At 35.7% G+C, this 144,179-nt stretch overlaps 2 protein-coding genes and 1 long non-coding RNA gene across 3 annotated transcripts; all 3 read left to right on the forward strand.

Moving 5' to 3' along the window:
- The first annotated feature begins 676 nt into the window (after positions 1–676).
- On the forward strand, positions 677–16,899 carry LOC109077943 (fibroblast growth factor receptor substrate 2-like). Its single transcript, XM_042752725.1, has 8 exons — positions 677–1,064; positions 2,537–2,644; positions 4,665–4,753; positions 5,415–5,601; positions 11,016–11,174; positions 12,032–12,201; positions 15,814–16,749; positions 16,840–16,899. Exons 2-7 carry the CDS (start codon positions 2,614–2,616, stop codon positions 16,726–16,728), a joined length of 1,551 nt encoding a protein of 516 aa, XP_042608659.1. The 5' UTR covers positions 677–1,064; positions 2,537–2,613; the 3' UTR covers positions 16,729–16,749; positions 16,840–16,899.
- A 7,941-nt stretch (positions 16,900–24,840) lies between these two features.
- LOC109077940 (nuclear pore complex protein Nup160-like) lies at positions 24,841–105,042 on the forward strand. Its single transcript, XM_042753417.1, has 35 exons — positions 24,841–24,998; positions 28,185–28,293; positions 38,156–38,366; positions 48,846–49,071; positions 50,421–50,496; positions 50,595–50,709; positions 50,816–51,055; positions 51,135–51,232; positions 54,849–54,933; positions 55,030–55,098; positions 55,484–55,567; positions 55,636–55,806; positions 60,886–60,985; positions 64,330–64,495; positions 64,575–64,699; positions 67,097–67,257; positions 68,147–68,283; positions 72,015–72,085; positions 72,179–72,338; positions 78,194–78,263; positions 79,301–79,399; positions 80,560–80,682; positions 80,754–80,849; positions 83,055–83,149; positions 83,229–83,325; positions 86,572–86,677; positions 86,882–87,042; positions 87,686–87,746; positions 97,779–97,889; positions 98,729–98,852; positions 98,944–99,045; positions 99,123–99,264; positions 100,094–100,219; positions 103,604–103,699; positions 104,659–105,042. Exons 1-35 carry the CDS (start codon positions 24,908–24,910, stop codon positions 104,740–104,742), a joined length of 4,188 nt encoding a protein of 1,395 aa, XP_042609351.1. The 5' UTR covers positions 24,841–24,907; the 3' UTR covers positions 104,743–105,042.
- A 5,359-nt stretch (positions 105,043–110,401) lies between these two features.
- Positions 110,402–112,251, forward strand: LOC122142449. Its single transcript, XR_006158611.1, has 4 exons — positions 110,402–110,510; positions 110,615–110,760; positions 111,070–111,147; positions 111,925–112,251. It is a non-coding gene; the product is annotated as an uncharacterized LOC122142449 (long non-coding RNA).
- Positions 112,252–144,179: the final 31,928 nt, after the last annotated feature.

A 144,179-nucleotide genomic window follows, 5' to 3' on the forward strand; every position in this document is an offset into this window, starting at 1 on the left:
GTTAAGTAGTACACACACACACACACACACACACACACACACACACACACACACACACACACACACACACACACACAATTTTACTCCATATTCCAAATTTGCAAATCTACACTTTGACAAATGTATTCTATTCTTTTCAGTTCTGTGTATTTCTATATTTATTTTAACGCCCTGTAATCAATCTATTTGTGAAAATTAGTAATTACATTTTTTAAATATATATTTCAATAAAAATTTATTTTTTATGTAGAGTTTTGGGTAAATATAACTTTATGTATATTTTATTGTGCATACTTTACAGTAGAGCAGATATTTTTTCAAATTAAGCAAAAAGAAATGATTTCCTATAGTGTGTAGCCTATTTGTTATTTTCAACACATCCTAAACTTAATAAATGGTATACATTAAATCTTTCATTTCAAGGTGATAGAATTTCTCTGAAAGTAAAGTTTATCTGTCGAACATTAGCCTGTTTTAATTCAATTATTGAACTAGTACTAAACTAGTAAGACTAAGAAACTGTCTAGTTAGACAGTAAGAAAGTGTGTTTTAAATGAGTTTATTATCTCAACTGCCCATAGTTGAAGAAACATCCAATAATGCCAGGTGCAGCACTGTGTCGTGATTTCTCTGTTTTATTTGCTCATCTGTAGTTCTTACAGACTCCTGCGCAGAACGTAACCCACGTAAAATTTGACTTACGTGACTTACACATGCGCATGCGCAGGGTTCCCTGGCTAAATGCTAATGCTAGCACACACTGGATTGCAGCGGCCCTAGATAGCAACAAAATAAACTAGTTAATAACCTTAACTCCGAATTTACTCTTTAATGCGAACATTTACTTTACACAATACTGCGCTGCGGCAGTCAGTTAAACGTGCTTTAGTAGTTAATGTGTGGTTACTAAGTGAAAGAGGGTAGATTATTTTGGCGCTCGGGCGGACCTGTGCTAGTTTAGCTAATGAGTCTTACTTTTCAGAAAGTTTACATATAAACGTGGGATAATATGTGGAATATCAAGCGATGAAAAAATACCCATCCTGACTGATTAAAAACCTATCGTAAGTATTTTTCTCCCTCATCTTTTTAACAGAATATGTTTATCTAGCTAATCCTGTCGGCTGTGTATGTTAGTTGGGTTAATCCAGTTTAATTTGAGTGAAATAAACAACAAGACGCATTATTTGTTACTTTATTTGGTTTATTATGATTTGATTGGGTAAGAAAAGTTGGATTTGTTCTGTTTTCACGTTGAGTCTTGTCGTTGATAAATGTTTAGATCTAGTAACGTCGTGTTGAGTTACATTTACTCAACTGAAAGATCCCGGCTTAAGTAAACAGTATGTTTCTTCGCTGTTAAATTGCTAATATTCAAAAACCTTTGTCCGAATAATAAAGTTATGTGTTGCGACCAACATGCAAAAAACAAACAGTAAAAGTATGCCATACATAGTGACACCAGTAGCCCCTGATGCCCGTGTGTCAGAGCAGATAAAATAACAGATAATTCATCCTTTTTATGGCAAGGCAAGAACAAAAAAATTGTTCAGGTTGCAAAATGTCATTTGGTTTGACTCCCCAAAACTTTGTTTATTAATTAAATCTAAAAATATATATTTAAAACCTTATTTTTTATGATAAAGGTGTGGCATTTACATAAATGGACCACATGAGTCATTAAATGAAAACCTTTCTTAAAAAGTGGAATGCCGGTTTTTCAAAACCATCATGAATATCTATTTATGCCTTTGCTTATCCAAAGTGACTTGCATTGCATTCAAGCTATACATTGGGTCAGTTGATGCATTGACTGTGAATCGAACCCATGACCGTGGCATTACTGTTTGGGTTCTAGGAATGTAATCATACATAAAATTTCCTTCTTTGTATGGGGGCATGGTTATGTTAATTGACTGTTTAACAGGTGATGCCATTTCGTTTTTATGATGCAGTGTGGTCTGGCTCTGATAAAATTTAAATACACACCAGTTTCTACCATTAATTTTTAAGTAACCTAAATTAATAACAGTAATTATGTCTCCTCCTTCAAAAATAATTTTTAACTACAGTGTCATGTTTCTCCACATCTTCTTGAGATGATTTAAAGGCCGTTAAAAATAAAAAAAAAATTTCAATCAATTGTCATATCATGGTATGCTTGAGTGTGAGAACAGAACTGCTTTATGAAAATGTTCCAGGAATGTTTAATTTTCCAAACCATTGTATCCATCAAGATAACTCGCCTCTTCTTTGGGCCAGAGACTGTTTTCACAAAAATGATTTAAGATGAGAAATGTTTGTAGACATCATGTACAGTCGAAATTGAAGCCACATCCTTAAGTTAATAGTTGGGTTTAAAATGTTGAAAAACATAACTGTCAGACAGATCAACAAAACCTAACAACTGTGTGTGGTGGAGTTCGGTGTGGCCGTGTAAATTGGCCTTTATACAGTAAACAGTGCTAATCATGTGAAATAAACCTTTTTTCTTTTTTTTTTTTTTTTTTTTTCTTTTTTTATTTCAACGTTATAGAATTGCTTCAGACGCAGCTATCACATCTGTCAACCCTTTCTACATGTAGAGAATGACTTGTTTGCTTTGGCTGGGGAATGAACCAGGAACCCTGGTGGCTGGATCTGGGTAAGAGCTCTCACTTCACTTTTTAAAGGGGTCATGTGTTGCATTGCATTTTACATCAAAATCCGTCATAGGTTAGAAATAATTGCCCATTTTCTACCTTGTTTTTGCCCTTCTGATTTAAAATTTCTTTTTAGGATCGTATCTCCTTTCAGACTTCAGTGCAAACGCCCACTACTATGCTTGCGTAACATCTTAGAATAGGAAATCTCAAACGAGCTCTAACAGATAAAGCATTGAAATTGACATGGTTACTCATCCTTGTGTGGTGCAACATTACTGTCAGGTCTACTGGAGCGCGAGGATTGCAACAGGAATGAGATTTCCACAGTGCATTAACTGTTTCAGGAAATATAGCAGTTTTAGGGTGTTATATTATTATAACAGAAATGATTATAAAATACTTTTTTCTGGTGCTGAATTGTAATTTGAAACAATTTTTACTAAATGTTAAAAAAAACTAAATAAATAAAAAGGCTGTACAAGCTCCACACATGCCAGTGACGTGTTTTTTATTCACAAAATATTTTATCTTACCACTAAGAGTTCTCCTAAATAGTAGTAGAAGTTTGTAGCTGAGAGTTTTCTCCTAAAACCTGTTCACAAAGCTGCTGAGACAAACTTTTACTAAGGAATAGAGACAAGTCTTGTCATTTTAATTAATAGAGTAGAATAATCATGACAACTTGCCAATGACATGCAAATGTAAAAGAAAACCAAACTGTACCCAAGAACAGCTGTTACAACTTGCCAAGCTGATTAATGAAAACAAGCATATAATCAAAGGAAAAATTGGAGTTGGGGTAACCTCCAAAACCAAAAAGGATGTGTGGGAAAACATATGTGCAAATAAATGCAGCGTGTTTCTAAAATGTTTACGTTCAGAGGCAGATTGCCGGCGACAGTCATTTTAGGATGGTTTGTGATTCGGTCTTAGTGACTTAGGAGTCCTCGTCACTGCTCCTAACCTCCTAACAGATTCAGGAGCTAGTTTTAGCTAAAAGGCTTTGTGAAATACTCTTAGAGCAAAAATTACGGCTCCTAAATTTAGGACTGACACGCCCATTATTTTTAAGATTTTCTCCTAAATCTGCAACTTGAGATGTTTTGTGAATATGGGCCCAGCTGCTATTTTTTAAAGAGGCATAGTAATATTAATAATTATTTTATTTTACAAATATTTATGGCTGTTTTCATGTTTCTTGGTTTCTCTTGCCTTAAAATGTTAAACCATAAAGCTTCTATTTAGGCAGAAAACAACAGAGATATTGCTTCTCTTTTGTTTACAATTATAGATTATAAACAATTCACATTATAAATTTGGTAGAAGAGGATGGTGTGTCTTGCATTTTCAAATGTGGGTTGTAAGCAACCCAAACGTACAGCTCTTGAAGAGTTGGAGTTCATGTGGAGAAGCTTTTACTATGAACAGAGACACTGAAACCACTGGATCAAATTACTGTAGATAGTCAAATGTACATGATATGATAACCCTCAGTATTCATTACCGATGCAGTCCTAGTTGACTGCAGAATCTTTTAATAAACATACCTAAGTACAGTATAGTGACCTCCTTGATGTCGATGTCTGATGCAAATGTCTATAAAGAATAGAGTACATAAAGATTCTTTTGATATAGTCTGTTAAAATATCCCACAATTTAGCCTTTTCACGGTATGGCATGGTTAGAACAGAATGTGGTACAACCCTCTAAAACATAACGTAATATTTCTAAAATGAGAATTGAGACTATGCAGCCAGATGCTTTCTGGGATGTACATAATGCACACCCCTGCTCTTGGCTAAAAAAAAGTCCCACCCCAACTTCATGTTTCAATCATAAATGCATCAGCACTAAGAGTAAAGCTGCACTACTCAGGCCAAGCCACAGGGACTTGAAGAACAAATTAAAGTACCTGCAGATTGTTAACACGCCAAATATCCTGATTTACCGTTTACTGTCAGAATTTGAATTCTGCTTCATGCCAGTCTTACAGTGTTAAATTTGGTCTTTGTGTTCTAGGTATCAAATGGTCTGAAGAAGCCATGGGAAGCTGTTTTAGCTGTCCAGATAAAGAATCGATACCTGACAATCACCAGAGTAAATTTAAGGTCAGTATTTCTCAACATGCATGAAACCAGTGATAAACGCTTTTATTAATGACATGTGGCAGATGGAATGGGATAAATGTTAGGAAAATAAGTCATATGAAACAATTTTATTTTTTTGACAAATTTTAAATCTAGGTATGACCAAGTTTTCCTAATTAATGTTGTTCAGTTGCTTTGACGCAATCTTTTTTGTTTAAAGCGCTATATAAATAAAGATGACTTGACTTGACTTGACCAATTTTTTTTTTTTAGGTGTTTTTTTGGTTATAGATGATTTGAATTTGGTTGTTTATTAAAAGGTGAAAAGCCACCATCATGCCTTACTTGCCAAACTAATTTGTCTTTTTATTGGATTGGTTTTTAATGTAAATCGACAACGGTTTTATTCAGAGGTGTGTCTAACTGATTTATTTTAAAATGTATCACCAGAATGTACTTTAGAATTTTTGTGTAGTGTACATCTGACATGTCTTTTATAACCTTTTGTTAATTGTACACCTTGGATAATTTATTCAGAGATCACCATGAAAATAGCCCTAATGCTGGCATTTTGTTAAAAAGTGAATGAATAAATCAAATTCAGCATGCATGTGTAAGATGTGGCGGGTTGAGCTCATTAGGATTGTATGAAGTCAAGTTTGGATTGGTTTGATGTGTTCAGGTGGTGAACGTGGATGATGACGGAAATGAGCTGGGAGCAGGTGTCATGGAGCTGACGGAGGATGAGCTGGTCCTGCGCACACGCAAATGCGATGCTGTCAAGTGGCCTTACCTGTGCCTGCGCCGTTATGGCTATGATTCAAATCTCTTCTCATTTGAGAGTGGCCGTCGCTGCCAGACAGGTCAAGGTAAAGTTGAAACCTTACACTCTCACACATCATACATGAATTTACACTACCAGTCAAAAGCTTTGAAACAGAGATTTTTAATGTTTTTAAAGAAGTCTCTTCTGCTCACCAAGCCTGCATTTCTTTGATCCCAATTACAGCAAAAACAGCAAATTTTAAAATTATTTTTTACTATTTAAAGTTTTCTATTTGAATATATTTAAAATCTAATTTATTCCTGTGATTTCAAAACTAAATTTTTAGCATCATTACTCCAGTCACATGATCCTTCAGAAATCATTCTAATATTCTGATTTGCTGCTCAAAAACATTTATTATTATTATTATTATTAGGGGTTCAAGCACGCAGTGCTGAAACCCTATTGTAATTGTTAGGATTTTTATTATTATTATTATTATTATTATTATTATTATTCTTCCGCCTTAAAACTGAACGGGCAGCCCAAACCGTAAGGCCTAGAGAGCTGAAACTTGGTCAAAAGGTAGTAGTCTTGCTCGCTACTCAGGCGCAAAGAACCGGCCTAATCGGCCTAACGGGGGCGCTACAGCGCAAAATACAAAAATTTCAGACATTTTTGGCCCGCAGTCGTAAACCGTTTGACGTAGACTCAAAAACTTTACATCATTGTAATCTTTGGGTCAGTCCGAACAAAAGTGGAGTCCGAAATTTTTGCTCTACGACGCACGGTTTTTCCGCAAAATTGAGTTATATCTGAAACCTACTTTTGCGAACTAGTCCTAGGTTTTTCACCCGATCAGAACCAAACTACTGCAGAAATATTCTCTGGACACTCATTATCAATAATTATCATAAAAAAAGTTGAAATTTTGATTCTTACGCGAAACAGTATGCCAAAAAGCATCTATGCTAACGTTAGCCAAATGTTATTTTAGCTATAACTCTTGAACGGAATGAGATATCTTCATCAAACTCGGTACACATTTGTATAAGCTCAATCTTAGGTCAAATAAAAAAAAATTGCGCACCTCTGCCACTTGGGGGCGCTATAAGACAGAAAAAACACATAAATAGCTATAACTAGGCAACGGTTGGTCCGATCAACTTGAAAATTGGTATGCAGTTTCTTTGTCTGAAGGGGCAATATTGTCTATGAGGACATTCGCGTATCTCAAAAAACATGGCCGCCATTGGCCAATGAATTTTAAGCAACTATTAGACAAGGTTAACGGAGGTTGATCGGAACGAAACTTGGTGGGGATGTTCGTCTCATGGCCCGAAAGGTCTGTAAGAATTTTGAAAGAAATCGGCCACTAGTTGGCGCTAACGAGTTTTTTAGCTCTGTAATCACTAGGTGTTTCACATATCCATGCAATATGGATATCATTTGAAAGATCTCCTCATAATGCACAACTTTGCCTGAAGAACCATTACTGTTAGTCAAATCGTTCATTAATTATTCATAATTATGTTAAAAACATACTTTTGCGAACTAGTCCTAGGTTTTTCGCCCGATCGGAACCAAACTACTGCAGTAATATTCTGTGGACTCTCTAGATCAATAATTATCAAAAAAAAATTGAATTTTGTCCTTTGGTTAGCTATAACTGGGTAATTTTTAAAAGGGGCGTGGCCAAATATACCCAATAGCCTATAAAACCTAAATGAAAACTCAAAACTTTATGAAACTTGGTGGAAACATGTAGAAGATGACTTTTAACAAGCATACAAAGATTCATGGAGATCGGACCATAGGTGGCGCTATAACAGTTAAGAGGGCATCAAAAAACAAGATTTCTACAGAAAATGACCTCAAATTGTAGAACATGTTCATATATTCACACAAACACTAGATCTTCATATCTTAAAATAGATCTCCTCATTATGAACAACTTTGCCTCTGGGCCTAATGCTGTCAATCAAATCGTTCATTAAATATTCACAAATAAGTTAAAAACTTACTTTTGCAAACTAGTCCTAGGTTTTTCTCTTAATCTCGATCAAACCACTACAGAACGATTCTCGGGACTCTCTAGATCAATAATTATCAAAAAATTTTTGAATTTTGTACTTTGGTTAGCTATAACAGCTTAATTTAGAAAAGGGGCGTGGCCAAAATACCCAAAAGCCTATAAAACCTAAATGAAAACTCAAAACTTTACGAAACTTGGTGAAAACATGTGTCAGATGACTCTAAACAAGCATGCAAAGTTTCATGGAAATCGAACCATAGGTGGCGCTATCACAGTAGAAAAGGCCTCAAAAAACAAAAGATTTATATGGTAAATGGCCTCAAATTGGTTGAAAATGCTCATATATTCACACAAACACTAGATCTTCATATCATATGATAGATGTCCTCATTCTGAACAACTTTGCCTCTGGGACCAATGTTGTCAATAAAGCTGTTAATTAAATATTCAAGATTATTTTAAAAAGTTATTTTGGCAAACTAATCCAAGGCTTTAAGCTGAAAATCAATAAAACCACTGAAGTACAATTCTCTAGACTCTGAAGGTCAATAATTATCAAAAACATGTTGAACAATTGCATTTGGACAACTATAAACCAGTAATTTTTGAATATGTTCTTTTCATAGTGTACACAAAGGCCTATTAATACAAACAGACAGCCCACAAATTATCAAAACTGTGTAAAATAATGCATATTTTCATTGTAGAGAAGCATGCAAAATTTTAGAGGGATTGGGCAAAAAATAACACTCTAATAGTTATAAATTTTAAAAACAGTGTTGTATGAGAAATTACCATTTTTAACCACTAGATGGCAGCGGAAGTTCACTAATGGGCAAATTCAACTAACTTAAACAGTACTGTTCAAAGGTTTTATGGATTCATGTCAAAACATTTTAAAACCACTGTTATAACATTTAAAATCTCATTGAGTCAAAGTTTGTCAGCCATACATCCAGGTTGGCCGAGACCACCCCAAAGGTCTTAAAGTGCTTGAACCCCGGTAATCGCTGCTTGCAGCTATATTTATTATTATTATTATTATTATTGTTGTTGAAAACAGCTGAGTAAAATTTTTTCAAGTTTCTTTGAATAGAAACTTCAGAAGAACAGCATTTATCTGAAATATAAAAACATTATAAATGCCTTTATCCTCACTTTTGATCAATTTAAAGCATCCTTTCTAGTAAAAGTATTCATTTCTATAAATTATGTATAATGTTACAAAAGCTTTTTATATCAGATAAATGCTAATCTTTGGATCTTTCTATTCATCAAAGAATCCTGAAAAAAAATGTACTCAACTGTTTTAAATATTAATAATAATAATCAGAAATGTTTCTTGAGCAGTAAATCAGCATATTAGAATACTTTCTGAAGGGTCATGTGACACTGAAGACTGGAGTAGTGGTGATTAAGATTTTTATTTTGTTTTATGAATAAATTACATTTTAAATTATATTCAAATAAAAAGCAGTTATTTTACAAAGTAAAAATATTTCACAATATTACTGTTTTTGCTGTACTATAGATCAAATAAATGCAGGCTTGGTGAGCAACACATCAAAAATCTTACTATTCAGAAACATTTGACTGGTAGTGTACATAATTATGAGCTTATAAGAAATGAATGAATGAATTTTGTGATACTTGGGAATAATTTGGTACGTACAATTTACAGCAATTTGAAGGCTTCCCAAATAAGGTCTGATCACCAGCTCTTTGAATAGTTATTAATGTACAATTGTTAACATTTGAATCCATGCTTTCAAAAGGATGAGCTCAAGAGAGTTTGCATTCTCGCTCAGGTAAGTCCGGCTTGATGTGCTCCAAACAATTAGCTTTAACACTGCAGCCCCTTGCAGGAGTAGCAAATGTTTGCTTCCCTGATAAGAATCTGAATTATGCTACATGTTTTGTGTTGTATGTGTTTGTCCATCATTAGGTGTATTTACTAGTAGGGCTGGACGATATGACCTAAAAATCTTCATTACTTGAGCATTTTACCTTGATTAGGATTAATGAATTAATATATATATATATATATATATATATATATATATATATATATATATATATATATATATATATATATATATATATAATTTTTTTTTTTTTTTTTTTTTTTGGCTCTCTTTGTGATTTTGAAATAATTGAAGGAAAGACTGTTTATGGTTATTTGCTGAATATTTCAACAATTGAAATGAGGATGTCTTATGAATATTTTAGTTTTATTGTAAAAAGCAAGTTTCCTAAAAAAAAGAAAAAAAAAAGAAAATAACTTGCAGAAAGAATATTGCCATGTCAAAAGTAGAAAATAAACCGCATCTTGCAAACAAAATACATTTTAAATATTGTCTTGACGAAAATAGTAGTAAATGTAGAAATTAAAAAATTGTCATGTAGAAAATAACTTCTCTTGTATCTCTTGTAAATGAATAATATTTCATAGCAGGGCACCATCTCAGTGATCTTGTCCTGTCACTCTAAATTAGTGCTGTCAAACGTCTAATTGTGATTAATCGCATCCAAAATAAAACTTTTTGTTTATATAATATACAGTGCATACAGAAAGTATTCAGACCCCCTTCACTTTTTTTCAATGTTGTTATGTTGCAGCCTGATGCTACAATTGTTTAAATTAAATTGTTTTCTCATTAATCTACCCTCCTAACTAAACTAATGACAAAGTGAAAACAGAATTTTAGAAATTGAAAAAAAAAAAAAAACTGAAATATCACATTTACATAAGTATTCATACTTTGTTGAAGCACCTTTTGGCAGCAATTACAGCCTCGAGTCTTTTTGGGTATGATGTAGGGGTGTTGAAATTAAACGATGCATATTGGGTGGTTGTTCTGCACGCTTAGTAAACAAGCTCCAGTTAGTCCAAAATGCAGCAGCTAGAGTTCTTACTAGAACCAGGAAGTATGATCATATTACCCCGGTTCTGTCAACACTGCACTGACTCCCTATCAAACATTGTATAGATTTTAAAATCTTGCTTATTACTTATAAAGCCCTGAATGGTTTATATAAATAAAGGTGACTTGACTTGACTCCACTTGCTCTTATTTTAGTCTTTTACTTTAGATAGGCTTTCATTTCTGCCATTTGGAATGCAGTGCATATTAGATGCACGAAACTGTACTGACAAGACTTTTATATGCCCTTTGTGTTTGTTTGTACTGAAGCTCGTGGCTGCGGTTAAATGCACTTGCATCTCTGACTACTTTTATGAAATTGCCACTTGCATATAATAACTGACATGGGAAAGTTGTCAATCAGAGGTTCTGAATTTTGGTTTCGGTTTATTTTCGATTGATCGTCCAGCCCTATTAACTAGAATTTTGTTTTATAGTTACTTGTTTTTAATATTATTTGCCACCATTTTCAATAGTTAGTGTCCACTTTTGGTCATTTCATCTATTAGAGCAGAGCAGCAAGTGTTTTTTTTAACCATTTGTGTTGATGTTTTGCAGGGATATTTGCCTTCAAGTGTTCTCGTGCCGAGGAGATCTTCAACATGCTGCAGGACATCATGCATAATAACAGCATCAGCGTAGTAGAGGAGCCAGTGTTTGAGCCCACCCTCACACAAGCTGAACCAGAGCTTCCCCTCACACCACACACACCAACCAGTACGTCTGCTCTTCATTCAGACTTCAGCATCGATAAGATATGTGAATGAGTGCAGCTCCACCAAATACATACAGATAGCATCATCATCATCATTATTGCCAAGATACTGAAAGTAGCGGTCGTTGTTTTTTTTGTTTGTTTTTTTGAGCTGACCTTTTCTGTAACTTACCAGGTGTATCTCATGAAACTTCTGGAGATGTCTGTAGACCATATTCCCCACTCCAAAATATAAAGAGAAATACATTTTATTTTTCTTAAACTAAAAGAAGCCTATTTTAAGACCATTAGACTTTTTTTTTTTCACATTGCAACATTGCAGTTCTATTTAATGTAAAAATGTGAATGTCTCAAGAAACAGCTAAAAACACATCTCCCATCTTCTTTTGACCCTCTAACTCTAGCACTCTCTATTCAAATTCTATTTTATCTATTTGTCTTCTTTTTATTTATAAAAAAAAACTTGAACTTGTAACACTTGCACTCTCTATTCTGTTTCTATTCTAACTACTTGTTTTCTTTTTATTTAAAAAAAGACCCTCTAATACTAACGTTCCCTATGCTTTTTTCTGTTCTATCAACTTTTTCTTTTTATTAAATAAAAAAAACCCTTGCGTATTGTGTTAGGCTTACTGAGACTTACAGCACTTACATATTATTGCTCTTTTATTGATTTTGATTCTTTTTATTGTCCTCATTTTAAATGACTACATTTAAATGTAAAAAAAAAAAGATTTATATTGTGAAGTGAACCATGGTATTTTTTTGCATGGTCTTTCATTTATGGTGATTTAAATGTGTAATCATTGTAGAACAGTTATGAGAATCTTTTTGTTGTTGTTGTTTGTTTTTGCTTCAGCTCCTGGAAACATCCTCCCTACCTTACCAAATGGCAGCTTACGGTATCCCTCGTTGGGGGATGCGTCCTCTCACCCCTCTAGTCGGCATCCGTCAGTCGGGAGCACGTGCCTCCCATCACTGGGCGAGGAGTCCACGCACCCGCTCCTAGCTGCGGAAGAGGCTGTGAGGGTAAGTGGAAATGTAATCAGTCTAAAACACAATCATGGTGATTGAGGTGGTTTGCACACATTTCTGCAGTCCGAGTACAAATGTTCCCAGCACCTCGCTCAGCATTGGTCTGGTTTCAGACTCAAGTCCTGAATCCTGGTGAATTTACATTCATCTCTCACATGAATCTCACAGTTCCAGTGCAATCGCTGTTCTCGAGTATCATTTCATGTGTAGGGCCCTATGATTTCCGCGATGCAGAAAACGTGGATGGAATCGCGGAATCCAGTCATAAAAACGGAATTCACAGTTTAACATGGAATTTGTCCAATTTTGAATGAATTAATCAAAAGTAGGTCGTTACACTCAAATCAAATCGCGATATGGACTAGTATCTGTAAATATTAAGCCACAAAAGTCAATTTAAATATGAATCCTGCATGTTCTGCTTGTCTCTGTTAATGAATGGCGCAGACACGCAGTTTCATTTTACTACACACACAAAGCGCGCGTGATGCTCATCGTCTGCCAGCGTCTGCCGTCTCACTAAATGAGGACGTAAACACATGAAGAACATCTCCAGAACTGCTCTGAGAGTCACTTTATGAGCATTTGACCATTTGATTTGTGTAAAAAAAGCGTCATATCATATACACAGAACTGTAAAGGTATTCACGGCAACCCATCAAAATAAAAGTCCAGCTTGATTTGAAGACATTTTGCCTATTAATATTTTTCAGCAGAATTTACTTAGCCTACTGCTACTACTACAACTACTACTAAAATGAAACATTATTTTTTAAGGAATAATCACACAACACAATTTGGGAAAAAAAAAGAATGAAATTTAGGAAAAAATAAAATGGATTTCACAGGGCCCTACATGTGAACCGTTTTCTGTTCATGATTACTGTTAATGTGAAAGCCACCCACAAGCTGATGGTTATCATTATTGTTCCTGAAATTCTATATAGGAGCATTCCTAAAAAGTCTAAACAAATGATTATTTTGATAATCAATTAATCTAACGATTATTAGAATGATTAATTTACTAATTGTTGATTATTTCACTGATTAATCGTTAGACTTTGACTGATTATTCAGCTTTTGCAATTAGTTAAAATATTGAGTTATACATATCCTAACAAATAAATTAAGGTAATCAGTTTCAGCTTTTAAAAATCATATTATGTAATTACAATTATTATACAATTCTTTTATACAAATAAATATATTTGGCAAACAAAATGAGATGACAGAGAAACCCTCTTATTCACCATTTAATTAGCTGTATGCAAAAGTAACTGACACATCATTCTGCATAACATCTAAGTCATATGGATAAGAAACCAAATAAAGGTACGTGATGAGACAATTTATTTTTGGATAAACTATTTTATTCCAAATATAATCTACCTTATTGGCTTATGATAATCACAACCGTCCTGAGCTAGAGCAAGTTTGATCTCTGCAAACCAAACCAGAGATGGGCACTCAAGTTAGTGACTTGGACACAAGTCGCATTTTTATAGACTTCAGACTTGACTCAGACTCTACCTGAAATGACTCCAGACTTGACTCGAGGAAAAGGACTCGTGAAAGTTTTAAAAGCAACTCGAGTCTTTTATCCTTAAAGGGATACTCCAGCCCAAAATGTCATTTCAAACTCGTAAAAGCTCAGTTTGTCATTGGAACACAATTTAAGATATTTTGGATGAAAACCTGGAGGCTTGAGACTGCCCCATAATAAATAAGTGTCAAGGTCCATAAAAGGTATGAAAGTCGTCATCAGAATACTCCATCTGCCATCAGACGTGCAATCTGGGTTATATGAAGTGATGGTAACACTTTTTATAAGCGAAGAAAACAAAAATAACAACTTCATTCAATAATTCCTTTGTCAACAGTCTCCTCTGTGTCACTCCATATCACCATATGCTCGTCTGTGTCATCTGCGCCACAAGGATGTGCGGTTTCTATGTGTACTTAGCATTGATTTGAAATAAAACAGCGCATCCTTGTGGCACGGATTGCCAAAATTGGGAAAATTGTTGTTAGATGACTACGATAGAACTTAAATATTGAAAATGCTAGTTATCTTTCTTTTCTGCTCAAGACGAGAACATTTTGATTATTGTAGCTACATTGTGTTTAGATAATGCTTTTAAGTAGGCTAAAATATTAAAATAGTATAGATTTCAGGAGGAAAACCCTGAACAGAAACAGTTTTTTTTTTTCTATCACATGGCCTCACATGTATCTAAATGTAAAAATGCGATACATGTTTATCTTTTTGTTTTTTTGTCCGGACCTCTGCTTGGAAGAATATGCCTTGGAACTTTAATTGAATACCCCTGACTTATATAATTAAGAAATTCTTTATTTGTATGGTTTTTAAATCTCTTTGTCACATATTTCCTTGTATGTCATGGTAGATCGGATTCTTATTATATTGTTTGTCATGAAAGATTGGATTTTGAACATGTTAATGGATTAAAACATGGCCTATAAATAACAGGCTGGATGTGCAATAGATCTTACCACTTTTTTTTTTTTTTTTTACAAAGCAGATCATAGAATATATATTTTGTCTATAGCCTATAAAGTAGCTTCATAAATAGGAAGATTTCAGTACATGAGGATTCTGAATGAGATTTTTTTTTTGCAAATATTGAGAAAATCACCTTTAAAGATGTCCAAATGAAGTTCTTAACAATGCATATTACAAGTCAAGTCTGCTTTGTCAACTCTTCCACATGTACAGTACATACATACAGAGAATTTAAATTGCGTTACTCTCAGACCCATGGTGCATACAGATAACACTAACAGTAGAGCCTAAAAATCCAGATAGATACAGATCAAATATAAAATACAACTATACAAATAAGGGCATGTAAAAAAAAAAAATAATAATAAAAAGTTAAATAAAGCAGCGCAAGTCACATGGCAGATAGAGTGCAAACCAGTGAAGTGAACAAACAGTGCAGATAAAAAGATTGTAGTGCAAAAAAACTTATTCAGTCTGATTAAAGTGACAAAGGGCTCAGAGAGCAGTTCTTTTATCTAAACTGACTGTAGAGGTATTTTAATTATGATTAAAGTCACAAAGGGCTCAGAAAGAGTTTTTTTATGCTGCACAAAGTGACTGGTGCATGTCACCGTATGTGGGATCTGTGGGGGGGGGGGTGCCTGAGGCAGAAGAGGGAAGGGAGGGCATGTTCGGGAGCGATTTCAACTTCCTGACAGCCTGATGAATGAAGCTGTCCTTCAATCTGCTGGTCCTCACCTGGAGACTCCGCAGTCTCCTCCCTGATGGCAGCAGACTGAAGAAGCTTTTGTCTTCTCCACGTTCAAAAAGAGATTGTTGTCACTGCACCACCATTACTAATTAAAACTTAAGTTTTGATGTATTTACAGTAGGAAATTTACAAAATATCTTCATGTAGCATTATCTTTACTTAATATCCTAATGATTTTTGGCATAAAAGAAAAATCAATAATTGTAATGTATTGTTGGCTATTGCTACAAATATACCCCAGCGGCTTAAGACTGCTTTTGTGCTCCAGGGTCACACGTCATATCACCATTTAAATGTAATAGTTACCAAAGCATGTTTTATGTCTCCTCAGGGGCACACATATGTGAACACCACAGGTCTGCTGGAGCAGCACAGCCCAAGTTTTTTAGAAGTTCCTGCAGAACTGAATGTCTCTTTATCAGACGGAGAAGAAGCCGTTCCTCAAGAGGCCCCTGATCCCGGCCCTCGTGTGCAGCTGGAGCCTGAAGGTGCTCGCTTTGTGTTGGACCCAACTCCAGTGCAGAGACAGAGGCAGAGAGAGGCCAGCTTGTCAGGAGAGCAGTGTCCCAGGAGCAGCTCGGCCCAGAACTCAAATGGGATTGTGGTTTCACACCCAAGCGGCACAGACGCTAGCGACAGTGCTAGATCCGATGAAACCTCTAACGGTGCTCCGGAGAACTTCACTGTCTCTCGCCGCCGCGCTCCTCTCACTCCCGACGCCAACGTCAACAACTCAGCCCAGCGGAGGACGGCTCTGCTGGACTACGAGAACCTCCCCGCCCTGCCGCCTCTGAGAGAGCACCCCAAGGGCAACTCCGAAGACGAGGACAGGGAAGAGGCTGTCAACGGTTTCCACAACCATCGACAGCACAGCCCCGACCCCACTCACTACTACATCAACACCGAGAACGTGACCGCACCCCTCAGTGCTAACAAGCTGGAGTCGGCCCGCTGGCGGGATCGCTCCGCGCCAACCTTTTTCAACTTCGACTTCCGCCGCCCCTGTTTGGAATCTCACAGACTGAACTACATCGAGGTGGAGACCGAGACGGAGAACTCCAGCAACCCTCAGACCCCAAAGACGCCCACTTCGCCGCTTCCCCAGACGCCCACACGCAGGACAGAGTTGTACGCAGTCATTGACGTGGAGCGCACGGCTGCCATGTCCAGCCTGCAGAAAGCACTGCCCCGTTACGACGGTACCTCCAGGAAAACCCGCCATAACAGTGTTGATCTGCCCATGTGAACACTCCTCAAACTTCACCAGGTCATTCCAAAGGCAGGTGGACTTGTTTTTTTTTTTTTTTTTTTTTTTTTTTTTTTTTTTTTTTTTTTTTCACTCCTCAAACTTCACCAGGTCATTCCAAAGGCAGGTGGACTTGGTATTAGGGTTGCAAGGGGTGGTAAATTTGGGGAGTTTTTAGGATTTCTGGAATGTTTCCGAAGGTACGGGAAAATGTCCACCTTTTTGCAACCCTACTTTATATTAGGGCTGTGAAAATAAATCAATGCATTGCGAATCAAGAAACCGATTCTGAGATTTTCTGAATGCATCGCGATTCTTTCTTGAGTCAATTCTGAGCTTGGTTTTGAACAGCAGATGCTTTAGAAACAGCCGTACTCTGCTCGTTTCCAAATCCTTACACACACTTGAACCTAATATAATCATTGATAAAAGTCGTAAAGGTTGCAGCGAATTACAATGGTGTTCACAGTGGGCTGTTTACATTACATAATCTCGCATCATAAAAGCACTCTGTGCCGAGGTGAAATTGCATGACTCAGCCGAACACACAAGCTCTCTTCAGTGCTCTTCTTCATTAGCATTTGAGTGTGCGGATAAAAACTAGAGTAGAGCACCATCTGCTGTTAAAATCTGAGCTCAGAATCAATTTGAGAGAATCGCGATGCATTCGGAAGATCTCAGAATTGATCCACGAATTGATTCTGCATCGATTTATCGTCCCAGCCCTACTTGATATCACAGAAGTGGTTTTATTTGTAATGCTCGTAGGGATTTGATGTAGTTAAAAGAGTGCCTTTCTGTCTCATGTTGGCTTGAGAAATTTAACAGAGGAGCCCGCCATATACCTTCATTTTATTCCTATGGTAATATACTACTACTTTTCTTACACTCATTTTTCAGTGCCTGTTTATTTTTGTTTTATTATGTTAATAACAAGGTTGGACAACATTCCACAGGTCCATTCCATACGGTACAAATCAGTATTACTGATCATGTTTTTTTTTTTGTTTGTTTTTTTGCCTTTATTTACCCTTTATCAAGTGACTAAGTTGTTTTAAAACCTGTATCTAAAGATAACTTCACACACTACATTTTTAATTTTTGGCTTCATATAGTAGATTTCAATACGTGGCACAATAAAAGTCTATTTTGTTTCATTGGGGTTATTTGTAGCACATTACATACACTATGATCCCTTTGCCCTGCCATAAACATGCTTTTCATATCCTGACATTATCTGGGTACTGTTTAGCGGGATTGCATTTCCATCTTGTGTCTCTAGTGTCATCAGATGAAGATCCTATTACAGTTATCCACAGAAAAAAAAAATAAAAAATGGAAACACCTCTTGAACATTGTATCAGAGGAAGTGTAATTTCATAAAATTGTGTTTTTCGGCTTTAATGAGTGATCGTAGCATGATCGCAGTTAATCTGGACCATTTAGGGATTTTTAAAAAGAGTAGCAGTATTTAATAACTGATATGGAATCGTATGGGTAGCCAACACATAATATTGGGTTAATAAGTTTGGAGTTTGTGGACCACTGAACCAACTGAAGCTTGTTTATGGATATTGTTGGATATCCTGCTGGTAATGTATTACAGTAATCTAGTCTTGAAGCCATGGATGTATGAACTTTTATGTTTGAGGAACAGACAGCTTGCAGGATTTTATGTTTACTTATAGACATACCCAAAGTCAAAAATCAAGTTTTAAAACTCCTGCATAGTGTAATGGATAATTGTTACCATTTACTGGTAAGTGCATCTGCCAACATGCTTCATGGTTTTTGTTCTACAGAAGTCTTTGAATTGCTTCATTACAGTTCCAACTTAAATTGTTTCAGTTATTTCATAGCAATAGAAACAGAAAAAGAGAAAGAAATTGGCCAAACACCTCAGGCAATGTCTGTTTATTTTGAAATTGCTCATATCTATAGAAAGCACTTTCTCATTTGCACACTACTGGAACTGCACTACATAAGGAATGATTGACGGTGGACTGTTTATTCTGTTTTGCAAAGCAGAATGAATTTTTTAATTATTCACTGGTTCAGGGTCAGTTATTCCATGCGCTTAGCAGCAGGTGCCACTGAAGATTTTTTTTCTGCCTTTTTTGTGAGATCCTTTGGTTTTAACCAAACAAGACCAATAACAAGCGACATGCTTTTTGTTTTTTCCTCACTCAGCACTGCATCAGAAGGGAACAGTGTCTGATCACAGCTGTTCTTCTGCTGCATGGAGTGGTGGAGGAAGCAAATGCCTAAAGAGGCACGCATGATAAATCTCTGTGGGGACACAGCCAGTTCAGTCACACAAACACTTCAAAGCATGATAATGTTAGACAGACTGGAAATAAATGAAACTGGAAAATTAATTGGAAATTAAAGATTGCAAGTTAGAAGTTACTTTTAAAAGTAATGCATTACAATTTTGCATTACTCTCTAAAAAACAACTAATTGCGTTACTTAGTTACTTTTTTATGGAAAGTAATTTGTTACATTCCTTTTGTATTTTTTATTTTTTTTCATCTGGACTCGGCTTGCTTGTTTGTTTTTAATGTAAAAAACTACATTTCTGACAAATGTAAAATACCTTTTACATCAAAAGTGAAATGAATAAGGCTGAAGTGTGAATTCATGTCTGTACAGTAGATAACGCAGCTCAAACAAACTTTTCAGATGTGCTGCCATTCTGGATTGATTGAAGAACAGGCCGCAGGAGAAGAACGTTCAGCACTCAGCAATTAAAAAATAAGTACATAAAATGTTATGTTTATCTAAAGTCATTTTGGTTGAATTGGGTCAGTGAAGCTCAGCATCCAAGACACTGTTTGATAAAATGGGATTAAATGCATAAAGGATATTTGTGTTGTTTAAAATTGTAAATGATTGCAGGTTTATGTCATAATTCTGAGTTTGTGTTTCACTGTTTTATTCAAATTGAGGAATACAGAGTCTGTTTTTGTGCAAGTGAGATTTTTCTGTGGGATGATCTATATCGTGTCTTGTGAGGAGGTTTTGAATTTCTGGCCATAATACCAGTGCCATTGTGCAAGCTGAGTTATATAAGCTTAGTGATGCAGGGGCACCACAAAACAGATGCACTGTGATGGCCTCTTCAACAGCTTTTTACTGTAACTAATAAAATAAGTGTTTTTATTGAAAACTATACAAACTGAGCCTCAAAAAATAACAATCACTAGAGAGTCTTCTGCGTCATCCATGAAGAACTTTAGCCTGCGAGCGGGTGAGTATTTTATGGTTTAGACTAGAATTCCTTACCAGGAATAATCATAAGATAAAAAGACTCCTCGAGACACAATATGTAAACTGTCATGAGTCTGTAAGAGCTTTAGGATTGGTTGGAGAAAGGAGTGAAATTAAATTAAAAGGAATCCATGCTAGTCAATAACCATATATAACAAAGTATTGTCATTACCATGAGATTATAAATAACAATAAAAATCACATTAATGCGCAAGGTTAAATGACCAGGTTCTCTTTCTAAGCCAAACAAACATACAATTAAAAATAAAGTACTTCTTTTATGTAATCCTTTTTTTAATTATTATTATTCTAAAATCTTGTTTAACAACTGATTTGATTTAATTTAAAAACATGTAAAGGAACAATGTTTGCCCAGTTCTCTCTACATTTTCATTGTTTAATTAAAGCATCTAAGTAAATGCAAATTTGACATTTGCCTAGGTCAGTGGAATAGCATAGCTTTTTTTTTGTGATTGGTAATTTTGAGTTTTTGAGTGTATTATTTGTTTTAAAAAAATGTTTATGGTTTGTGAGTCTCTACTAATAAGAAGGTGATCTGAATCAGGTGTGTTTGATTAAGTAGACATGCAAAATGTGCAGTGATGGGGGTCCTCCAGGAATGTGGCAGAGAACCACTGGTCTAGGTAACATGGTGCAAATAACACAAGCGCTATTGATCGCCTCATGTGCTTTTGAGAAAACGGCAGCCACTCTTAAAATCTGAACATTGTTACTTCATTCTTAGTTAATAAAATGCTTAAAACATCAACTTCTTGATTCTAGAGAATTTTGTGATTTCAGTTTTGTTGCAACTTTTGTAGCATGTATCCAATGTGAGTGGTGCTAAGAAACTTTATGTGAGACACACACACACACACACACATACATATATATATACATATATATATATATATATATATATATATATATATATATATATATTACATATATATATACACACACACACTACCGTTCAAAAGTTTGGGATCAGTAAAAATGTTAATGTTTTTTAAAGAAGTCTCTTACGCTCATCAAGGCTGCATTTATTTGATGAAAAATACAGGGAAAAAAAACTAATCTTGCAAAATGTTATTACAATATAAAATAATGGTTTCTGTTTTAATATCCTTTAAAATATAATTTATTTCTGTGACGTAAAGCTGAATTCCCATCAGCCATTACTCTAGTATAAAGTGTCACATGATCCTTAAGAAATCATTTTAATATGCTGATTTATTATTAGAATGATCAATGTTGGCAACAGTTGTGCTGCCAAATATTTATTGGAAACTGCAATGCTTTTTTTTAGGATTCTTTGATGAATAAGAAGTTAAAAAGAACAGCATTTATTCAAAATATAAATATTTTCTAACCATATAAATCTTTGCTATCACTTCTTATTAATTTAACACATCCTTGCTGAATAAAAGTTTTAATTTCTTTCCAAAAAAGAAAGAATAAAAATTTACTGACCCCAAACTTTTGAACGGTAGTTTATATTGTTGGATAAATTCTCTTCTTTTTAACTTTTTATTCATCAAAGAATCCTGAAAAAAACTATAACAGGTTCCAAAAAAATATTAAGCAGCACAACAGTTTCCAACATTGAAAATAATTTATGTTTTTTGAGTGATTTTTTAAGGTAATGTTATTAATTAAGAATGTTTTAATGATTTTTTAAATTTAGTTTTGATCTGAGGAATGGATTAGTTTTTATTTTATTTTAGATTTGAAAAACTTTCTTTTACATCATAATAATATTTCACAATATGACATTTTTTTCTGTATTTTTGATCAAATAAATGCAGCCTTAATGAGCATAAGAAACTCCTTTAAAAACATGAAATATCTTTCTGATCCCAAACTTTTGAATTGTAGTGTATATATATTAAAATCACAGATTACTGTATTTAAATCTATATTACACTTGGGCTGTTTGCATTTGTTGGTTGTGTCTAGATTGTGCCTAGATTAACAAAATTATAATTAATTGACACTGTATGTGCATCTGGTCATTTGAAAATAGTTTGCATCATTCCAGCTTTCCAACATGCATAAATAAGATTTTATTGACTGCAGGCGATCAAAATATGGCTACCTGCTCCCAAATCAGCAGATCTCTATCTTCAATTCCTCCATGCTTTTGTGTCACAGGCAATGCTGACACCACCACAAGCATTTACTGCCAAGTCTATGAATCTAAATCCATTTCTGTGAATCTTGTTCCAATTATTTGGGATTTGGAAATATTCTAATCTCCCATACTTGGACATGCTCCTCAATATGGGTATAGTTTCTGCTTTAAAAAGCTCTTTCCATGGCTTCTACATATGTGCAATTTCAGTATTGTTGAATAACATTACTGTTTACATTAAATGGATTTGGATAAATACAGTTTACACAAATTTTTACGTTACCATTTTTAAATACACAAATGTTTACATGTTTACATTTTAATCTGGACTATAACAGCCCAGATAATAGCCTATATGGCATTAGATTTTATTTTCTGCAATGTTAAAAGTCAATGGAAAAATATTGTCTTTTCTTGTTTAAAGAACCAGGGTGATGTTTTTTTTTTTAATTAAATATTTATTTGCCAAAAAGACATGAATGTCACATTTCGAAAATACAAAATGTTTCACATAATACTCTAACAAATTCTAACGTCATGAAACATGAGTAACATTTTTAACATCAAGTACTATATGATGAACATTAAGGATAACATTCATAACAAAGACATTAAAGAAAAGATATTCACATAACATATACATAATATATAATAAAATATTTTGGTATATCTAATACTTTCACAGGATTAACAAGATCTCTCAGTTTTGGACAAAAGTTTCCTACCTTTGAGTGACAAATCCCTCATGAGACACATATGAAATTTCTTTTTCATTTCTATCATAAGGGGTTGGAAATTTGATTGTACCCTGTCTGACTGATAGTAATAAGTTACTTCCTGCCTAAATGGAATAGGGCCTACTCTCAAATTCAGTTAAATGAATGACATTGTCTTTAAATGGAAAATATATCATTTAAAAAAAAAAAAAAAAAAATTACATTAAAAAAAATTACATTTTAACATTTATCTTTTAACATTTATTTATTCATTTATTTACATTTTTAGGTTCAGGTTTATTCCTAATTCTGATGCCTTAAAAAAAGATTATGTAAAGCCATCGAGCAGAAGAAATAGAAAGGGAGCCACCAGATCTCCCTGTTTTATGCCTCGGGAGGTGCTAAATCTACTATTTCAGTTATCATATTTGTATCAGCCTTTTAAAGTATATTGACCAAAACCAAAAATATCTAATAAATTTACACAGTATGTGTATACAGGTGCTGGTCATATAATTAGAATATCATCAAAAAGTTGATTTATTTCACTAATTCCATTCAAAATGTGAAACTTGTATATTATATTCATTCATTACACACAGACTGATATATTTCAAATGTTTATTTCTTTTAATTTTGATGATTATAACTGACAACTAAGGAAAATCCCAAATTCAGTATCTCAGAAAATTAGAATATAATTTCTTGGCCAACTGAAAAGTATGAACATGAAAAGTATGAGCATGTACAGCACTCAATACTAAGTTGGGGCTCCTTTTGCCTGAATTACTGCAGCAATGCGGCGTGGCATGGAGTCGATCAGTCTGTGGCACTGCTCAGGTGTTATGAGAGCCCAGGTTGCTGGTAGCCAGGTACTGGTAGCTTTGGCACTGTGTGCGGGTGCCCAGTCCTGTTGGAAAATGAAATCTGCATCTCCATAAAGTTGGTCAGCAGCAGGAAGCATGAAGTGCTCTAAAACTTCCTGGTATATGACTGTGTTGACCTTGGACCTCAGAAAACACAGTGGACCAACCCCAGCAGATGACATGGCACCGCAAACCATCACTGACTGTGGAAATTTACACTGGACCTCAAGCAACATGGATTGTGTGCCTCTCCTCTCTTCCTGCAGACTCTGGGACCCTGATATCCAAAGGAAATGCAAAATTTACTTTCATAAGAGAACATAACTTTGGACCACTCAGCAGCAGTCCAGTCCTTTTTGAAGCGAGACGCTTCTGACGCTGTCTATTGTGTTCAAGAGTGGCTTGACACAAGGAATGCGACAGCTGAAACCCATGTCTTGCATACGTCTGTGCATAGTGGTTCTTGAAGCCACTGACTCCAGCTGCAGTCCATCTCCCCCACATTTTTGAATGGGTTTTGTTTCACAATCCTCACCAGGGTGCGGTTATCCCTATTGCTTGTACACTTTTTTTAACCACATCTTTTCCTTCCCTTCGCCTCTCTGTTAATGCGCTTGGACACAGAGCTCCGTGAACAGCCAGACTCTTTTGCAATGACCTTTTGTGTCTTGTCCTCCTTGTGCAAGGTGTCAATGGTCGTCTTTCGGACAAATGTCAAGTCAGCAGTCCTCTGTTTGTTTGTGTTGCATAAATAGACTGAGAGACCATTTAAATGCCTTTGCAGGTGTTTTTGAGTTAATTAGCTGATTAGAGTGTGGCACCAGGTGTCTTCAATATTGAACCTTTTCACAATATTCTAATTTTATGAGATACTGAATTTGGGATTTTCCTTAGTTGTCAGTTATATTTATTAAAATTAAAATAAATAAACATTTGAAATATATCAGTCTGTGTGTAATGATTGCATATAATATACAAGTTTCACTTTTTGAATGGAATTAGTGAAATAAATCAACTTTTTGATGATATTCTAATTATATGACCAGCACACATATTAGTTGCTTATTAGTACGTCACACTCCAGTCCAGTTGGTGGCGGTAAATGCACCAGAAGTCGGTTTGCAATCCGCCATAAAACGGTATTAGAAGAAGAAGAAGAAGAAGCGCGGCGCCCAGGGTTCACCGCGGGAAGATGGCGGGTGTGCTAGAAAGGAGTTACATAGAGATCTGCGGCTTCGAAAGAGAGTCTGTTTTACGATTCAGACAGATCACACTGAATCTGGGTAACGCCTATTCATTTCTAACTGTTTTAGCGACGGCGTTTTCAGTCAGATGTGTTTTAAGATAGACTGCGACTTTAGTGCTGCAGCGCGTGCGTGTCTCGAGGCGGTAGACTCAGAACAGGCGCTGGATAACGGTCATATAAAAGATAAATATCTCTTACTGTCTTTATTTACCCTCAAAGAATGGAAGTGAAATGTGACAGCATGCCCCGTAGGTGCGGGACATTGAACGACACGTTATATCATGAACATACGACAGATTAAAATGTTATCTGATTTAGTTTAAAAATATACAAGACACACTAAAATATGTTGTAAATGAAATAAACTTATTAGCTTTTTCATTTTTCAAATTAAAAATAATCTCATTTTGGAGTTGAACAACGAACGTCTTGTCTTTGACCCATATATATATAGAGAGAGAGAGAGAGAGAAAGAAATGGCTAATGTTTTTGTTTTTTAAAGTCATATACTGCTAGTCAAAAGTTTGACCACATCTAATCTACCGATGCATCTCAATAAATTAGAATGTTGTGGAAAAGTTCATTTATTTCAGTAATTCAAGTCAAATTGTGAAACTCGTGTATTAAATAAATTCAGTGCACACAGACTGAAGTAGTTTAAGTCTTTGGTTCTTTTAATTGTGATGATTTTGGCTCACATTTAACACAAACCCTCCAATTCACTATCTCAACAAATTAGAATATGGTGACATGTCAATCAGCTAATCAACTCATAGGGCTGGGTATTGTTCAAAATCTTTCGATCCGGTGCCAATTTCGGTACCTAAGTTTCGATACCGGTTCCTAACGATACTTTTTTCGATACCAATTTTATGAAATCCATTTTAACAAGATTACAGAACACATTACCTCAGAAAAACTTTGGTTTTATTTTTTTAGTTTGAATCATGCTCCTTAGCCAGTGCACAAACGAACAAAAAATTTTTAAAAGAGCTCATGCTCACCAAAGCAGAATTTATTTTAATAAAAAATACAGTAAAACTTGTAATATTGTGAAATAGTATTACAATTTAAAATTGCATTTGAATATATTTCAAAATGTAATTTATTCCTGTGATGTCAAAGCTGAATTTTCAAAATCATTACTTCAGTGTCACATGACCCTGTCAAGGTCTTCATCATATTTGTCGTGGTACCAGTCTTTGCAGCAATTATTTTACCGCAAATACTGCATCGCGCGCTGTTGGCATCGAGCCTGGAGAAATGTACCCACACTTTTGATCGACTTTTCCACATTTGTAAGGTATTATGTGTGTATGCTCGCGTCTCATATAAGTATGCGCGTGGAGAGTTTGTGCGTGCGCGCGCCTCATATGAGTATGTGCCAGTCCATGGTATGTGCGCGGAGAGTTCCGCGTGTCTCGTGTGTGTAGAGTTTGTGTGTGTGTGAGTGACTTTGTGTGTTGTTGTGCATTTCATATGTACTTGTTTGAGCACTGATGTTGACGAGTTAACTCCTTAGGTATCAAAATCTGGAACCTAACAACATGTCATTTTTCGTCGGTACCTAAAAAGTATCGAACTCTGTACCCAGCCCTATCAACTCAAAACACCTGCAAAGGTTTCCTGAGCCTTCAAAATGGTCTCTTAGTTTGGTTCACTAGGCTACACAATCATGGGGAAGACTGCTGATCTGACAGTTGTCCAGAAGACAGTCATTTACACCCTTCACAAGGAGAATAAGCCACAAACATTCATTGCCAAAGAAGCTGGCTGTTCACAGAGTGCTGTATCCAAGCATGTAAACAGAAGGTTGAGTGGAAGGAAAAAGTGTGGAAGAAAAAGATGCACAACCAACCGAGAGAACCGCAGCCTTATGAGGACTGTCAAGCAAAATCGATTCAAGAATTTGAGTGAACTTCACAAGGAATGGACTGAGGCTGGGGTCAAGGCATCAAGAGCCACCACACACAGACGTGTCAAGGGATTTGGCTACAGTTGTCGTATTCCTCTTGTTAAAACCACAGACAACGTCAGAGGCGTCTTACCTGGGCTAAGGAGAAGAAGAACTGGACTGTTGCCCGGTGGTCCAAAGTCCTCTTTTCAGATGAGAGCAAGTTTTGTATTTCATTTGTAAACCAAGGTCCTAGAGTCTGGAGGAAGGATGGAGAAGCTCATAGCCCAAGTTGCTTGAAGTCCAGTGTTAAGTTTCCACAGTCTGTGATGATTTGGGGTGCAATGTCATCTGCTGGTGTTGGTCCTTCATGCTTCCTTCTGCTGACCAGCTTTTTTAAGCAGGATTTTGCACCTGCCCACACTGCCTAAAGCACCAAAAGTTGGTTAAATGACCATGGTGTTGGTGTGCTTGACTGGCCAGCAAACTCACCAGACCTGAACACCAGAGAGAATCTATGAGGTATTGTCAAGAGGAACATGAGAAACAAGAGACCAAAAAATGCAGATGAGCTGAAGGCCACTGTCAAAGAAACCTGGGCTTCCATACCACCTCAGCAGTGCCACAAACTGATCACCTCCATGCCACGCCGAATTGAGGCAGTAATTAAAGCAAAAGGAGCCCCTACCAAGTATTGAGTACATATACAGTATAAGAACATACTTTCCAGAAGGCCAACAATTCACTAAAAATGTTTTTTTTTTTTTTTTTTTGTTATTGGTCTTATGAAGTATTTTCATTTGTTGAGATAGTGAATTTGGTGGGTTTTTGTTAAATGTGAGCAAAAATCATCACAATTAAAAGAACCAAAGACTTAAACTACTTCAGTCTGTGTGCACTGAATTTATTTAATACACGAGTTTCACAATTTGACTTGAATTACTGAAATAAATTTGAGATGCACCTGTGTATTATGACTTTTCCGCTTTTCCTTGTTGCAGTATAGTAAATTCATCAACGCTACAAAATAACACACAGATAGAAGTAATGTAATTATAGTGATAAAATTGACAAAGAAATAATGGGATCTCATCCTATTTAGCTGGGCTTTGGCATTAAAAAGGTTAAAACATTATGTGGTCTTCATTATGTATCTGGATGACCTGTAAATCATGTGTTTTGTAAATTAATTTTTCTGCAGACCGTTTATCTGCCAAAATGTTTTAAGATCGTGAGAAACATAAATTCACCCGAGTGTGTCCAGAGTTTTTTGGTTGTGCTGGATATATTGCGCGTGGTGTTTGAGGTCTGTGTTGTTGTGTCTGGCAGGTGTTGGACTTCACTCCGGCGGTGTGAAGTATGCAGACAGTGCAGGGGGATTCTCATATGAGGACAGCGGGAAGCTCCTCTCAGTCACCAGCAACAGATTCATCCACTGGTGAGAGCTCACGGATAAATGCTTCAATACTTTCCAGACTCTCTTCTGATACAACTCACTTAATTGTATTTATAGTTTCTTCAGAAATGTTTGATTACTCACAGATCATCTCTTTCAGCTGAGATCTATCACGTTCAGACTGCTTTGATTTTGATTAGTTGAGTAACTGGAACAGCACTAGAAACCTTTACTGAAGTTGACTTTAGTCTTCACTTGATCGTTATCATTGCAATCAAAATGAGATTTCATTATTGGTTAAACAGCAGATCACAGTGAAATCTAGTGCAGGGCTCAAAATTAACTTTTTTACTTGGTAGCACTGTTGCTCTCAACTTTAAAAACTTAGGAGCACCATAGCCAGAGATATTGTCAAAATCATTAAATATTGTCATTATTAAGAGTATTTGGCATTTCCAATTAATGTAGACCTGTTATTTTCTGGCTATTATTATTAGGTTACTTTTATTATTAAATTAATATTACAATTAATTTGCTTCACAACAATTTTATAGCGCACCACCCTGTAACTGACACGCTGTGACTCACAGCCTGTGAGGAAAATAAAAAAATTAGCTTAGGCTACTCCTCAATGAAAATGTTTTAAAAATGTCTTTTAAAAGAGGTTTATTATAGCCTACAATGAACTATAGGCCTATAGACTAAATAAAATTATTACACTTCAGTACACTTTATCAATTTTATGCACCAACTTTCAAAAACAAACTGTTCAACACGAATAATGTTTCTTCTCATTTTTTTCACTATGTTTGGGCCACAAGAGAAACATTATAGAAATAAATTAAAACGGTTAGATATACCACATATTAGGAGATTCGTCTCTCATCGTCTCTGAATACACGCTGTTAATCTTTTGTCAGAAGCCAAAAGCATGGTCAGTTTTTACTTTTACTATCATTGTGAAAGACGTTCACCGGCATAAGTTTGACTTGCACAAAGTTTGCACGTTGCTTGTATGATATCCACTGGCTCGCCTTCACGGTTTAAAACAGAAGTAGCCTATTTCCAATATTGCAATGCACCCGCTACAACCCGGATAGTCAGATGTGTCATGGACACGCTCTGAACGTGCTGAAACTCGGCAAACAAACTCAAATAATTCACACCTTTTTATTACGGTAATATTCTCTTTATAATATTATGTTTATGACATTTCCAATTATAGTTATTAATGTTGTGCATTGCTGTTGTGCACAAGCTGCGTGTGCTGAACCTGAAGAGCTGAATGAACACCGGTAAACTGAAGTGCTGCCAGCTCATTTAACACAAGGAAACGCATCATATATTCAGATATTTATACAACATAAATATAATATTACAAGTTATATACCTACAAAAAGACCAAATGCTCACGTGAACTCGAACTAACTTACATGATAATCAGAATGTTTAACTTCTGTTGTGGATGCAACAGATTCCCGTGGATTCCCGCAACAACGTGCTGAAACACGGAAACCAAACCAAATAAATTCATAACGTTTTATTATAAAAGTGTTCTCATTAATGTTATATACATGACAATCTCAATCATAGTTATTAATGTTGTAAGCTGCTGTTTGAGCTGCGTGCACTGAGCTAAAGATGATCACCAGCAAACTGAAGCGATATAGCGCTATTTTTCTCTCTATGAGATAAATATGATTTATATGCATAAAATAAACACAATATTACAACGTACAGTTGCACAAAAGACTGTAAATGCACAAGTGAACTTAACTGTGCTAGTCGTGTGGATCCGTTGTGGATGTGCTCTTTCCTTAACAACATGATAAAACACGGGCGAACAAAGATTCCGTTAAATTATTTTACAGTAGCTAATATTCTCATTATAATATGACAGACTTGCCCTGCACATGTTGCAGTTCATTGTATTGTCGTTTTCGAAGTGTTTCCAATGATATTTCAAGCAATTAAAAAGCATCATGGTGAACAGTGCACATCTGAAGTGTCTCTGCAGGAAATAATGCATTATTTATTGGCTCTAAGATATCGGACAAATTCTCTTATCGGTTCGATAACGATAACAGAAAAATTAACATATATCGGCTGATATCGATATGGTGGCCGATATATCGTGCATCCCTGATTTTTTCCAATAAGTTTAAATTTATTTTTCTTTTATGGTCATTTTTACAATTAAGCTATTTTTTCCTGAAAGTGTGCATCATCATTTGAGTCAAATTCTTACATTTAATCAGTCAATTAGAATAATAAGACATTTGGGTTGTTATCAAGCAAATTAAATTAGTATCAACAAAATTCATCTTTGAATTTGAATTTTGAATTTCTAAATTGGCATTTAGATGGATTTACACACTGCTTAATGCAGGACATAATTGCATTTAACCTGCAGTTACACATGCATATATAATGTTTCAATATACTGATATTTGAAATTATGAAAAAAGAAAGAAAAGATACTTTAAATGTGAAATTTTGTCACTGTGAGTCACTGCGATTGAACCGAATCATTTAAGTGGTTGATTCATTCAGGAATGTAACACTGTCATATTGCTCAGAAACAGTGCTGTGAAAAGCAAAAACAGGTCTCTTAATATTAACTTCTTTCTTATTGAACTGTTGTATAAAATATCACATTTGTAATCATGCTGATTTTGGAGTGTGATATTTACTATATGAAATGATATAAAGCTTGAATTTATAATATCTTGAATTTTGTACTAGTCTAACCTACTAGACTTCATCACGTCATGTATGCGTGCACTTTCTGTAGGTTTTTTTTATTTGGTTTTTCAATATACTCGATAATGTCAAATCGCACATTGTTAAAACAACAATTACGATATTATTGTAGACCTGTATGTGAGCATCCTGATGATTAAAGGCCTTAATGATTGAACCTGATGATCCTGAACATTTTTGCCACACACTTGTGCCTGCATTTCTTGTGTTTGGCACTCTCTCCATGTTTAACCAAGCTCTCAAGCTTAAAATGTGTAGATTCGGTTGCGAATGCTGTTAGTGTTACCTGCAAACTCCGTCCCACAGGCTTTAAAGTCAATGCAGTGCATGGAGCACTGTGCATTTTTATAGCGGCTTTTGTAGCATTTTTTTTTTGGCTAGATTTAAGGGAAAAGAGCACTTTTAGATAAACAAGGAAATAATAGATGGCACTTGTGGAGGTAGGAAAACAAGGTTATTCAGCGCTCCAGACTGCGACTAAAACTGTTGCGTTTGCGACCAAAAATATTCATTTGCGAGTGCAGTTTTTGCTGAGGTCTATTTAGGCTGTATTTATGTTATGACTTAAAAATTAGCATTTAATGCTTTTTTTACTGATTGTTTTGCAATCGCATCATTTGCTATGTTCACGTATTAAACTGAGACAATGCGCATCAAAGTTTTAGTGGAAAAAAAAGTTTCAAACAGTCCTCATCTCTGCAGCACAGCAGCGCTGACGCACTTGATAAAAAACAGCTCAGTTGAGCACTGCGAGAGAGATTGAAATGACAGAGACGCAAGAAGTGAAAGTGCAGAACAGCAGTAGGACTGGGCAAAAAAAAGATTTAATTCGATATCGATTCTCAAAAGCTGCGAATCGATTTTTCCAGTATTTATTTCAGCACACATTTAAAACAAGATCAGATTAACGTGAATCTTAACATTACTCTTCTCCACTAGATGTCACCATTATTTACCTTGCGCGATATTAAAATGGAAAACCTGTCATTCATTCAGCATTTATCATGGCGGAGAATGCTCAGGTGAAATGTTATAGTAATACTATAAATCTGCGGAAGCATTTGATATCAAGCAAGGTGCCATGATTTCCGCAATGAATGAATGGCGGATGGCGCGGTGCACTGTTTTGTTTACTAACGTACACACATACTAAAGCGCGGACAACGCTCGCGGTGTTTTCTGCTTCTGCTGTCTCACTATGATGATAATGAATACACAAATATCCTCTCCAGCTGCTCACTTCATTAGCATTTTACCATTTCATTTGAGAAAACTACCATCATATCACATACACAGCAGCTGCAAGTTCCTCACTGCAACCCGTCAAAATATATTTGTGTTTTTTACGTTAAGAAACATCAGAATATATTACTATTTAACAGTCTTAAGACTCAGCGCTACTACTGCTAATACATATTAATAAATCTTTATTTTTAAAGGGCTAATCACATTTTTCTTTTTTTAATTTTAATAGTAAACCTGTTGTGCAGCACTTTGTTTGCCAAAAATTAAAAGGGTTTAGTTTTGATTTGTTTAGGATAAATTAAATACATTTTTTGCCTTCATCTGATTACCAGAAAAAATAAGAACATTTTATAGGGCCCTATTGTTGTTTAAAAAAGGACCCTATACAAAAAAAGAATAGGTTTAAAATACAGGCCTGTGGTTCTTAATTTCTTTTTATTAATTCACCATTTGTAAACTGATGTTTACTGTTCATTTTTTAGAAATATTAATAGCATTTGTATTAAAACTATATTCACTGAATGTAATAAAAATTTTTTGAATCGAATCGAGAGCTTGCGAATCGAAATCAAATCGAATCGGGAAATCTGAATCGATACCCAGCCCTTAAAAGCAGCATCTATTTCGTGCACAGCTTGAACAAACTACAACAGGTGAGCTGTCAGCTTTTTGGATATTGACAATATTATTAACAATTCTCGTTTATAATCATTACTAATGTGGCTTCTTCTTATCAAGATCTTAGTATATATGCTGTGTTCTGTTAATGGCTGAACTTCATATTATTTGAAGCACACTTGCCATCCGTTAATTGCAAAAAGCTTTGTTACTTTTTGATAAACAAAGTATCAGCTTTAAAGGGGTCCTATTATGCTCTTTTACAAGGTCTTGATTTTGTTTTGGGGGTGTACTAGAACAGGCTCTCATTCTAGGTTGTTCAAAAAACACATTATTTTACATATATTTTACATTATTACAACACCTCTCTCCCCAGTCTGGCATGAATAGCTTGAATAGTTACTGAATCAAATGAAGTCCCACCTTCTGAAATATGAAATGTGCTGTGATTGGTTAGCTGGGCCAGTGTGTGTTGTGATTGGTTAGCTGGGCCAGTGTGTGTTGTGATTGGCACCACTCGGCGCCTGGTCGGGAAATGTCATGCCCCTTACCATAGCTGCCTGTTGCGAGCCTCAGTGTAAATATTGCTTAAATCAAATCAATTTGAGCGTGATTTAAACCCGGATGATTGTAACCACTCTCGTCTGCCTTGAGAAAGCGATAGTAATCAATCACCGGCGTCAGTGTGAGTCCCAGGCACGGGAATAATGGAAAATGAAGTCCATGAACGTTAGTACTCAGGAGAGGGTTCCCTCCGGTGGCGATCGGAAAGAGCCACAGAGGCCTGATTTGTGACAATTACAGACTAACTAAAGTTGAAAAAGTGAAAAAGCATAATAGCACCCCTTTAAAATTATGCCAAATTCATAACGAAATTCATACAATATGCATTTTGGCACCTCAGTTCAAGCGGCAAGTAACCCATTTAATCTTTAATTCTATAGTACAAAATGAACATGAATTATAATCAAAACACAGCCTATTTTATAAGAGAGCCTACAGTACAACTTACTGAAATGTCTCGTGTAAAAGCTCATTCAGTGTTTCAAACTGTGAAAAATGTGTAAAGCTTGTAAACATTGCAATGTAATAATACATTTACCTCGGAATAACCATTCAGTGTCCATAAGCTCATCAGTCAGTTAAAAAACAACTATAAAGAGCATTTTGCTATATTTATGTGCTATTGGATATTAATATTTTTACTTAACCTGTTGTCTTCATGATTCAACTCCTCCTACAAAATTGCATTTTACTAATGAAGAAAAACAAACTGAATGTGTGAAAGACATGACAACACTACATTCACTGGTGAAGTGATGCTTGTTATGGTCCATGATATTTGTACAGATTCTGTGTCACGAACAATTCTTCGTGACTATATTTCAAGTTGGAAAAGACGTTTAGTTCCCACTTTAAAGGGGTCATATGACATTGCTAAAAATTGTATTTGGTGTAATGAAATGTGTTGCGATTTAAGGTTAAAAAAACACATTATTTTCTACATACTGTACATTATTGTTTCTTCTCTGCTTGTGATTGGCCGAATGCCTCAAGCTTGTGACGCAAATGTTACACCCCTTAACATACTGTGTGTCCTGGGTCAGATCAGCTCTACAAGACAAAAATAATAAAACCCATTACAAACTAGCCTTTGTTTGCTTCCAGTAGGGACATATTTATGGTAGGGTGACCAAACGTGCCATTTTCCCAGGACACGTCCTGGCCAGGATTTCTATATTGCCTAAAATATCCAGGTTTTGGCTTTGGTTTCCTGTTTTCATACTCAATGAAGGTAATGATTGTTTGTCCAATAACATGCAGACATTGTACGTAATCGACCAATCGTGGTGCATGAGAAGGTGGGATCTACAGAGAACGGTCAAAGCAATGCAAATACGTGTACATATTAGTGTTCGACTTGAAGGAGCACTTAGCATTGCGTTGCATCGCGCTGTGTAAACCTAAAACCCTGTCTGCATTTGTGATCAGAGACCGACAAACAACAAGCTCTGCTCTACACCAGCGGTTCTCAATTCCTGTCCTCGCACCCCCCAGCTCTGCATATTGTGCATGTCTCTCTGTTAACACACCTGATTCAGATAATCAGCTCGTTAGAAGTGAGCTCCGTGCATGAACTGTGTTCTCATTGACATGTTCCCTACACAGTGTTCATTGCTCCCTGCTCCCTACTCCCTGAGCAGGGGAAATCTGTTGAAGTTTACCTCACTGCGGAACATTCATTCATGGATTTGCGCTGCGCAACATCTTCACACACGGGCAAGTGTGACATCATATACCCCTGTAAATAAATACAATTTAAATTCACGTCTCACACACTTCTATGCACTTTGAATGGAACATATACGCTTGCTTCAAACTGAAAATCATGGTGGAATATTCTTTGATGTATATTTTGTGGTGTACTTTTGTTAGAGTAGTTCAAACGTCTGAAGCCATAAGCGAAACATATAAAATGTGCAGACCAGGAGGGCACAAGGACTGGAATTGAGAACTGCTGCTCTACACTGCTCAAAACTGGCGTTTGAATCCTCTGTGGCAAAACCTTTACATATGAAAACGTACTTACAGACTGAGTCAGAACAGCCGGCATTGTAGTCTTCTACATTTACATTTAATCATTTAGCAGACTCTTTTATCCAAAGCGACTTACAAATGAGAACAGTAGAAACAATCAGATCAACAAAGAGAACAACAACGGTATATAAATGCTATGACAAGTCTCAGTTAGTCTAGTACAGAACACGTAGCCAGGGTTTTTTTTTTTTTTTTTTAAATGAATATGATAGACAAGAAAAAGCAAAGGTAAGTACTAGTATTAGTTGGTCTTTAGATGTTTTTTGAAAATGAGTAAAGACTCAGCTGTTCGAATTGAGATCGGGAGGTCATTCCACCAGCTGGGCGCAATCCAGGAAAAAGTCAGTGAGAGTGTTTTTGAACTTCTTTGGGATGGCACCACAAGGCGTCGTTCACTTGCAGAGCACAAACTTCTTGAGGGTGCATAAGATTGAACTAATGAGCTTAGGTATGTTGGCGCCGTGCCAGTGGTCATCTTGTAGGCAAGCATCAGTACCTTGAATTTAATGCGAGCGGCTACTGGTAGCCAGTGTAACCTGATGAGGAGAGGAGTAACATGAGCTGTTTTTATGCGAGCGGCTACTGGTAGCCAGTGTAACCTGATGAGGAGAGGAGTAACATGAGCTGTTTTTATAAAGCACTGCCGCCAGGAGAGCATTACAATAGTCCAGTCTGGAGAGAAACAAGAGCTTGGAGAAGAAGTTGGGTGGCTTGCTCTGACAGGAATGGTCTAATCTTCCTAATGTTGTATAAGGCAAATCTGCAGGACCGGGTTGTTGTAGCAATATGGTCAGTGAAGCTTAACTGATGATCCATCACAACTCCTAGGTTTCTGGCTGTCCTGGAAGGAGTTATGGTTGACGAACCCAGCTATACAGAGAAGTTGTGATGAAACGATGGGTTAGCTGGAACCACCAGCAGTTCAGTCTTAGTAAGGTTAAGCTGAAGGTGATGGTCATTCATCCAGCTAGAAATGTCACTCAGACAGGCTGAAATGCGAGCAACTACTGTCGGGTCATCTGGTTGGAATGAGAAGTAGAGTTGAGTGTCATCAGTGAAGCAGTGATAGGAAAAGCCATGCTTCTGAATGACAGATCCTAATGACGTCATGTAGATGGAGAAGAGAAGTGGTCCAAGTACTGAGCCTTGAGGAGCCCCAGTAGCAAGTTGTTGTGACTTAGAAACTTCACCCCTCCAAGACACCATGAAGGATCTATCAGAAAGGTAGGAGTTAAGCCACTGGAGTGCAGTTCCAGAGATGCCCATCTTTCTGAGGGTGGATAGGAGAATCTGGTGATTAACAGGTGTCAAAAAGCAGCAGACAGGTCCAGCAAAAATGAGTACTGAGGATTTTGAAGCTGCTCTTGCCAGTCGCAGGGCTTCAGTAACCGAGAGCAGGGCAGTCTCAGTTGAGTGGCCACTTTTGAATCCAGATTGGTTGCTGTCCAGGAGGTTGTTCTGTACAAGAAACATAGAGAGCTGGTTGAACACAGCTCGTTTAAGTGTCTTTGCAATGAATTGAAGAAGGGATACCGGTCTGTAGTTTTCTAGAAGTGCTGGATGTAGAGATGGTTTCTTCAGCAGTGGGCTTACTAGAGCCTGCTTAAATGCTGAGGGAAATGTTCCAGAGTGAATTAGAGTTGATAATGTGAGTAAGTGAAGGTATAACTGAAGAAGAAATCGCTTGAAGGAGGTGAGTGGGGATCGGGATCAAGTGGGCAAGTAGTAGGATGACTGGACAGGATAAGTTTGGAAACGTCCGTCTCTGAGAGTGGAGAGAAGGAGGAGAGAGAGTGTGCATTAGTTGTTGTTTAGTTGTGATGTTTTTGTGGTTTTGGGGTGTTGGTAGTTGGTGGTTGTTGTTTTTTTTGTTATTTGTGATTATATCTTATGTTCAGGGATCAGTAATCCGTAATATGTAATGTGCACATCTGAATAATTGGGTTGAGCAGTGTTGTAAATACAACTTAACCAGTGATTTCTAGTTGTGTCCTCTTTTGGAAGGCCAAACAAAAGTATTTTCACTTTGACAATGAAACAGCGTCTCCACAACATGGTGCAGAGAGAATCAAAGGTTACACATTTTTTCTTTGCGTGAACATTTGGGCGGCGTTATGCAAATCTTTCCACACAGTAACATTGGGACATGTTTAAACGAGGCATTTTAGGAGGGCATAGATGAATCTTAACTTTTATAAAGAATATCTCTTTGGGTTTGAGACTTTAGTCTTTGCAACTTTACAGATCATCTTTATGCGCCAAGAGCTTGTAACACTCCAAAGAAAAAGGAAAACTTGAAATCGCATCATATGACCACTTTAAAAAGATCGGTATCGGTGATCGTATCGGCAGATACAGCTTTCTGTGATCGGCATTCAGTGATCGGCCTCAAAAATCCCTAGTTTAATGGTACAAAGCCTCTTTATGCCAAAAAATCAAGGCATATTTGAATTCTCATGTCATGACCCCTTTATAATCACTGCATTCACAATTGTAATCTTATACAGTATGCATGTTTTCTGCCCCAATGTAATGTTTTTCTAACATGTGTTCTGAATAAAGCTAATGAATATGAAGTTATTTATCCTTTAAACATGTTTTATACATTCCTGAAATCACTGACTTCCTCTGTTTGTTTGATATTAAGTATGTTCACTTTAGTATGTCTCTTATCTTCTAGGTCCACCTCAGGTGACATGGTTCAGTTTGTCGAGCAGTCGCTGGACACTAATCTTCTGAACAATGCTGTCCGCCTGCATATCCCAAACTGCCTCTTGCTGCCCGGAGGAGTTTCCATACAAGAGACCCTTAACAACGTCATTATTCTGATCGTCACCAGCCAGTCGGTTCATCGCCTGGTGCTGCCGCACCCCACCCACATGTACCGCAGTGTGAGTGTCTGGATCTTTGCTTTCTTAGGCAGTTCTTGACTGCTACTAGTAGGGATGTCAACGATTAATCGATGATCGATTAATTGTCGATAAGAGATGCAATCGATTAAGGCTGTCGATGGCCGGTTAACCGATTTAATGTTGGGCTGCCTGCGGCAAAACACGTGCGAGCGGCTGTGAGTGACGGTGACGGTAGCAATAAAAGCATCATCATTAATTCACAATGTACAAATTAAGCTTTTAATGTGATTTAAACTTTAAAGTACATTAAAATAGAAACAACATAAGTTCTTCAGCATGAAAAGCAATAGAAATGTAGTAACTAAGTCATTTCATCAGACTGTTTCATATCGTGCGCTTTGCAGGGCTGCGGGACACAGGACAGGTAGTAGTCCATTCATTCCTTCAACTTGTTAATTCGTTCCTACGACTTAATAATTTGTGGCAATTGTCCATGTTTCATTAATTTTGTTCCCTAAATAACCCATGATTTAAGTGAAATAAAGGAACAAATTAATAAATCGAACGAATTCCTAATTCATGAAATCTTTAATTTCCCTTCACATGTTTACCAAAGTAAGAGATGCGAAAACAGTGATTAAAAGTGAAAGATAATAAAATAAACCTGTGAAATTAGAGGGTTAGACTGTGAAGATTTAGGAAAAGAAACAATGCCTATATGTTATTGAATTTGTGGAAATTAGTGACTAACCGGCAAACCAGAACAAAGCCGCTAAATGAAAGATATAGGCTCGAACAGCATCCAGAGGCATGGTCGCGATCTAACATTTCCTATTATTCCTCTAATAAACAAAGCTTTTATACCACACTTGTCATAATCAGAGCTTATAATTTGTAAATAAATAATTGCTGGATTCAAAACAGCGATTAATAGGCGCTGTGACTGACACTGACAATACGTTTTCCCACGCGCATTCAGTGATGTCAGTAAACGGTGACGCCATCGTTCACTGGTTTCTGCATGGACCTCCATAGTGCACAGGTTCTCAAGCCCTGGGACAAAATTATGCTGTAAGGAAAATGTATAGCCTATATAAGTAATAGGCCCAGCATAAAAATTATAATTTGTTTTCATAATTTTTTTTTTTTTTTTTTTTTTTTTTTTTTTTTTTTTTATATGCGAAATATATCCGATTTAAATAATTAAGATAACGGATTTAAAACAGAAGTGTGGCTGCGCTCCATAAGTTCACGGAAAAAAAAGGATGACAACGCATTCTGTTTGTTTGCTTTATTTTACAAGAGCACAAATCTTCTGTTTTTATTGTGAGTGTGCACAAATGAAAGTAAACACTTTTGCCGAAAAGGTTTTTTTTATTTCTTTTATTTAATTTTTTTTTTATGTCTCAGCTGTTTCGATCGCGCCGGAGCCTGCTGCGCATGTATATTCTAGCGATTTAAACTTACATCGCAGTTGGTTCATTATCAAAATAAAATAGTCAACTAACCATTTTAAAGGTAACACTGGTCAGTTTAAACAGACCAGTCAAGGACGTTTTTTGTCATGTGAAGAGGATGATCTTTTCCGTCTATATGCGAATGCGTGTTAAGTACAAGCCTAGTTTACATTATAGATAATAGTTTACCATTCAAATACATTGCAAATATGGAAACATTTGGATTTGTGCCGAATGAGACATGAACAATAACCTCCAAATAAATCTAGCCAAAGCCGCGCTCGCTCGTACTCGTATGCACGCACGCACTGTCACTATCTAATGCACTGTCACTATCTAATGCACTGTATGCCGGATTTATAAAAACAAATAGGCCTACCGGAACACAAAAATTAAAATCTGACATTCTCCAGAACAGAATCAAGTAGGATCATCAAATTCATGTGAGCAACCGTGTTTTGGTGCAGCAGCGCCGATGTAGGCCTAGTTCACTTAATGTGCAGCGCAGTCACATGCGCGCCACAGTTACGTTTGGGATCATTTTATTTTAAATACCATAATGTCAGTTGAAAACATTGCAATTGTGTTTTAAAATACAACAAGGAGCGCAACAGAACCAATTAAAGAGGCGCGTTCAGCGGTCTCCGTGCGGGATAGGAAACAGTCAACAAAGTAAAATTACCTCAAAAGTATGGGGCGCTCTCTACATTTTATCAAATGATAATCACTTCTCTTCATTTTAGAATCCTGCTACTAGCATTTTATTCAGACTAAAACCCCTTTAATTCTAGTGAGAAAGGCTTTTGTGTGTGTGTGTGTGTGTGTGTGTGGATTTTGCACATCCTGTCATGCCTTATGGTTAACGATTAATCGATTAATTGATCGTTAATTTAAACGACGATCGATCATGGAAATAATCGAAATTTGACATCCCTAGCTACTAGCATGTAACGGTAAATGTACTCACACTGATAATTGCGGTTAGAGTGTTGGACTTGCAATCCAAGGGTTGCAAGTTCGAGTCTCGGGCCAGCAGGAATTGTAGGTGGGGGGAGTGCATGTACAGTGCTCTCTCCACCTTTAATAGCTTGACTGAGGTGTCCTTGAGCAAGGCACCGAACCCCCAATTGCTCCCCGGGCGCCGCAGCATAAGTGGCTGCCCACTGCCCCGGGTGTGTGTGTGTTCACTGCTGTGTGTGTGCACTTTGGATGAGTTAAAAGCAGAGCACGAATTCCGAGTATGGGTCACCCTACTTGGCTGTATGTCACGTCACTTTCACTTTTTTAGTTTTAACGTGAAATAAACATGAATGATCTTATAATGATTTCTTGATTAGTGTTTCTGTTTTTGTAATGCATAAATAAATAAATTGTCTACAGCTCATTAGTTTGGTAGCGACATAAAGTGCAGAGAAGAGCATTTTGTAAAATATTAGACTATATACTCATTAGGGCTGGGTATTGATTCAGATGTCCCGATTTGATTCAAAAGCACTCGATTCGATTTTTGGTTCAATATCTTTTTTTTTTTTTTTTTTTTTTTTTTAATTCAGTGAATATAGTTTTAATACAAATGCTATTTATATTTGTAAAAAATTAACAGTAAACATCAATTTACAAATGGTGAATTTATAAAAAGAAATAAGAGAGTGCAGAGAAGAGCATTTTGTAAAATATTAGACTATATACCACAGGCCTGTATTTTAAACCTTTTCTGTTTTTTTTGTATAGGGTCCTTTTTTAAATGATGATAGGGCCATATAAAATGTTCTTATTTTTTTCTGGTAATCAGATGAAGGCATAAAATGATTTCATTTATACTAATCAAATGAAAAACACTTATTTTTTTGGCAAACAAAGTGCTGCACAACAGGTTAACTGTTAAAATGAAAACAAATGTGATTATTCCTTTAAAAATGATGATTTATTAATATTTATTAGTAGCAGTAGTAGTAGTAGTAGTAGAATTGTAGTAACATTGAGTCTTAAGACTGCTAAATAGTAATGTATTTCTGACAGTTTCTTCATGTTAAACTTATTTTGACGGGTTGCTGTGAGGAACTTGCAGCTGCTGTGTATGTGATATGATGGTAGTTTTGTCAAATGAAGTGACTCTCAGAGTAGCTGGGGATGAAATTTGTGTATTCATATCATCAGAGTGAGATGACAGAGGCTGAAAACACTGCGAACATGGTCCGTGCTTGTGTAAACAAAACCTGCCATTTATTCATTCATTCATTGCAGAAATTGTCAAATGTTTCTGCAGATTTTTAGTATAATGATAGAATTTTACTTAGCATTGCAAATAGCGCATAATGCTTTGTTCTTGGTTCTTGTCAGTAGTATCTCCGCCATGATAAACACTGAATGAGTGACAGGCTTTCTGTTGTAACATTGCGCAAGGTAGATAAGTGGGTGACATCTAGTGGAGAAGTCTAATGAAAAGATTCACTTTAATCAGATCTTCTTCTAAATGTTTGCTGAAATAAATACTGGAAAAGATCGATTCGCAGCTTTTGAGAATTAATATCGAATCAACGTCATTTAAAAAAAAAAAAATGATTAATTGAAAAATCTATTTTTTTGCCCAGCCCTAATACTCATTATATTTCACTTTACCTGATAGTGATGTCTCAATTATTTTATGTATGTTTAAATAAATCTGTTATGTAACAAGTTATAACAGACATTGTGAATATATTTCAACAATAAAAATAAATTTTATAATTTAAAGTTAATAAAATAACTGCATTATGTGCAAGTTATGTTTGCATACAATGTTTTTTCTTTTTTTTTTGAGTGTTGATTATTTTATGTAAAAATAAATAGTAATTAAAATTAAGTTTGGGCTCTGTTGTTAATCGTAACCTTATAGTAACGTAAAAAGGCTCCCTATAGTTTAGAGAAGAAACTGAGGTAGATTTTCATCCCTAGGAAAATTGTAATTGTAATTAATAAAAGAAAAAGAGCAAGTTTTGCAGTAAACCACTGTTTAATAAAAAGAAAAAAAAAAAAGAAATTGAATGTTTAGGTTTTTCCTCCTACTAGACGTAACAATACTAAACCGTGAAGTCCCCCACCCAACGCAAAACGTTGTCAAAATAGTCTCAATTGTTTGGGCTGTAAAAATTTTCATTGGTGCTGCTTTTTTTTTTTTTTTTTTTTTTTTTTTTAGATATTAAAAGAATATTTATAGGTCATTCTGAGGTCACTCAGCCCCCCACATGCTCCATATTGACCCCAATTAGTCTTGTTTATTTGTGCTGGTATGTGCCGTAAACATTTTCGTTTGTGCTGCTTTGGTTTTTTAGATATTAAAATATTATTTGATCAATCTGAGGTCACTCAGCCCCCCACATAATCCAAATTTACCCCAAAAATTAGTAAAAGTTCTTTCCGCAGGAAAAATTTTTTTTGCAGATGTGCCGCCGTATCATACAGTAAGCTTGATAATGCTCCTACACTCCTCATTAACACTTGAAATACGCCTATATAGCGATTTTTTTTATTATTCATATAAAAAATATAATCAAAATATCAAAAAATACAAATTGCCAGATATTCCAATCACCCCTTACACCTGGTCTGTATTTGAGCCTGTAAACTTAAATTGAATACTCTGAGATTGTCTATTCAGAAACCTACTACGTGTCCCTAGGATGTAATTCCTTCACGGTTCCTTGGACATATTATTGAGACTATTGGCCCTGACCTGTTGTCTGTTATTAACAAATGCCTCTATACTGGCACTGTACCTGGCAACTTTAAACTTTCCACGGTGCGGCCTCATCTTAAAACAATGTATGGATCCTACATTACTGGCTAACTTTGTCCTATTTCAAACTTGACTTTTCTTTCCAAAATGTTAGAGAAAGTGATTCTAAATCAACTACAGTCTTATTTCACTATCAATTCAATCTCTGAAAAATTTCAATCTGGTTTTAAATCCTGTCACAGTACTGAGTCAGCTCTTTTAAGAGTTTTGAATGATACTATGCTAATTACTGACTCTGGGCAGTCTATGGCTTTGGTTCTGTTAGACCTCAGTTCTGCCTTTGATTTAGTTGATCATAATACACTTATATCACGTCTTGAAATATGTTGGCCTTCGGGGCATGGTGTTGCAGTGGTTTCATTCATATCTCACTAATAGGAGGTATGTTGTTAGTATTGGAAACCAATCCTCATCTGAGATATATTTAAAGTCTGGTGTCCCTCAGGGTAGGCCTGGGACGGTTACCGCATTACCGCAATACCGCGGTCACGTGATGCCTACCGCGGGTCTAAACCTGTAACCGTCATCACCAACACGCAAAAAAAAAAAAAAAAAAAAAAAAAAAAAAAAAAAAACCTTTAACCTGCACATCTGTATGCCTTCGGCAGAAGTCAAATGAGCCATTTTAATCTATCTTAATTCCAAGATTACAGTGAGATTAATCTAGATTAAAAAATGTATCTATGCACCTCTAATAGGCTAATAGCATTCCATTTGTCTTGTAGCCTATATATTGAATTTCATTTCATTTTACTAAAGCATAAAATACAGGCGGATGACTCATGAGAAAGCCAAAAAAGCAGGACCTCAGTTTTTAATTGCACGTGCTTATTCTGCTTAACACAATTCTCTACTTGGTTGCGCAGCCGACAATTGCGCATTTAAGATACTATTCCATCGAAACATGGCATTTATATGTATAATATATAAATATGTAGACACATAGGCTAAATTAATATAAATATTTACAAATCTATAATATATATAAATATTATTTATATTATATATTTTTACATATTTATATTAACTTAGCCTATATCTCGTGTGCGGTTTGGTCTCAGTGTTGTTCAAGGCTATAATTTAACGAATGCTATTTAATTTAAAGTGCCGCTGCTCACAATACCGTCATTGTTTTTTTTTAACTTATAAATATTATTTATATTTATCTTATTTATAAATATTATTTATATTTATCTTATTTATAAGTAAAAAACAACCACAATATTGTGAGCAGCGACACTTTGTTAAATTAAATAGCATTCGTTAAATTATAGCCTTGAACCACACTGAGACCAAAGCGCACACGAGATATAGGCTAAGTTAATATAAAATATGTAAAAATATATAATATAAATAATATTTATATATATTATAGATTTTTTAAATATTTATATTAATTTAGCCTATATGTCTAGCCTACATATTTATATTACTCTATATGCCTTTGTTAAATAGCCTTCATTAACCACTGAGACAAAAAAGCGCACACACGTAATATCTATATAATATTAATATAGCTAAACATGTACAAATATGTAATATAAAATATAAATCATATTAAATATAATTCATATATTATATAAGTAATAAAAAAAACCGAATCTGGCTGACTTACTTGGGGAAAAAAGAGAAAAAACATCTACTCCGACCCCCAAGAGAATTCATCAGAAGGTATTTGCAGGAGGAAGCCCTGGATTCCCACGCAGTCCCTCTTGTCTGGTGGCGGGACAATAGTGTCCGATTCCCTCTGCTTTCCAAAGTAGCCCGAAAATATATGTCCATTTGCGCTACAAGCATTCCCTCAGGACTAGGGGTGTGACGGTTAGTATATAACCGTGAGACCGGCGGTTATAGTTGAACACCGTCATTAGAACTCTATAACCGCCAAAACGGTGTCAGTCATTAAAATATTTTTTTACAAACATTTTTTATCAAAAATTATTTTTAATTTTTTAGATAGGATCATAAGATGGCGCAATATATCGGGGGGAGACATGGTTTTTACCACTTAATGAAGTTTTTGTAAATCGTCAGACATGATATTTACCACTTCATAAAATTTTGCTTTGTAGAAAACCTTTCTTAAGAACGAATTTCGTTTTGTAAAAATTTTGTCTTAATTTTAATAAATGTTTCATCAACCAATTGCGTGTATTTTAATAAATAAAAAGCAAATATAGCAGACAGTGATAACCGTGACATGGAAGCGCCAGCGCGCCGCGTTCACTTGCACTGCACTGTGAACTAGAGCGCATCTCATCGTAAATGAAACTCAGCGTAGGCCTATGCCTCACACATTAGCATTAAATATATTTGCTGCATCCTTTCTACAACAGACAAGGGCTTTTTTTTGCGGCTCGCATCAGCAAAGCATTGCATCGTCCATAGACCGCAAAACAATCAGCGGATGGCGGGCGGGTGCGGCTTTGAAATTTGCTCACAAAAAAAAAACGTTGGCGCGGATGATGAGAGTTTTGTGATGTGGTTGCGGATGAAATAATACCCCATCTGCGTATCTCTATTGATAACAACATTTAACACTACACAAATATTAATTAATTTTTTTTTCCGGACTGAGGTGCCGGATCCAATAAAAAATGTTCCAGATCCAACGTCGGAGGTGACGGAACATGTTCCGGCTCAAATTAAAACTTCGTGAAGAAAGGTAAAACCGATGGATCTCGTTGCGAAAAAAATGTTACATCGCCTATATGGGCACATTTCGGGTTTAAACCAGATGGCAACGGAAAACCAGAAAATCTTGATGAGCCTGTGTGCAGAATATGTGGAAAAACGGTATTTGTTACAAGTAGCCTACTTTTTTAAAAGGTTTTGTTTACTGTGTGTGATTTATTTAATGGAAAGCACATTCCCTGCTAGTTGTCTTGCTGTTAATTTTAAATAAACGTAGGGCAAGTAGCTAATCAGTGTCTGCTCGTTTATTCAAACGAATACCACCCGACCCCCACCCCCCCCCCCCCCCCCCCCCCCCCCCCGACGGTTATGTTATAAACCGTCACATTTGACTCACGTCATAACCGTCATCACCAATTCTGAAACCGGCACACCCCTACTCAGGACGTGTGTTCAGTGCTGCAGGGAACGTCATTACGTCTTTCAGGGCCTCCCTTAAACCTGACAAAGTGAACATGCTAGTTTTTCTAGCAAAAAATATGAAGGCTGGGATGTAAACCATAGTGCCTTTCGTTTTGCCAGCACTTTTTTTTCAGACATAATTTCTGTTCTAAATGTTCTTATTCTAAATGTGAATGTTTACCGCAATACCGCGGGAATTTATTGCTTTTCAACCGCGGTAAGAAAAATTCAATACCGTCCCAGGCCTACCTCAGGGCTCAATTCTTGGTCCTATACAGTTTTCTCTTTATATGCTTCCTTTAGGATCTATTTTTAAAAAGTTTGGGGTCTCTTTTTTTTATTTTTTTTTATCTGTATGATGACAACACGCAATCTACATCCCTTTAAAGCGCGATAACAAACAGGCTTTAAAGCAGGGTTCCTCAATTAGTTTTCGCCGAGGGCCAAATTCTACCAACACCACCAAGCCAGGGGCCACTGACCTATGTGTGTGTGTGTGTGTGTGTAAAGTGTCTTTTCCATGTGGTTTTTGTCCTAACCACTTGCGACAGCGACACGTAACAATAAGTGACACAGAATTCTATTTTAGAAATGGTTTTTATTTTCTGCGATGTCGCAGCAGGAACAACATAAAAAATATGACAGTGATAATCTCAGGTAATGATTATGTGCTTTATTCAATGTTAAAAGTGTCTAATGTGAGTTTGAATATTATTTTGTGTGATCTTTATAGCCATAGTGAAAGCAACAATAGATATTTTACCTCAGATCTTGAAAATAAATTAGGCTAAAGCAAACTAAATCTCTCCATAATCAGGCTCCACAGACTCAGTCAAGAGCACTCAGATCCGCTGATTCTGGTTTATTGCAAGTTCCCAGGGCACGTCTCAAAAACAGAGGTGATCGTGCTTTTTCGTTGGCCCTAAGTTGTGGAATAGTCTCCCAGTTCATATCAGAACTTTGTCAACTCTGTCTGTTTTTAAGTCTATTCTTAAAACTTATTTCTTCTCCTTGGCATTTAATATTTTTTGACTTGCTGTGCCTTGATCCTTTATTTTAGTGAACCTCATCCATTTAACAGTGTTTGTTTTATAGTTTGTGTTTTATTGTTTATTAACTTGTTGGCTTGTTTGTTTTGCGTTCTCTGTGCAGCACTTTGGTCGACTTCGGTTGTTTTAAATGTGCTATATAAATAAACATTTAGTCATTTAGCAGACGCTTTTATCCAAACCCACTTACAAATGAGGACAATAGAAGCAATCAAAATAATGAGTGCTAAAGTAAGAGGGTCAAATAAAGATGGAATAGATGTGTTTTAAGCCGATTCTTGAAGATGGCTAAGGACTAAGAAAACATTATAATATACATACTATAATAAACATTGTATTGTATTGCTTAAATTGACATTTTTCTATATTAATTTGTGCATTTTTCAAATGTTTATTAAAGGTGCAAAAATTCATTAACAACAATCTGAAAAAGAATTCAATATTTTACTTTACTTTTACTATTATCTAGAATAACTTGCATATATTAATGACTATATCGTGAAATATATTGTTACCGTGAAATAAAATTAGGCCCCATTTACACTAGTGCGTTTTTGTTTTAAAATGCATAACTTACTAGTGTAAACTGGATATAGTTTTGTGTTATGTTTAATTTTCGACCCTTGAAAACGGAGACTTTTGAAAATGCTGCAGACCCCGTTTTAGTTAGAAAACTACGGGGTTACATTTCAGTGTAAACGGACCAAAACGATGGCGTGGCTGTCCACATTCGCTCTGCATATCCTTGACTTCCATGTAAACAATAACGTAATGGTGTAAATGGGGCCATAGATGTATACGTAGATTCCCCATTCAATCGCTCCAAGCACGTAGATGCGACGTGATCTAAATAATAGGGAATCTACCTATTCATATCTATGGCTGTACCTGCATGAATGGTCACATGACATGCGTTTTAGGTTGTGTAGTGTAAACAGAGATCGTTTCTGAAACTCAGCAGAAACGCCAGTGTAAACGGGGCCTTAGTCATACGGTAAAATAGAACTTTGATCATATCGCCCACCCTTATGCATTATAAAATATTACAACTTTTTACATGAATTGTGACAGATACGGAATGTTATGATATTACCTATGTATATGATCTATATATATGGTCTAACAGATTAATCTTTTATAGGATTTGGTCACTGAACTCCAGATGCAGTCCATTTTCACAGATATTGGGAAGCTGAATTTAAACGAACCAGCCCACAGTTACGTGCTCCCATTTGTACAAGGAACACCAGCGACCGCTCCGTCCACGTCGGCCGCCTGGATCAGTCATCAGGGGGAGGCAGTGTTCACTCTCGCCTCACCCTCAGGCGGCATTACTGTAGTCACGTTGCCTGCTCATGATCAAGATGGTTTGTGTTTGTCTATACAGTCATCCTTATCTTTCTTACTCTCGATATATATGTATATGGGTAGTCTGTGGGCCCTTAAAGTTTGAAAATGTCTTAAATTATTTTTTAAAATGCAAGGTTGGAAAAAATGTCTTGCATATCTTAGTCTTAAAATGCTTGTAAAGGTCAACGTTTCAGAATCAAAAGAGACACATTTTAGTCATTAATGTTGTCTACATTGCAATAGCACCAAACCACTGACCGTAAACAGGTGCCCTCATCTTCTGAATAAAGTACAAAAAAATTCAATTTAGTAAAAAACATTCATGTTTGTCAAATCTTTTTTGTCAAATCAAACATTTTGGCACACTGTTGTGTTAAGTGGACTCACACGGCTACTTTAAAAACTCATGCTTTCTTGTGGTAAGCATGCTCACTGTTTATAATTAAATTTTATAAAGAACTGTGTGGAGAAATTCCAGCATTTAGTTATATCTTAAATAATGCTGTTCTGGGCTTTTTAAACAATTACAGAATATCAGAAAGGATAAAAGTTTAGTAAAATTGATAGTTCAAACAACTTCATTGGTGTGTTGTTTAAAGGAGTAGTTCACCCACCATTGAAAGTCCATGCAATAAAAACTGTCAAGTTTTCTGAAGACACAGTCTCTTTCAGTAAAGTACAGATTTAAAGCCTAGGTTTGGAAAAACATGAGAGTAGAAATAGGCTACCTCTGTGCGTCCCTCAACAGTCTTCTGCAGCAGCGTCTCTAAAACAGTGCTGTTATTACCCCGCTAGTGAGAAATGTCATGTGTATTTACCTTCTGAACATCGTCTGTCATGTTGTTTTTGTTAGTCCTGTAATTTTCGGTATTACAGTTTTACTATGTGAAGTGATATGTAACTGTAATGCGGTCAAGAGAGCTGCCTGGAACTACGTTCACCGTGTGTTTCCCAGAAAATAATTGCACACCTCAGAACGTTCATCAGCCAATCAGATTCAAGCATTAAATGGCCTCCGTAGTATAAACAATATTAATATATGAATAAAAGCCTGTTCATCATAAAAAAAATAGAAGGCTTAGATTAAACTGCTTAATTCATATTGATTACTTTTATAATGGCTGTTTGGACTTTTAAATGAAAGTTTTGGTTGCATGGATTTTCATTGGATAGACAAAACTTCTAAGAGAATGTTATTTTCATTTGCATTTTGAAGATGATCAGAAGTCTTAAGAGTTTGAAATTATGTGATAGTAAATGATGACACAATTTTTTATATTTGATTGAACTAACCCTTTAAGTGTTAACAAAATTTGGAGATATCTATGTTTATTGAAAATCGTGATTCCACTTTCTTGTTATAAAGGGACTGTGTCCATTCTGGAGTTGAAACAGAGTTCAATGATGCAGCGGTTGGCCGGCTGGATGCCCACCGCCATCAGGTATTTTATTTCTTTTGCATGAAATTTAGATATTAATTGAATCCCATACAACCCAGAGCAGAGCAAAAATATGGTTTAAACCAAGCATCCATTCACAGGGGAGATCAGAGCATTTCTGACCTGGCCATCAGTCTGGCTGTCCACCAGCTAGAAGATGACACTTTTATTTTTGCACTGTGTCAGGATCATAAGCTGCGCATGTGGTCGTTTAAGGTCAGTTTGGCTCCAGGAGAGAATGATGTGTATATACAAATAAATTAATTTATTAAATTGTAATTGCATGCCACTCAGAGTGATGTGTTAATCTGTTGTCTTTTAGCATCAGATGTGTCTGTTGGTGACTGATATGTTGGACTATATGCCCGCGGGTCGTGGGGAGGTGAAGGCTTCTCCAGCGCAGGCTCATAAGCTCCGTCTCTTCTTCTCCTCATCCACCGGCCTGTGTCTGGCCATCTACCTCGCAGTGCCCAAAGGCAGTCAGTTCTGTGTGCTGCAGCTGGTGGCCAGTGAGAACAATCGCTACAGCCTGGATCACATCTCAACACAGTTTACAACACAGGTAGAGATCAGTACAGTAAACGTAGAGTTCTTTAACTGTTGGAAGTACACTCACATGAATGTGTGTTTTTGTGGAACAGGAGACGCTAGTGGATTTTGTCTTGACGGCGAGTGATATTTGGGCTGTTTGGCTGGATAATGACAACCAGACTGTGGTGAAGTACATCAGTTTTGAGCAGTGAGTAATACAGAGTTTGATTCTAATTGAATTAATTAAATTAGAGCCAAAAATAAGATGAAGCAAATAATTCTTTCAGCTCTTAAAACACTGAGTTTACATACACACCAGCAAGCTGATAACTCACAAATATCAGCTCATTAAAATAACCAGTTTTCCCCATTTACATGCACATCAGTAACCTGCCAACACAAAGTCGAGTTTACATGATTAAAAAAAAAAAAATCAGGTTATTTCCCTGTAGTGACATCAAAACATAATCATTTGCGTATCTGACTAGGAGTTTTCCATATGTTGTCAGTTGTGATTTTAAGGGGTCACTGGATGCAAAATTCACTTTTACATGTTGTTTGAACATAATTGTGTGTTGCCAGTGTTTGTACACATCCACCCAATAATGATAAAAATCCACTCAGAGTTTTTTTTTTTTAATCCCTATAAATAATATCCTCTCTCAAATCAAGCCATTCTCAGGTTCTTGGCTGTGTGACGTCACACTTGCTACGTTTACATGCACCCAAATAATCCGTTTGTAATCGGCTTGACGGCTCAATCGGATTGAAAAACGTTCATATAAACACCTTAATCGATCTGACTGAGCTCGATCGGAATGAAATTTCGATCGGGTTGAAGGGGGTGGTTTATTCCTCTTCTAATATGATTGAGCTTGCATGTAAACACTCGATTGGATTGAACCACGAAACTGAAAGAACTGCGCATGTGCAATGACAGAAATAACGTAATGACGTACGACGCACGGAAGAGCGGCTATTCCTTTCGAATAAAGTGTTGTATAAATGCGTGTCCTGTCATTATAAAACTCTTCTTTCACTCGGCAACTGTGAAGTGGAGCAGCACAACCTTGTTTTGGATACTCAACCCGTTTTGGGCGTGGGGAGGTTTTTTTTTTTGTTTTAAATATGAGCAGGACAGCGGTTTATATGTATATTTATCCATAAATGGGTAAATATTAATTCTGCTGTTAAAAACAAATAAAGAAACTGTGTAGGAGAGTGGTTATTATGTGCAAACAGTGAGAAACTCAATATTATCTATATGTCACGTTCACTTTTCACTTTCACTATTTGAGCAGTGTGCGCATGTCAAAAAAAAAAATCTATTCCGATTTGAAGCTTGTGACATATAAACGCGCACATCAACCTGATCACTTTATTTAGCGTTCATGTAAACACTACAATCAGATTCATCAATCGTAATGAATTCAGTCCGGTTGAACCAAAAAGTGTGCATGTAAATGTAGCCACTGACCCATTCCCCTACTTTTGTGTCCAATATGCATTGGTGTTTTAGCTTAGGATTGTTATGAGTTTTCTGTCATCAGACTGCCATTGTTTCACAGCTGGAGCAGAGGTAGACAAGAATGACTCCTAAGAGGAGATTGAGGTGCTTTGTTGGTGGATTTAATAATTAACATAGCAGTCAGCATGTACTCCCGACATCTGAGCCGCTGAAGACGCAGTGGATTAGCTTTGCTTTTGAAGGGAATGAGCCCCATGATCTACCTAAATGCGTTTAAGTTACGTTTTTGAATGGCTCGTCACCCCACAGAAGGGAGGGGCGGGGCAAGCAGAGCTCATTAGCATTTAAAGGGACATTTAAACAGGAAGCTGTGTGCTAAGTTGTTTTTGGCAGGGGAGAAAGGGTGTTTTACACTACCATTGAGAAATTTTAAATAAAGTATGTTATAGACTTATTAAGACCCTAAAGAATCATATCAACTTGTGGAAAATGGGCATCCGGTGACTCCTTTAAGTAAAGCTTGCAACATATATAGGGGTGTGCGATATGACGATTTTTGATCGTGGACGATAACAATGTCTTCACGATCTGCTTTTGAAGAAATATCGTAGTATCGTGCTACTGTGCACATTCTATCAGCTGCAGTTCTGGCGCCTCTGTCATATACTGTACAACACCACATGCATTCACATCAGTGTTAACTCAGCGCTAGAGTTACTCTCATAGGAGTTACTCTCTCATTATTTGCATGTGCTTTTAAATGTTTAATTTGCGCCCTGGTCTGACCTGTGCATTTTCTGAGCACCGCATACACCCGAAGTGCGCGCACTAAAGCCTGTCAGACAGCGCCTGATTATTGAACTAAGTTATCTTTTGCGCTAATAATGTCAAAACACACAAGGTTTACATGTAGACGCAGTTGGTTATGTCTAAAATGAAAATAAACAGTTGAGAGAAAAACGTATGCGTGCCTGTATATTAGATGCGTGCAGGTCTTAAAGGGACAGTAGGCCTATTAAACATGCAGTCGACTGTCATTAGGGATAGTTCACACTAAATATTCATTTCTGCCATTATTTACTCACTGTCACGTTTTCCCAAACCTGTATTAATTTCTTTCTTGTGCTGAACAAAAAAAAAGAGATTTTGAAGAATGTGGGTAACCAAACAGTTGCTGGTCCACATTGAATTTGTGGACCAGCAACTGTTTGGTTTTCCACGTTCCTCAGAATAGCGTATATGTAAAGCAGAAGAAAGAAGCTCATTCAGGTTTAAAACAACCTTTGAGTGAGTAAATGGTGGTATAAAAATAAAACACTGACAGACAGCTGACAGAATTATTATTCTTGGTGAACTATTCCTTTAATAAAAGCCTTCCCGTTAATAAAACAACAAAACACAAAGAGAAAATCACTTGCTGCTCTTGACTGAAGAAATTTAATACAGTTGCTTTAGGAATCAGTTTATAAAGTGTTTTTTTTTATATTTGTTAATTTAATTTCTTGAATGCTCCTGCTAAATACACCTATTGTACCTGAAAATAAAGTACTGTTTGTTTTATTTGTATATTGTGTGGCTGTAATGTGTCATTCTTTTATCTTTGTTATTAAAAATAAGAACAAAGATTTTTATCTTCACCCTCTTTGGCCTAAATATCTGCCATTCTTTTTTTTTTTTGTTACCGTGAAAGGCTTTGTCTTTATAATAGGGAAATTATTTTGGCTGTAAAGCTCAGACAACTTGCAAAATAGTAAAACCAACATGACAAAGAATCGTGATAAAACCGTGAATCATGATATCTCAAAAAAAAAATAATAATAATCGTGAAATGATATTTTTTCCATATCGCCCACCCCTAAGCTTTTATATTATCCTCTCATGCAGTTGCAGACTGAACCGCTTCTGCTGCACGAGATGAGAACACATTATTATCTGGGTCATGAAAGAGTCTGTGTTTAAGATCGGTTTCCTCCTTTCTTTACTGCAAAACGTTGCTCTGTCTAGATGCGCTTAAATCTGCACTACTGATGCTTTCCTGTGACGTATCACACATGGGCACTTCAATAAGCTGACAGTGTTAACTCAGCGATAGAGTTACTCTTACAGGACACTGCACTTATTATACATTTTCCCACTGTCCCAGTTGGTATTAGATAACTTTTTTGCTTTAATAACATTTATCATTTAAAAACTGTATTTTGTGATTACTCCGCTTGCCTTTCTTTTATGTTAGATTTTGTTTTAGTTTTTGAGATCAACACAAAAACAGAAGAAATCAGAATGGGGGCACAGCACTGTATTAATGATGAATATTTGCTGCCTTTTCCTGATTTGCCTCTTATTTTTAAAAATTTAGCAGTACAGCAGGCATGTGGAACCAGGTGTTTGTCCAGCCATCACCAGAGGAGGAAGTTCACGTTGGTGAAGACCAAGACCCACGGGTAAGAGCATTCGGCTTCAGTGTGAATCCTTGAAGCTAGTGAGTCAAAACATCTGTGCCATTTTGAGTTGCCTTAAACACTGTTGTCTTTTAACAGGAAGTGTATCTGGATGTACTTTTTTCACCTTTGCGTTTCACAGCCTCAGCCATCATTAAAGCGTTACAGGTAAAAATCTCAATGTACTTTAATTCACTCTTAAAGACATTAAAGGCACGTGAGGCATGCGTGAGAATATACTAGTCTTACGAGAACCAACGTTTGTTTACAGGAGCAAAGGAAGCAAAGTATTCTTACTTTAGCAAATTAACACCGGTCTCCTCTTGGCTTGTTGAAATCCTCATGACATTTTCCTTCACAGATCCTCATTTTGTTCTGCGCTTCCTTTATGCATATGTGTGTGTGTGTGTATACAGGTGCATTTAAAAAAAATGTGAATATCTTGAAAAAGTTTTTTTTTTTACACATATATATATATATATATATATATGCATTCAGGTAAATGCATAGTTCACATTAGATTTATTTAGAAGCATTCATTCCTTTTGTCCAGATTTACAAACGAGGTACAGAGCGATATTCTGACTTGTCGTGGGAGGAGCTAAAGAAAGAGGTTACGGTCACAGTGGAAAATGAGGTAAGGTGGTGCTGTTTTCCCCCTTTGTGCATTTCTTCATCTGTGTTACCACTAAACATTGTTTTCAGCTTCAGGGCAGCGTGACCGAGTACGAGTTCTGTCAGGAGGACTACCGTTTGCTGCAGGTGGAGTTCTGGTCCAAGTTTTACGCCTGCTGCCTGCAGTACCAGGATGTGCTGTCCACGCCACTCGCTCTGCACATCAGCCCTGCCACAGCCATGGTTTGCGTCCTCAAGAAGGTACCAGATCCCAGCCTCACAGCTGGAAGACTTCATTTAGTTGAAAATTAAGTTTTTCTGTGTATTTATGTAAAATGAAATCAAAATGATCTCCATTTACTTCTTTAGTACACATTCTGGTTCTTATTTTTCTTAATAATTGCAATATTGTTTAATTATATTTTATGGAGTGTCTATTTACACTAAATGCAAAAATAGTCCTCTTGCATGCCTCCATTGACATAAAAAAAAAAATCCCCTTAGGCATGGCGTATATGAGAAAGCGTGTGCCATAGTAATTTTTGACTCGATCGACCCAAGTTCAAAACCGCCCTTTGCCAAAAAAAATTTCCTCTCTTTTCAAATCTCATATCACATCAGAAAGGCATTTATTTTCAATAAAAATGGAAATAATCAAAAAGTTGGAAGTAATGTATCGTTTAGGGTTAGGGTAGGTGTAGGGAGGGCTTTATTGTCCCAGTAAGGTGGCATCCATTTAATAATTAAAATTAAAATTATAATTTACACTTAATACATTATCATTGCATACTGTTTTATAATGTACTACAATACAGTATTTGCATTAAGTAGTATAAATATCAGAAAATCCTGCTATTTTAACAATGTAAATGGAATCTATTTGCACTTAGTGTAAATAGCATATTGCAGAAAGATACAGCTTTTTTCACTTAGATTGCCATTTTCACTTAGCGTAAATAGCACCTATTGCTAAGAAAATGTTATTTGTAATTAGTGTAAATAGCCTATATCGCTATTTGTACTTAGCTGCTGCCTTATAGTTATAACATTTAATTATAAATTTATTTGAAGCAATATTCTGATTTTGAAGATGGATTTTATGAGTATCTGCGAAAGTGTTAATTTCATTAACGAAGACGACGACGAAAAATATTCGTTAATGATCATTTTTTCTTTGACTAAGATGAGACGTTGACGAGCTAAAAATATCTGATGATGAAATTATGACAAAATTTATGCCGCATCTTCGTTAACTAGACGAGACTGGACTATAATGTTATTTGAGGACTACCGGACATTCAAAATGCATCCTATAGGCTATTGTCCTTCAAAATGTGCGTCCCTGTCATTGGATTGCGATCGGATAAGGGACGTTTGCATATCTAGTCAGTATGGCAGCCGCAGTGGATGGATAGGCTAATAAAATGCGAACTAGCGATCTGAAACAATGGCCTCAGCACCCGAAGGGGTAGGGATAAGGTAACCAGACGTCCCATTTTTCCCCGGAGTCACAATTCGTTGTCGATTAACTTAAAGTTACTGAAGGTGGGATAGGTGGAATCGTGCTGCGCACACTCCACTTCCTCAGTTCTCATATACAGCTCAAATTAATTGTTTTGCAATCGCATCATTTGCTATGTTCACACATTACACTGAGACGATGTGCATCAAAGTTTTAGTGGAAAAAGAGTTTCAAACAGTCCTAATCTCTTCCACGCAGCAGCACTGATGCACACCTGCTAAACACAGCTCAGCTGAGCAGCGCGAGAGATTGAAATGACGGAGACGTAAGTGAAAGTGCAGAAAAACAGCGTCTATTTTGTGTACAACTTGAACAAACTACAACAGGTAAAGCTGTCAGCTGTGTGAATATTGGCAATATCATTAACAATTCTCGTTTATAGTCATTAATAATACGGCTTCTTCTTAACAAGATCTTAGGTCTATGCTGTGTTCTGTTAATGCGGGAACTTCATTATTTGCAACCTCAGAATAACCATTCGGTGTCCATAAGCTCATCAGTCAGCTAGAAAAATAACAATAAAGAGTAGCATTTTGCTATATTTGTTATTGCATCTTAATATCTTTACTTAACCCGTTGTCTACATGATTCAACTCCTATAAAATTGCATTTTACAATTTTACAACACTTAAAAGGTTCTTGACAGAATCTCTTTTTCAACTTTTTATAATCCGAAGAACCTTCTTTCGCCACAAAGAACCTTTTGTGAAATGTAAAGGTTCTTCAGATGTTGAAGGCTCTTTATGAAACCGTTTAGACAAAAAAGGTTCTTCTATGGCATGGTGAAGCACCTTTATTTTTAAGAGTGTATGACGTTTACAGGATGCATTGAGGAGTTCAAACTACACTCAGTGGCCAAATGATGCTTCTTACTAGATATTGGTACAAATAATGAACAATTATTTGTACAAATAATGAACAATTATTTGTGTCTGTATATTTCAAGTTGGACAAGACATTAAGTTCCCACTTTAAGTGAACCTTAGTTCCCAGGTCATCTACAGAATGGATTCAAATGCTGCAAGAAAAGATGAGACAAGCACATGACAGTATGACTGAAACGTTAAAATGTAATAATCAAATAAATAAAACACGTTTATTCTGTGGCACATATAAGTTTTTTTCTTATAGGAGCCAATGGCCCCTTACTCAATGTTTGAAGCCCTGAACATTTACAAAATTTTGAGGATGAAATTAAGATCTTTAAGGTCTTTCAGTAAGGTTTTTGAAGACACCACTCGACTGAGACTGCACTTCTGAAAGTTTTAAATGTTATTATATTAACTGGTGATGCTGGGGATCATGCTGTGCTTGTGCTCCTAGACTTGAGCACTGCTTTTTACACTGTGGACCACGAAATACTGCTTGCTCGCTTGGAGCACTGTGTAAGCATAAAAGGAAGTGCTCTTGAATGGTTTAAATCATATTTCAGGTTTTTGAGTTAACATTGGTGAACACTCATCTGAGGTAGCTTCTTTGTCATGTGGTGTACCTCAGGGATCCATTTGTTTCATTGTACATGCTCCCATTGGGTTCTATTTTTAGGAAGCATGATCAGCCCTATCCCGCTTGCAGATAGTTCAAAATGCAGCTGCAAGGCTTTTAACGATTACCAAAAAATGGGATCATATTACACCATTTTTACGTTCTCTGCACTGGTTGTCTGTGTGCTATCAAGTTAAAATTCTTCTCTTAGTGTTTAAACCATTAAATGGTTTGGCCCCTGCTTATTTATCAGCTTGACTGAACATCAGCTCTTCTTGCCTCTCCGGTCGTCCATCCAGAGATTATTATGCATCCAAAAGTCAAAGCTTAAATGCAGAGGTGACCATGCGTTCTCAGTTGCTGCCACTAGATTGTGGAACACTCTGCCCCTCTTTATTTGATCTGCACCTTCACTATCTGTTTTTAAATCCATGTTGAAAACCTACCTTTTTGATTTGGCGTTTTATCAATGAGAACTTTCTACTGTACTGTTTCTTTTAGTAATTATTTTGTACTGTCTTACAGACCTGCCAACCTGTACGCATTTTGCGTAGTGGCTACGCATTTTGAGCTCAAAGTACGGTGGTACGATTTGTCACTCTAAACTACGCAAAAATCTAGTGATGCCTCTGTCCACGCGCAGTATTCAAAACAAGCAACAGAAAAAGATGAAGAGTTAAACCAATCATAGCGTCTTTTGTTTGTTTTGCATTTAAATAATTCCTGAGTTTTATTTCTCTCCTAGAAGCCTATAGTTTATGGTTTCCGTACAAAGGGGTTCGCGCGCGCCACGTCAGATGCTCTGACAGAAAGGCTGTGTGAGGGTGACAGAGACGCGCTGTTTAATGTGTTTGAGATGTGCTGTTTTCCTTCATGCATAACTTGCATTTCACAGGTATATTCTGCATCTGTAAATGTTAAAAACCAATGGAAATATTTCTAATTTTGCTGTCAGAAGTGCATAAGCTTCTGCTTTAGCGATTCTCCGCTAATCTCCACAGACTTCATTTAGAACGAGCGCCGCAGCGCGCATGCACGCCAATCAGACAGAGCTCAATGAAATAGGAGCGCAATAACTCTTGACTAAAATATACATTTTGCTGAAATATTTGTAGTTGGACATTAAATATGACGTAGAATTTTAAACCTATAAGTAAGTGTATTTGTATGATAGCAACTGTAAAGTGTAATGGGGTAATCAAAATAGCCTTTTTACTCAATTAGTCTTCTGCTTTAAATTTTTTGTTGTTGTTGTTTTTAGATTGCAATGTTACAGTGTAATGTGATTTTTAACCCGTTTTTGCACATAATAGCTATATGCCTACATGCTTACATTCACTTTATTTGTTTAATCCAAATACAAAATACCGAGATATATAGGCTACCGTATACCGCAGATCAGCCAAAAAATACAGAGATATGAATTTTTTGCTCATATCGCCCAGCCCTATACAGAAGTGTACTGAAGTTTTAATTAAAGTGTGCTGTAGTTTTTCTCTTTTTTTTTAATGGCATAAAAACCACTAAATAGCAAAAAATAACTAAACAGTTAAGTTAAACAGTAAAAAACAGTAAACTGTAAACACCCCACCCCCCCCACCCCCACGCTGATGGTACTCAAAAAATTTTTCCAAGGTTGGCAGGTCTGGTCTTATTGAAATATTTTATTGTGAAGCACATTGGTCAACTCATGGTTGTGCTTAATAGTGCTATATAAATAAAATTGACAATGACATTGTGACTCTGCCAAATTTCAGTAGTCCCTACCAATACCAGTAAAATGTCTATTCTGGACATGAGTGGCATGACACGACTAAAGACAAAACCTATAAATTAAAATTCTACACTGGATATGGAAACCTATGATCAACACCGTACTACTGTTACTGCAGAAAGGACTTGGTACACTAAATGCTGAATAAAACACATTTTTGAGGTTTTATGTTGTTAGAATTAAATCTTTATTAGATATTCAAAAAAAGCATTCAAATGCAATAAAATCATGTTTTTTTTTTTCATTATAGCCTGTGCCTTTTTATTATTAGACCTGACAGTGAAAAAAGAGAGAGAGCTGAAAACTTTGGAGTGAATGAAATATCATAAGCCGATGTGCATCTGTCTGTGTGTGTTGTGATGTGGTTATCAGCATCATCAAAATAAAAGTCCCATTTTTAGTTCTCACCAGTCAAACAGTCCTAAAACCTACAGGCCGATGACAATATTTATTTTATATATATATATATATATATATATATATATATAAAAAAAAAGGTCAAATATCAGCCCTGGTCATGTATTGGTTGGCCGCTAATCTTTTTACTCTGGTTTCCTAGGGCTTTGTGTCTTTCCTGTTACCCTGCTTTGCTGTCGACCATCTTTACCTGTCCTCGGATGAATACCTGTTTTCTGAAGAGGAGACTCCGATTGCTGAGGGTAAGAGGGCAATGCCTTGAGACACTACTTGTTTTGTATTTTTGTGATTATTTATTAAACATTTTAAATTTAGAACTATTTACAACAGAGCCCAAGATCTGCCCATATTCAAAGATTAAAAAAAATAAAGTAAAAGAATTGTAACAATGAAGATTGTACGCCAGAAAAATAAAACTATAACCAAAACAATATTAGAGGGGTAACAAGTACATCTAAAGATTTCAAGAGGTCTGATAAAATTTCAGTAAGATCCAACCAAAATTGTATTTTTCTTCTGGTGGTGCCATGTATTTTGTCTGTGGTACACTTCCAAAGGGTGATGTCTAGCAAGTAGGACATCCAAGTAAACATTACTGGGGTAGATGAATCCAACCACAGTTTCAGGTAGGGCTGGGCGATATGGTGAAATAATAAAAAGTAGATTTTTTTTTTTTTTTTTTTTTTTTTTTTACAGAACGTTTGCCCGATATTCATAAACTAGTCAACTTGAAAATGTAACTACAACATGGTTCAAGTAACCTTTTCTTTATTAACCCTCTTGATAAAGAAAATTTTATTCGAAGTGCAGCACACATGAAGTTGTCAACATGATGTAAATGTTAAACAAATCACTTTTTAAATATCTTTGCAGAAAAGATGCATGAACTACAACTACATCTTGTACAAACTTGTCTTAAAAAAATATATGTTCAGAAATAACAGGGAAAATGCTTTAAAAAATCTCAAAATTCAATGTAATTCAAATTCAAAATGACTGAAGGTATAACAACAGTTGACTATTATTAACTATTAGGGATGTGACGAGATCCGACTGGTCTCGTGAGAACTTGATGATATCCTCGCAAAACAATTTGCAGTGTTTACATTAGAGCTGCACAATTAATTGTTTAAAGATCGCGATCTTGATTCAAACACCCACGCAATCTTATTCCTGAATGACAATGATTCAGCTATGTCTATAACGACTGTTTCACATTGTGAGTGTCAGTGGAGTGTGAAAAGCACGTTTTGTCGCTGTCCATGTTAATGAATCATTCATGCTGCTGCTGATCCAGAAAGGGCAAAGCAAAGAGTATTTTCAACCACACATCATTATTTCTGTGTTACAGACATTTGAATAACATAAGTACTGGGATAAAAGTTTATAGTTTGAGTATAAGCACTTATTCTCTACAGTAGCGATGTTGTTGTTCTGCCGGCACACCAAAAATCATCCCCGCCACTGCTTCAGCTTCTCAGTGACAGCATAGTGATGCTGCTTGTATCATTCACAGTCGGGTTATTAGCAGAGAATACAGAGGAGAACATGAATTTCGGTGCGGCATTGCGGTCATTAATAACGATTCTACTCATTCCCACAGGTTCCGCACTTATAATGCGATGACAGATGATGGAGCATATCATTTGCATGTGCTTTTGAGTCTTGAGAACTCACTCGTGTGCTCTCATTTTCTGTGCGCCCACAGATTGCAATAAGGAGAGTGACCGCTTTTAAAAATTGCAAATGTGATATTGATTTAATACAACAGTTCAATAAACAAGTACTGCCTGATTTGCTCTATTTATTCAATAAAAATCGTTCCAAATATAGTAACACCTCAGCCGCTTCGCAAAAGCAAACACAGCCGAGTTTCATTCATTCAATTAAAGTGCATTTTTGAACATATCTAGTGAGTCAGTGACTCATGATTACCGATTCATAAAGAAGTCACTTGCTTCATTCCTGAATGAATCAGCTGTTCGAACAAATCAATTGAATGAATGATTCAGTGATAAAATCAGTGACCTGCCTCCACCTGCTGGCAGATTTAGTTTCATTTTTAGTGTATAATTTCAGTTATTTAAAACGTGATATTTCTGTAGTCAAAATGTTATATTTAAAACATTAATCTCCACATGAATGTATGAATTTAATTGCACTCGTGCCACCTCTGAGCCTCATTAAACGTCTGAAAATGTAGCCTACATACAAACCGCATTTGTGTTCGTCTGTGCAACCTCTGTAGTACAAATTAATTTTTTATTAATACTAATTTCATATGATTGGTAACTTATTTGTCTTATTCTACTTATTATATTGTTTAAAAAAGAAATTTGAAAAAGCTTATAAACGTATACATTTTTGAATTTGACACAGATTATGCCATTACAAAGGTAAAAATAAAATGCCCCTGTAAATCACTTTGAGTCAAATGTCACCTCATATTAGGAAGGCTAATTTTTTATCAGAATTTATTATATGAAGGTGCTCTTATATTTTTTAAATTCGGAGGACAAGCACTCCGAATTACAAGAAAAACGCTGCTCTTAAACTGGGTGTGTGATAGGTATGGCTGTGGAATGGGGTTTTGCTTTAACCCCTGTATTATTGGCATATTGTCAGTGTCTAATTCTAGCATTTGGTAATTTTTATATTAAAAATCGTGATTCCTCTATTTATAAAAAATAAAATCGTGGCAAAACATAAAATTCGATTTATTCGATAAAATTGGAACAATTGTCCAGTTCTAGTTTCAGGATAACCTTTTTGGCAGCAGTAAGAGCAGATATTCCAAAATGCGCATAAAAATAGGTGGATGGAAACAGCTAGTGACAGCGAAGAATCATCCAGCAAGTAAAAAAAAACAGTCGGTCCTTTTGAGTCTTCTGAGTCCTCAGAAGATCAGACAATAAAGCCTGTGTTATACTTTCCACATGAGCAATCCAGACGCGTACATGGACAGTGCGGACTACTTGTATTTATACTACCGAAAGCGTACACTGATGGTCCACTCCGCAACAAACATGAACAAACAATTGCCTGGAATTATTGCACATCTGGCTGTCTTTATATTGTTTTATCGACAGATTGTACAGGTTCGAGTAGCAACGGGCTTCTTCACACAGCCTGCGCATGTACAACTGGTGCTTTAAAAGCACAAAAAATGGGACGCACGCGGATGTCCGCTCAGAGCCTCCGCGCACACTCTCTGATGACGATTTTTGTGTCACGCATACCATAGAGGACACTAGCGGACGCGGAAATTATGACACAGGCTTAAGTCCCTTATGGAGGACCAGAACAACACCATTTAACAGTTCCAGAATATATGCATATATGTACCTTGACTTCAGCTTTTACACAGGTGACAAAAGGTCAGACTTTCTTTTAATTTTATATAATTAACAGGGAGTTGCATATGCCTTATAGATTAACTTATAATGAATCATTTGGTGAGCTGGGGAGAGACTTCTTCTGATCCCCTTTGCAGCTTATTAATGCTATGATCTGCCCACTTAGTAAGACAAGCAGCCACAGTTGACATGAAGTAATCGAGCAATCATTAATGGTGGTCTTTTATTAGATTCAAATTTGAGCCGTGACGTCCTGCAGCTCATTCAGTGTCTCCGCATGGTGAGTGAGTCTCTTCCAGAGGACATGGCCTATGAGATGGACAAAGCCCTTGAGGACCTGCTGTCTCCAGAGAAAGTGTCGGAAAAAGTACTGGAGGGTCTTCTGGCCAATGACAAGTCAGTATCCCTTACATCACTGTTTAAATGCAGTCACACATCAGTCAGCTTGATGTCTAAAGTGAAATATTTTCTTCAGTGAGAATGTGATTCAGGACATTTTAAACAAACTGCAAGACATCAGTAACCCCACTGTTGCAATAAACACGCTGCTGAGAGAACTGGACCTGGAGGCTGATGCAGAGACCGAATCCAGACCCACTGGTACGCCTTTATATACACCTTTTGAAGGGTTTTGTGGTGAATGATCTTGTTGTCTGAGGAGTAATTTGCCCAAAAAATCATTGTCATTTTTCTGAATTCATTCTTTTATGTTTTTATCTAGGTTCAAAATTTACCGAATTTAATTGAAGTGCTACATATTGTATATTGATAGTGTAGCTCACCCTTTGAGGCACTCTCTTGTTATACACTATACTGCCAAAAGTATTGGGACACTCCCTTCTAATGAACAGGTTTGACTACTTTAGTAATTTCCACGAGTACAAATCTTAATGTTTAAGCATATAATGATATTCTAGTGAATTGTGTGCTTCTAATTTTATAGAAACAGTTTGGACAGGAGCCTTTTCTGTTCTAACATGACAATGCCTCTGTGTATAAGGCAGGGTTAAAAAAGAAATGATTGATTGAGTCACTGTGGAAGAACTTGACTGGTCTGAACACCTCTGTTGTGACTTTAAAAGCAGACCTTGAGCCAAAACCCTTCACCAAACACCTTGTACATACACCATATGGACAAAAGTATTGGGACACCCCCTTATTTAGAGTGGGAAAAATGCACTTCCAAAACTGTGGCAACAAAGATGGAAACATAATTCATGTATTGAAAAATTGTATTTTCATCCCTGTTGCAACGGTTTTGGAAGTGTCTAAAATGAATGTACCCATATGTACAAGAGTTTCTGGCCATCTGTCAAGATTTGTACTTATGGAAATTACTATAGTTGAGCCTGTTCATTAGAAGGTGGTGTCCCAGTACTTCTGACAATATAGTGTACTTGTTAGGGGTGGGCGATATAGCCTCAAAATTATATCACAATATTTCAAGAATATCTGTGTTGATGATATTTATGACAATATAGAAGAAAAAATATGGAACAACATAGTTTTGGTGATTGCAGCTGGCAGGCAGCAGCATTTATTAGTGCAAACACAACAAAGGGCATTTTCCATCCTTTTCCAATGAGCTCCTGTCATTGATGACAGACTACCTAATTTGAAGTGTAAATCTATTATCATAAGGTGGCAGAAGCAGCATTATAGGAACAAAGCACAATTTAACTTATAAGTTAGTAAAATAATATTTTGTGGCCATTTTTGAGACCCCTTTCCTGAATCAGGCATGCAAATAAATGCAGCCTTGCTGAACAGAAAGGAATTCTTTTAAAACCTTAGAAAAATTACAGATCCTAATTTGAACGCGGTCTACAGTTCTATTAATACATTTATTCTAACATTCAGTTAGAATAAATGTATTAATAGAACTGTTGTAATTATTGTCATTATTGTTGTCTGTCTTTTTATTTTTATTTAACAGAACAACAGTAAAATTGCAATAATAACATTTATGAATGTTGATGGAGCTTTTAGTTTGACAGAAACCCGCAGGAAGTCCTCAGTGTTTCTCTTTTTGTTGACGGCAGCAGATTTATAAATTATTCTCATTACTATTTTGGGAAGATACACTTTACACATTGTCACATGCCTGTAAAAGTTCTTAAAAATGTTATGAGCAACTGACGAGTAACACAGTTTCAGCACAGATTTCCCTTGTGGTTTTGACTTTGAACCCTGGCTAACGAGACAGCGCTACAAGCTCGTGCAGGGCTGTTTGAATGCATGCAATTCATGCATATATAAGAAAACAACATTCTGCAGTGTATTTAATTGTTTAAGGCCATTTCTTGATTTCTTGATGTCTTTGACAATTTTAAACGTTTCCACACTGCCGTCATGTTTGCTGCATTAGTGCGTGCCTCTATTTGATCGCATCACGCCATTGTTTGGTACAATTTATTCAGTCTTTTTGCTTATGTGGCTGAACACCGAAAGACCTTTTTTTTTCTTCTTGGGGTTTTTTTTTAATTTTTTTTTTTTGCTTTTTTTGGCTGCCAAACATTCGGTGCACCCCTAGTAAATACGTCATTACTTCACTATATCATTAATATTGCGATATGACACTTTTTTTTTTTTTTTTTTATCATGTAAAAATGTAACCGTGGACGGTATGATATGGCACACCCCTACTTGTTCTGGATGTGTGGCCTACATAAGAAGGCATGCCACACAAAGTGTTTCTGTATAAATTCTATTAATAAAATAAGTATATATTTAAACTATATGTGTAATATATTAATTACTAATAAATATGTATTATCACATTTACAATATCAAAGGAAATAATAGGCAGTTATGACTTCTTAGTGTTTGTGGTTTTGATAGCCCTTGCTTATAGTCAGCTGAAAGATTTTTCTTCTGTGTGTTTGTTTATGCTTTTGTTCTTCACAGACAAAAGACAGTTGTGCAAGTTGAGAACGAGTATTAAAGCGTTTTTTAATATAGATGTTTGGACTCTTCCCCTGATCATCACTGTTGCAGGTCAGTCTCTGAGAGTGCGCATTAGCCTCTCCCAGCTCTACGGCAGCAGTGTGGCCGCTAGTCTGATCTGTCAGGCTGTGTGTCAGACTGCTATGACCCGAACTCTGCTCTGCAGAGACCTGCTCATCCTGCAGCAGCTGTATCTGCGAATTGGAGATAATGTAAGTAGACACACGCACATTTACTTAGCACATGTCTCAATCAGCCTGTTTGTGATATTGAGACCTGAACTATGAAAATGTTGTCTTTTAAGGTAGAAAATGCTAATTTGAAAGTAAAATTGATGCATTTGAATTCTAGACGTGTGGCAAGCACAGATTAGCACATTTTATTTAAAAAAATACATTGTTGATAATTATGACAAGAACAGAATTTACTTCACACTTTAATGATGTGCAAGCAATGTTTTGAGGAATCTTTACAATTACAATATCAAGGGAAATATTCTGTATTGCTTTAGAGAGCCATAGTGGTTTTTACCGATACCGATAGATAGGTTGGACCACACTGGCCAATAACGATTAATTAACCGATAGTTTTTAAAATGAATACTGAACGAAACCAAAATAGTGCTTTACTATTTAAGAAACCAGTACTAAACCATAATTTGTAAATGAATAAAGATAAAAGCAGAATAGATGAGTTGAAAGTTTGGTGTTTAAGTAAAAAGCTTACGGAAAGAGAAAGCGCAACCTGTATTACAGCTTGAACCAAAGCTGAATGGTTCACCATTAAACTCAAGCCCTTTGCTAGCAGGTTAATTAACTCATCCAAATGCACCCTTTACATGAGATTAATCAGATATATACATGAAACATTGACTAAATGTACAGTATATTTAAAAGGCTAAATTAAAAAACTGTGAATTATCTCTGGATCTGCCTTGAAAATGTAAAATGGTGCTGTTTATATGTATCCTATCTCTTGTGGATTGCTGATTTAAAAACCTGCAGTTCCCCTAAATGAGAAAATTCTGGAAATATTTAATTGAAAAATTATTTTTTAAGCTCTGTTGACAGTCCTAGCTTGATTAATTGTTTGTTTGTGCAGGTGTTTGTTCCAGGCGGTGCGCAGTTACTGCAGCTGCAGCAGGACTTGATTCCTCGATGCTCTAGTCTGCTGTGCTCATATCACCTGCTTAAACAGATGAGCCTGACGCTGTCCTCATCCGTTCCACTTGACATACTGTGAGTCCACATGCCACATGGCCGAATCCACAAATAAAATTTAAAAGAATCCTAATTTATATGTAAGCCATGATTCTTAATGCAGATGTGTCTGTACGGTAGGGCTGTAATGGTGGCAAAATTACTTGAGCATAGAAAGAAATAGACGTTTCAGTACTATGTCAAGTTTAATTATATTCCTCACAAAGATAAACGTTTTATCATATATCCCACTGTTTCATGTTTTCTCCCAATAATACAAAGCAGTTGGCACTTTGTAAATGGTCAAAAAAAGGTTAATTATTTCTTAGACATGAGCAAGACATTTCTGACCTTTGTTGGCAAAATGAGTCATAATTAGCTAATTTTCAGCCCAAAATTAGCAAAGATATGAATGAGAAAATTCACATTCTCCATTAAAAGACCTTCAAATGTATGAAAATGTATGATTTGTTAGAATCTGACAAAAAGTGAGTGAGCTACACCCGTTTAAAATCTATAGAGTCAGCAAAGTCACTTCTGATCAAAATCACCTAGCAACGTTGCATCATTTCCTTCACTTCCTTTCTTAATATTAAAGTGGTCATGACATGTTCAGCCTGGCTCACAATGTGCAATTTTTTTTTTTTTTTTTTTTTTTTAAAAGTCCTTTAGGATTGTACTTGTCAGACTGTACGAAGGCGAGATGTCACACTGCAGGACTGTGCGCCAAATCTTCTGACACTGCCAGAAGTTCGTTGGAGCTAAAATTTGATTCCAACGGCCATTAATCGGCTGTAGGTGTACATCTCAAACTAACGATCAAAGACTATAGGTTTTAAGCCTAGTATTATAGGAATCTTTTAGGATTTTCAAAATTCAAAATTGCACAGTGTGAGCTAACTTAGTAAAGTTTTTCCTACAAAAAAAATTAAAACTAATAGATGTGTGGAAAAATTATTATTTTCAACCCTCATTCTGAACTTCTCTCAGAAACAGGCTGTTTTTAAGGGTCGGGTCATTTAAGGCTTCTCTGGAATCAGCCACTGTTATAATTGGCTAACATCATTGTGTAGGAAATAGTATCAACGCCCCCTCACTATTTCATGTTTTGAGTGTTTTGACAACAGTCAAAATAAAACGTCTTTTCCAGACAAAGCATTATGAAATAATTTACTTAGGGTTTGTGATGCAGCTGCAGTCAGATCTAGTATGGTTTCATCATTCAACAAATAATTATTTGTGACTCTCCATGATGCTGTGCCTCCTTTACAAAACAAAATGCTCCGATCAATCCTCTGACACAAACCAGGGCGCCATTAAAAAATATCCACTTTTACATCTAAACATTCAAGAAAGAAAAACAAATAATCAAATGTAAAAATCACTTCAGTGTGTTAATTACAAATAAATTTATTATTAAAACTACAAAAGCAGTTCAATCAAGAGCAGCAATACTTTCTATTATTGTAAGATTAACATTGAGAGAGATGCCATATATAGTAATTCCTACTGTACTGCACGGATCTAATATAATGTCACACATCGGTTGCACTATTTTACAGTATGTGTACTTACATGTACTTACAGTGTATGTACCTATGAACGTTCTGTTAGTATAAGGTAACTACATGGGGTAGGGTTAGGTTTAGGGGTAGGTTTAGGGTTAGTACCTAGTTATTGTAATTGCTATAATAATTACATAGTATGTATGTACATGAAGAGCAGGACTATAAAACAAAGTGCTACCCAAACATCAGATGTTTTCCCCAACAGTACCCAAAATGTTTACTTAAGGCTATGGTTGCTCCAATCAGGATTTCTGAGGCCGAACACTGATCGCCAAACACAGAGAGTGTGCGGTGATTCACTCATGCTGTTTGTGAAATTACAGTTTTACATTTATCCATTTAGCAGACGCTTTTATCCAAGTGCATTCAGGCTATACTTTTTTTTTAACCTAACATGTGTTCCCCTGGGAATCGAACCCACAACCTTTTGCGCTGCTAACGCAATGCTCTACCACTGAGCCACAGGAATATCTCACATAATGAGAAATATGAATTGTATCCCCCCTTCAGCATTATAATGATTTTTACCCGCGCCAGACTGAGACGTTGCTTCTGCATGTCGTGCCAAACCTCTCACAGCAGTGTCATCAGTTTGAAATCGGTTTATGAGGTCAGCCTTTATAGAGACCACCAATCAAACAACCCAAAGGGATTATCGGCTGATAGTGATCGGTTGCCGATTCAACCGGAGCACCCTTACTTATGACATAACAGATTATGTTTGCATGAACACTTAATACTGTAAATCTGTGTATACAGTCTATGTATGTATGATTGCGCAGGCAGAAGCGCTTTTATGTGCACAATTCATAAATCAGTCAGCGGCAGTGCGAGAAGCGAACAGAGAAAAAGGTGCTCCTCTCAGAAAATGTACAAATAAAGATAATTTTGGATGTTTAATTACTATTTTGAGCTAATGTTTGTGAAAAAATTTTTGTCTGTGCTCAAAATTAGCCCCATGCACTTTTCAACTTGTGACCCATGCTGGCAAAATATTTATATCAGATGCTGTGTTGCAGGGATAGTTCTATCAAACACTGTTTACTACCCTAATAGAAATCTTTCTACCTGGTGCCTTCTTTCTTTTTTTATAACATTACTTTATTGTAATTTTTTTTGTGCTGTCAAATGATTGATTGCAATTTAATCGCATCCAAAATAAAAGTTTTTGTTTACATAATATATATGTACTGTGTGTATTTATTGTGTATATAAATACACACACATGTATGTACATATTTAAAAAAAAATGTTGCATTTATTAGGGGTGTCGAAATTAATCGTTTCTTCGATGCATCACGATGCAGACGAGGACTATTCTGTATCGGTTCAGTAATGGACCCAAACAGATTATAACATACTGACGCTTTTCTGACTTCATTTGTTGCATACATGCTTTGTTGTGGTAGCATACATTAAGCGCATTCGGCTTGAAGCACCACTGCGCAGAATGATCAGTGTATGACATCAAGTACCAAGAGAGCAGACGGATTCTTAAGGCCGGGACACACCTAGCTGACTTCAAAGAACTTTTTTGCTTTAATTCTCGGAACTGACTCATTTACTAAACTGAACATGCAATCAGAGCTCTCACTCTTGCCAACGTCCCCGACGCCGGCAAACTTCTGCCGATGTGAGCCCGATGAGAGCCAACGAGTGGAACACACCAAACAAACTAGCCCGACCATCACTCGCGGTCGGCCCAACGATGGCAAACGGCCGATCGTCGGCTCGGTGTGTCCTGGGCTTTATGCTTCTGCGGTTGATGTCACATACTCATCCTGCGCAGTGCTGCTTCAAATCGAACGTGCCTAATGGCGGAGAGAGGCGAGACGTGAGTGCGAGTAATTACAAATGCTCCGACTAGTAACTACTTTAAAAACCTACTTTAAAAGGCATTATATATTACATTTATTTATTTATAATATAAATTATATGAATATAAATATACATGTAAGTACATGTAAATATTTTCAAAATATATACTGTATGTGTGTGTATGCATATATACACAAAAAATATACACAGTAGTATGTAAACAAACTTATTTTGGATGCGATTAATCGCAATTAATCTTTTGACAGCACTAATTTTTAAATAAGAGATAATACCTAGACTTGTATTTTATTTTGGTTCGTCTTTGAGAATTGTTCATGGGTGTATTTAAGGGCATTATTTCATGCATTATTTTTCTGTCTTTAGAAATGCTGATCTTCAGCACTTGTCTGTTTTGGAGCTGTCCGACTCCACAATTCCTACATCCAGTAGATCAGGTAAGATGAATTAATTGCCTCTATACAGACAGTCAATGACTGCTGATGAAAATGCTGACTGTCCTCACCGTGTTGTTTCTTTCTTGTTTTTAGTGTTGAATCCTCAAACTGTGGTGGAGTTGTTCTACCAGAATGTGGCCCGTAAAGCCATCATGTCTCAGATCTTCTCCCAGCAGGATGTGGAGGGCAGTCAGGGCATGTTGCACTGGCCACAAATGATCTCCAGTGTCCTGACACTACTCTGCCAGTTTCTGTATCCTTTTGATATGCAGTATGCTGGACACCAGTGTTGGCATGATACCAAAAGTACCAGTAGTCGATACCAATATGAATGAATTGTAACAATTCCCTATACAAATTTCTATACCAAAACTGTTTTTGAATATTTCATTTATACTTAAATTTATAACAGAATTTTAAGTTAAAAAAATAAATAAATAAATAAATAAATAAATAAATAAATATATATATATATATGGATAATACCAGAAGTAGGCAGAGCTTGAACCAGAACTGAACAAATATGCAGTGTTTAACTAAAATAATATATTTTTTTTTATGATTATAACATTTAGCATATTTAAACATCTAACAGTCGGAGCAGATTTCCTTGTATAGGCGGTGCTTCGAGATGTAGTGCGGTTGTGCTTCGAGCAACATGAGTTTGAGTACCAGCTTGGGGACCTTTCGTGATCCAATAAATAGATATTTAAGTATCTAAATTAAAACAATAAGGGTTCCTACGCAATTTAGAAATAATTCATTTCCAGGAAATGCATGGAAAAAGGCAACTGCAACACTGCTATTTTATTTGCGCTTATTTCATTTATGAACTCATTTAGCTACTTGACACACTTGTTACTGTTTTGTAATTTTAGAGGATTATGTAAAACAACATGAATTCCTTTGGCTCACCGGTTCCTGTGTTTAAAAAAAGTATTTCACTTAATTCGCAGGTCTGGAAAACCTATGGGGAAAAAAGAACAGTATGGAAAAAAAAATCCCTTTTTTTTTCTTTTCTTTTTTTTCCTATTCAGTGTTCTAAAATATACATAGAAGTAGGAATATTTCATGAGAAACATTTAGTGAATGAATTAATGCAAGGCTAACATTTCATTATGCAGAACAATTTAAACAAGTCTTTTTTTGAACCTCACTAAACAAATGTGCATGTGCCACGCAAACCAGCAAAAGTTGTATCTGTATTTAAGTTGATTATTAGCCTATACTCTAGACAGAGAGCTGGTTTGGTTTTTGAGAGATGGAGATGCGCAGAGACGACAACGTGGCTGTTTGATGGCAATCGCGCTGTGCTTTTTCATTCGTGTATCATATCGTAGCCTATAAGGTTTAAATCATTGCCTTTTATATATACACAAATAGTAGAACATGTATAATGTAATATTTTGGGTAATATTAGGCCTGCTCTTGCCAAGCTCTGATTTCTGAGAGATGCACTTGTGGCAACAGCAATGTGGACTTGCTGGTGTGTTTGGATCACTGTCCTGCTGCATAACCTAAGTGCGCTTGAGCTTGAGGTCACAAACTGACGGCCGGACATTCTCACACACTCACACACAGGATTTTCTGATAGATTGCAGAATTCATGCTTCCATCAATTATGGCAAGTCGTCCAGGTCCTGAAGCTGCAAAGCAGCCCCAGACCATCACACTACCGTTGGTTTTACGCCAGATGTAACAGTAAACACACCTTCCAAAAAGTTAAACTTTTGTCACATCATTCAACAGAATATTTGCCCAAAAGTCTTGGGAATAATCAAGATATTTTTTGGCAAATGTGAGGCAAGCCTTTGTGTTCTTTTTGGTCAGCAGTGGCTTTTGCCTTGCAACTCTCCCATGGGTGCCATTTTTGCCCAGTGTCTTTCTTATTGTTGAACCATGAACACTGACCATAATTGAGGCGAGTGAGGCCTGCAGTTCTTAGATGATGTTCTGGGTTCTTTTATGACCTCCTGGATGAGTCGTCATTGCCCTCTTGGAGTAATTTTGGTAGGCAGGCCACTCCTGGGAAGGTTCACCACTGTTCCAAGTTTTGTCCATTTGTGGATAACGGCTCTGACCATGACCTTAGAAATGGCTTTATAATCCTTTCCAGACGGATACATGTCAGCTATTTTGTTTCTCATCTGTTCTTAAATTTATTTAGGTCACGGCATGATGTGTTGCTCTCTAAGCATGCTTCACTTTGTCAGACAGGTACTATTTAAGTGATTTCTTGATTCAACAGGTCTGGCAGTAATCAGGCCTGGGTGTGGCTAGTGAAATTCACTAACTCGGGTTTCTAAGATAATGTGGTAAATCACCTTTCACAATTTAAAGGGTTAGTTCACCCAAAAATAAAAATTAGACTGCGTTTTACTCGCCCCTGAGGCATCCTAGGTGTATATGACTTTCTTCTTTCAGACGAATCCAGTCGGAGTTATATTAAAAATTGTCTTTGATCTTTCAAGCTGTTATCATTGCAGTCAGCGGGTGTTGCATTGCTGCAGTCCAAAACAAGTGAAATAAAAAGCACCCTTCCATTAAAAAAAAAAAAACTGTCTCAAATGGCTCCAGGGGTGAACAAAGGCCTCCTGTAGCGACTCTGTGTTTTTGTAAGAAGAATATCCATATTCAAAACGTAATAATCACTTTAATCTAGCTTGTGCCAACAGTTGTACACAGCCGTTCCAGGAGCATGACGTATGGGGTCAGCGCTGCGCATGCACCTAGAGTCTCGTAAAAACCAACGTTTGTTTACAGGATCAAAAGAAGCAAAGTTTTCATACTTTAGCAAAGAAAAACCAGTCTCGTTTTGGCTTATTTTTGAAGTCCTCCAACATTCTTCTTTACAAATCCTTGTTTTGTACTTCTAATTAGTGACCGTTGTTTTAGGGCTGCACAATTAATCGAATTTCTAATCGCAATTACAATTATGGATGCCACAATTACGTAATCGTTCAAAGCGGCAATTAATAATTCCAAGTCCACTTATGTTATTTGTGTGCTTAACTTAAGATGTTATCTTAAGGGTTTTTCCATTGTTTTAATTTTAGTTTTAGTATAACACTATAATACCATTCATATTTTTACTTTTTTTATAATTGAAAGAAGAAACCAATCTGATTTTCCAAAGTTGATATTTGGCAGCTTGTTTATTTTCATATAAAAATACAGCATGCAGTTGCATCAAACAATGGTATAAACATCATTCAGTGTAAATTGTGATAATTGTAATTAATAATCGCAATTACAATTTCAAGGGAACAATCGACAGTTCTGATTTTTGTCATAATCGTGCAGCCCTACGTTGTTTTGTTTTGATCTCTCTGCTGCGTTTCTGTGTGTCACTTCTGAGCAGCACATGCGCAAAGCTGACCTTATATGTAATTCCCCCGGAACTGCTTCCTTTTACATCAGTGAGCACAAGCTAGATTCAAATGTTTATTACATTTTGAAATGGATATTTTTCTTACAAAAATGCATCGATTCGCTACAGGAGTCCTTTGCTCACCCACCCCGAGCCGTGTGAGACACTTTTTTTTTTTTTTAATGGAATTATTTCACTTCTTTTGGACTGATGCACTGCAACACCCGCTGACTGCAATGATAGAGCTTGAAAGATCAAAGACAATTTTTAATAAAACTCCGACTGGATTCGTCTGAAAGTCATATACACCTAGGATGCCTCGGGAGTGAGTAAATTTTATTATTATTATTTAATTATTTTTTTTTAATATTTTTTTTTTACTTATTTCAAAAAGTGAAGCATTCATATATTCTAGATTCATTACATCTAAAGTAAAACATTTCAAAGGTTTTTTTTTTTTTTTTTTTTTTTTTTTTATTAGAACTTGCAGCTCAAAATTACATTTGAGTGTCATTAAATGACCATCCCTACAGTATAAATTACTGTTATCTCTTGTTCTTTGAAACCACAATAATGGGGAAGACAACTGATTTTGAAGTGGTCCAGAAGAAGATCATTGATTCCATCCACAAAGATATTAAATGCAAAGTTGACTGGAAGGAAGAAAATGGCTGGGAAAAGAAGCACAAGCAACATGGATGACCGCAAGCTTGAGAATACTGTCAAGCAAAGCCGATTCAAACACTTGGGAGAGCTTCACAAGGAGTGGACTGAAACTTGAGTCAGTGCATCTAGACTCACCACGCTCATACGTCTTCAGGAAAAGGGCTACCAAGCCACTTCTGAAACAAAAAACAACGTCAGAATCATCTTACCTGGGTTAAGGAGAAAAAGAACTGGACTGTTGCTCAGGACTTTAGCACCTGCCCACAGTGCCAAAACCACTTCCAGGTAATTTGCTGACCATGATAATACTGCGCTTGTTTGGCCAGCCAACATGCCTGACCTGAAGCCCATATGGAATCTATGGGATATTTTCAGTAGTGCCTCAGCAGTGCCACTGGCTGATCACTTCCATGCCACACCTCACTGATGCTGGAGTTTGTGCTAAAGGGGCCCTGACCAAGTATTGAGTGCATAAATGAACACACTTTAAAGAACTTAAGCTTTTCTGTTTTGGAAATCTTAAGGGGTTCAAGCACGCAGTGCTGAAACCCTATTGTAATTGTTAGGATTTTTATTATTATTATTCTTCCCTAAAACTGATTGTGCAGAACAAACTGTAAGGCCTAGAGAGCTGAAATTTTGTCAAAAAGTAGTAGTATGGCTCGCTACTCAGGCACAAAGACCCAGCCCAGTCGGCCAATAGGGGGCTCTACAGTGAACAAAAACATGAAATCGCTCATAACTCGTAGACTGTTGATCGTAGACTCAAAACTTTTATAATTTTGGAATCCTTGGGTCAAGGCCAACAAAAGCCTAGAAGTTTAGATTTGCTTTACGGGGTCCGGTTTTCCCGCCATTTTTAAGTAAATTCAAAACCTACTTTTGCGAACTAGTCCTAGATTTTTCGCCAATTGGAAGCAATCCACTGCAGAAATATTGTCTGGACAGTGAATATCAATAATTATAAAAAAAAGTTGAAATTTTGACTCACAGTTGCATAGGGATGGCAAAATGTTCGCAAGTGGAGGGGACATTTTTACTAAAATTGCTATAGCTCATAAACGGAATGAGAAATATTCTCCAAACTCAATCTTTGGTCAAATAAAAAAGTTTGCGCAGATCTGCCACTTGGTGGTGCTATAAGATGTTGGTCCGATCGACTTGAAAATTGGTATGCAGTGTCTTTGTCCAATGTGCCATAAGGATATATGAGGACATTGGCGTATCTAAAAAAAAATGGCCGCCATTGGCCAATGAAGTTTGAGCACCTATTAGACGAGGTTAACGGAGGTCGATCAGAACGAAACTCGGTGGGCATGTTTGACTCATGGCCCTAAAGGTTTGTAACAATTTTGAAATAAATCGGCCACTAGCTGTTGCTAACGAGATTTTTTGGCTCTGTAAACATGTGGTGTTTCAAACATCCACACAATATGCATATCATTTGGTAGATCTCCTTAAAATGAGAAATTTTGTCTCAAGAACCATTGCTGTCAATCAAATCGTTCTTTAAATATTCTCAATTATGTTAAAAACCTACTTTTGCAAACTAGTCCTAGGTTTTTTACCCAATACAAACCAAACCACTGCAGTAATATTCTCTGGACTCTCTGGATCAATAATTATCAAGATAAATTTGAAATTTGTCCTTCAATTATTTATAACGGGGTCATTTAAAAAGGGGGTGTGGCCAAATATACCCAAAATCCTATAAAACCTAAACAAAAACTCAAAACTTTACAAAACTTGGTGAAAATATATCTCGGATGACTCTTAAGAAGCATGTAAGTTTCATGGTGATCGGACCATAGGTGGCGCTATAACATATTTTGGACTTACACAGCTGCATGTCCCAGTTGCCTGTTACTTACATCTGCACGTGAGCATTATAAAGCGGTCACCCGTCAGTCAGCTCATTGCATGTATTGAATATTGGTTCTCATTTTAGTATCGACCTGGTTCTTTTGAGGTCACAACTAGACACTTGATATTTTCAGCCAGTTCTTGATTGCAAAGCATCTGGGTGAGGTGTAATTCATGAGTTCAGTATTTCCCTTACATCATTTCACTAGCTGGCCCAGCAATCCCAGTTTCCTCTTTCCTGAATGCCTGATGGTAAACTGCCAGTATGCACCGCTGCAGGTGAGAGACCACATATCACTTGTCTAATTTCCCAGAAATGATTTGCTGTATTGTATATGGTCCTGATAAAAATAAAGGAACTATGATAATGAAGTATAAATGTAATATAATTGCTGTCTTCAGATGAGTGAATTTGTGTTCTTCATACCAGTTAATATTTAGTCTGTGCTTATATCATGATTTTTAATTTAGTGATTTCAGTGATTTTGTGATTATTTATTTATTTATTTATTTTTTTAACTTCTGTTTTAAGACTTTTAGTTTTTTAACCCTTTGTTTGCACATTGTATAGCCTATGTTAATACATGTACCTTGTTTTCATAACCTCATATAGCACATTGTTTGGGGGTGAACATCAGATGAAGATTTTTTTCCTTTTTTTTTTAATGATGGATTAAAAGATGAAAGATGACGATTGAAATGAAAATATCATTGCTTTGAAAAATAAAGAAGTTGTGACATTGTGGCAGTGAGTGCAGAAAATGTTACTATTGTAAAATAGTTATTAGTCAGAACTTTTTCTAGAACTTTTAAAGCTACTTATCGTCAAGCTAAACACAGACAGCTTTTTCTGAAATTACACTGTTCATTGATCACTCACTCTGACAATTTTTTTAATGAGCGTGTTTGACTGGTAAATTAAAACTTTGTTTTTCATTTACAGTACCTAAGTCTGAATATTTTTACTGCCGTCCAACTTCTTTTGCTCAGTTCCTGTCAGTATTTGACTTCTATTGTCAAGGGTGCATTAAATATGATACAGCATGCACATACAGTACACAGGTGATTCAGTGTAGTGTTTTTTTTTAGTGGACCACTGAATTTAACATGTAACTGCACAGATGGGGTCAATATGAAGTTAAGAGTTTAGTCTTGATTACTTGTAATAATAAATAGATGAACAAAGTTCTCAGCTTGATTTGAGTATGTAGCTTGCGGTTACTCTACACAAAATAAAAATGATTAATAATATACTTCTAGTTAATGCCCAAAATGAATTTTTAACCTCTTTGTCACTGTGTCTTACCTCTCTACAGGAATATGCTCGGTTAGTTGGGCCCTGGTGCCAGGTGAATGTGGGATCCTATCGTTTTGTTTTGGGTCATTGCTATCTGGCCAGCGGTGAGGGCCAGAAGGTAAGAACATCATGTTTGACCTGCTGAAGTCACCCCAGTTCAAGTGCCATGTGCGTCATCTCCCCCTAATTACTACTAGTTAAAGCACAAAATAAACGTGAATGAACCTCAGAAGGTATGTTGTAAGATACAGTACAATTTAACAAAGTGCATAATGTCTCATAATCAATCGGTATACAGTATGTTTCTCAGAAAGAGATCAATAAAACAGCTTGTCACTGTTACATTTGTCTTAGAAAAGCTGTTCAATGAGCATAGCTCGATAGTTGAGCTAGAAAAACATTAACTTGAGGAGAATTTTGCTAAATATATGTACTATATCAATATATGTTCTTTAAATTTTTGCTTATGCTGTTTCTATATTAAATGTTTGCTTGAATAAATCCATAATGAAAAGCCATTGTTTAAATGTTTATATTTCAGAAAAACAAGTCGAAACAATTATATTAAAACGTTCTTATGAAAAAACTGCCTTATGAGCAGTTTAATTTTTTTTATACAAATCAATTAATTTTAAACTTTCATTTTTATGTACCATTATAAGTCCATTGTTTTTCGAATTTCGGTGTTACATTTGCTATATTTTCACATTTATAACCATGATTTGGTATTCCTCTTGTACCATTATCCTCTTTTGTGCAAAAAAATGTCTCCTGACAGTTCTCTCTGAAGAAATTACTTTTCTTTAAATCTATTGATTCAATATATTCACCTGTAGATCAAAAATTGCCTTTTACTTAAACCAAAACATTTTTATTTTGTAACTTTCATGAGGATGTACTCCATTTGTTTTTGCAATACAACATTTTACCACTTTATTATTTATTACTTTTTTTTAATGAAGTTCAATAGCATTCTGAATGCAGTGTTGAACTGTTCTTCTGAAACTGAAAACATGCCAAAGTAATAATTGTTTGGCTGGTTCAACTATTATGCTATTATGCAAACAAAAAGGCCATTGGGCTCTTTAAACTTTAAGGCAGGACTACCTTAATAAGTGTTTTTTTTTTTCTATTCATATATGTGCATTGCAGTCAGAACAAAAGGATTGTTCACAAAATTGTTCCAAATGCAGAAAAGTGTTGTGAAATCATGCCTAATTTGTTGGCCGTGTGTTTTGTGAATATTTTTATTTTTTTTTTTTTTATTTTTTTTTTTAGGCTTTACAGTGTTTCCAGGAAGCAGCCGCTGAGGTGGATAAAGAAGATTTTTTAATGAAACTTATGGGTTCAGACGAGGAGGCGGTCACCGCAACTGCCCCACGATTACTTTATTACAACAAGGTATGTGTCTGTTAGATGGACAGATCATGTTAAATGGGAATGAAATTGCTTCTAATTGTTTAATGGTTTAGGTTTTGCGGTTATTGGAGGATATTGGTTTGCCAGAGCTTGTGATTAATTTGGCAACGTTGGCCATATCTGAAGCTGCCAATGATGAAAGAAGCCAGGTAACAACATTGTTTGTTTGCTTGTTTGTTTTTGTTTTTGTTTGTTTTGAGAATGATTAATTCATTACAGTAATTAGATTGTGTATTCCTGTCTGTTTTTTTTTTTGTTTGGTCTGAATACATAGCTACCTTTTTCCCCTCAGAATGTGAATGTGGGTTAAAAAAATGATCAAATTAGATGCATATTCTTTCTAACACATTTTTTCATTGAAAGTAACTTTTAAAGAAGAAAGAAAGGTTTTAACGTAGAAGTAAAGTCCATTTAAATAGTTTAAAATGAAAGAGCCCCACTAGTTCAAAATGAAAGAAACAACACGGACAAGGAAAACAGGACAAAATCCATACAACTACTTAGAAGGCTTTTCAATCCTCAAATAATCACCTTTATATAGTATAAACATACTATAATAACAGTAACTGTTACCTATTGCTAATACCTAGATTTATAACATTTTCATATTATTTTGTCAGCCTCTTGTAGAGTTCATTAATTCTTGTAGAGTTAAATTAATCCAAAAACTTATATGGAGTTCAAAAAGAACTTGTATGGGAAGCCAAGTTTAAAGAATGATCTAGTTTAAAGAATCTCAGTAATTATGATTGCTGGTAGATACATGGACACACATGCTTATCCCCATGATGTGCCAGGCTGATGTATTTTGTCACAGTATATAGAACCTTTCAAAATGAACTAGTGGAAGCACTTACAAAAGCATTTACCAGTCACAGCAGCTAAATACACATTTTCCTTTTAGATTTTCCACTTAAAACTATATTCTATTAAAATGTTAATTTCTAAAAAATATATAATGACAATTTTAGCTATCCATATATTGTGGGATATCTCAAACATAATTTTGAGAATATCTATCTCTGTTTATTAAAGGGGTCATATGACGATGCTAAAAATAACATTATTTTGTGTATTTGGTGTAATGCAATGTTTACAGTTTAAGGTTCAAAAGCACATTTTCCACATACCGTTTATTAGGGATGCACGATATTGGATTTTTTTCCGATATTTTCATTGAAGCCTTTAAAATAACTACAAATAAATTATATATCAATCACTGCATTTTTCCCCGAGAGAGATGCAGTGTTAACCCTAACATTTTATTTTAAGATTTAACATTTGTAGATGGTCTAAAGCAGAGCTGTCAAACTCAATTTCTGGAGGGCCGGAGCCCTGCAGAGTTTTGTTCTAACCCTGCTTCAACACACATGCCATGTACCTTTCAAATAAGCCTGAAAGACTTGATTAGTTGGATCAGGTGTATTTAATTAGGGTTGAATCTAAACTATGCAGTGCTCCGGTCCTCCAGAACTTGAGTTTGACACCCCTGGTCTAAAGCAAAAGAGTTGTAAAAATTCTAAATATCTTTTAGAGCTTATGATTTGTTTAAAAAATAAAACGTATTACACATTAATTAATAAAACAATATATAAAAAAATATATATTTAATTTACAAATCCAAAAGAGTGAAACTAATCATCATTCAGACAAAACTTTGCTTCAAGAATGAGCCACACTGCTGACGTGATCTAATCACTAGCACACCCTAAGCACATGTGAATTAATGCATTCCTTATCAGCAAGACATATTGGCATTATTTTTTTTATATCGGGCCAGTACATTGGTAAATATTAATAAATCATTAATTAAATCATAAATATTGATTTACATATAAAGCCATTATCGGCCAATTCCAATATCAGTCTGATGATATCGTGCATCCCTACCGTATATTATTGTTGCTCTTCTCTGCCCTACCTTTCTGAGACGCCTCGATTTTTTACAAAGCTCATTGTTCTGAAAAGCGAGGTGTGCTCTGATTGTCCAGCTAATCAGTGCATTGTGAATGGCCGAATACCTCAATCGTGTGACGGACATGTTACGCCATTTACCATATTTGGAAACACACAGTGTCTCCATGACAACAAAACTACAGCGAGAATAAAAGTTACGCCTCCTTTCTTTGCATGAACATTTGGGCGTTTTGCAAATCTTCCTACACAGTGATGTAGATTTGTGAAGACGTGAGGTATTTTAGGAAAGAGTGGGCTAGTCTTAACTTAATCTCTTTGGGTTTGAGACCTTAGTCTTTGCAACTTTACGGATCTTACATATGCACAAACAGCTTGTGACACTCCAAAAACAAAGGAAATATGACCCATTTAATAAGAATCTAACACCTGTATTGTAGGCTGCTCTGTGGACTCGTATATTCAAGCATCATCTGGATCTTGGACACAACAGTCAGGCATACGAGGCCCTGACGCAGAACCCTGATTCTAGCAGGTACAGTGCACTGACATCATTTCCTTCTCCACAGTTTAAAGTGAAATACGTGTAATCTTGGTGTTATCTGTGGTTGCAGGCAGCTGGACTGTCTCCGACAGCTGGTGGTAGTTCTGTGCGAGCGTGCTCAACTCAGGGATCTCGTCCAGTTCTCGTTTGTTGATTTACATGATGAGGTAGGTCAGAATACTCTCATACGTGAGCCTTACAGGTATTTATTATTATTTTTTCCATTGTTGAAACATACTTTTGTGGGTTTTATCTCAATTTATCAAAGCTTCTGTAACTTTAAAATAGGGTCCAATTCTGACTATTAACTAGCTTATTAGCACGCCTATTATTAATGTATTGGCTGTTTATTAGTACTTATAAAGCACATATTTTGACCATATTCTACATCTGTAATCCTACCCAATACCTAAACTTAACAACTATCTTACTAACTATTAATTAAGAGTTTGAGGCTAAAGTTAGTGGTTTGTTAATGGCGAGAATTGGATCTTAAAATAAAGTATGACAAAAGTCTCTGCTGCTGACTTCTGATAAAGTGAACAAATGTGGTTTACATGTGTCATAGAAAGAGAATGATGTGCGGCAAGTCGTTTTAGAAATCCAATACTTTAATGCTTGTGGACGAAATATCTCAACACGACACGTGAAATTAAACGTCATCATGTTTAAAGATGAGTGGCTTAATCAAGTGCTTTAAATAACGGATGATGGGCACAGAACAGTAACAAAACTCAGAGAGATTTACATTTACACAGGTGTAGTGGTTTGCAAACTACATAGGGATGTTTAGATATAAGAATTCACATTAACGTTATCGAAAATGCTTAACTTACAGATCTCAGTTTAAATGCTTCAGTTTGCTTTTATATATATTATAAACCCAATAAATTACCTCAAAAAGGGAATTCATGAACAATATCTGCTTCATATTTTTTTATATATTGTATTGTATTGTATTATATTGTATTATATTATAATAAAGAACTGAACTGTTCTGCTTGAGTTTTGTTATGATTTTTTTGATAGAAGTTATTGTTAACAGCACTGTCAAAAATGTTTTCTCTTTGGTAACCTAAAATGGGCATCATTTAGTAACATCAAGTGTCAAATCAAATATAAATAGCACAGTAAAGTTAAAAGTTACACCCTTTTTTTTGTGTACGCTGTACAGGTCTGGTATAAATAATGTTTTTGCTCTGGTAGCTGAAATGTCCGCCCAATAGAGAAAAGTTTTGCTCAGCAAGAAAAAAAAAAATTTGAGGGAACTTTGCTCATAGGGCATGCTCATCGTTTACGTGCACAAATACAGTGGCGCTTTGCTGTAGACTGTATAATTTCATATTAAAGGGCAAATGAACTACGAGCATGCGTGTCAGATCCACGTCATATTCAGCAGTAGCAGATCTTAAAGTAATAGCAGCCAAATAACCCAATAAACCAGCTGCTGTGATGTCTGTTAATCAAGGAACAAAAGAGAAAAGAGGAAATGAATAAATTTTGTAGCTTTAAGGATACATATTTAATTTAGAATTTAGTGTTTATTAACTTTATTAAATTTCTGTGTATTTCCTAATTGCTGAAGGGCACAGGTAATTGGTTTATGTGAAGATTGTTTTAAGTTCACTTATATTAGAAGTTATTATTTTTAAAGTCTAATGCTAAAATTGATCGCTCTCAATTATACTGTCATGTTGAATGGCTGTTAACAATGGTTAAATATTAGGGGGAAAATTATTTCCTAGAGTATTGGTATCAGTGATATAAAAAAAGATGCCACTGAACAAAAATTAAAAATATAATTTCTTTGTTTTTATTACTTTAATTTAAAGATTGAATCTGAAATTATTGCAGTATAAAAATATATTTAAAGAGCAGGTCATATGTAAGGGATAATGTACATCCAGACAGTTGTTCTCGCAGAATAAACCCCGACACGGGGATCAGGACCCCGACACTAAGCTACTTGCCACATAAGTAAATAATTAGATGCAAAATATTGATTTGAGTTTAAATATTTGAACGCAAAGCTTCCGTGAAGACAGCAGTTGTGTTATTAGCTTTTACAGATTGTTATCCAGGGATAACATACCTCGGAATGTCGCGGCTGACCAATCAGAATCAAGTATTCCACAGAGCCATGTAATAAAGTATTTTAAAGTGTCCTAATATTGTGTTGGAGTCCCCTACAACAGGTTTAAATGCATCTACATCTCAGAAAACATTGTAATTTTCTCAAAATATACATTTAATATTAGTCATTTGCCAATGATTTCGAAACGATTCATTCCAAGCAAGTTCAGAGCAAACCCCTCCCTTCTATAAGCCTACTCTGCTCTGATTGGTCAGCTGGCCAAGCCCGTTGTGATTGGCACAGAGAGGAGTCCTTGGGCCAGTTGGCCAGCGCTACCATTGACAAAGCACCTTTACATGAAACAGTAATATAGTGCTCCAATCCGTTCTTATAATAATGTCATAAAATACAAAAACACTTATGCACGCGAATCGTGAAACGCGAAAGTTTAGCTGCTAAACTGAACACTTGGTGGATACGTTAGTCGAGTGCTAACATGACTAACTGATGAAACAATACAGTTTGTAAACCAAAATATGTCTACTGTAATGTTTGAAGAATGACAGACAAAAGACGCTCTGTCTTGCAAATTATCAGAACTCCTTCAGTAAGACAGTAATATTGTGCTTTACCTGGAAACCTAAAGCTACGCTAGGTATACATCACATATTAGCACAAAAACCTTTTTGAGCACTCAATTGAAAATTTACACAATGTATCAATCGTACTACTTACAGGTCGTGGTTCAGAGAGCTTGTTAGTCCAAATTAAAAAGATTAGAAGCCAACGAAGATAAAAGCCAAGATTAGAGAATCAGTCCTTGGTAAAATGACATGCACACAACAAAAGGTTTGAATTGTATTTCTGTGTTATAGTTTAAGTCATTGTTATATTGGAATTGATGTAAACACTAACTAGCGGAAGTGTTTGTGGGCAGGTCAGACGTATCTCGCGGACAGGTGGGGATTGTGGAAGTGTTTTTGGAAGTGTCGGACTCTGTTAGTATTTAGTATATTCAAAAATATAACGACTAGTTAAGGTGATTCAAAATCGACTCTCTCTTTTGAGAGACAATATCTTTATTTATCATGAACTTTTTTGATTAAAAACTTTGCAGATTGTTTTCATTTAAGGATAGCTACATTATAAACTGCAAAAGAGATATTTTTCAAAAACCCATATGACCTGCTCTTTAAAAACTTTAGTGTTTGGGATTAATCGTAATTATTCGTGATTTAAAAAAAAAAAAAAAATTGCAATTTTATTAATTTTCTTTTAATCATTGACAACATAAATTTTTAGCAAGCCATTGTGTTGTTTTGTGCTTTGTGTTCTTTAGGTGGTCAGCATTATTGAGTCTCGCGCAAGAGCTGTGGACCTCATGACTCACAACTACTATGAGCTTCTGTATGCTTTTCATATCAATCGTCACAACTATAGGAAAGGTAAAACTGATGGGTCAGCGTTACAATGATGTTTCAAGTTTTTTGGGGGAAAGGACTAATTATTGAATTAAAAAATCAAAATTCAAACCCTCCTGCAGTTTTATAGTTATTATTGATTTATTGTTCAAAATGAGCAATAAAGGTAATTGTTATATTCAGGCAGGATTTGGCCATTAAGCCAACAGTGATTTGTTTGTGTGTTAGCTGGTACAGTGATGTTTGAGTACGGTATGCGTCTGGGCCGTGAGGTGCGAACTCTGCGCGGTCTCCAGAAGCAGGTCAACTGTTATCTAGCTGCCCTCAACTGCCTGCGCCTCGTTCATCCAGACTACGCCTGGATTGTGCAGCCTTCATCTGGAGCAGCGGTAAGCATCTGAAACATTTTTAATTCCCTATATGGAGTGCTCAGTCAGAGAATAACTCAGTAATAAATACATGTAGACCTACATATAAATGTGTTTACATGAGTTTTAGTGAATCACACATAAAGATGTCTAAATTTCATTGCATTGGATACAAAAATATCAAAAGGAAAGACCAAGTGGCATCTGTAAAACAAATAATGCTAGAGTTTTTCTCAGAACTAGCATTACACAGGGTTCGTACACGGTGCTTAAAGTACTTGAATTTGATTTTTTTTAAATTTAAGTACTGGAAAACCCTTGAAGACAGCCATATTTTTGAGAAAGTACTTGAATTTTTAAAGGGCAGTATGTATGAAATAAGTGTTTTTTTTTTCCCTTGATAAAACAATATTTTTACGCAAAATATACGGTGCAGAACATCTGATATAAATATAGAGCCGTTTCGCCTGGCTTTCAAAATCATCACAATTAAAAGAACCAAAGACTTAAACTACTTCAGTCTGTGTGCATTGAATTTATTTAATACACGAGTTTCACAATTTGAGTTGAATTACTGAAATAAATGAACTTTTCTATGACATTCTAATTTACTAAGATGCACCTGTATATTATAATGTATTTTAATATATATCATGACTTCCAGTATGAGCGACCAGGAACATCACCGAAAAGGAACTATGATGGAGAATTTGCTGCAAATCCAGGTAATTACTCCCAAAAACACCCTCTAAATTTGTGTGGACTATACTGACTATGTTTTTCCCACTTTAATACTTAATCAGTGTTCTATTTGTGTATACTAGTAGTCATATTAGTCATTCAGAACACAGTATTTTTATTGACAGGTGAAGAACCTGAACACTTAATTGTCTATTAAACGTTACTACATGTCCCCCACTTAACATTTCAGTTATTAAAATTTTCAAAGTAATAGTTAGCCTAGTTGATGCCTTAGTCTTGATATAAACAATCATTGAAGATGATTAAAATTTAATCTGTGGGTATCACATACCTTTTGCTATTGTGTTTGCTGGCTGCATGCAAAACACATAGCATGACCATTGTAATATGTGTCCGTGGACCACAAAACCAGTCGTAAGGGTCCATGTTTTGAAATTGAGATTTATACATAATCTGAAAGCTGAATAAATAAGCTTTCCATTAAGCTTTGTTAGGATTCAACTACTTGAAAATCTGGATTCTGAGGGTACAAAAAATCAATATATTGAGGAAATCGCCTTTAAAATTGTCCAAATGAAGTCCTTATCAATGCTAGGGGTCGACTGATTATCGGCGTGGCCGATTATCGGCGCCGATATTAAGCATTTTTATTGTTATCGGCATCGGCCATTTTCAAAACCGATTTGACGGTTTATCTGTTTTATTTTGAAATGCGCGATCTGGCACTGATCCAGCCACCTCAGTCAGAGCACACCGCTCTGTGGCCTAGACTAAGCCCCGCCTATCGTCCGTCTGATTTGTTGGGAGTCACGAGCCTGGCCAATCAATATGGCTGGCGCGGCTGGAAAATGTTCCGCTCTCACACCGAAAGCACAGGAGCTGCTTCAGTGATCATCATCACACATCAATAAGTTATCTCTCGAAGTGAAGGTAAGAATGCAGTAAACGTTCCTGAAGTTTCAATAAATCACTACACTGAAGTTGCAAAACACCTAAATATAATCGATTTATGATGACAAGCCCCGTTCAGTTATTATACCGTGAATTCCCGGTCAATGTCCGTCATTGCAGTGATATGCTTTAACGGATCATCACATCAGTGCTGAGATAGTGAAACTAAAACCTACTTCTCTCACCATTCGGCCAATTTAACGTTGTATTGTGAATAGATTATCAACACGAATGAATTCACTCACGTCTGCTGCGGTTTTTTTTTTTTGTGTTGTTCACATAGCTTCACTGAACAGCGTCCGTTCCGTTAGGGCTCTTAGTCAAATAAATTGCGCATATTTGGAGAAATGTTGCTTTATTCTAACATGATTGCAAAATAAATTATCATACAGATTCAGAATTACCATTATGCAATTTTGAAGAGCTGAAAGGGCATCAAGCACGAGCTCCCTATTCCTGATTTAGTTATCTCCGTGCCCGCGCTCTCTCATTTCACTAATAACCAGGGTGCGGTTTGCCGGGGGGGATGGGGGGGTTTCCCCCCTTCTGGTCTATGCATCCCTGCCTCTGCTGAATAACTTTTATCCCCGGTGGGGATAAAAACATCATGCAAACCCGCTCTGACGTCCAGATCTGAATCAAATGATTCGCGATACGCGATCCGATTGAAGCGCATCGAAACAGTGAATCATTTTGCGACGCAATGGTTTAACTGATTCGGAGTTTCAAAAAGCTCCGTTGTGTTCTTTGCTCGCTTTCTCGATGTAATTTGTTGTTTGAATAACCGTGGACATTAAATCATTACAATTAATAGGCCTAACGTAGGCTTACAATGTTTTTATTAAACTGAGATCACACTAAATACAATTTCCGTCGTATTAAAAACATTTCATAAAATTTTTTCAAAAGCATCCCCCCCTTTGTTTATTTCACAAATCGCACCCTGCTAATAACCCTATGCTAATAACGTAAATTGTCAATAATCTCACATTGCACGTTTCTGGATGACGCTGTCCTGTATACTTCCTAGTTTGTATCGCCGTGATAAACAGTCAAACAAACATTTTACACATCAAAAATAAAAAAAAAACAATTACAATATGGGTTGTGTGTGATTTTAATGCAATTCTGGGTTGCAAATAAAATGCTAAATATAACACACACACACACACACACATACACATACATATATATATATATATATATATATATAGAGAGAGAGAGAGAGAGAGATTACATTTATTTTCCATTATTTGTTCATTTGTTGCTGTTTAAATTTGCTTTAAGTTTTACTTTGTTTATAGGATGCTGCTGATGGATGCAAGTTTTACTTAGTTTACAGAATGCTGCTGATGGATGCTCCCAGCACTTTTTATGTTTGTTGTTATTAATATTAATGTTGTTATTATGAACAGTTCTCAGAATTAAAGATGTGTTAAAATAATTTAAAGAGAGTCTTTGTCAGAGGCCTTTTTATTCTTAATTTTGACATTAATTTTCATTTTTACACAAGACACACATCGGTTCAAAATATCGGTTATCGGTCTCCTTGATCTGTAATAATCGGTATCGGCATCGGCCCTGAAAAATGCATATCGGTCGATCCCTAATCAATGCATATTACTAATCAAAAATTAAGTTTTGATCTATTTTTGGTAGGAAATTTTTAAAATATCTTAATGGAACATGACCTTTACTTAATATCTTAATGATTTTTGGCATAAAAGAAAAATCTATAATTTTGACCCATACAATGTATTTTTGGCTATTGCTACAAATGTACCATATATATATATATATATATATATATATACACACACACACACACACACACACACACACACACACACACACACACACACACACACACACACACACACACACACACACACACACACATATACCTGTGCTTATTAAGGTTTTGTGCTTCAGGGTCACATATGAATCTGGATCTTGTAATCAGTTGGTCCAAAAGACAATCAAATTATCATTTTGAATCAGTCAGTGCAAATGCTGAATGAATATCTGATTTCTTACAAAAATATTGTATGTTTTACAGTTTTTATTCAAATGTGTATACTGCTGTTCAGAAGTTTGGCATCAGTAAGATTTTTAATGTTTTTAAAGAAGTCTCTTATGTTCATCAAGGCTGCATTTGTTTAAACACAAATACAGAAAAAACAGCAATATTTTGTAACAATATCCTATTTTAATATTCTTTCAAATGTAATTCATTCCTGTGATTTCAAAACTGAATTTTCAGCATCATTACTCGAGTCTTCAGTGTCACATGATCCTTCAGAAATCACACATCATTGATTTGTTAATATCAGTGTTGGAAACAGTTGTACTGCTTGATATTGTTTTGGAACCTGTGATGCTTTTTTTCAGAATTCTTTGATAAATGACAAGTTGAAAAGAACAGCATTTATTTGAAATCAATTATTTTCTAACAATATAAATATTTACTATCTTTTTGTCACTTTAACATCCTTGCTGAATAAAAATATTTCTTCCAGAAAAAATGTACTGACCTCAAACGGTAGTGTACATTGTTACAAAGGATTTGTATTTTGAATAAATGCTGTTCTTCTGAACTTCTTCTGCTGTTCTTCTGAACTTTTTATTAATCATAGAATCCTGAAAAAATTATCACAGGTTATTTTATATATATATATATTATACATCCCCCACATTGCTTTTTGATGTATAAATCTGATCGCAGCGAGTACAAAAGATCTTTTATAAATATTTGTCTTTGCTCTAGGCATTAAAAAATTGTCTACCAGAGAGCAATAAAACAAACTGATCACAGAGGATGAGTTGGGTCTTTTAATACACACTCCGCTTTCCCAACACATCATTAGGTGTAAACCTCGCCCAGCTTACTCTGTGATTTACCAATGATTTTACTAGCTATATAAGTGACTCTTGCCAGAATATTTTTCTGCTTACAATTACGATGCCCATACCATGAAGTTAAATTATAGGTCAGCACACTCTCTACCAATGATTTGTAGGCAATCTCCAATATGTTTTGACTTATTTTGACAAACCTACTGATTCTCTCTGTTAGGAATAGATGTTGCATGCATTTTTTTCAAAATATTATTGGTGTTATTCACAAAACTCAGTATCCACAAAACTTTTAACAGATAGAGACCAAAAAAAAAAAAAAAAACACATTATATAAAGGCTAGAAATTGATTTGCTTTTCAGTGAGTGAAATAAGTATTTGATCCCCAAGCAAGACATGACTTAGACCTTGGTGCAGAAACCCTTGTTGGCAAGCACAGAGGTAAGATGTTTCTTGTAGTTGGTCTCCAGCTTTGCACACATCTCAGGAGGGATTTTGATTCACTCCTCTTCATAGATGGCTCTCGTTTGGCATTGCGAACTTTCAGCTCCCTCCACAGATTTTCTATAGGATTGAGGTCTGGAGACTGGCTGGGCCCCTCCATGACCTTAATGTGCTTCTTCTTGAGCCACTCCTTTGTTGCCTTGGCGGTACGGTTTGGGTCATTGTCATGCTGGAAGACCCATCTATGACCCATCTTCAGTGTTCTGGCTGAGGGAAAGAGGTTCTTGTCCAAGATTGTGCAGTACATGGCCCCGTCCATTTGCCCCTCAATGTGGTGAAGTCGTCCCGTACCCTTGGCAGAAAAACAGCCCCAAAGCATAATGTTTCCACCTCCGTGCATGACTCTAGGGATGGTGTTCTTGGGGTCATAGTCAGCATTTCTCTCCCTCCAAACACAGTGAGTCGAGTTAATGCCAAAGGGCTCAATTTTGATCTGATCACAGAACTTTCTCCCAAGCCTTCTCTGAATCATTTAGATGTTCTTTGGCAAATTTAAACCAGGGGTCTCCAACACATCGCTCGCGAGCTACCAGTAGCTTGGAGCGTGATTAGAGGTAGCTTGCCAAGACGGGACTATAGCCCCCCTAAAATTTTGCGCTTAGCTCCATTAACTGTACACGAATTTGTGATCGCCTCAGTCTGCTTTAAATTTCATAATGAAAAAGGCGGCAGACTTCGATCGGCTCCTCGCCGTCTTTCAGCGCATTCTTTTTCAATCCGCAGACCGCGGCGGTGCAGAGCAAGAAACCAAGGATAAAGCGGCTTTCACACAGGATGCGGAAAGCGCTGTGCTATGAAACCCATTCATTTCAATGGCTTGCGCCGACGAAAGCGCACACGCCGTGGAAAGTTCAGAATAGTGCAACTTTTAAGGTGTGTGTTTAACGATAGATTGTTATAATATCTGCATCCGTGCAGTTTTGTTCTTTGTCATAAATTAAGTTTACAAAATATCAATCGGTTCTCCATCTACTGTAGCTTAAGTTTTTGCTGCATTCACACAGGTGTTTCCTTCAGTGAAAATGAAGCACATATGAAAACATACTTTATAAAACGACCATGTTGCCATTTTCATTTGAAAATGTAACTTTTAGTGTAATACATTTTCCAGTGCATGTGGCAAAGAGGTTTGTACTAGAAATGCAAACAGTAAAATTTTGTTTGTGTACAGTAAACAGGAGTATAAGTTACATCTGTGTGTGAGAGATAGAGAGATCATGAAGACTTGTATTTGGCTTATTCAGTTATATGTTATACCTATCTATGCAATACAGTGGAATACTGGTCTTTTTGGTATATCATTTTAGCTATATATATATTTTATACACTCGTTGGGGGCTGAGCCAATGCACGTAAATTATGCGGGGGAAGTGTAATATCATGGAAATTCATCCCCCGCACTTTTTCGGTCAAGTGTGATCGCATAGAGGTTTTCAAGAGCTGGTGTGAATAAATAGAGATTTAAACTCAAATAGACAGGAAAGTCTGCTCATGACCTGATATTTTATTCGTACCCAGAAGACGCGATGAACATCACGGAGCGCTAAACACTCATGCAGTGTGTGTTTCATTCATAATCAAAGCCGGAGGGTGCTCTCGCGCAGAAAGTCATACCAGGAAATTCCTAATATGGACAAAAGCGTCCAGCTATTGCTTTATGAAAACACAGAAACTTTTGGAATCACAAAGACATTAAACATACGATTGCGACAATATATGGTTTTTCAAGTCATCTCCAGCAGGTGATAAAGTATATGAACAATGCAGTGCTAATTAACATAGCATTTATTACAGTATAGAAACTATTCTGCCTTATTATGTGATAAAAAAAAGCGCTTGTGGTATATAAACAAATCATTATTATTTGTTATTGTTCAGCAGTTACAGATTTCTAATCCAATTAAAAGCTAGAAATTAAAGAAAAATAAAAGTTGCCTATAGTATCCACTACTAGTCAAAAGTTTTTGAACAGTAAGCTTGTTAATGTTTTTTAAAGAAGTCTCATCTGTTCACCAAGCCTGCATTTATTTGATCCAAAGTACAGCAAAACAGTAAAATTTTGAAATATTTTAACTAGCCTATTTAAATAATTGTTTTCTATTTGAAAATATATATTTCGAAATGTAATTTGAGATTTCAAAGCTGAATTTTTAGCATCATTACTCCAGTCACACGATCCTTCAAAAATAATTCTGATATTCTGATTTGCTGCTAAAAAACATTTATGATGATTTTGAAAACAGGTGAGTAGAATTTTTTTCAGGTTTCTTTGATGAATAGAAAGTTCAGAAGAACAGCATTTATCTGAAATATAAATCTTTAGTAAAATTATGTCTTTCACTTTGATCAATTTAAAGAATCCTTGCTAAATAAAAGTATTCATTTTTATAATTTATTTTCCAAAAAATAAAAATTATACTGACTCTAAGCTTTTGAATGATATAGTGTTGCAAAAGCTTTTTATTTCACATAAATGCTGATCTTTGGATCCTTCTATTCATCAAAGAATACTGAAAAAAGTACTCCTCTGTTTTAAATATTGATAATCAGCATATAAGAATGATTTCTGAAGGATGTGACACTGAAGACTGGAGTAATGATGCTGAAAATTCACCTTTGATCACAGGAATAAATTAAATTTAAAAATATATTCAAATAGAAAACAGTTTAAATAGTAAAAAATATTTCACAATATTACTGCTTTTGCTGTACTTTGGATAAAATAAATAAAGGGCTTGGTGAGCAGAAGAGACTTCTTAAAAAACATTAAAATTACTTACTGTTCAAAAACTGTTGACTGGTAGGCTATATAGATAACAGAAATGTTATATTGTAATGTTTATATATATATATATATATATATATATATATATATGTATATGTATGTGTGTTTGATTTCTGTCCCCCTCACTTCTGAAAAGATGGCTACGCCCCTGGCTGAGCCCCTCTAGAATGAAAATCCTAGAATCGCCCCTGCCAAGACATATTGACATATAGGCTGTGAGGTTATTTTAATTATCATTGAACCCATATTTGATTATCGCGATTTGAAAAACTCACAGTAGTTATTTATTTTAATTATCATTGAACCCATATTTGATTATGACGCAACACAGAGTAGTTTCGTTTGTGTGAAAAAATGACTGAAGGCAGACTGCTGAGGGAAATTATATGAAAGAATATATGATTTCATTATTTGTGTGAATGCATAATAGGTTACCGTGGAAACAGCTCTGTTCTGCATTTCATAAGCGCCCTCTGCTGTCAACCTGTGGTTTTACAAATTAATTCAGTCTGCCATATTTTTATTCAGACAAATGCAAAATCAGACAAGATTTTTGTTGTAAATCTTAACCGGTCGATGGAAAATAGCCTACATTGTTGTCAGAGGTGTTGAGATTTTTAGAATGCACATTAGCTTATGTAAAACTGTTTATGGAGCAGATAAATTTAAATTTTTCATTCTGACCCCTCCTTTTATATAAAAAAAAAATAAAAATAAAAAAAATGTGAAAGGCTGATATATTATAAGTTTCTGTCGGACGCGTCCGGTTCGAGAACCGAGGAGCTGATGATACTGCGCATGCGTGAAGCAGACTGACACACATCGCGTCTGAACCGAACTGGTTCTTTTTGTGATTGATTCTGAACCGATTCTGTGTTAATGTTATGAGCGCGGGTAAACTGAAGGCTTGAATCAAGGGCAATCATCGCCAATGAAGTCATTACGTCGAGCGCAAAAGAACTGGTGAACCGTTTTCGGCAACTGGTTTATTGAATCAAACTGTCCGAAAGAACCGGTTCGCGGAGAAGAACAGAACTTCCCATCACTACCGGTGATCCGAAAACCGATGCAACCGGTTCTTGACTCGAGAACGAGTCGATGTTTCGTTCGTTATCTGGCTCGGCTCAGTCAGTGTACTGTTTGAGTAAATGAATTACTCCGGGATATTGGTTTATTTGAACTCAGAGGGAGTGTCAGCCATGTTAAAAAAGTTAACAGCTTAAGTCATTTGTGGATTAATGCTTATTGTTGATGCGAACCGTTTCAAACGATTCAGTTCGATTTGGTGAACTGGTTCAAGAAGATCCGTTTACATCGAGTGATTCGTTCGCGAACCGGATATCACTAAACTGCAGTGTTGTGAACGCGCTCCTAACAGACCTGGGAGAGAAGTCTATGCTGAATAAAGTCGTAGTTTTTGATATTTTTGGACCAAAATGTATTTTCGATGCTTCAAAAAATTCTAACGGACCCTCTGATGTCACATGGACTACTTTGAAGATGTTTTTATTACCTTTCTGGACGTGGACAGTATACCGTACATACATTCTCAATGGAGGGACAGAAAGCTCTCGGACTAAATCTAAAATATCTTAAACTGTGTTCCGAAGATGAACGAAGGTCTCACGGGTTTGGAACGACATGAGGGTGAGTCATTAATGACATAATTTTGATTTTTGGGTGAACTATCCCTTTAAGTACTTTATAACATTGGTAGCTCTCACCCGCTTTCATTTTTAAAAAGTAGCTCCCAAATTAAATAAGGTTGGAGACTCCTGCTTTAAACGGACCTGTACATGTGCCTTCTTGAGCAGGGGGACCTTGCGTGCACTGCAGGATTTCAGTCCATTGCAGTGTAGTGTGTTAACAATGTTTTGCTTGGTGTCTGTGATCCCAACTCCCTTAAGATCATTAACAAGCTCCTCCCGTGTAGTTCTGGGCTGATCCCTCACCTTTCTCATGATCATCCTTACCCCAGAAGGCAAGATCTTGCACGGAGCTCCAGACCGAAGGAGATTGGTTATTTTGTGTTTCTTCCATTTCCGAATAATCGCACCAATAGTTGTCTCCTTCTCACCAAGCTTCTAGCTGATGGTCTTGTAGCCCATTCAAGCCTTGTGCAGATCTACAATCTTGTCTCTGACATCCTTTGACAGCTCTTTGGTCTTGCCCATGGTGATGGAGAGGTTGGAATGGAAGATACAGATTGCATGGACAGGTGTCTTATACACCCAACGAGCGGACATTAGGAGTATCTTCTTAAAGTGACAGGACTAATCTGTAACCTGTGGGAGCCAGAATTCTTGCTGGTTGGTAGGGGATCAAATACTTATTTCACTCACTGAAATGCAAATAAATTTCTAGCCTTAATATAATTTTTTTCTGGATTTTTTTTTTTTCGGTTGATATTCTGTCTCTATCTGTTAAAATAAACCTACCATAAAAATGACAGACCCTTCATTTCTTTTCAAGTGGGCAAACTTACAAAATCAGCAGGGGACCAAATAAATATTTTCCCCACTGTATATTAAGCAGCACAATGGTTTTCAACATTTCTAATGATGATCAGCATATTAGAATGATTTCTGAATGGATCATGTGACACTGAAGACGAGTAATGATGCTGAAAATTCAGCTTTGCATAACAGGAATAAATTACATTTCAAGGTATATTGAAATAGAAAACTGTCATTTTAAATTGTAATAATATTTCATAATATTACTGTTTCTTTCTGTATTTTGATCAAACAAATGCAGCCTTGATAAGCACAAGAATATTTAAAACGTTAAAAATCTTACTGATCCCAAACTTCTGAATGGCAGTGTAGATTTTTAAAACTATTGGCCTCTTAATCTGATAAGCAGTGCATTTTAGATAGTTATAAATATCAGCAAAATCTACTGTTGTGTTGGTTTTAAATGCTACACATTTCAAAGTTGTTTGTCATGTGATCACAGTAAGTCAACAGATCGACATTCTTGAGCTGAAAGACTTGGAGAAAGAGTATGTTCTTGCTCGGAGTCGACTGACATTGGCTCAGCAGGACCCCCCCTCAGCCGCCATTGCAGGTAATGACATGGGGGATACATGTTTTCTTTTGGAAGACGCTTTTGTCCAATTTTAAATTGATTAAATTATGTTGCCTTTATCAGTATCACTAGTATGACAATCTTATATTCTGCCATATGTACAGTTGAGTTTTCTAATGCACTTTTTTTACAATTAAGCTTTCCTGAGCTATGAACACAATCTCAAAACTACATCCAGGCTTCTGGTGATTATGGGATAATGTAAAAAAAAAAAAGTACTTTACACTTAAGAAACTGAACGTAATGTTTTTGTGCATTGATTTACTAGGTGAAACAGGTTAACATGAGCTGCTGCTGTTTTTTTATTTTTGAACAACCTTGTTCATATCCTGAAGCTATTTTCTCTCCTCTCTTCTCACACACAAACACACATCTACTTTTCTGAATACACATCTAAATTCAATATCTCACAGTTCAAGGAATCTTTCATAGAGGATTGAGCAGCAAATTCTCCCAATGAATTGTAAGAATCACAAGAGGTTATTTCTGCATAGGATGTATGATGCAATGACACATTCAAGCGCACAGTTTCACCTAATTATTCATTTGTTTAGTTATATCGTTTATAATTTGTATAAGTAAACAGTACCAGTAAACTTGGAGTAATTACAAAAATTGTTTTATTCATTGCATCATAGATGATTTTTTTATTTTTATTTTTTCAGGAAATGGGCAGACTAGAATAAATTTCAACACAGCAGCAAACAATCAACGATAAAAAATTGCAAAACAAAAATTTATAATTAATCCAAAGCTTTTAGTAGGCTAAAACTGGTGATTCTAGTGTTAACTTGATCCTGGTGTTATTTCTCTTATAGGAGGTGCATCTTCACAAGAGATGGTGGCTCTGCTGGTGCAAACAGGACTTTTTGACACAGCCTTGACACTATGTCAGACCTTTAACTTATCCCTCACACCCGTCTTTGAAGGACTGACCTTCAAGTAAGTTGAAAGCTCCTGTGTCTGCCCAGTCAAAATCAGCTGGGTGCTTTTCGTTCTGACTTCTGCACGGCATATTTTTGTGTGTGTGTAGGTGTATCAAACTGCAGTATAAAGGCGATCAGGACCAGACGGAGGTGTGGAACTGGCTTGCAGCTAATCAGTTGCCAACTGTTATTACTACTAAAGAGTCCAGGTCTGTTAAAATACTAAAATACTCATTACAATGAACTCTGCTCTGTCTCTTCCTAAACTGAATTTCTCTCCACACAGCGCGACAGATGAAGCTTGGCGGCTGTTAGCTCATTATTTGGAAAATTATCCCTTACAGAACGCTCAATATCATCGCTGTGTCATCAACAAGCTGCTGTCACATGGTGTGCCAGTGCCTGATTGGCTGCTCAACTCCTACAAGGTGGATGTTTTTTTATTATTATTATTATTCTTAGCATTATATCATCATATCTTTTTAACCATTAAAAAGGAGTCCAGAAAAAAATGAATCCAGAAAAAAATCAAATGGAAAAAGCGGAATTTGGAAAAAAATAAAATACAATTTGGGAAAAAATAAAGTGGATTTCATAGGGCCCTAGTGATGTAAGTCGTAAGTCATAAAGGTGCATGACCCTGAAACAGAGTGTTTATATCAGAGCTAAAATCAGAGTAGAACTGGCTTTTCATTTCTCACCTCAACGGGTTTTGATGTAAAAAGCCTAACATATTGTGCAGCTCAGCAAACATAAAATCAAAAGGAAATGCTGTTCACGACCACGTAAATTGATTTTTTTCGCTTAGTTTAATTATGATTAAGAGCCTTGTATTGCAAGTTATGAACTGTTTTGTAGTTTATGACCAGTGCAATTGTATATACAACATTATCTATGCTTTTACAATCTTTTTTACAATCTTTGGTAATTTTCTATAAAATTACCCCGATCATTGTCACCTTATTGTAAAATGATCACAGCAATTCAGTGTCCTATCAAATTTACTTGGAACAGATTTGCTGCTGTTGTGCTTCTCAAAATGTAAATTTAAATATAAGGCAGACATGTTCTTAATAGGTTTTGAGATATTCACTAATGAAAAATTGTTTATTGCTTATTTACATTGTAAAAAAATTAAATAAAAGCAAAGTTTACTTTGCTTTCTTTACATTTTGTACATTTACTTGACTTGATTTCTACACTGTCCCTGTTCTCAGTTTATATAACACATAAAGGATGATTGTGTTTCTCTTTCAGGAAATTGATGCAGCATCACTGTTGCGTCTCTATCTGAACTATGATCAGCTGGAGTCCGCAGCTGAACTCGTGCTGGAGTATGTGGATGCTCTGCTTGGAAAGGGGCATCAGTATTTTGGAATAGAGGTATGTAGTTCTGACTACTGTTACAACTTGAATAAGTATTTGATTTTTCTCACAACATTCCACAATAAATGAAAACTTTATGGTCTGTAGTAGACATTAAGGATGTTATTTTCTAAGATTGCAAATAATGAATATACACTTGCTATTAAAATTTTAAAAAGTGCATTTGCAGTTTGTGGGTATATTCATTTACTTTACTACTCAATTTGTAACAGTGAATGATGAGGTATCATACTGATCACAAGTGCAGTATGGAGTACCGTAAGGCTCAGTACTAGGACCGTTGCTTCTCATGCTTTAAATGTTACCCATGAGACAAATCATCATGAAACATGGTATTAGCTTTCACAGTTATGCTGATGATACTCAGCTCTATATAGGTTTTTTTTTTTTTTTTTTTTTTTTTTTGATGAAACTTGCCAATTTGCGAAACTAATGAAATGCATAGTTAAAAACTGGATGACTAGCAATTTCCTACTGCTAAATTCTGACAAAACGGAGGTTTTTATTTTTGGACCAAAAACATCTGCATGTAATAACCTATAACACTGTCTAACATTTGAAGGGCTGCTCTGTCAATTCTTTGTCATCAGTTAGGTGTGCTGTTTAACCCTCTGGAGTCTAAGGGTATTTTTGGGGCCTGGAGAAGTTTTGTCATGCCCTGACATTTGTGCTTTTTTCAGTTTCTTATAAATATCTAAATGGCTAAAGTCTAATCTCACTGTAATCAGCACAAACTGGGCTATAATAATATGTGAGCAGCATGTATGTACATGATTGTGTTTTTGAGAAAAAAAAATGTTATGCGTGGTTAGTGAAAAACTAAAAATGTTAAATCACTTGAATAAGGCAATAAAACACATATAGAAAATTGGTTCCCAGGAAATTTTGAGAACTGGAGCTTGTAGCCTAGAATTTTTTTTTTCTAAATGATGTGAAAATCATCTTGTTTACTCACTTACAGAAAAACAATATATTGATTTAAATTTTCTAAAACACTTTTTGTTGGTAAACAGTCATATGCGAGTAGGCGTCAACTATCATGAATTCACACCTGAGAAGACAAAGGGCTGCATAATGAGCTGCATAATGAGCCATTCAGTCAGCTGTGTCACTGAGAGGGAAGAGTTACAAGAAAGAATGTGAGGACAAAATAAATCTATATAATTTTATGTTTGTAGTTTATTTAGAATATATTTAATTATCCCACAACATAATTTAATATTCACTTGTGAGTGCAGTTAAACAGTTTTTTATAAGGAACAATCAAAGCTGACTTTCAAACTGAATTTTTTGCATCATTACTCCAGTCACACAATCCTTCAGAAATCCTTTTAACAATCTTATTTTTCTACAAAAAAACATTTATTGTTATTATTATCATCATCATTATTATTATTATTATTATTATTATTATTATTATTATTATTAATGTTGAAAAGAGCTTAGAATATTTTTTTCAGGGTTTTTAGGGGGGATAAAATTGAAAGAACAGCAATGATTGGTACATTTGTTACAGTTACATTTATTGTTACATTTATATTATTTACATCAAGCTTTTGAATGGTATAGTAGTAGTGTAATTGTTATTGAAACTTCATAATATTTCACTTGATTATACATTTAGTCAGGAATTATAGTTTGAAAAAAGTCTTTGGAAAAAGTCCAACTAGTAAAATGTTTACACGTTATGTGAAAACTAGTACAAGTATATAAATAAATAAGAGACTTACTCATGTTTATGATCTCTGCTGAATAAAGTGCTTCATTCTTTTTTTCTGAGGAAATCCAAAATCTCAAATCCTCAACCACATCACATCTTTTTGGGGTGAATTATGTCTTACTCCTCTCATCGCGAAGCAAACAGTAAAATAAAAAAAACTTGAAGAACAATCTCGCTGCGTTGTCTTCTGTTGTGTGGGCGTATTCAAAAGCCGCGCGCTTCAGTGAAACATTTGAATCTCAAAAGCGCGCTCCGCGCGGGGGCGTGGTCGCATTAGAAGATAATGAAGTGAGACGTGAAAAACGGACATCGCGTTGTTTTCATATGGATTACTTTATCACAGAATATTTGTTTTCAGCAGCACCTGTTTAGTTTAAAAGTAGACCTGTCAGGCTTTCTATAGATATCTCTCTCGTGTCTCTTCGTTGAGTATTCACGGAGTTACAGTTCATTTTAATGACGCATTTGTATCTGAAGATCAGCGCAGACAAAGGCTGCAGACAGCACTCCTTGTTTGTTATCTTTATTTTATAAGTGCACAAAGTTTTGTTGTTATTATGTCTGTATACAAAAAAAAGTACACCCTTTACAGATTCGATTGATGTATTGCTCTTATCTGTACGATCAAAACTGAAAGTGTAATTTAAGTTCTTTTCGGGGTTATCAGGAGAAAATACCCCAAAACGCGTATACGCGTTAATCGACTCCAGAGGGTTAATAGCATTCTGACCTTTGAAATATCCACTTTCTGCTGATTTTCTTTAAAGCAGTGAATGGTGCATTTTAATGGACATTTAAACTGGACAGGCAGGGTTGTTGGTTGTTTGTTTGCTTTTTACAGTGCCCTACTGTAAAATATATATATAAAATATATATTTGTCATCATAGCCTTAGTCTTTATTAACACATTTAGTTTAGTACTGTTCAAAACTGTATGCCTATTTTTTTTATAAAGTATACATGTATTTGTAATTTGTATGTTTAAATGATGTTTTATTAACAAGGTTCGGGAGGAGCACGTCAGATACTTAGCCTAATTAGCACAGGTGGAGCTCACTTAAGATAATCAACACTAGGGTATAAATACAGCTGACTTAGCCCTATCCATTGACGGTTTATCAGCATCCCCCCTCCACCCCATCTCCTCCACTTAGAGTTCATTTTACACTTATGTGGGGGGGGTACTCTAGGTTCGGGCCATTCCTGAGCTCGGAGTTCTTCCCCGGACAGCACGCCAAATATGCATTATATACTTCAGCTAATTATATGTAAGTGTGAACTCGTGAATATTCATTAAGCAGGGTTTCCCAATCCAGTTCTATTGAGCCTCATTTTAGCCATCTCATTAACCTTTCACGTGCAGCAAAAAAAAAAAACCTTTGCTAACTAGGCATTGAGTTGAATCAGGTATGCTTTATAAAAGAAATATTGTGCTTTGTCTGGGGTGTTTAGGAATAGATTGCTAAAGGCCCTTCATTAATAAAAACCAGTAAAAAACTAGTGAAATGCAATCCTCAGTGTGTTTTTGTATGCTTGATACAGACATCTAATTTTACTGGATTATTAAACTCTTTGCAAAGGAATGTTTGCAAACTTGTCAAACATCTCATGTGCTTAAGACTTTTGAGTGTATTTATTATTGTCTTTTGATTTCCTGACAGCGGCCGCTCTCAGCTACAGCATCCCTGGTATGGCTGCCTTATACATCGATCGATCAGCTCTTAAGAAACCTCAGTGCAAGTCAGATCAATGAAAAGGTGAAGCATTTTTCACTTACATTTGTCATGATGCCTGAGAGCTTTATTTCATGATTATTGCATGATCGTCGCACTGCAAATGACGAATGTGATCATATTTCACCCATTTTATCAAATATTAGCTGTTCTCCCATCCATGTACAGTACTGTGACGTAGGGAGACCGTCTGGATTACATTTTAAGAATTTTATATAATGAATGAATGAGACGTCATTTGCAGATTAATAAAAGCATGTCTGATTAGTGAAACTGTTAAGATGCCAATTGTTAGTTGCATTAAAAATTCTCAAAATAATTTTTCATTCTTAATCACTCTTAACTTCTTGATGAGTCTCAGAATATGAGACTGAAGTGCAGTTGGACATGCATCACCCTTCTCTTGACATGCACTGTAAATCTGTAGAGAACCTGGAGCTAAATTACTTCAGCATGAGTTGGAAGCCTGGACTCTGATGGGAAATAACTTGTTTGTCCAGAGAATCTATTATGGTGCAGCTGACCCAAAAGTAAAAAAAAAAAAAAAAAAAAAAAAAAGCCTCCTCTAGGTCTGTTGTAATTTAAACAAACTGAATAATGAGCTAAACTTAATCTAATTAATAGAGCAGATTTCAGATCTGAATGATTTTATTGTGACACAAATTACCAGGCTTAACTTGTTAGGAAAGGCACAGAAAAATGTTCAAGGCGATCAGGGTAAAACTACAGCACTAAAACAATCAGGACTTCTAGTTTTGAAAATACAATAAATGGACACAGCCCAACAGATTTATGTGGATTTCAATAGCTTATATGGGATTCTATACAATAAAGACAAAAAACAAAACTGGGAATTCAACAACAGATAAGTCTAATTTATTCAATAAGAATCTTAATTTTCAAAGTGGGCAATTAAGAAATCAAAGTAGGATGACATTTGACATGAAGGGTTTTGTGATGTTCTCTGCCATCTCTGTCTACAGATGTACAAGAATCTGAAAGATAAGCTAGCGGAGTATCACCGACTGGTGGATCAGAGCAGCAGAAACAGACTCATGGTCCGTTAACAGCCTCTCAAAACTGCACTATGGACATGTACTTAGTATAAATAATGTTGGTGAAAATGATGTTTGTTGGTGGCGTGCAGTTGCGCTGAGCTGTTTGATGCCCCATGCTGAAAATGTATGGAAAATGTATCAACATCTGCATCAATGATTTGATAATGTGTCAGAGTTCAGCCTCTTAAATGGAAAAATGTGTATTTTTATATAGACACTGTGTAAAACATCTTGAATTTTATATGTTGTACTCTTGGCTTAACTTGTGTAATTTAAATAAGGAATGCAATAAAACAATTTTGTTTAATTGCTATGTTGCAGACATAATTTCCTTTTTTAGTCTAAAAATGACTTATTTTGAAACCAAGCTGCAAAATTAGCTCATTCTCTTTTTGGCCAAACATCACAGGTGAACAAACTGGAGAAAGACTAGGACCCTTAAGATTTGTACTAGATTATGATGAAAGTGATGTGACCCATACTCTGAATTAGTGCTCTGCATTTATCCCATCCAAAGTCCACACACAGCAGAGAACACACACACCCGGAGCATTGGACAGCCATTTTTTGCTGCCTTGAAGGTGGGAGAGAACGATGTACATTCACTCCCTCCACCTACAATCCCTGCCAGTACGAGACTCTAACCTACAACCTTTGGGTTATGAGTCCGACTCTAACCATTTGGCCACGAATTCATATGATTTGGATATGACCAGTCTCACAAGAAACAGGAAATATATGATGAAATTATTTAAATACATTTTTTATATAAAATATAAACAATTGGGGCTAATTGACATACAGAGGGAAACCCATCCTAATAGAAAAGACATTTCAGTCATTTCTCAGGCACACACTTTATATTCAAGAATCAATTTATTTTACACAAAAAGAAAACAAGACAAAGGATTGCCAAATTGGAGTCGTAGATATTTCTGACAATAGTGCCAGTCATCTGAATGTTAATTTACATGAAAGTGAGAAACACGCTTGAGATACTGAATTATCAGCCAGCAGTTGAACAAATGAAAACTAGGATAGGCCCGAGGGTCAATTAAGTTATTGGCAAGATGGCTGCATGATATTTTTCTTTATTTTAAAAGAAGTGAATGACTGACTCTCTCGCAAGAAGTAAATCACATTTTCTCTGTTTTAAAGCACCTTATCTGCTGTTTGCTATTGATGTCACACTGCATTCCATGTAGCTATTCATGAATTCAGGATCAAAGCCTGAGATGAAAAAGAAAACTGATGATCAGAATCACGGTGCCAACAAGGCCTGAGTTTTGTCAACTCGAGTCTAATCCTGTAATCCTGAGTTTGTTCAGCTGTCATCATGTTATGCACCCTGATAGATGAGGATCAAACTGTGTTTGTCAAGAGACAGCAGACACCTGGCAATATAAGAAAAATACAAAGAAACAAAAAACATGCAGCATTAATTAGCTTATATGCAGAACAAATCTTTGATCAGGTTTCATAGAATTTTTTATTCGTAATATTAGAAAACTTCGGATTTAAACAATAAACAATTGAGTATATCAAACTCTCTGCCACAACAATAGTATGGGAAGTATGGGAAGGAGACAGCTTGTCTGTTTGTCATACCTTTGGTTCAAAAGATCAGACAAGCCACAAACCTGCCAGGTGTGGAAATCGGTGGAGAAGAACATCTTGGCAGATAATGTGGTGATTTAACTTGTAGACCCAACAACCTTTTTTAAACTGATGCTGATTTTAGAACAATATAAGTATCATGCTGGAACTGAAAACTCAAATACTCATGTTTAATGAGTGAACAAACAAGAATACGCAGTTGATTGAAAAGCAAAATCTGTAAAGCATTTTGAAAAAAGGTGGTTTAAATTATGCAAACATTATGCTGTAATAATGTAATTCAAAGTCTGAAGTAATATACTGTATATTGGTACCTTTTAGATTTTTGTGATGGAATAAGAGCTGAGAGCTGTAAAAACCAATTTAATAGAATTATTCCTATGGGAACTTAGAAGAAGTATCAGCAATTCAGTTATCCAGGGAAAAGGTGGTGGGGAGGGTCTTTCAAATCAACAGGAATACTTTTACTTTGCCCAGCTTTGTCCAATTCATTGCTGGTGTAATATTCAGTATACAGCTAAATAGAAAGACAGAGAGACACATAATGAAACTGTCCAACCCTGAAAAACATACATAGAAAAACTAGATTTTACCCTAAAATTGTGGTATTTGATTTGTAAACAATTAAAATTGGGGAAGGATCTTGGACTACTGAAATGGATTGCATTTGATAGAGAGTTTAAACTGGTAGTATACCACTATACATTTAAACAGCGCTAGGCTGTGTGTGGTTACTCACAATTGAAAAGATTTTAAAAAGACATTTGGTCTTGGGAAACAGAATTTTTCTCAGTATCTGTTTTTTAATATATAAAGATTTTTATATAAAAGTCATTTGAATAAAAAGCAATCAAGAAATTTATCAACTAATTAATCTTTTGTTGGGTGCATTTAAACCTCCAGTATCATCTCTGTATGCTCTTCTCACAGCAGCATACTTCCTTCATACTGCTTCTAAAGTTGCTCTAATGCATGTTTTCTTCTCTACTCTACTTAACTATGCAATGTCCTTCAGCCTTTCCATACTACTGGGTGAATGCTATAAAACCATACCATGAATTTTCAGCCTATTTATGAAATAAGGGTCATCCAAGTTGGGAGCTGTCATAATAGACTGTCCTGACTGACTGCTCCCTGCAACTTTATCTCAACATTGTTAATTTCGGTTTGCGGGCAAAAACTTAGGGTGTATTCACACCAGGAAAGTCCGCTAGGTCACTTGCTTTAGTCCGGACCAAATACAATGGTGATTTTTTTTTTTTTTTTTTTTTTTTTTTTTTTTTTTTTTTTTGGTGCGGTTAGCTTTCACACTGCCTTTTTTTTTGCAAGTGGACCAAAAATACTAAACTAAACCACACGTGTGCTAAGGTCATCCATTCATTGGACAGAAGTTCTCAATCAGTGGAAAACAGGAAGTGCAAAACCAGGCTAATCATGGAGATCTTTCGTAGTGCCATTTTTATTGAACTCAGCAAATATTTTCCTTACAGACATAAATGACTACAAAATAAGTTTATTTAAGTTTATTAGTAAACAATTTAAATATCTCCTTACTATTCTCTCTCATCAGTCATGGTCATTTTTGTGGCAAGCTTTATCTTATTTCGTGTGCTCACGTCACAATGCTGTGTAAACTCATGTGCATGTATTTTTTAGCATTGTGGTTTAAAAAAGTGATTTAAGACATTGAAATGCAAATAACAGCACTATGTGCGCAAGCTGTCTGTTTCTGAGCGTGATTTCTGCAGCTGGGTCGGATCAAGGTCAGGTCATATTCACACCTAAAACGAACCGTACCAGAGTTTGTTTGGAAGAGGACCGAGACCACCTCTTCAGCTGGGTCTCGGAGCAGTTGTTTGGTGCACACTCAAGTGCGATTGCTGTATTCGCATCTGCCAAAAAGATCCGCACCAAGAGGAGAAACGAACTTGAGTTTGTTCAACAAACAAGTACAACCAAACAAGACAGGAGTGAATATACCCCTAATCTCAGGATTCTTTCAACTACCATACATATGATAATTTGGTATGTACATCTACTAATTATCTGTGAGTCATCAGTGACTACAAGTCAAGCAACTCTACTCCAACGGTCACAGACGTCTCCTTCCTTAATAAGCTAAATGACTTTTATGCTCGCTTCAACAGCTACAGCAAGGAGACGGCCACCAAGATCACACTCTCAGCAGACCACCAACCCCTCAGACTCACCTCCAAAGATGTCTACACAGCATTGAGCCGGATCAGCGCTCGCAAGGCTGCTGGCCCAGATGGCATTCCTGGACGTGTGCTTAGGGCATGTGCAGAGCAGCTTGCAAGGGTCTTCACAGACATTTTCAACCTGTCCCTCACTCAAGCAACTGTTCCAACATGCTTTAAGTCCACATCCATTGTGCCAGTGCCAAAACACTCCTCCCCAATGTGCCTGAATGACTACTGCCCCGTAGCACTCACACCTATTGTCATGAAGCGCTTCGAGCGACTGGTCCTAGCACACCTCAAAGACTGCTTCCCACCCACACCAATTTGCCTACCGTAGAAATTGGAGCACAGAGGATGCAGTATGCACAGTGCTGCACTCTGTACTCACACACTTGGTTGATAAAAACACATATGTACGGATGTTATTTGTTGACTTCAGCTCAGCATTTAACACCGTCATTCCCTCCAAGCTGACCACAAAACTTGAAGACCTGGACATTAACACCTCCCTCTGCAAATGGATTATGGACTTTCTGACCAACAGGCCTCAGCATGTTAGGTCAGGCCACACCTGCTCCACCACCATCACACTTAACACCGGCGTACCACAGGGCTGTGTGCTGAGCCCAATCCTCTACTCCCTCTACACCCACGACTGCAAACCTGTGCATGGATCCAACTCCATCATTAAGTTTGCAGATGACACCACGGTGATTGGCCTCATCAGAGACAACGATGAGACTGCCTACAGGGAGGAGGTACAGCACCTGGCCGCATGGTGCGCTGACAACAACCTGCTCCTTAACACCAGCAAGACAAAGGAGCACATAGTGGACCCCATTCACATTAACGGGATGGTTGTTGAACGTGTCTCCAACTTCAAGTTCCTGGGAACCACAAACAAAAACAGTTCATTTGTTATTACTTGCACTACTGTCTGTTCATCCCAGAATACTGAATGATCCATTTGCACACTGGAATATTTTAAAAAGAAGCTATACTGTGTTAAATTGAGAAGGTGAAGTGAAATTCTTACCCCTAAAATAGACTTTGTTCAAATATAATTTGTTCAGTAAATCTTTATATTTTACAGCCGTCCATCCTTTAAATTTTCCCCATACCACATTCAACCTTCAAATCTCAGATAGGCTACTAATTCAGGCTGACAAAACACCTTTTAGACATGATCAGGTTGGGTGCAGGTTTATATTATTGAGATATAAATATTGAGTCATTCTGTAACACTCTTTCTGTAACAGGCATATCTATGTGTTGTGTAAGGTTTTATCAGCAAGATTCTTTGTTTTCTTGCTTGCTTGTTTTCTTTCTTTCTTGGTAATTCTTTTATTTTTATTATTATTACTATTGTTATTATTATATTGTTTCGAAAACAAAAGCATTTAAACCAGGGCAAAGGTTTCTGGGCTTAAAGGGATACTCTACCCCAAAATGAAAATTTTGTCATTAGTCACTTACCCCCATGTCGTTCCAAACACTTAAAAGCTCGTCTTCGGAACACAATTTAAGATATGTTGGATGAAAACCAGGAGACCTGTGACTATCCCATAGACTGCCAAGTAAATAGCAGTGTCAAGGTCCATAAAAGGTATGAAAGTCGTCGTCAGAATACTCCATCTGCCATCAGACGTGCAATCTGGGTTATATGAAGCGACAAGAAAACAAAAATAACTTTTTTCAACAATTCCTTTGTCAACAGTCTCCTCTGTGTCTCTCGATATCACCATATGCTGTGTATGCTCTTCTTTATCAGCTGTGCCACAAGGATGCGCTGTTTCTACGTGTATTTGGCTTTGATTTGAAAGAATCAATAAAATATTTATTATTTTCACCAACAGAGGGTGCCGCGAGCTACATAGATTGAAGAACTGAAGAACTGAACCTGGATGCAGGACACTATTATCATCAATTCTCAAAAGAGACACCTTTGTTCCTCTCAAGGTAGTATGCTGAATTAAAATAATACTGTTTGTATGTACTTTATAACTGTCTTTATAACTCTTAACTTTATAACTATAATTTTATGACTCCTGTTGTTTTAACAGAGACTGAAATTGATGGAGACACTTTAATGAACCTAACTGAGACTACGAAAGCATAAATATTCCCCAAAATTAAGGATTAAGTCAAATTCAAAAGATTACAAGAAAACCTAAAGACTGAGATGCCAGCAAGACTACAGACACCATGAGTAAGTTACTGTACTACTCTAGGTGTTTAAAAATTTGTGGTCACCTTTACTCATTATTATTAACTATTATAATTATTTAAGGAAGAACTTAGTGACTTCAACATTTTCTCACATTTATGCATTTGGTTGCTATTATAAAGCAACTTTCATTGCATTCCCATTTTTAATGGGATGCTCAGTTAGGTGTGATGGTCAGGTGTCCACATATGTTTGTTGTTATCTTTGCAAGTCATTGAGCTGTAAAGCTAAGAATCACAATGATCAGAAACATAGTATGTCATATTAAATTTTACAAATTTTAAATTATAGGTCTCAATGGTTGCTGCTGTCCTGCTGTTTCCACTTCTATTAAAGGTGAATCTGAGATCTCTTTATGTCATCAGTGAGGTGAGTGTATTTGTATCCATAATATCTAAATTTATATATTTTTTTATTTTTCAACCCCTTCTCTTGGTTATGATTTTTTCTAAACATTTGTTTATGGGGTTATTCTGTGGAACTCTTTGTGTCCATGCAGGTTCCACAGTAACAGCAGCAAGAATGAATAAAGGGAATATTCAAACAAAAATGTAAATTCTGTCATTTTCTCACCTTCATGTTGTTTCAAACTTGTATGACTTTCTTTTTTTCTGTGAAAGAAATTATTTTTTAAGAATGTCACTGAAAATCACTGACATGTTGTTTTGGACCCCAGTGATTTTCATAATATGGACATTCTTTAACATTCTTAACATTTCTTTTTTTGTGTTCTGCAGAAGAGAAAAGTTATACAGGTGTGGAACAACATCAGGGAGAGTAAATGATGACAAAATATCCGTTTAATGGGGTCATATACTTTTGATTACAATTTGTTATATTTATAATAATTTTTTTCTCACTGATGTCAACATATAATATTAGTAAGGGATTCTTGCAACCAAAACGCTGATAATTTAGTTTTTCATGACCACTTTCCACCCTCTCTATTATCTTTATTATATTAATAATACAGCCTCATCTTTCTTTTCAAAGCCTCATTGTGACAGGTTAAAAAAATCTAAGATTTATTACTGACAAATTTTTGGAATCTTAATTAATAATAATAATAATAATAATAATAATGAAATAATACATTTCACATAACTACTCAATATTGTTATAGTATAACATTATTTTCTCCTTTAGGAACCACATACAACCAAACCCTGTGCTGTTTCTAAATGGGCGTGCCTTGGATGCAGAGAAATAATGATGGAAGGGGAGGAGGAGGTCTGTGAAGTAGACAATGCGAACACAGCTCTACACTTCATCTTCAACACTGAATATGCTTCAAAGTTGAGAGACATCCTGACATTTATTGAAAACTGTTTAATGTATCATAATGCCAAAACATTTGATGTGTTTCCCATACATTTATTTATTTGTGGTGCTCACAATATCAAAACTGACCGATTTTCCAAAAGGCATTGTTGAATAAACATGAGCACGTACTGCACGTTAAAAAATCAAAACGAGGCGATTTTGTTTTTATCTTTGTGTTTTTTTGATGGAGGTGTGTGTTTAGAGTTTTTTAGATGTCATTTTTATTTAATCTTGCATATTATAGGCCTATGCCTGATAAAGCAGCGTTTGTGAGCTCAGCGCTTCTTTGTGTACAGCAGTTACTGGGGAAACCTCTGTTTCTCCATCTTTAAAGCACCTGCTGGCAGAGAATGAATTTGCATTTTCAGTAAGTCTGATTTACGTAGCAAACATATTTTGCTTGTTATCAAAAATAATCTACTCTAGAGGGACTACTTAGCTGTTGTTATTGATTCTATTTGGAAGTCTACCAGAAGTTAGGGCCACAAAAGCGTGCATGCGCAGTTACGTTTTTGTTTATGTTGTTGCCATTGAAACTGTCTATATGTATATAAATGCATGATGTTGTTTATTTATGTGTTTGTTGGTTTGTTTGTTTGTTTGTAATACATATTTATGTTTGATTGTTGTTTATTTGTGTTTGTTGGTTTGTTTGTAATACATATTTATGTATTAAACAGTTTATGGACAATCATGGTGTTCTGTCTATATAGTGAAATTGGATTAGTACTGTATAATAATAATAATAATAATCATAATAATATTAACAGAAACAAAAACAATAATAATGTTATTGCTATCTAGAAAAAAGGTTCAAAAAGGAACTGATGAGGGTCATTAAAGGAACTTTATGTGAAGGTTCCAATTAGAATCTCCAGGAACCTCAAAAGGTTCTTTTTTTATTATCCACTATGGATAATTAATGCTCTATTGTTATCTGATAATAAAGAGTAAATCTATTTTTCAATTGGTAACCAGAACAGTGAGACCACTTCATCGTTGTTGTGGTAAGCACACAAGACTTTTTACAAGGCCAAATTATTTTAAACTCTGCGCACTTAGACTTTGTTCCACTAAATTCCACAGGCTCTCCAGTGCTATTGCGAATGTTGATCAACATCAGCAGTTATTCCATGTCCAGATCTGTTCAAGCATTATATGGATCTCCTTGTGGAGTTTGATCTTATTACAATAACTAATGCAGAGTGTTTGCTATTGCTCCCTTGCAGTTCATAGTACACTTAAGAAAAATGGATCTAAACAGTAACAGAAAGGGGTTCTTCAGCTTGTAACGATAGCAGAACCCTTTTTAGTGCTAAATAGAACCCTATTTATAGTGTTCCATAAAGAACCATGCCTTGAAAATGCTATATAGGACCTTAATGGTGTTATAAATAACATTTTAATGATTTATTTAGTTTATTTTCATTTATATTAGTATATTAAAATATTTATATCATTATTAATATTATTTGTATATATTATTTATTAATATTGTTTTTTACTCCTCTATCTGCCTGGAATTACAATATCCTCCAGTATCTGTTAGGGTTTTACAAAAAAACGTGTCAATTTTATTTTTTAATGACGTGAATTTGTACCAAAAATGATAACAACAGTTATTAGCAATATACATAAATAAATGACAATTGACATTGAACTTAAATAAATACTTAAAGAAGTAAAACAAAATAGAAACAGGAAATAGTGAAATGAAGACCAAGTTCCAGTGAAAAACTGTATTTTCATAATCCTCTATGATGCCTGTGAGTCCATAATTATGTGTATTTTGGTGTGATTGAGTGGTTGTTTCTCTCTGCAGATGATGAAGTTGAAGGATGTGACAGGATCTGAAATACACACGTCAAGATACGTTGCCACAGTATCTTTGCATCTGTGAAACAGAACATTTACATCAGTAATGAAAGATCAACTTTTTAATATTATTTATCAACTTTATTACAGCTTGGCATCCATCAAAAATGTATCATGTAATCTACTCCACCTTAACTTTAAAACATGTTTTTCTTTATAATGCACTATTGTAAGCACTGAAAAATAATTAACATAATAAAAAGCAAGAGTCAAGAGCCCAACTAAAGCAAACGCTGATCACAATAATGGTGGTTTGTTGAAATTTCAACATTTTCCTATAGGCTATTATTATTAATAATAATTTAGCAGATAAACTTTTGCCTGCTAAAAAAAGTTAATGTTGCTCAATTTTTATAGGTAATTAGTTGTGTAGTGTATTGAAAAATATTAGGTATACTTTACCATTTTTTTTTTTTCAGAGCGGATAAATGTAGGAATTCTGTAATTCCCAGATATATAGGATATAATCTACTCACACAAACTGAGTGATCAATTGTTACCTCAATTTTACTGAGTAGATTTTATAGGTTGTTTTTTACAGTGTACAATCTAATTAGCCTAAACTTCACTTACATGAGTAAGTACTTTAAATGATCTTTAACATCACCATACAAACATTGACATTAGTATCATCTTTAACAAACTCTTATTTTTCAGCATGAAAACCAATGAGCATTTTAAAAGACATGCATCCCAGATAACATTCAAATAACATTCTCCACACTTTCAGTGAGTACGAGTTAGGGCTTCCTGTTTGTGGGCTGGAATGTGTACCTTCCGTGTGACTGAAGGTGAAAAGAAAACAATGAATAAAGTTATCTTGAACAAGACATTGTGCCATGGTTTTTTAACTTACATGTTACATACACTCACTATGTCACAGTATTTCTGCATTGAAAATAATTTCATATGTAAGAAACATCTTTCATGTGGGAAAGCTTTCTCTTACAGAGAAAAAAGATTTTCAGAATATGTGGGCTTGTATTCTCTTCATTTGCTTAGATGCACTAACATAGTGTTACTGTTCACAGAAGCACTACACTAAGTTTCTTGTGCTCAAAAGCTCTAACATAATTTCTTGATCTCTCTTGTCATCTCTTCATTTGCTTAGTTGCACTAACAGTGTTTTGCTGTTCACAGAAGCACTAAACTAAACTTGTTGTTCTAGAACCTCTAACATAACTTAATGAGTATAAAACTCCTAACACATTAAAATCTCTTTCTGCATTGAAAATAACATTTTATTTCATGTTAGAAACATCTTGTGGGCAAGCTTTAGTGTTAACATCACATGAACCAACTTTCTCTTGCAGAGAAAGAAGGTTTTCAGCATATGTGGGCTTGCATTCTCTTCATTTGCTTAGTTCCACTAACATAGCATTACTCACCACAGAAGCACTAAACTGGTGCTGGCCCACCTGAAGGACATTACTCGACCCTTGCTGGATCCTCTTCAGTTTGCCTACAGAGCAGGTCTTTGGACAATGCAGTCAACATGGGACTGCATTATGTGTTATGCAACATATAGACAGACCAGGGACTTATGTGAGGATCCTGTTTGTGAACTTCAGCTCGGCTTTTAACACTATCATCCCAAACCTCCTCCTGCCCAAATTAACTCAGCTCTCCTTGCCCACCTCCGTCTGTCAGTGGATCAACAGTTTCCTGACAGGCAGCAGCAGCTAGTGAGGCTGGGAAACAGACAGCTCCTGTATGATTTGCTCTTAACATTGAATAAATTTGCTTTTTGTAAATGAGATAGAGGATTTTTATCTTATTTGGGGTTGAGTTTTGCAGCATATGGGCTTGCATTCTCTTCATTTGCTTTGTTGCAAAAACATAGAAACTAAGCCTCCTGTGCTTAGAAGCTCCAACATTACTTCATGAACATTACCTTATGAGCATAAAAGTTCTAATACATTAAAATCTGTCTCTCTCCAAATAACATTTCTTTTCATGTTTTAGAAACATCTATAATGTGGGCAAGCTTTAGTCTTAACATTGCATAAACCAACTTTTTCTTACAGTGAAAGAAGGTTTTCAGCATATGTGGGCTTGCAGTCTCTTCATTTACTTAGTGGCTCAAACATAGTTTTACTGTTCACAGAATCACTAAACTAAGCTTCCCGAGCTTTGATGCACTAACAAAACTTCACAAACACAAAATTCCTGACACATTAAAATCTGTCTTTCTGCACTGCAAATAACATTTTATTTCATTTTTCAGAAACATATTTGATGTGGGCAAGCTTTAGTCTACACATTGCATAAACCAACTTTTTCTTACAGTTAAAGGAGCTGTATGTAAGAAATCTATTTCAATTAATCATAAAATGGCCCTGTGTCACTAGACATTAAGAAATCATGTTCATTTCAAATACTTATATCACTGACAACAGTAGTCCGGCCAGGATATTGTCATTTAAAAAGTGGACTTGCAGCCCTCAACTGATGTTGATGTTGTCATTTTTGTGTTTTGGCCTGACGCGCTTCCCTCCACCTATCTACCAATCACGAAGTCAGTAGTGTTTCGGGATCCGTGTTGCCAGCTTTGCTGTAACCTACCCTAACTCCAGTCGGATAAAAATGTCTAATGTTACTAAATCAAAAAGACCTCGTTATAATTCAGAAATTGGAGATGCTTTTGAAAGATGGAGACGGCTGAAAACAGAGAAGAATTTGAACACAGACGCCAACGTTGCTAATTTTCTCTACTGGACAGGTAAGATTAATCTATGCTTGGCTAACTTGTACTTGATGTCAATGGACATTTCATATATTCATGACAGTCGAAGAAAGTTATGCATGTTTGTGCAAAGTAACATAACGTTAGCTTACATGGACGTATGCTAACATTAGCAATGCATTACAGGAGCCCGTTTTCTCTGTCATTATGCTGAGACGCTGAGGAAAACAACATTAGCACGCCCATTATGGCAATTTGAAACGTAATTGAGACAGTAGCCTAATGTTACCTCAGTAAAAATTATTCGTCATTTGTTCTTCACGTATATCGTGGACTAAGTTACACATACGAGCATAAATCTTTACGATTATACTGTCACATACGAGCATAAATCTTTACGATTATACTGTCACATACGAGCATAAATCTTTACGATTATATTTAACTAATGACAATTAGTACATTTTTTAAATACATAATTACTTATCAAAATATCTCTCATGAAGCATAAACATAATTAACAGAAAAAAAAAACTTACTGTGTAACGTTACGTCTGTTCGTCACTTGCCATTGGAAGCTCATTGAAGCAGCCTACGTTTCTGCTGAATCCTCCAGCTCATCTGGCAACCTCGAGTCAGGGGGTAGGGGGAGGGGATACACCGCTCTACAGTATTTTTATAGTGATTGCAGTACCAGTTTAGGCCACAATCCTACATACGGCTCCTTTAAAGAAGGTTTTCAGCATATGTGGGCTTGCAGTCTCTTCATTTACTTAGTGGCTCAACCATAGTGTTACTGTTCACAGAATTGCTTAACTAAGCTCAGGAGCTTAGAAGCACTAACAAAAGTTCATAAGCACAAAACTCCAAACACATTAAAGTCTGTCTTTCTGCATTGCAAATAACATTACATTTCGTGATTTAGACACATATTTTATGTGGGCAAGCTTTAGTCTTCACAAACCGCGTAAACCAACTTTTTCTTACAGTGAAAGAAGGTTTTCAGCATATGTGGGATTGCAGTCTCCTCATTTTCTTAGTGGCTCTAACATAGTGATACTGTTCAGGTCGCCGTGATTTTGCCAAGTAAGACATGTTCCTGGATAAGCATCTTTTGTTGATCCTTGATCAACATTACTGTCCAAAAATATAGACTAAACCCATTCCCTACCTCTAAACCTAATCCTACCCATAATTTATTCCTAAAATCAGTGTGAAATGATTATTATGCTGATCTCAAGTGGCTTGAATTCCAAGTCTGTTGTAACTACTGGCATTTTTTGTTGTTGTTAGGGGGAAATATTATGGATGTGGATCCACTTCATAACCAAGAGCAAAAACACAAACGTGCAGTAGTTATTCTGGTCTGTGAAGCAATACGTCAAGATTTTGAGTAATTTTGCTCTCCAAGAAATTGTATTAAAAAGAAAAATCTTGATCAAGTTAATTTAGGTACAGCGGCAGTTGTTACAGTAGCTTGATACTTCCACGAAGGAAAAACTGAAAAGTTCTTCAACTAATCAATTCCATGAAGGCATTTAAAGGTCTACCTTGGCCTCATAGTGTTTCTTTGAGAGGCCTCTAGGGTCTCAAGTGGCTTGAATTCGAAACCTGTTGTAATTACTGGTGTTTTTTTGATGTTTTTAGGTGGAAATACTATGAATGTGGATCCACTTTGTAACAGACAGCAAACACACAAACTTGCAGTGGTTATACTGATGTGTGAAGCAATACGAGTCAAGACTTTGGGTAGTTTTGCTCTTGCTTAAATTGTATTAAAAGAAAAATCTTGATCAAGTTCAATTAGATACAGCGGCAGTGTTTCTTTGTGTGCCCTCTAGAGTCACAAGTGGCTTGATTTCTAGGTCTGTTGTATCTACTAGCCTTTTGTGTTATTTTTAGGTAGAAATATTATGGATGTGGATCCACTTTGTAATTGAGAGCAAAGACACAAATGTGCAGTACCTATTCTGAAAAGTGCTTAAAAGGACAAGCTCAATCAAAGGCATTCAAAGGTCTACCTTGACATCATAGTGTTTCTTTGAGTGGACTCTAGGGTCTCAAGTGGCTTGAATTCTAAATCTGTTGTTTGAGTGGCCTCTGGGGTCTCATTTTTGGGGGGAAATATTATGGATATGGATCCACTTTGTAACAGACAGCAAAGATACAAACTTGCAGTGGTTATTCTTATGTGTGAAGCAATGCGAGTCAAGACTGTGTAGTTTTGCTCTCCAAGAAATTGTATTAAAAGAAAAATCTTGATCAGGTTAATTTAGATACAGCAGCAGCTGTTACAGTATGTGTTTTTTTTTTATGTTGTTAGAGCCACTAAGGAAATTAAGAGAATGTAAGTCCACATATGCTGAAAACCTTCTTTCACTGCAAGAAAAAATTGGTATATGCAATGTGAAGACTAAAGCTTGCCCACATCAAATATGCCTGTAATACATGACATGAAATGTTATTTGCAATGCAGAAAGACTGATTTTAATGTGTTAGGTGATTTGTGATTATGAAGATTTGTTAGTGCATCTAAGCTCAGGATGCTTAGTTTAGGGATTCTGTGAACAGTAACACTTTGTTTGAGCCACTGAGCAAAATAAGAGACTACAAGCCCACATATGCTGAAAACCTTCATTCTCTGTAACAAAAAGTTAGCAAATGCAATGTGAAGATTTAAGCTTGCCCACATCTCATATGTTTCTAAAACATGAAATAAAACGTTATTTGTAATGCAGAAAGACAGATTTTAATGTGTTAGTTTTTTTGTGCTTATGAAGTTTTGTTAGTGCATCTAAGCTTAGGAAGCTTTGTTTAGCGATTCTGTGAAGACTAACACTATGTTAGAGCCAATAAGCAAATGAAGTGAACATAAGCCCACTAATGCTGACAATCTTCTTTCACTGTAAGAAAAGGTTGGTTTATGCAATGTAAATACTAAAGCTTGCCCACATCAAATATGTTTCTAAAAAATGAAATAAAACATTATTTGCAGAGCAGAAAGAGATTTTAATGTGATAGGTGTTTTGTGTTTATGAAGTTTTCTTAGTGCAACTAAGCTCAGGAAGCTTAGTTCAGCGATTCTGTGAAGAGTAACACTATGTTAGGGCCTTAGCTCTCGCTGACAAAGTGGATCCACATCCATAATATTTAGACATAAATACTTTACAAAACGGCAGTAGTTACAAAAAACTTAGAATTCAAGCCACTTGACACCATAGAGGGCACTTAAAGAAACACCATTATGCCATGGAGGACCTTTAAATGCCTTTGATTGAATTTGTACATTTAAAATAGCTACTGCATGTTGGTGTCATTTCTCTCGCTTACAAAGTGGATCCACATCCATAATATTTACCCCTAAAAACATCATAAAATGCCAGTAGTTACAAAAGAATTAGAATTCAAGCCACTTGACATCACTGAGGGCACTGAAAGAAACACTGTTACACCATGGTGGACCTTTAAATGCCTTTGATGAAATTTGTCCATTTAAAACAGCTACTTCATGTTGGTCTTTTCTCTCGCTGACAAAGTGGATCCACCTCCATAGTATTTACCACTACCAATATCATAAAACGCCAGTAGTTACAGCAGAATTAGATTTCAAGCCACTTGACACCCTAAAGGGCACTCAATGAAACACTATTATGCCTTGGTGGACCTTTAAATGCCTTTGGTGGAATTTAGCAATTTAAGCACTTTTCAGAATAGCTACTTCATGTGGGTGTCTTTGCTCTCGCTTACACATCCTTAATATTTACCCCTAAAAATATCATAAAACTCCAGTAGTTACAGCAGAATTAGAATTCAAGCCACTTGACACCCTAGAGGGCACTCAAAGAAACACTGTTATGCCATGGTGGACCTGAAAATGCCTTTGGTTAAATTTGTACATTTAAAATAGCTACTGCATGTTGGTGTCTTGGCTCTCGCTGACAAAGTGGATCCACATCCATAATATTTACCCCTAAAAACATCATAAAACGCCAGTAGTTACAACAGAATTAGAATTCAAGCCACTTGACACCCTAGAGGGCACTCAAAGAAACACTGTTACGTCATGGTGGACCTTTACATGCCTTTGATTGAATTTGTACATTTAAAACAGCTACTGCATGTTGGTGTCTTTGCTCTCTCTTACAAAGTGGATCCAAATCCATAATATTTCCCCCTTACAACATTACAAAATGCCAGTAGTTACAACAGAATTAGAATTCAAGCCACTTGACAGCCTAGAGGGGACTTAAAGAAACACTATTATACCATGGTGGACCTTTAAATGCCTTTGATTGAATTTGTACATTTAAAATAGCTACTGCATGTTGGTGTCTTTGGTCTCGCTTACAAAGTGGATCTACGCCCATTATATTATCCCCTAACAACATCACAAAACAACAGTAGTTACAGCATACTTAGAATTCACGCGACTTGACACCCTAGAGGGAACTCAAAGAAACACACTATTATGCCATGGAGGACCTTAAAATGCCTTTGATTAAATTTGTCCAATTAAAATAGCTACTGCATGTTGGTGTCTTTGCTCTCTCTTACAAAGTGGATCCACATCCATAATATTTACCGCTAAAAACATAAAAAAATGCCAGTAGTTACAGCAGAAATAGAATTCAAGCCACTTGACACCCTAGAGGGCACTGAAGGAAACACTGTTACGTCATGGTGGACCTTTGCATGCCTTTGATTTCATTTGTACATTTAAAATAGCTACTGCATGTTGGTGTCTTGGCTCTCGCTGACAAAGTGGATCCACATCCATAATATTTACCCCTAAAAACATCATAAAATGCCAGTAGTTAAAACAGAATTAGAATTCAAACCACTTGACACCCTAAAGGGCACTCAATGAAAAATTATTATGCATTGGTGGATGTCATGCATGGTTTTGGTTTTATTTGTCTTTTTTGGAATTTTTCAGTTTAGGTACTTTTTGTTGTTTTTATTTCTTTTTGTTGCAATTTGTATCGATATCCATAATATTTACCTCTAAAAACATTATAAAACTCCAGTAGTTACAGCAGAATTAGAATTCAAGCCACTTGACACCCTAGAGGGCACTCAAAGAAACACTGTTATGCCATGGTGTAACTGAAAATGCCTTTGGTTAAATTTGTACATTTAAAACAGCTACTGCATGTTGGTGTCTTTGCTCTCTCTTACAAAGTGGATCCACATCCATAATATTTCCCACTAACAACATTAAAAAATGGCAGTAGTTACAACAGTCTTAGAATTCAAGCCACTTGACAGCCTAGAGGGCACTCAAAGAAACACACTATTATGCCATGAAGGACATTAAAATGCCTTTAATTGAATTTGTCCAATTAACATAGCTGCTGCATGTTGGTGTCTTTGCTCTCTTTTACAAACTGGATCCACATCCATAATATTTCCCCCTAACAACATTACAAAATGCCAGTAGTTACAACAGTCTTAGAATTCAAGCCACTTGACAGCCTAGAGGGGACTTAAAGAAACACTATTATACCATGGTGGACCTTTAAATGCCTTTGATTGAATTTGTACATTTAAAATAGCTACTGCATGTTGGTGTCTTTGGTCTCGCTTACAAAGTGGATCTACGCCCATTATATTATCCCCTAACAACATCACAAAACAACAGTAGTTACAGCATACCTAGAATTCACGCGACTTGACACCCTAGAGGAACTCAAAGAAACACACTATTATGCCATGGAGGACCTTAAAATGCCTTTAATTAAATTTGTCCAATTAACATAGCTACTGCATGTTGGTGTCTTTGCTCTCTCTTACAAAGTGGATCCACATCCATAATATTTACCCCTAAAAACATCCAAAAATGCCAGTAGTTACAGCAGAAATAGAATTCAAGCCACTTGACACCCTAGAGGGGACTGAAAGAAACACTGTTACGTCATGGTGGACCTTTACATGCCTTTGATTTAATTTGTACATTTAAAATAGCTACTGCATGTTGGTGTCTTGGCTCTCGCTGACAAAGTGGATCCACATCCATAATATTTACCCCTAAAAACATCATAAAATGCCAGTAGTTAAAACAGAATTAGAATTCAAACCACTTGACACCCTAAAGGGCACTCAATGAAAAATTATTATGCCTTGGTGGACCTTTAAATGCCTTTGTTGGAATTTATCAATTTAAGCACTTTTCAGAATAGCTACTTCATGTTGGTGTCTTTGCTCTCGCTTACAAAGTGGATCCACATCCATAATATTTACCTCTAAAAACATTATAAAACTCCAGTAGTTACAGCAGAATTAGAATTCAAGCCACTTGACACCCTAGAGGGCACTCAAAGAAACACTGTTATGCCATGGTGGACCTGAAAATGCCTTTGGTTAAATTTGTACATTTAAACTAGCTGGTGCATGTTGATGTCTTTGCTCTCGCTTATAAAGTGGATCCACATCCATAATATTTCCCACTAACAACATTAAAAAATGGCAGTAGTTACAACAGTCTTAGAATTCATGCTACTTGACACCCTAGAGGGAACTGAAAGAAACACTGTTACGTCATGATGGACTTTTACATGCCTTTGATTGAATTTGTACATTTAAAATAGCTACTGCATGTTGGTGTCTTGGCTCTCGCTGACAAAGTGGATCCACATCCATAATATTTCCCCCTTACAACATTACAAAATGCCAGTAGTTACAACAGTCTTAGAATTCATGCTACTTGACACCCTAGAGGGAACTGAAAGAAACACTGTTACGTCATGGTGGACCTTTACATGCCTTTGATTGAATTTGTACATTTAAAATAGCTACTGCATGTTGGTGTCTTGGCTCTCGCTGACAAAGTGGATCCACATCCATAATATTTACCCCTAAAAATATCATAAAACTCCAGTAGTTACAGCAGAATTAGAATTCAAGCCACTTGACACCCTAGAGGGAACTGAAAGAAACACTGTTACGTCATGGTGGACCTTTACATGCCTTTGATTGAATTTGTACATTTAAAATAGCTACTGCATGTTGGTGTCTTGGCTCTCGCTGACAAAGTGGATCCACATCCATAATATTTACCCCTAAAAACATCATAAAACTCCAGTAGTTACAGCAGAATTAGAATTCAAGCCACTTGACACCCTAGAGGGAACTGAAAGAAACACTGTTACGTCATGATGGACCTTTACATGCCTTTGATTGAATTTGTACATTTAAAATAGCTACTGCATGTTGGTGTCTTGGCTCTCGCTGACAAAGTGGATCCACATCCATAATATTTCCCCCAACAACATTACAAAATGCCAGTAGTTACAACAGTCTTAGAATTCATGCCACTTGACACCCTAGAGGGCACTGAAAAGAAACACTGTTACGTCATGGTGGACCCTTTACATGCCTTTGATTGAATTTGTACATTTAAAATAGCTACTGCATGTTGGTGTCTTGGCTCTCGCTGACAAAGTGGATCCACATCCATAATATTTTCCACTAACAACATTACAAAATGTCAGTAGTTACAACAGTCTTAGAATTCATGCTACTTGACACCCTAGAGGGAACTGAAAGAAACACTGTTACGTCATGGTGGACCTTTACATGCCTTTGATTGAATTTGTACATTTAAAATAGCTACTGCATGTTGGTGTCTTGGCTCTCGCTGACAAAGTGGATCCACATCCATAATATTTACCCCTAAAAACATCATAAAACTCCAGTAGTTACAGCAGAATTAGAATTCAAGCCACTTGACACCCTAGAAGGCACTCAAAGAAACACTGTTGTGCCATGGTGGACCTTAAAATGCCATTGGATGAATTTGTCCATTTAAAATAGCTACTTCATGTTGGTGTCTTTTCTCTCGCTGACAAAGTGGATCCACATCCATAATATTTACCCCTAAAAACATCATAAAACGCCAGTAGTTACAGCAGAATTAGAATTCAAGCCACTTGACACCATAGAGGGCACTCAAAGAAACACTAAGGCCGTTACTCTTCACGCTTTACGTTACCCTTGGGAAATATCATCAGGAAACACGGTGTTAGCTTTCACTGTTATGCTGATGATACTTAGATCTATATTTCTTCGCTGCCCGGCGAAACATACCAATTTAAAAAACTAACGGAATGCATAGTCGATATAAAAAACTGGATGACGAGTAATTTCTTACTGCTAAATTCTGAATAAACAGAGGTGTTAATTATAGGCCCTAAAAGCTCTGCATGTAATAGCCTAGAACGCTGTCTAAGACTTGATGGCTGCTCTGTGAATTCTTTGTCATCAGTTATGAACCTAGGTGTGCTATTTGATAGCAACCTTTCCTTAGAAAGCCACATTTCTAGCATTTGTAAAACTGCATTTTTCCATCTCAAAAATATATCTAAATTACGGCCTATGCTCTCAATGTCAAATGCAGAAATGTTAATCCATGCGTTTATGACGTCAAGGTTAGACTATTGTAATGCTCTATTAGGTGGTTGTTCTGCACGCTTAGTAAACAAACTCCAGTTAGTCCAAAATGCAGCAGCTAGAGTTCTTACTAGAACCAGGAAGTATGATCATATTAGCCCGGTCCTGTCAACACTGCACTGGCTCCCTATCAAACATCGTATAGATTTTAAAATCTTGCTTATTACTTATAAAGCCCTGAATGGTTTAGCACCTCAGTATTTGAACGAGCTCTTGTTACATTATAGTCCTCCACGTCCGCTGCATTCTCTCAAAACTCTGGCAATTTGATAATACCTAGAATATCAAAGTCAACTGCGGGTGGCAGATCCTTCTCCTATTTAGCGCCCAAAAACTCTGGAATAACCTACCTAACATTGTTCGGGAGGCAGACACAATCTTGCAGTTTAAATCTAGATTAAAGACCCATCTCTTTAACCTGGCTTACACATAACATACTAATACACTTCTAATATCCAAATCCGTTTAGGCTGCATTAATTAGGTAAACCGGAACCGGGAACACTTCCCATAACACCCGATGTACTTGCTACATCGTTAGAAGAATGGCATCTACGCCCATATTAGTCTGTTTCTCTCTTATTCCGAGGTCACCGTAGCTACCAGATCCAGTCTGTATCCAAGTCAGAGGGTCACTGCAGTCACCTGGATCCAGTTTTTATCCGGACAAGATAGTGGATCAGCACCTAGAGAGGACCTCTACAGCCCTGAAAGACAGCGGAGACCAGGACAACTAGAGCCCCAGAGACAGATCCCCTGTAAAGACCTTGTCTCAGACGACCACCTGGACAAGACCATAGGAAACAGATGATTCTTCTGCACAATCTGACTTTGCTGCAGCCTGGAATGGAACTGCTGGTTTCGTCTGGTCAGAGGAGAACTGCCCCCCCGACTGAGCCTGGTTTCTCCCAAGGTTTTTTCTCCATTCTGTCAGCGATGGAGTTTTGGTTCCTTGCCGCTGTTGCCTCTGGCTTGCTTAGTTGGGGACACTTCATTTACAGCGATATCGTTGACTTGATTGCAAATTATTGCACAGATAGTATTTAAACTGAACTGAGCTGCATGATGACATCACTGAATTTAATGATGAACTGCCTTTAACTGTCATTTTGCATTATTGACACACTGTTTTCCTAATTAATACTGTTCAGTTGCTTTGACGCAAACTTTTTTGTTTAAAGCGCTATATAAAGAAAGGTGACTTGACTTGACTATTATAAAGTGCTCTCTCTTAAAAAGTGGATCCACATCCATAATATTTCCCCCAACAACATTACAAAATGCCAGTAGTTACAACAGTCTTAGAATTCATGCCACTTGACACCCTAGAGGGCACTCAAAGAAACACTATTACGCCATGTTGGACCTTTAAATGCCTTTGACTGAATTTGTCCATTTAAAATAGCTACTGCATGTTGGTGTCTTTGCTCTCGCTTACAAAGTGGATCCACATCCATAATATTTACCACTAACAACATCATAAAATGCCAGTACTTACAACAGTCTTAGAATTCAAACCACTTGACAGCCTAGAGGCCACTTAAAGAAACACTATTATACCATGTTGGACCTTTAAATGCCTTTGATTGAATTTGTACATTTAAAATAGCTACTGCATGTTGGTGTCTTTGCTCACGCTTACAAAGTGGATCCACATCCATAATATTTACCCCTAAAAACATCATACTGTAAGACAACAGCTTACCCACATTAAAGTTGTTTCTAATATTTTAAATGAAATGTTTTAGCATTGCAGAAAACAGATTTCAGTGAGTTACTAGTTTTATGATCATGAACATATGTTTGAGCTTCTAAGCATAAAACGCTCAGTTTAGCGCTTCCGTGAACAGTAACACTCTGTTAGTGCAACTAAGCAAATGAACAGAAAGAACGCCTAAAAGTGCTGAAAACCTTCTTTCTCTGTTAGAGAATGATAGTTTGTACAACGTTAAGACTAAAGCTTGCCCACATGAAAGATGTTTGTAACATCTTAAATGAAATGATTTAGCAATGCAGAAAACAGATTTCAGTGAGTTAATAGTTTAATGATCATGAACATTATGTTTCAGCTTCTAAGCATAAAATGCTCAGTTTAGCGCTTCTGTGAACAGAAACACTCTGTTAGTGCAACTAAGCAAATGAACAGAAAGAAGGCCCACAAGTGCTGGAAACCTTCTTTCTCTGTTAGAGAAAGTTGGTTTATGCGCTTTTAAGACTAAAGCTTGCCCACATGAAAGTTGTTTCTAACATCTTAAATGAAATGTTTTAGCAATGCAGAAAACAGATTTCAGTGAGTTACTAGTTTTATGATCATGAACATATGTTTGAGCTTCTAAGCATAAAACGCTCAGTTTTGCGCTTCTGTGAACAGTAACACTCTGTTAGTGCAACTAAGGAAATGAACAGAAGGAAAGCTCACAAGTGCTGAAAACCTTTTTCTTCTGTTAGAGAATGATAGTTTGTACAACGTTAAGACTAAACCTTGCCCACATGAAAGATGTTTGTAACATCTTAAATGAAATGTTTTAGCAATGCCGAAAACGGAATTCAGTGAGTTACTAGTTTTATGATCATGAACATATGTTTGAGCTTCTAAGCATAAGACGCTCAGATTAGCGCTTCTGTGAACAGTAACACTCTGTTAGTGCATCTAAGCAAATGAACAGAAAGAGAGCTCATAATTGCTGAAAACCTTCTTTCTCTGTTAGAGAATGATAGTTTGTACAAAGTTAAGACAAAAGCTTGCTCACATTAAAGTTGTTTCTAACACATTAAAATGAAATGTTTTAGCAATGGAGAAAACAGATTTCAGTGAGTTACTAGTTTTATTATAATGATCATATGTTTGAACTTCTAAGCATAAAACTCTCAGTTTAGCAGTTCTTTGAACAGTAACACTCTTTTAGTGCAACTAAGGAAATGAACAGAAAGAAAGCACAAAAGTGCTGGAAACCTTTTTTTCTCTGTTATAGAATGTTGGTTTATGCACTTTTAAGACTAAAGCTTGCCCACATTAAAGTTGTTTCTAACAACTTAAATGAAATGTTTTAGCAATGCAGAAAACAGATTTCAGTGAGTTACTAGTTTTATGATCATGAACATATGTTTGAGCTTCTAAGCATAAAACGCTCAGTTTTAGCGCTTCCGTGAGCAGTAACACTCTGTTAGTGCAAATAAGTAAATGAACAGAAGGAAAGCTCACAAGTGCTGAAAACCTTCTTCTTCTGTTAGAGAATGATAGTTTGTACAAAGTTAAGACAAAAGCTTGCTCACATTAAAGATGCTTCTAACACATTAAAATTAAATGTTTTAGCAATGCAGAGAACAGATTTCAGTGAGTTACTAGTTTTTTTATCATGAACTTATGTTTGAGCTTCTAAGCATAAAACGCTCCGTTTTGCGCTTCCGTGAACTGAAACACTCTGTTAGTGCAACTAAGCAAAAATGAACAGAAAGAACGCCTAAAAGTGCTGAAAACCTTCTTTCTCTGTGTTAGAGAATGATAGTTTTTATACAAAGTTAAGACTAAAGCTTGCTCCCATTAAAGTTGTTTCTAACACATTAAAATGAAATGTTTTAGCAATGCAGAAAACAGATTTCAGTGAGTTACTAGTTTTATGATCATGAACATATGTTTGAGCATCTAAGCATAAAACGCTCAGTTTTAGCAGTTCTGTGAACAGTAACACTCTGTTAGTGCAACTAAGCAAATGAACAGATAGACACGCCAAATAGTGCTGATATCCTTCTTTCTCTGTTAGAGAATGATAGTTTATACAACTTTTAAGACTAAAGCTTGCCCACAATAAAGATGTTTCTAACATCTTAAATGAAATATTTCAGCAATACAGAAAACAGATTTCAGTGAGTTAATAGTTTTATGATCATGAACATATGTTTGACGATCTAAGCATAAAACGCTCAGTTTTGCGATTCTGTGAACAGAAACACTCTGTTAGTGCAACTAAGCAAATGAACAGAAAGAACGCCTAAAAGTGCTGAAAACCTTCTTTCTCTGTTAGAGAATGATAGTTTGTACAAAGTTAAGACAAAAGCTTGCTCACATTAAAGATGTTTCTAACACATTAAAATGAAATGTTTTAGCAATGCAGAAAAACAGATTTCAGTGAGTTACTAGTTTTATTATCATGATCATATGTTTGAACTTCTAAGCATAAAACGCTCAGTTTAGCGATTTCTGTGAACAGTAACATTCTGTTAGTGCAACTAAGCAAATGAACAGAAAGAACGCCTAAAAGTGCTGAAAACCTTCTTTCTCTGTTAGAGAATGATAGTTTATACAAAGTTAAGACTAAAGCTTGCTCACATTAAAGTTGTTTCTAACACATTAAAATGAAATGTTTTAGCAATGCAGAAAACAGATTTCAGTGAGTTACTAGTTTTATTTATCATGATCATATGTTTGAACTTCTAAGCATAAAACGCTAAGTTTAGCAGTTCTGTGAACAGTAACACTCTGTTAGTGCAACTAAGCAAAATGAACAGAAAGAAAGCCCAAAAGTGCTGAAAACCTTCTTTCTCTGTTAGAGAATGATAGTTTATGCAGTTAAGACTAAAGATTGCTCACATTAAAGTTGTTTCTAACATCTTAAAATGAAATGTTTTAGCAATGCAGAAAACAGATTTCAGTGAGTTACTAGTTTTATGATCATGAACTTATGTTTGAACTTCTAAGCATAAAACGCTCAGTTTAGCACTTCTGTGAACAGTAAACACTCTGTTAGTGCAACTAAGCAAATGATCAGAAAGAAAGCCCAAAAGTTCTGAAAACCTTCTTTCTCTGTTATAGAAAGTTGGTTTATGCACTTTTAAGACTAAAGCTTGCCCACATTAAAGTTGTTTCTTAACATCTTAAATGAAATGTTTTAGCAATGCAGAAAACAGATTTCAGTGAGTTACTAGTTTTATGATCATGAACATATGTTTGAGCATCTAAGCATAAAACGCTCAGTTTTGCGCTTCTGTGAACTGAAACAGTCTGTTAGTGCAACTAAGCAAATGAACAGAAAGAACGCCTAAAAGTGCTGAAAACCTTCTTTCTCTGTTAGAGAATGATAGTTTGTACAAAGTTAAGACAAACGCTTGCTCACATTAAAGATGTTTCTAACACATTAAAATGAAATGTTTTAGCAATGCAGAAAACAGATTTCAGTTAGTTACTAGTTTTATTATCATTATCATATGTTTGAACTTCTAAGCATAAAACGCTCAGTTTAGCAGTTCTGTGAACAGTAACACTCTGTTAGTGCAACTAAGCAAATGAACAGAAAGAACGCCTAAAAGTGCTGAAAACCTTCTTTCTCTGTTAGAGAATGATAGTTTATACAAAGTTAAGACTAAAGCTTGCTCACATTAAAGTTGTTTCTAACACATTAAAATGAAATGTTTTAGCAATGCAGAAAACAGATTTCAGTGAGTTACTAGTTTTATGATCATGAACATATGTTTGAACTTCTAAGCATAAAACGCTCAGTTTTAGCAGTTCTGTGAACAGTAACACTCTGTTAGTTCAACTAAGAAAATGAACAGAATGAAAGCCCACAAGTGCTGGAAATCTTTTTTCTCTGTTATAGAAAGTTAGTTTATGCACTTTTAAGACTAAAGCTTGCCCACATTAAAGTTGTTTCTAACATCTTAAATGAAATGTTTTAGCAATGCAGAAAACAGATTTCAGTGAGTTGCTAGTTTTGTGATCATGAACCTATGTTTGAGCTTCTAAGCATAAAACGCTCAGTTTTGCGCTTCCGTGAACTGAAACACTCTGTTAGTGCAAATAAGGAAATGAACAGAAAGAACGCCTAAAAGTGCTGAAAACCTTCTTTCTCTGTTAGAGAATGATAGTTTGTACAAAGTTAAGACAAAAGCTTGCTCACATTAAAGATGTTTCTAACACATTAAAATGAAATGTTTTAGCAATGCAGAAAACAGATTTCAGTGAGTTACTAGTTTTATTAACATGAACATTTGTTTGAGCATCTAAGCATAAAACGCTCAGTTTTGCGCTTCTGTGAATTGAAACAGTCTGTTAGTGCAACTAAGCAAATGAACAGAAAGAACGCCTAAAAGTGCTGAAAACCTTCTTTCTCTGTTAGAGAATGATAGTTTATACAAAGTTAAGACTAAAGCTTGCTCACATTAAAGTTGTTTCTAACACATTAAAATGAAATGTTTTAGCAATGCAGAAAACAGATTTCAGTGAGTTACTAGTTTTATGATCATGAACATATGTTTGAACTTCTAAGCATAAATCGCTCAGTTTAGCAGTTCTGTGAACTGAAACAGTCTGTTAGTGCAACTAAGCAAATGAACAGAAAGAACGCCTAAAAGTGCTGAAAACCTTCTTTCTCTGTTAGAGAATGATAGTTTATACAAAGTTAAGACAAAAAGCTTGCTCACATTAAATATGTTTCTAACACATTAAAATGAAATGTTTTAGCAATGCAGAAAACAGATTTCAGTGAGTTACTAGTTTTATTATCATGATCATATGTTTGAGCTTCTAAGCATAAAACGCTCAGTTTAGCGCTTCTGTGAACTGAAACACTCTGTTAGTGCAACTAAGCAAATGAAAAGAAAGATCGCCTAAAAGTGCTGAAAACCTTCTTTCTATGTTAGAGAATGATAGTTTATACAAAGTTAAGACTAAAGCTTGCTCACATTAAAGATGTTTCTAACACATTAAAATGAAATGTTTTAGCAATGCAGAAAACAGATTTCAGTGAGTTACTAGTTTTATGATCATGAACATATGTTTGAAATTCTAAGCATAAAACGCTCCGTTTAGCAGTTCTGTGAACAGTAACACTCTGTTAGTTCAACTAAGCAAATGAACAGAAAGAAAGCCCACAAGTGCTGGAAACCTTTTTTCTCTGTTATAGAAAGTTGGTTTATGCACTTTTAAGACTAAAGCTTGCCCACATTAAACTTGTTTCTTACATCTTAAATGGAATGTTTTAGCAATGCAGAAAACAGATTTCAGTGAGTTACTAGTTTTATGATCATGAACATATGTTTGAGCATCTAAGCATAAAACGCTCAGTTTAGCAGTTCTGTGAAGAGTAAACACTCTGTTAGTGCAACTAAGCAAATGAACAGAAAGAACGCATAAAAGTCCTGAAAACCTTCTTTCTCTGTTAGAGAATGATAGTTTATACAAAGTTAAGACTAAAGCTTGCTCACATTAAAGTTGTTTCTAACACATTAAAATTAAATGTTTTAGCAATGCAGAAAACAGATTTCAGTGAGTTACTAGTTTTATGATCATGAACATATGTTTGAACTTCTAAGCATAAAACGCTCAGTTTAGCATTTCTGTGAACAGTAACACTCTGTTAGTGCAACTAAGCAAATGAACAGAAAGAAGGCCCAGAAGTGCTAAAAACCTTTTTTCTCTGTTATAGAAAGTTGGTTTATGCACTTTTAAGACTAAAGCTTGCCCACATTAAAGATGTTTCTAACACATTAAAATGAAATGTTTTAGCAATGCAGAAAACAGATTTCAGTGAGTTACTAGTTTTATGATCATGAACATATGTTTGAACTTCTAAGCATAAAACGCTCAGTTTAGCAGTTCTGTGAACAGTAACACTCTGTTAGTGCAACTAAGCAAATGAACAGAAAGAACGCCTAAAAGTGCTGAAAACCTTCTTTCTCTGTTAGAGAATGATAGTTTATACAAAGTTAAGACTAAAGCTTGCTCACATTAAAGTTGTTTCTAACACATTAAAATGAAATGTTTTAGCAATGCAGAAAACAGATTTCAGTGAGTTACTAGTTTTATGATCATGATCATATGTTTGAACTTCTAAGCATAAAACGCTCAGTTTAGCAGTTCTGTGAACAGTAACACTCTGTTAGTGCAACTAAGCAAATGAACAGAAAGAACGCCTAAAAGTGCTGAAAACCTTCTTTCTCTGTTAGAGAATGATAGTTTATACAAAGTTAAGACTAAAAGCTTGCTCACATTAAAGTTGTTTCTAACACATTAAAATGAAATGTTTTAGCAATGCAGAAAACAGATTTCAGTGAGTTACTAGTTTTATGATCATGAACATATGTTTGAACTTCTAAGCATAAAACGCTCAGTTTAGCGCTTATGTGAACTGAAACACTCTGTTAGTGCAACTAAGCAAATGAACAGAAAGAACGCCTAAAAGTGCTGAAAACCTTCTTTCTATGTTAGAGAATGATAGTTTATACAAAGTTAAGACAAAAGCTTGGTCACATTAAAGATGTTTCTAACACATTAAAATGAAATGTTTTAGCAATGCAGAAAACAGATTTCAGTGATTTACTAGTTTTATTATCATGAACATATGTTTGAGCTTCTAAGCATAAAACGCTCAGTTTTGCGCTTCTGTGAACTGAAACAGTCTGTTAGTGCAACTAAGCAAATGAACAGAAAGAATGCCTAAAAGTGCTGAAAACCTTCTTTCTCTGTTAGAGAATGATAGTTTATACAAAGTTAAGACTAAAGCTTGCTCACATTAAAGTTGTTTCTAACACATTAAAATGAAATGTTTTAGCAATGGAGAAAACAGATTTCAGTGAGTTACTAGTTTTATGATCATGAACATATGTTTGAACTTCTAAGCATAAAACGCTCAGTTTAGCAGTTCTGTGAACAGTAACACTCTGTTAGTGCAACTAAGCAAATGAACAGAAAGAAACGCCCAAAAGTGCTGAAAACCTTTTTTTCTCTGTTAGAGAAAGTTAGTTTATACACTTTTAAGACTAAAGCTTGCCCACATTAAAGTTGGGTCTAACATCTTAAATGAAATGTTTTAGCAATGCAGAAAACAGATTTCAGTGAGTTACTTGTTTTATGGTCATGAACATATGTTTGAACTTCTAAGCATAAATCGCTCAGTTTAGCAGTTCTGTGAACAGTAACACTCTGTTAGTGCAACTAAGCAAATGAACAGAAAGAACGCCTAAAAGTGCTGAAAACCTTCTTTCTCTGTTAGAGAATGATAGTTTATACAAAGTTAAGACTAAAGCTTGCTCACATTAAAGTTGTTTCTAACACATTAAAATGAAATGTTTTAGCAATGCAGAAAACAGATTTCAGTGAGTTACTAGTTTTATGATCATGAACATATGTTTGAACTTCTAAGCATAAAACGCTCAGTTTAGCAGTTCTGTGAACAGTAACTCTCTGTTAGTGCAACTAAGAAAATGAACAGAAAGAAAGCCCAAGAGTGCTGGAAACCTTCTTTCTCTGTTATAGAAAGTTGGTTTTATGCACTTTTAAGACTAAAGCTTGCCCACATTAAAGTTGTTTCTAACATCTTGAATGAAATGTTTTAGCAATGCAGAAAACAGATTTCAATGAGTTACTAGTTTTATGATCATGAACATATGTTTGAGCATCTAAGCATAAAACGCTCAGTTTTGCGCTTCCGTGAACTGAAACACTCTGTTAGTGCAACTAAGCAAATGAACAGAAAGAATGCCTAAAAGTGCTGAAAACCTTCTTTCTCTGTTAGAGAATGATAGTTTGTACAAAGTTAAGACAAAAGCTTGCTCACATTAAAGATGTTTCTAACACACATTAAAATGAAATGTTTTAGCAATGCAGAAAACAGATTTCAGTTAGTTACTAGTTTTATTAACATGAACATATGTTTGAGCATCTAAGCATAAAACGCTCAGTTTTGCGCTTCCGTGAACTGTAACACTCTGTTAGTGCAACTAAGCAAATGAACAGAAAGAACGCCTAAAAGTGTTGAAAACCTTCTTTCTCTGTTAGAGAATGATAGTTTATACAAAGTTAAGACTAAAGCTTGCTCACATTAAAGTTGTTTCTAACACATTAAAATGAAATGTTTTAGCAATGCAGAAAACAGATTTCAGTGAGTTACTAGTTTTATGATCATGAACATATGTTTGAACTTCTAAGCATAAAACGCTCAGTTTAGCATTTCTGTGAACAGTAACACTCTGTTAGTGCAACTAAGCAAATGAACAGAAAGATCGCCTAAAAGTGCTGAAAACCTTCTTTCTCTGTTAGAGAATGATAGTTTATACAAAGTTAAGACTAAAGCTTGCTCACATTAAAGATGTTTCTAACACATTAAAATGAAATGTTTTAGCAATGCAGAAAACAGATTTCAGTGAGTTACTAGTTTTATGATCATGATCATATGTTTGAACTTCTAAGCATAAAATGCTCAGTTTAGCAGTTCTGTGAACAGTAACACTCTGTTAGTGCAACTAAGCAAATGTACAGAAAGAACGCCTAAAAGTGCTGAAAACCTTCTTTCTCTGTTAGAGAATGATAGTTTATACAAAGTTAAGACTAAAGCTTGCTCACATTAAAGTTGTTTCTAACACATTAAAATGAAATGTTTTAGCAATGCAGAAAACAGATTTCAGTGAGTTACTAGTTTTATGATCATGAACATATGTTTGAACTTCTAAGCATAAAATGCTCAGTTTAGCATTTCTGTGAACAGTAACACTCTGTTAGTTCAACTAAGAAAATGAACAGAAAGAAAGCCCACAAGTGCTGGAAACCTTTTTTCTCTGTTATAGAAAGTTGGTTTATGCACTTTTAAGACTAAAGCTTGCCCACATTAAAGTTGTTTCTATCTACTTAAATGAAATGTTTTAGCAATGCAGAATACAGATTTCATAGAGTTACTAGTTTTATGATCATGAACATATGTTTGAGCATCTAAGCATAAAACGCTCAGTTTTGCGGCTTCTGTGAACTGAAACACTCTGTTAGTGCAACTAAGCAAATGAACAGGAAGAACGCCTAAAAGTGCTGAAAACCTTCTTTCTCTGTTAGAGAATGATAGTTTATACAAAGTTTAAGACTAAAGCTTGCTCACATTAAAGTTGTTTCTAACACATTAAAATGAAATGTTTTAGCAATGCAGAAAACAGATTTCAGTGAGTTACTAGTTTTTTATGATCATGAACATATGTTTGAACTTCTAAGAATAAAACGCTCAGTTTTGCGCTTCTGTGAACTGAAACACTCTGTTAGTGCAACTAAGCAAATGAACAGAAACAAAGCCCAAAAGTGCTGACAACCTTCTTTCTCTGTTAGAGAATGATAGTTTATACAAAGTTAAGACTAAAGCTTGCTCACATTAAAGTTGTTTCTAACACATTAAAATGAAATGTTTTAGCAATGCAGAAAACAGATTTCAGTGAGTTACTAGTTTTATGATCATGAACATATGTTTGAACTTCTAAGCATAAAACGCTCAGTTTAGCAGTTCTGTGAACAGAAACACTCTGTTAGTGCAACTAAGCAAATGAGCAGAAAGAACGCCTAAAAGTGCTGAAAACCTTCTTTGTCTGTTAGAGAATGATAGTTTATACAAAGTTAAGACTAAAGCTTGCTCACATTAAAGATGTTTCTAACACATTAAAATGAAATGTTTTAGCAATGCAGAAAACAGATTTCAGTGAGTTACTAGTTTTATGATCATGAACATATGTTTGAACTTCTAAGCATAAAACTCTCAGTTCAGCAGTTCTGTGAACAGAAACACTCTGTTAGTGCAACTAAGTAAATGAACAGAAAAGAACGCCTAAAAGTGCTGAAAACCTTCTTTCTCTGTTAGAGAGAAAGTTGGTTTATACAAAGTTAAGACTAACGCTTGCTCACATTAAAGGTGTTTCTAACATGTTAAATGAAATGTTTTAGCAATGCAGAAAACAGATTTCAGTGAGTTACTAGTTTTATGATCATGAACATATGTTTGAACTTCTAAGCATAAAACGCTCAGTTTAGCAGTTCTGTGAACAGTAACACTCTGTTAGTGCAACTAAGCAAATGAACAGAAAGAACGCGTAAAAGTGATGAAAACCTTCTTTCTCTGTTATAGAAAGTTGGTTTATGCACTTTTAAGACTAAAGCTTGCCCACATTAAAGTTGTTTCTAACATCTTGAATGAAATGTTTTTGCAATGCAGAAAACAGATTTCAGTGAGTTACTAGTTTTTTATGATCATGAACATATGTTTGAGCATCTAAGCATAAAACGCTCAGTTTTGCGCTTCCGTGAACTGAAACACTCTGTTAGTGCAACTAAGCAAATGAACAGAAAGAATGCCTAAAAGTGCTGAAAACCTTCTTTCTCTGTTAGAGAATGATAGTTTGTACAAAGTTAAGACAAAAGCTTGCTCACATTAAAGATGTTTCTAACACATTAAAATGAAATGTTTTAGCAATGCAGAAAACAGATTTCAGTGAGTTACTAGTTTTATTATCATGAACATATGTTTGAGCATCTAAGCATAAAACGCTCAGTTTAGTGATTCTGTGAACTGAAACACTCTGTTAGTGCAACTAAGCAAATGAACAGAAAGAACGCGTAAAAGTCCTGAAAACCTTCTTTCTCTGTTAGAGAATGATAGTTTATACAAAGTTAAGACTAAAGCTTGCTCACATTAAAGATGTTTCTAACACATTAAAATGAAATGTTTTAGCAATGCAGAAAACAGATTTCAGTGAGTTACTAGTTTTATGATCATGAACATATGTTTGAGCATCTAAGCATAAAACGCTCAGTTTTGCGCTTCTGTGAACTGAAACACTCTGTTAGTGCAACTAAGGAAATGAACAGAAAGAACGCCTAAAAGTGCTGAAAACCTTCTTTCTCTGTTAGAGAATGATAGTTTATACAAAGTTAAGACTAAAGCTTGCTCACATTAAAGTTGTTTCTAACACATTAAAATGAAATGTTTTAGCAATGCAGAATACAGATTTCAGTGAGTTACTAGTTTTTATGATCATGAACATATGTTTGAACTTCTAAGCATAAAACGCTCAGTTTAGCAGTTCTGTGAACAGTAACACTCTGTTAGTGCAACTAAGCAAATGAACAGAAAGACACGCCTAAAAGTGCTGAAAACCTTCTTTCTCTGTTAGAGAATGATGGTTTATGCACTTTTAAGACTAAAGCTTGCTCACATTAAAGTTGTTTCTAACACATTAAAATGACATGTTTTAGCAATGCAGAAAAAAGATTTCAGTGAGTTACTAGTTTTATGATCATGAACATATGTTTGAACTTCTAAGCATAAATCGCTCAGTTTAGCAGTTCTGTGAACAGTAACACTCTGTTAGTGCAACTAAGCAAAATGAACAGAAAGAACGCCTAAAAGTGCTGAAAACCTTCTTTCTCTGTTAGAGAATGATAGTTTATACAAAGTTAAGACTAAAGCTTGCTCACATTAAAGTTGTTTCTAACACATTTAAATGAAATGTTTTAGCAAGGCAGAAAACAGATTTCAGTGAGTTACTAGTTTTATGATCATGAACATATGTTTGAACTTCTAAACATAAAACGCTCAGTTTAGCAGTTCTGTGAACAGTAACACTCTGTTAGTGCAACTAAGCAAATGAACAGAAAGAACGCCCAATAGGTGCTGAAACCTTTTTTTCTCTGTTAGAGAATGATAGTTTATACACTTTTAAGACATAAGCTTGCTCACATGAAAGATGTTGCTAAAATATTAAATGAAATGTTTTAGCAATGCAGCAAACAGATTTCAGTGCGTTACTAGTTTTATGATCATGAACATATGTTTGAACTTCTAAGCATAAATCGCTCAGTTTTAGCAGTTCTGTGAACAGTAACACTCTGTTAGTGCAACTAAGCAAATGAACAGAAAGAACGCCTAAAAGTGCTGAAAACCTTCTTTTCTCTGTTAGAGAATGATAGTTTATACAAAGTTAAGACTAAAGCTTGCTCACATTAAAGTTGTTTCTAAACACATTAAAATGAAATGTTTTAGCAATGCAGAAAACAGATTTCAGTGAGTTACTAGTTTTATGATCATGAACATATGTTTGAACTTCTAAGCATAAAACGCTCAGTTTAGCGCTTCTGTGAACAGAAACACTCTGTTAGTGCAACTAAGCAAATGAACAGAAAGAATGCCTAAAAGTGATGAAAACCTTCTTTATCTGTTAGAGAATGATAGTTTATACAAAGTTAAGACTAAAGCTTGCTCACATTAAAGTTGTTTCTAACACATTAAAATGAAATGTTTTAGCAATGCAGAAAACAGATTTCAGTGAGTTACTAGTTTTATGATCATGAACATATGTTTGAGCATCTAAGCATAAAACGCTCAGTTTTGCAGTTCTGTGAACTGAAACACTCTTGTTAGTGCAACTAAGCAAATGAACAGAAAGAACGCGTAAAAGTCCTGAAAACCTTCTTTCTCTGTTAGAGAATGATAGTTTATACAAAGTTAAGACTAAAGATTGCTCACATTAAAGATGTTTCTAACACATTAAAATGAAATGTTTTAGCAATGCAGAAAAAAGATTTCAGTGTGTTACTAGTTTTATGATCATGAACATATGTTTGAGCATCTAAGCATAAAACGCTTAGTTTTGCGCTTCTGTGACTGAACTGAAAAACACTCTGTTAGTGCAACTAAGCAAATGAACAGAAAGAATGCCTAAAAGTGCTGAAAACCTTCTTTCTCATGTTAGAGAATGATAGTTTATACAAAGTTAAGACTAAAGCTTGCTCACATTAAAGTTGTTTCTAACACATTAAAATGAAATGTTTTAGCAATGCCAGAAAACAGATTTCAGTGAGTTACTAGTTTTATGATCATGAACATATGTTTGAACTTCTAAGCATAAAATGCTCAGTTTAGCAGTTCTGTGAACATGAAACACTCTGTTAGTGCAACTAAGCAAATGAACAGAAAGAACGCCTAAAAGTGCTGAAAACCTTCTTTCTCTGTTAGAGAATGATAGTTTTATACAAAGTTGAGACTAAAGCTTGCTCACATTAAAGTTGTTTCTAACACATTAAAATGAAATGTTTTAGCAATGCAGAAAACAGATTTCAGTGAGTTACTAGTTTTTATGATCATGAACATATGTTTGAACTTCTAAGCATAAAACGCTCAGTTTAGCAGTTCTGTGAACAGAAACACTCTGTAAGTGCAACTAAGCAAATGAACAGAAAGAACGCCTAAAAGTGCTGAAAACCTTCTTTCTCTGTTAGAGAATGATAGTTTGTACAAAGTTAAGACTAAAGCTTGCTCACATTAAAGATGTTTCTAACACATTAAAATGAAATGTTTTAGCAATGCAGAAAACAGATTTCAGTGAGTTACTAGTTTTATGATCATGAACATATGTTTGAACTTCTAAGCATAAAACGCTCAGTTTCGCTTTTCTGAGAACAGAAACACTTTGTTAGTGCAACTAAGCAAATGAACAGAAAGAACGCCTAAAAGTGCTGAAAACCTTCTTTCTCTGTTAGAGAATGATAGTTTATACAAAGTTAAGACTAAAGCTTGCTCACATTAAAGTTGTTTCTAACACATTAAAATGAAATGTTTTAGCAATGCAAGAAAAACAGATTTCAGTGAGTTACTAGTTTTATGATCATGAACATATGTTTGAACTTCTAAGCATAAAACGCTCAGTTTAGCAGTTCTGTGAACAGTAACACTCTGTTAGTGCAACTAAGCAAATGAACAGAAAGAACGCCTAAAAGTGCTGAAAAACTTCTTTCTCTGTTAGAGAATGATAGTTTATACAAAGTTAAGACTAAAGCTTGCTCACATTAAAGATGTTTCTAACACATTAAAATGAAATGTTTTAGCAATGCAGAAAACAGATTTCAGTGAGTTACTAGTTTTATTATAATGATCATATGTTTGAACTTCTAAGCATAAAACGCTCAGTTTAGCATTTCTGTGAACAGTAACACTTTGTTAGTGCAACTAAGGAAATGAACAGAAAGAACGCCTAAAAGTGCTGAAAACCTTCTTTCTCTGTTAGAGAATGATAGTTTATACAAAGTTAAGACTTAAAGCTTGCTCACATTAAAGTTGTTTCTAACACATTAAAATGAAATGTTTTAGCAATGCAGAAAACAGATTTCAGTGAGTTACTAGTTTTATGATCATGAACATATGTTTGAACTTCTAAGCATAAAACGCTCAGTTTAGCAGTTCTGTGAACAGTAACACTCTGTTAGTTCAACTAAGCAAATGAACAGAAAGAAAGCCCACAAGTGCTGGAAACCTTTTTTCTCTGTTATAGAAAGTTGGTTTATGCACTTTTAAGACTAAAGCTTGCCCACATTAAAGTTGTTTCTAACAACTTAAATGAAATGTTTTAGCAATGCAGAAAACAGATTTCAGTGAGTTACTAGTTTTATGATCATGAACATATGTTTGAGCATCTAAGCATAAAACGCTCAGTTTTGAGCTTCTGTGAACTGAAACACTCTGTTAGTGCAACTAAGCAAATGAACAGAAAGAACGCCTAAAAGTGCTGAAAACCTTCTTTCTCTGTTAGAGAATGATAGTTTATACAAAGTTAAGACAAAAGCTTGCTCACATTAAAGATGTTTCTAACACATTAAAATGAAAATGTTTTAGCAATGCAGAAAACAGATTTCAGTGAGTTACTAGTTTTATGATCATGAACATATGTTTGAGCTTCTAAGCATAAAACGCTCACTTTAGCGCTTTCTGTGAACTGAAACACTCTGTTAGTGCAACTAAGCAAATGAACAGAAAGAACGCCTAAAAGTGCTGAAAACCTTCTTTCTCTGTTAGAGAATGATAGTTTATACAAAGTTAAGACTAAAGCTTGCTCACATTAAATATGTTTCTAAAACATTAAAATGAAATGTTTTAGCAATGCAGAAAACAGATTTCAGTGAGTTACTAGTTTTATTATCATGAACATATGTTTGAGCATCTAAGCATAAAACGCTCAGTTTTGCGCTTCTGTGAACTGAAACACTCTGTTAGTGCAACTAAGCAAATGAACAGAAAGAACGCCTAAAAGTGCTGAAAACCTTCTTTCTCTGTTAGAGAATGATAGTTTATACAAAGTTAAGACTAAAGCTTGCTCACATTAAAGATGTTTCTAACACATTAAAATGAAATGTTTTAGCAATGCAGAAAACAGATTTCAGTGAGTTACTAGTTTTATTATGATTATGAACATATGTTTGAACTTCTAAGCATAAAACGCTCAGTTTAGCAGTTCTGTGAACAGTAACACTCTGTTAGTTCAACTAAGCAAATGAACAGAAAGAAAGGCGACAAGTGCTGAAACCTTTTTTCTCTGTTATAGAAAGTTGGTTTATGCACTTTTAAGACTAAAGCTTGCCCACATTAAAGTTGTTTCTAACACACATTAAATGAAATGTTTTAGCAATGCAGAAAACAGATTTCAGTGAGTTACTAGTTTTATGATCATGAACATATGTTTTGAGCATCTAAGCATAAAACGCTCAGTTTTAGCAGTTCTGTGAACGGTAACACTCTGTTAGTGCAACTAAGCAAATGAACAGAAAGAAAGCAAAGAAGTGCTGAAAACCTTCTTTCTCTGTTAGAGAATGATAGTTTATACCAAAGTTAAGACTAAAGCTTGCTCACATTAAAGTTGTTTCTAACACATTAAAATGAAATGTTTTAGCAATGCAGAAAACAGATTTCAGTGAGTTACTAGTTTTATGATGTTCAACATATGTTTGAACTTCTAAGCATAAAACGCTCAGTTTTGCGCTTCCGTGGACTGAAACACTCTGTTAGTGCAACTAAGCAAATGAACAGAAAGAACGCCTAAAAGTGCTGAAAACCTTCTTTCTCTGTTAGAGAATGATAGTTTATACAAAGTTAAGACAAAAGCTTGCTCACATTAAAGATGTTTCTAACACATTAAAATGAAATGTTTTAGCAATGCAGAAAACAGATTTCAGTGAATTGCTAGTTTTATTATCATGATCATATGTTTGAACTTCTAAGCATAAAACGCTCAGTTTAGCATTTCTGTGAACAGTAACACTCTGTTAGTGCAACTAAGCAAATGAACAGAAAGAACGCCTAAAAGTGCTGAAAAACTTTCTTTGTCTGTTAGAGAATGATAGTTTGTACAAAGTTAAGACTAAAGCTTGCTCACATTAAAGTTGTTTCTAACACATTAAAATGAAATGTTTTAGCAATGCAAAAAACAGATTTCAGTGAGTTACTAGTTTTATGATCATGAACATATGTTTGAACTTCTAAGCATAAAACGCTCAGTTTAGCGCTTCTGTGAACAGAAACACTCTGTTAGTGCAACTAAGCAAATGAACAGAAAGAATGCCTAAAAGTGCTGAAAACCTTCTTTCTCTGTTAGAGAATGATAGTTTTGTACAAAGTTAAGACAAAAGCTTGCTCACATTAAAGATGTTTCTAACACATTAAAATGAAATGTTTTAGCAATGCAGAAAACAGATTTCAGTGAGTTACTAGTTTTATTATCATGATCATGTGTTTGAACTTCTAAGCATAAAACGCTCAGTTTTAGCATTTCTGTGAACAGTAACACTCTGTTAGTGCAACTAAGCAAATGAACAGAAAGAACGCCTAAAAGTGCTGAAAACCTTCTTTCTCTGTTAGAGAATGATAGTTTATACAAAGTTAAGACTAAAGATTGCTCACATTAAAGTTGTTTCTAACACATTAAAATGACATGTTTTAGCAATGCAGAAAACAGATTTCAGTGAGTTACTACTTTTATGATCATGAACATATGTTTGAACTTCTAAGCATAAATCGCTCAGTTTAGCAGTTCTGTGAACAGTAACTCTCTGTTAGTGCAACTAAGAAAATGAACAGATTGAAAGCCCACAAGTGCTGGAAACCTTCTTTCTCTGTTATAGAAAGTTGGTTTATGCACTTTTAAGACTAAAGCTTGCCCACATTAAAGTTGTTTCTAACAACTTAAATGAAATGTTTTAGCAATGCAGAAAACAGATTTCAGTGAGTTACTAGTTTTATGATCATGAACATATGTTTGAGCATCTAAGCATAAAACGCTCAGTTTTGCGCTTCCGTGAACTGAAACACTCTGTTAGTGCAACTAAGCAAATGAACAGAAAGAACGCGTAAAAGTCCTGAAAACCTTCTTTCTCTGTTAGAGAATGATAGTTTGTACAAAGTTAAGACAAAAGCTTGCTCACATTAAAGATGTTTCTAACACATTAAAATGAAATGTTTTTGCAATGCAGAAAACAGATTTCAGTGAGTTACTAGTTTTATTAACAT

The sequence above is a fragment of the Cyprinus carpio genome, chromosome B25, assembly GCF_018340385.1.
Source record: "Cyprinus carpio isolate SPL01 chromosome B25, ASM1834038v1, whole genome shotgun sequence".
Lineage (NCBI taxonomy): Eukaryota > Metazoa > Chordata > Actinopteri > Cypriniformes > Cyprinidae > Cyprinus > Cyprinus carpio.

Bases quoted from the DNA above. Each gene is read 5' to 3' on its own strand.
- LOC109077943 (XM_042752725.1), top strand. From the start codon at position 2,614: ATGAACCAGGAACCCTGGTGGCTGGATCTGG. The intron at 2,645-4,664 runs GTAAGAGCTCTC...TTTGTGTTCTAG, and splicing joins ACCCTGGTGGCTGGATCTGG to GTATCAAATGGTCTGAAGAA. The intron at 5,602-11,015 runs GTAAAGTTGAAA...GATGTTTTGCAG, and splicing joins TCGCTGCCAGACAGGTCAAG to GGATATTTGCCTTCAAGTGT.
- LOC109077940 (XM_042753417.1), top strand. From the start codon at position 24,908: ATGGCGGGTGTGCTAGAAAGGAGTTACATAGAGATCTGCGGCTTCGAA. The intron at 49,072-50,420 runs GTTTGTGTTTGT...CTTGTTATAAAG, and splicing joins GCCTGCTCATGATCAAGATG to GGACTGTGTCCATTCTGGAG. The intron at 97,890-98,728 runs GTAATGACATGG...TTTCTCTTATAG, and splicing joins CCCCTCAGCCGCCATTGCAG to GAGGTGCATCTTCACAAGAG.